Source organism: Vipera ursinii, assembly GCF_947247035.1.
Source record: "Vipera ursinii genome assembly, chromosome: 13".
NCBI lineage: Eukaryota > Metazoa > Chordata > Lepidosauria > Squamata > Viperidae > Vipera > Vipera ursinii.
The window spans coordinates 2,949,965-3,059,121 of NC_139526.1; the positions used below are offsets into that span (position 1 = coordinate 2,949,965).

A 109,157-nucleotide genomic window follows, 5' to 3' on the forward strand; every position below is an offset into this window, starting at 1 on the left:
AGACTATCCATTTTGAAGAAAAGAAACAGAAACAGCATTCACACAGCAAAAACCACAGCTCTAGGAAACCAGATAGGATGTTTCAGACTTAACAGCCATGTTTAAACTGGACTGACCCCCATTTGTACATAAGTGTACAGCTGGGCATATGTTAGTGATTTCCACACGCATGCACTTCAACACGCACTCGCATACATACACAGGCGCATATAAACGTACATCCAACTTAAAAAAGACACAAAAAAATGCACGCTTTTCAGGTAAGATTAAACAAAACTTCTTAAAACAAGGCACATCCTTTGATTTTCAATAAAACTGTAAAAAGAAAATGGCAAAAAAAATCCATATAACATAATGTTTTGCACGCTTTGAAAAAAAGATAAACTACCTTTTTAAACATTGTGCTACTTTTTTAAAATGACCTCACAAGACACACAGCTTATAATAATTCTAATAGTCAAGCTAAACTCCAGTTCTTTCAATCTTATATTTTAAAACTGTTCAATATACAATTGATAATATTTTAAAATCTTTTATATATATATATATTAAACTCCTTTCCTTCTTTTGTTATTTATCTCTGGGGGAAACTCCACTTAAATATTTTTTCCCAATAAATACTTTTTTTATATATAGCTTATTTTCTTTTCATCCCATTCAATCACCTTCCAACGGAAAAGCTGTGTGAGTCTCTGCACACATAAGAATATCCCAAACACGGCTGTCTCAAGAGGAGGAGAGCTCTACCAGTGAAATAATAAAAGAAACAGCACCACAACTCAACACTACTCTTTTAAGGTGAAAAGAGCTCCATGATGTCTCTCAAAAAAGTAGCTCTTCCAGAAGATGACCAAGAGTTCTCCTGAGATCTTACTCCAAGCCCATGGGGATGTATAGCAAGCCGAAGGGAGACTGTCCCATTTTTTAAGCTGCTTTGTTCTGGATTCCTTTACCGGATGGAGAGACAGGAAGAATAGACCAAGAGGAAGGAACCCAACATGTCATGATCACATAAGTGAAGAACGGGTCCCATGTTGGAGGTTGGGCTGCCACTCAAGAAAATGGAACTGATAGTCTAAGAGAAGCTGTGGTAGCCCCACATGTAAGTTTTGTTCCTATCACTGATATTTTTACGCTTGGCTGAAAGCAGCCATAAAACGTGAGGTGTCACCTGCTCAAGAACCCCATCCACGCCATGCTGTCTTGAGAAGAGTCTGCAAGACAAAGGTCCAAGATCTCACTGAAAGTTGGTAGCTCTTGTGTTTGTTTGTTTTTTCCTTTATTGCCAGGTAATTCGGTAAAGCAAAAACCAAAACACGGTGGAATGAAATGTACAGGAAATGGGAGAACCCAGCAGCAAGGGAGACCTGAGAACTACACCAGATAAGAGGAAGGAGAGATGAAAGGCGTGGGCTCCATCCCACGATCAAAACAGATGCCCTACAAATCAGATGGCAGCATGTGGAGAGAGAAGGTTGTGGCACTTTCCCAGCCCTCTTCCCTCTGATCTCCTGAAGAACATCAGTTGATTTCCAGCTGCAAATTGTTGCCCTGTAGTTCTTCATTCCCGGAAGATATAAGTTCAGGGAAAAGAGCCTTAAGCTAGCTAGTACCTCGGTACTTTCATCTGTGGGAAAGAAAGATGGTTCAGGTGATTCTGGTTTCAGGGGCATGACATATGAATTATGGCCACAGTTATTCCAAACACATCATGAGGGAGAGAAATATAACCAGCTGAAAACATTTAAAAGCCAGTTTAGGCTAGAGATTAGGAAACGCATTCTAAGAGTCAAAAGTAAGTAGGCACTGGCAAAATTCCTTCTGAGTACTTAGGGGAATTTCTTTGATGGAGTTTTGTAGGCAAAGGAGTCATTTGGAAATAGCAGTCAAAGGTTTAAGAGTACCTCCCACTGGCCTTGGACAAAGGACAGCATATCTTGGACACTTGCCCCAAAGCCTTAAAAAACAGAATGCTCCCGTGGGCACAAGGTTTAGAGAACCCAGTAAATTATTCAAGTAAAATGATCTACCTTTCCTATAATGCAACAAAAAACTTCATGTCGTTTTATAAATTGCACAAGAAGGAAGACCAAGTGAAGCTGAAGTGGAGCAGCTCACTGAACATGGCCGGAGGGTGATCCAAGTCTTCCCATGCAACTTGAAGAAGCCAGGAGATCCCGAGAAGCTCATCCATCAGAAGTAGGAGCCAGATAAAAGCTGGCCTTCCCTAACTGCAACATTCAAGCATTCCTCTTGCAGCCAAGGGTCTTCCTTATTTCCTATCAAGACCCTTCCAATTTGCAAGTGGAATAAACCAAAGTAAACCTGAGGATAGTAGACAGTTCTGAATTGACGGAACAATTTGTTCCTCCCATCACTATACTATGATTTCCTCATTCTAGGAAGCCTCAAGTTGGTTGATGAAATTAGAAAATGAATTTGCCACAATACCAAGGTGGTGCTTACACTGCCTGGGGAGTAACAAAAACAGCAATTCTGCACTACATACCTGGAAGATGGAGAAGGCTCATAAGAATAAACTTTGGTGTACATTATGTACAGTTGCAGACAAGCAACCCTTGGGTAAGCAAAAATTGTGATCCTCTTGGAAGATGCCCCTTTCTGGAAGAAGAAACAGTGCTGTACTTGGCAGGATTCCTTCTCAAGGAAGCCCTTTCCTAACTGATTGCCAGAAGATCCCTCGCAAGTACCCAGGATCAATCAGGGCAAGATCTGCGTCTCATGAGCCAGGAGCACAAGACATGTTCTAGCTAATGGTTGCAATCCACTCATCTTGGCTGAATCTCTTTTGACTGTCACTTCCGAAACCTAGCATGTAATACCAAGAGAGGACGCCTCCCTTCCATGAAACCTCCACTGAAATACCAAACCACCACTGCCCTTGCCCTCGGTTTCCAGAACATGGATATGATTTATCGTTCCTTGTCTGTCCATTGGCTGGTCAATGATGTCTTCTTCCAATTGCTCCCAACGGTCACGGCAGGTTAAGAAGGCTAAATGGTTCAATCAGTGGCGAACTCTTTGGGACACAAGTGCCTTAGAGCAATAGAAAGTGCAGGGCAAGTCCCTGTGTTCAGAACTGCCTCGAGAGAGGGGTTAAAAAAAAAAGATTTGCCATCCATCTTTGGCAGCTGCAGAAGCCACCAATGGGCTTATGTACAAGGAAATTTTGGCCAGGATGCTTTTGTCCCACCCACCCCACCCCATTTTTTTCTTTTCATATTTCAACACTTTTATCGATCATGCAAACATACCAAAGCTTTTGCACAGCTTTTGCCAGGAATGATGCTTTCCAAGGCAAACCAACAGAAAAAAAAAGCTTGTATCTCAAAGGGGACGTGTTAACAAAACAAAACTTCTTACAGTCACAGCTTCATCATCACCAGGAGAAGACAAACACCTTCAGGACAAAAAAAACAAAGCATGCAGCTTGCTGAAGGTTCCCCCACCCCCCCACCCCGACTCACAGCTTCCCTCAGGCCTTCCATGGCTGCCTCTACCAGCATGTCCAGCGGTGGCAGATGGGCGCATGAGCTGGGCATGGAAGGAAACATGGTGTGCAGTCCAGAAACACCCAACACAGAAGGCAATAGTCATCGCTAAGACGAGATTTCACCCCAAACGGAAAACATGAAGAACCAGAGAAGACTAATACTTATTTGTGCCACGTACTTTGATAGTGTATTGGGACGGTAACAACTCAGGACTGATCTGGAGAGAGGGGAAAGGAAACCTTCATAATTATATGTGAGGGAAAAAGCCACTTGGAGTGGATGGAGTAGCTTCTCCCGGAAAGCTGTGCTGAAGAAAGTGTGAAGCCCACTTTCTCCCATTGCCATGGAAGCTCTGCCCATCCCAGGCCCTGACCTCTGACTCCACTGCAGGAGAACTGCAGTTATGCTGTTATCTCTAAGGTCAATCAGGTATTTGGAAGGGATGGGAGAAGACACCCAAATGTGGTTCCTCCCTTCACTTTGCAAAACAGGTCCCGAGGAAAGCCTTTCTCAAGCATCTCAGTTTGTTTCAACACAATCCTGAGGTAACCTTGTCTTCTTTGTGCAAACCTCAAAAAATGGAGGAGGGAAGATCTTCATGGAGGTGATTGTGCCCTTGTGCCCATGGCAGATCCTGAGGTTGGCCCGGACTGTTCTCCAGCTTTCATTCCAACATGGCATCTAGCTGGTCAGCAAGGTCATCAAACATGCTGCCGATGTCATCCAGGATGCTGACAGTACTCTTGGATTCTGCAGTGGAACTGAAGGCAAGAGATATAAGTGAGGTTAAGCTGATTCCAATTCCTCTACAAAACCCTTGCCTTAATTCAGCTTCCTAATACCTCTATTCTTGGTTAATTAAATCTGAGCACATATAACAGCAGTAATTTCATCCTGCCTTTCTCCTATTCTGTTCTCCTTCACCTTTTTACTAAATATGTCCTTTGTTCCCGAGAATGGACAACCCATAGAAGACAACAGATGGCTGCACCTCCTCATGGTGCAGAACCAACCACCTCCTCATGGCTGTTTCACCCATCCTCTCTGGTCTCCTGGACTTTCTGCAGACCTTCTGGCTCCTCAATCTTTTCTGGCCTTCCCCACCCCTTCACATCCTCAGGAGTGCCTTACTCTGCTGCTTGTCCATCCTCTTGCTTGATCTTCTCCTCCACAGCTTGCAGAGCAGCAGCCAGAGAAGCACTGGTCTCCTCCAGTTTCTGATGCACACTCTCGGTGCTCTCCACTGAAGGCCCAGCCATGGAGGAGCGAGGTGGCTTGACTGGCACGGTCTGAGGAGGTAGCCCTCCGGGAGACAAAGGCTTAGCTGGACTGGAGCAAAGGGAAGGAGGTGTGCTTGAAGGCTTGATGGTGGGGGTGAGCTGCTTGGCCGGTGAAGGTGCTGGTGTGCAGCTGGCACTCACTGACTGGAGGACAGGGTGGACCTTCGGCTTCGGAGCAGTTGGGGGTGGTGCAGGCTTTGGAGATGTGGGTGGTGGGGTCCCATGGACACGTTTCACTTCTGCAAGAGACAAATAGGACACACTATGACCTCTGTTAGAAGAAGTGGTCATAACATGCAGATTCCACTTGGAACTGGATTCAGTGGATATTAAAGATGATAACAAGGATGCCCCCTTCTAATCAGCAACTAGGAAATATTAACACACAAGCTTGCAGTTTCAGGCACATAACTCCACTCCCCAGCCTGATTCCCAGAGTACCCACACACACACACACACACACAATTACCCATGTGCCACCCAACATTTCTTTGTGAGCAGCTTATAGGAGCCTAGATATGTGCATAGATAAAGAAGCCCTGTGGCAGCCTCGGAGCACAGAGGAACAGCTGTGAAGCCCATGGAACTGTAAGCTCAGAAGCTCCCTGCTAAAAACCATGCTCTGTGGCTTCCCTGGGAAGAGGCTTTACCTGGGCTTCCAGGGCCGGGAATCGGAGCCCTTTTGGTGGTGGGTGTCGAAGGCCCTGAGGTTTTGGGTGGCAAGATGGGTTTGGGGGACACAGGAGGCTTGATGGGCTTCTTAGCTTCTCCTTCGCGGGGCATCTGAACCAAAGCCCCTTCCCCTCTCTCTTTCTGCTCTGTGGGAGCCACAGCCTCCAGGCTGCTCATCTCAGAGGTCGGCCGGCGCTTGACTGTGCCCATACCATTGTGGTACACTGAGAGCTGGGCCAGCTCTTGTTCCTTGTCTTTTGACTTTGGCCGCCTTTTCACAGTATCTGATTCCGTCAGGATGAACTTGACATTGTCCTGTTGACACTGCTTTGCCCGGATCCTCCGCTTGAGAGTGGCACTGGCCTCCACTCTGGAAAGGTCACCATGCCGATGGGCCAGGGACAAGCCCTCCCCACCTTCGGCTTTGGCGAGGCTCATCTGCCGGGGACGCTGCTTGATAGTCAGGCTGCCCTCCTCAGCAAAGGGGATATTTTCTCCTGAACTGTTCTGTGGGGAGCTCCTGCTGTGCTCTGCTCGCAGCCGTTCCATGGGTCCGCCATCTTTGGCCAAATCAGACTTGATGCTGTCCGAGCGTTCACGGCGAGCAGCTGCCACAAGCCCAGTCACAGGGCCACTGATGGTGCGTCGGCGGTTCACCACCTCTCCATCTGGTCCGATGGCCTCTTTGTGCTTGACAGTGGCCAGAACAGTTGCAACACGGGCGTGTTCCGGACTGGCTGAGCGCACAACCACAGCAGGCTGCAAGTAGTACCCGTCAGCCCCCTTTTGCAGGGCAAGGGCCCGCCCCCCTCCACCGATAGATGACATTTCTAACATGGCAGCAATACTCTTTACGCTCCCAGCACTGCCCGTGTCCACAGTGCCCCCGTCACTCAGCTGCTTTTGGGCCAGCTCTTCTCCCTCTTCTCCTTCTTTGCTAAAATCGTCCGTCATGTTGCTGCTGGAGATGGCAGAGCTGGAACGTTTGGGCGGTGGAGGTGGAGGGCCCTTCTTCTTGGGTCGCACAGCAAAGGACTGGCTGCGGTTCACATTCTTGTCGGCACCCGACTGCGCCCGGACAGAATGGCTGCGCCCCACCCTCCGCTGCACAGTGGCATAGGGCCCGGCATCTGGCACCAGCAGCTCGTCCCGCTCCTGCTCACTGTCAGACATTGCATAGCGATTCAGACTGTGGGCCCTCTTCTTGGGCCGACCTGCCTCCTCCTCGCTCTCCGCAGCCTGGGGTGGCAGGCACAGCACTGGAATGGAGATGGGCAGGACCGGCACGGCTTGAGCCAAGGGACCTGCGGCCTGAGCCTCTCCCTCCACAGGCTGCGGCATGACATATGCAAAGCCCCGGTGCGTTGGAGACTGAGGCAGTGAGCGAGGGGACATGGGTCGGTCGGTCTGTGGCAGCAACTGTGGTGTGGGTTTTACTTTAGCCGTGGCGTGGGGCACCCCAAAAGCCTGAGGAGAGGATGGGCGGGGCTTGGTGGGAGTTTGCGGAGGGGTGTAGTGGCCTGCAGCTGGAGGGAAGGATTGCCGGGGTTTTCCAGGCACTGGTGGGACGCTTGCCCTCTTGATGCTGTGGCCATGTCGGAGGCTCCGCACCTCCTTGGGCAGGGTGGCCGGAGGCTCCTTCCCTTCTTCTGCTAGGTGCTCCTGGCTTTTGGATGCTGCAGGGCCAGGAGATTTGGGCCCATCTCCCAGCAGCTCCTGGGAGCTACTAATCAGCTTAGCTCTCCCACTCAGGCTGTTCTCATGAACGAGGCGGGAGGGGTGCCGGTAGACAGTTCCATCCCGGAAGTGCGTCACATGGTTGGCCTGTTTCTCGGGCCCCTCTTCACCGGTGCCTGTCATGGCCACCTGCAATTCATTGCTCAGCTCACTGTCCTGGAAAGTGGACATCTTGGGAGACTGGCATTCAGCCGTTTCCTGCGGAGGAGACTCTATGGCCACTGTGTCCTGTGACTGTGGTGCACCCTTTTTCTTCATTGTTCCTGATTCATACTTGATGTATTCAGCTTTCTGGATTTCTGCCAACTTTTTCACAGCTAGCATCAGCTTCTTCTGGTGGCCTAAGCAGATACGAGAGATTGTAACTGGTTAAAATTCTAGCACAATCTTTATAAATAAACCTCCAAACCAGTACAATTGTGTCTCACTAGGCCTACTGAGCGAGATCCAGTTTTATGTAGTGATTAAGGCATGAGTCTAGTCCCGCCTTAGGCATGAAGCCAGCTGGATGACCTTGGGCCAGTCACTTTATCATAGCCCTAGGAAGGAGGCAATGGCAAACTACTGAAAACAAAAGATTGCCAAGAAAAAATGCAGGGACTTGTTGAGGCAGTGTCCAAGAATCAGACAGGATTGAAGAGAAAGGGAAAAGAAGATTTACCACAGATCTTAGTTCAGCCACTTCACCTGCTGGGTGTCCCTTTGCTTCCCCCAAAGTCAACATATATGCTTAGTACAGCAGCCCTGAGCTGGAATTGGCCTACCAGGACATTTATCTTGTCCTGAGAGGGCACCCACTTTTCTAGAACCCCATTTTTTCTGCTCCTTGCTGTTCAATATGGAGCAGATGGGCTGTTTGGTTGGATGGCTATCTGATGCCCAACCTTGCCCAATTTTTGTGTCTATAACCACCCCTCTTCTCTGGCATCTAGATTAGATATGAGGAATGGACCCCTTGCTTCCTTATTTCTTCCTCTTCGCAGCTCAGAATTTGTACCCCTAACAACATTTGGAAGGACCCAAAGGAATTTGTAATTCCTAAAGATCAGTGTTCTACTTTTTAGAATGCAGAAATTTTTATGAGCCTTCCTTCCTCCCTCCCTCCCCCCAAGTTTTCTTTTTAAATAATTCAGTCACTAAAATGGCAGATGCTGTCCTTTGTGGCACTTGAAGGAACCTCAGCAAATGACTTTTTCCCTTGTCTAGTTAGGTCATTGGTGTTCAGCATTTGGAAGAATAGAGAAATAGAATAGAATAGAATGGAATGGAATGGAATGGAATGGAATGGAATGGAATGGAATGGAATGGAATAGAATAGAAAATAGAACAGGGCCAAGCGTTGGAGGTCTTCTAGTCCATCCCCAAGCTCAAGCAGGAGGCCCTAGACCAGGGTAGGCAACCTTGGCTCTTTTATGACTTGTGGACCTCAACTCCCAGAATCCCTGAGTCAACATAGCAGCATTCCTCCTCCTCCTCTTCTTTTGAACCAGTACATTATATCCCTGCTGTCTGGAGAACAGCTTCTTGTCTCTTCCCAGCTGATCTGTTCTTCTCCAAATGCACCTTCTCCCATCAAACACCAGCTCCATTGCCAAGATATTTGAGGCCCAATCACAGTATAGGCTGATCTTCCCCAACCTGGCACCCTCCAGAATAGTGGAAATTGTTAACTTCAAGACATGCCGAAGGCACCAGGTTGGAGAAACTGAGGCAGACTGAACCAGCCTACGCTTCCCTCCACTTTACTCGGAACCCAAAGCAGCCATTCATGCACAGAGGTACCCAAAGACCCTGATTCGGTTTCTAGTTGAGAATGGAGTTGTCTCCACCCTCCCCTCACCCAGTTTGGTGATGCCGATCTCCTGCAGATCCTCCCAAGTGATGTCGGTGATAAAATCGATGTTCTCGTAGCCATTTTCCACCAGGACTTTGTAATACTGTGCCAGACCGATCATGGAAAGCCAAAGTGCCAGGTTTGCCTGGGAAGGACACAGGATATACAATAAGCCAGTGTTTCTCAAACTTGCCGCCTTGAAGAGGTGTGGACTTCAACTCCCAGAATTCCCCTGGGGAATTCTGCCTGGGGAATTCTGGCAGTTGAAGTCCACACCTCTTCAAGGCGCCAAGGTTGAGAAACGCTGTCATAAGCTGTTTCACAGAGCAAAACCCCCCAGTGGGGCCCACTCACCATTCTAGCTCTAAATGGCCCGTTATGGGTACATGAGCCCTCGGTGCCCAATTGGTGCCTACCATGTTTCCGGTGTAGTTCCTCCATATTTTTTCCCCACATTAAACACCTACCATAATTTGAAAAGTCTCAGAGGAATTTCTGACCTCTTCCCCATAATTAAAACAGCCTTGAAATGCTACCCTACCCCCATTGTTGATTAGCAGAGTTGCTCCAAGACTTTTCAGATTAGGTGTGCTTAATTAAAAGCTTCTGCCGGTGGAGGAATCCCCGGCGTTTCCTTCTCTTGCTGCCAAGTTCTGTTCCAGGAAAGGGAGAAGAAACTTTTGGTTTCTCCTTTTACAGGACCACACTTGAGCCCAAAATTTATGTTGCTAAGTGAAAAATTGGTTAAGTGAGGGTTTCCCCCCCCCATTTTATAAACTTTCTTGCCCGGGACGCTGTCGCTGTCATAAATATGAACCAGTTGTCAAGCATCCGAATGTAAACCACATGACCCTGGGGATGCCGCAATGGTCATAAAGCATGAAAAATGGTCATAAGACACTTTTTTCAATGCCGTTGTAACTTCAAACTGTCTCTAAATGAACGATGGTAAATCAAGGTCCACCTGTATTTAGAGGAAGACAATCTTATGCCACTAGAAGAAATGGAAAGCAGGTAGTCCTTGACGTACGACTGAAGTTATGACGCATCTCCCTGGGAGTAGTTATGACCGGATTCCAAAGTTCCAATGGCCCCTCCCCTCCTCCCATGGTCACATGACCTTGTTTTAGGCGCTTGGCAACCAGCCCGCATCTATGGCCATTCACAGCATCCTGTGGTGACCACATTTTACGACGGTTTTGCTGAAAAATGGCATTCCGGTTTGCAGCAAAACTGGCCCGTAGTAAACCATTGATTCACTTAATGGCTGTGACATTCACTTAACGACTGCCAAAAAAAGGTTGCAAAATCAAAGCCAGTCAGTTGGGTGACCCGATTTACCAACCGTCATGACTGCAGTGGGTGGTCTCCATCACGGTTGTAAGTCAAGGTGTACCTGCAGGCAGTTAAAGCTTCTCCCCTATACAGTAGAAGGATTAGGAACTTAAATGAGGGAGGCGGCCGAAGGCCAGCTTGTAACCTGTACAGGTCCTTGACTTACGACCACAATTGAGCCCAAGTTTTCTGTTGCTAAGTGAGACATCTGTTAAGTGAGTTTTGCTCCATTTTACAACCATTCTTGCCACAGTGAATCGCTGCAGTTGTTAAGTGAGTCACAGGGATGTTAAGTGAATCTGGCTTTGCTTGTCAGCAGGGTGCAAAAAGACGTGATCTTGGGACAGGCAACTGTCATAAATATCAGCCGGTTGCCAAACATCCAAATTTTGACCATGCAACCGTGGTACTGCTGCAATGGTCCAAGTCCTTTTTCTCCGTGCCACTGTAACTTTGAACGGTCAGTAAGCGACTACCTGCATTTGTCAGGTTCATTGTTTAATGGAGGTAGCTTCTGCATTATCCTTAGGGAAGAATTCTAGCAATAAAGGAAAGTCTGAATCGTAATGTTGTCGAACCCCAGCCTGAATTCTGCTTTCAGATGCGCTGCAGAAAAGCAAAGTCTCTGGAGTGCTTTAGGGACCCGGCCAGGAGCAGGTGCAAAGTTGTGGAAGTCACCAGCAAACCAACAGCTAAGTCTGCTGCTGACTCACTCTGGGATTCCTGGACATTTTAGGTTAGGGCTTCCCGCCTCAGGGCGATGCACCTGGCCTGCCTGTCCCCAAACCCCAAATGCAGCAGGATGAGGCCGCTCACTGGCTTGTATTCTGGGAGCCACTCAGGAATGTTCAGGTTGTTGATCTCAGAGGCGATCTTCTTTCGGTGTCCTGGCTTGGTGACCCCAATGGCCGTCAGGTCCTAAGCCAAAAAGAATGGCCCCATCATTCGAGTCCCAGTAAACAGCAAAAACACATTTTGAAACCCCAAAGCCATTGGAGCTAGGAATCGATAGAATGTTTGTAGTTCAGGATTGAATTGTGGGTTCCTTGATGCCCTCCGACTGTGGTTGTTTTCTTGCAGACATTTCATGACCTAACTAGGTAACATCATCAGTGTGCAAGACAGAAGGGTTTGCTTCTTTTTTTTATATACTAGTGGCTCGCCCTGTCATTGTTGGTGGGAGTGCCTTGGTGGTTCCTTGATTAGGGTGTTATTTACTGATCGTCTGGTAATTCCTTGATTGGGGTATTGTTTTTTTAATTGTTGGTCTAGTGAAGAGGTAGGCAACTCTGGCTCTTTTATGACTTGTGGACTTCAACTCCCAAAATTCCTGAGCCGGCTCAGGAATTCTGGGAGTTGAAGTCCACGAGTCATAAAAGAGCCAAGGTTGCCTAGCCCTGGTCTAGTGTTAACCTTGGTGTTAATCTCTGCTCATCTGGCTGTTGATTGTTGGCAAGGGGGTGTTTTGGTCTTGCTTTCTTTTTGGCTTCCCAACCTAGCCAACCACTTTCACAGCCCTTCATTAGCCTGGAAAGGCCACATTTCAAATGTCTGGTCTTGGTCACAGAGGAAATGGTCCTTTATCCTTCACACTCTTGTCCCAATTTGTTACTGCCTCCCTACTTAGGATTACCACCCAGTAGCCCTTGCGTCAGGTGGGGAGCATAGAGATACAATAAATGTAATAAATAAATAAAATTCCCATTTATTTTTTCAGTCTTCTGTCCCTCTTTATTCTTGACCAACAAGTGACTGAATACACTAGACCAGGTTTTCCATTTCCCATTTTTGTTTAAAAAGGAACTTTCCCGAGCCTTCCTTGCTTTCAGCTTAACAACATGTCTTATCCACATCTCTCAAAATGTTGGTGCTTCATCTTCATGATTCATGAGTCTGTTATTCTTACAATATATTCACAGTGTTTGCAATAATGGTGAATGTCTGTAGCTCAGGTGTAGGATGAGGGTGAAGGAAACCAAGCTCGGAGAACGAACATTCACAGTGATTTGGCTTCCAGCATGGAACACCATGTGGTCTTCCATCCCAATTCTAAGCCAACCTGATCCTTCTTAGATTCTGACACCAAACAAGCTCAGAGAAGTGTCACTAGTCAGTCTCCTCTCTCACTTCTTTTCAGGGTGTGGGCCACCCACCCACTCTCCCACCCACCCCCGTCCAGGCATATTATCGAGGTCATTTGCAGGAGCACCACTTGAGGAAGAAGAGTTAAATCCAAACGGAGGACAACTGGTCAGTTCTTGAACTGTGGGCTAGGCTGGGAAGCCAAAACATTTCCCCAAAAGTCTTGGCAGAGGGCAAAACACTTCTTGCCAAAAAAAATCTGCTTGGCTGAATTTTGCAAATCACCAGGAACGAAGCTGAACTCAAGGAAGGTGTTTTTTTCCCGCCCAAGAATGACTCATGTTCTATTTCTGTTTCTTTTTAAGTTAAGAAAAAAAGACCTCTTAAGTTCACTTTGGAGAGGAACAGAAGGTGCCTAAGAAAGTAAATGAAGCTTCTTACAATCGTAATAGGTAAACGTTTCCTCTGTCCAATCCTGCCCAAGTCTACACTCATCTCCGTTTCTTAGCCGAGGGAGCCAGCATTGTCCAAAGACAATTTCCGCGGTGATGTGGTCAGCATAATATGCAGCAAAAAACAAAACCTGTTACCAAAGTGGTACCTATTTATCTACTTGTATTTCCAGACTGCTAGGTGGGCAAGAGCTGAGCTGAGGATGGCAGCTCACCCCTTTGCACAGCGCTTGGGTCTCAAACCCTGGCTTGTCAGCTTTCCAGCTGACAAGCTCCGCTTCTTAACCGCTGATCCATTGCGCCCCAACAATCATAATAACACCCACAAACTAAAATGTAGACCTGTCCTCTTTTTTCCTACAGTCCCAGTGACAGGTATCAGGGCTAGGAGCAACAGCTGGGTGTGTCCGGGAACCCAAGATGATGGCATCAAACATTAAAAACAGGCAGTTGTGGATACCTGTGCATTAGGAAGCCACCATCCTTTTCCTGCCAAACAAATGGTTTTAAAGTCTCAGAAGAACTAAGTGTGCCCGAGGATTGTGTTGATCTGCTGCAGTTTCATTCCTTATAACCGTTTGAATGGAGATGCTCCCACTCAGGTAGTAGCTGGCCACAATCAACACATTTGTGTGACTTGCGTTGGCTTTGCTTTTTTAAAAATTCTCACTTCTAATGTTAAAAATAGAGCAGTTCTTTGAAAAATCATCAGGATGCTCCCTCCATTCCACCAGCCCCTTCCTGAGCTGAGCGGCCAATTCCTTAGTCCTCTCCCACACACCCCCACCTCAGTATTTCTCAGTAGGAACCCTCACCTCGGGGGTCATCCTGCTGATCGTGGGAAGGTCATAACCAGCGTTGATGAAGTTGGAGGCATAGAGTTGCAGCTGAAACTTGTAGAGCCACTGGTAGACGGCCTCTGAGCTCTGGGTGGGAAGACGGGCAGAAGTAATTATTTATACATCTCTTTAAAAAAAAAACAGAATCGCCTGCCTGAATGCCTGACAGAGGGAGGTTTTGTCAACAGCAGTTCTTATTTTTTCCTATCCTTAATGAGGTCTGTGGTCTTCCTTCTAGCCTCGTCACTATGATCACCATCACTATTTTGGGATCTCTTCCTACCTGCAAGAAAGCAATCTGTTTCTAACCCTAGCTGCACATTTCCTTCCTTTCCACATTTATCTATTCAGTCTGATGAGGGCTGTAATAAACCTAAAAAGACAACCATTAAAAAAAATGGGTCTCCTAAATGGAATCATATCCTACAGCTCAGGCCTCGTTGCCAGCATCTCGAATGAAGCCGAGAGGACCAAAGCTGCCAAGCCAAGCCAGCAACCTTCCCCAGATTCCCCCCTCCCAGGCAAAGTGGGGGCAGCCTAGTTCCTTTGGGGGGAGGGGAAGATAGAGCTAAAGGAAGAGCTGCCCCCCCACACACCGCCAGCCACAAAGTGGCACAAATTGCTTTTGGGTGCTCATGCAAATTTTTGCAGCCCAGAGAGGGCATCCTTAACTAAGCCCCCCCCCCCGCTCCTTTATAATAGATTGGAAAAGTCAGTTTGTACATAAAAGGGCTGCAAGCTCAATTCCACAATGGAACCCAGGCTTTATCTGAACCACGTCCTGTCCCTGAACTCTACCAGACCACATTTTTGCCAGCTCAGTTCTCCAGTTTTTATTCAGAATTCCAGAATAAAGGAGACTTGAGGTAGGAAATGGTGGTGGAGAGTAAGGGACGAAATGGGTGCAAGCTGTTCGGACCCTCACCTGCCCCTGAAAACACTCCCACCCTCCCCTCTAAGTCCAACCAAAAGGAAAAGATTACAGCTTGGGGAGCCCCCGAAGGAATGCCACGGGCTGCAGGGACTTCAGAAGCTGTTCTGGGGTGCCCAAACTTGCCTTCCCCTCGGACTGCGGCTCCACCTTCTTGACCTGCTGCTCACCGTACGGCTGGCTGGGGTATGGGGTGCTGCCCAATCCTGGGGTCCGGGAAGAACCTGTCACAGAGCAGGCAGGAATTCTCAACACAGCGGAAAATTAGAAGGAGCTTCGGGTGCCAAGAAGGCCCTGGGCACCCCATGGGCACATTCTTTGGCAGGACAAGATGGCCGGCCACAGAACACTGGGAGAAATGGACTAGCATGCAGGTGCTACAGCTTGTCTGAGTGTGGGACACTGCCAGCCTCACATGGAGCACAAGGAGCTGCACAGGTAGGTGCTTTGCTTCCTTTCAAGCCAAAGGGAAAATGGGAGGCCCAGCCTCACTTGGGCAGCAACTTCCTCCCACCAAACAGGTGGTAGAAGATCAAGATGGCAGCCAAGGTGACCTTGATGTCTCCCAGACCTTTTTATGCAAATCCAACCCTCAAGAAGGATTCCAACTCTCTTCCAGTCCAGCTAACACGCAAGGCTTGATCCAAGGGCTACCGAGACCTCCAGCATCAGACTGGCAACCAGCCCTTGAACCTTGGGAGGGAGACCATAAGTGGCCCTGGAGATTTTTAGATTTGTGACTCCAGAACAGGGCAGCTCCAAAAGTAAAAGCTGCTGCAGAGAAGACGCAGACCCCCAGCCGATCCACAACCTGGCAGGATCTCAGGAGAAGAACCCAGAACGGCCCAGATGCCCCTCGTTACACATCGATAAAGCCCCTTCCCCACAGTGAGCATCTTGACACACCATCCAGGATCTCAAAACAGAGCACAATGCAGAAAGCAGCCTTTGCTGAACACCCCCCCCCCCGCCGTCGCCCCCTCCTGCCACTAGGTAGTTCCTGAGATGCTACAACCAGGGCAAGAGCAAGGAGCAGTGATGCCCAGGGGGCGGGGAGAGAGAAAGGCCTCAAACATTCAGGATCCAAATCAACATCACAGGAGGCTGAGACACTCCTAACCGCCATCAAAGGGGACAGCAACACCAAAAGGGCGTGGGGAGACAGACCGTCCCGCGATCCACAGCGCTCTTCGCACAGAAGGCAGCTTGCATGTTCAACAGAGGCAGGAGGGATCCTGTTTTCCCTCGGCCACCGTGCCCTCCCCCCAGCGCTCCCCACTAACCGAAGCAAGCGAAGGGCTGGCAGCAGCAGCAGAGAGACAGGGTCATGTTCTCCGGGAGAAGCCGCTGGTCCTGGGAATAAGAACCGCTCCCACGAGGACAGAAAGACCAGCTGTCCTCCGGAGCATCCACGCACCTGCGGGTGTCTCCACCGCCTTGGCAGGCCCGTCGCTCACAGCAGATTCTTGCACAGACGCCTTCTGGGAAAGGACAGTTGCCAGCAGCTGAGAAATTGGGGGAGGAACAGCAAGAAAGCGTTAATCAGAAAAGAGTGGCAGGCTGGGGGGGGAGGGGAGCAGAGTAGAAAAACAGGGACTCGGAGAAGCCTGGAGCCAGCCGAGGGAGAATCAGGTGCTTTTCTCCCAAAACTGTGACTCAGTTGGCAAAGTGGCAAGCTGCGGCAGGGAGAGCAAACGGGTGGCACAACGGCGCTGCCTGTTTGGCATTCGTGGCTGCAGCCGAGTCAGCTCGAAATGAGGATCCTGGGGCAGGCAGGCAGGCAGGCCGCAAAAGGGTGATTTGGGAGCTAGCTGCCTGCCCCTCCTCCTGGCCCAGTTTCGCCCGGGAAGGAAGGAGCCCCTGGGTCACTGGCCAAGCTCATGGCATGGGAAGGGGCGAGCCATCCAACCTGCAGCCATAAGGGGGCAGTAGAAGACCGAGCAACATCAAGGATGGACAGCTACTTGTTTGTTTTTGTTTCTAAAATGCATTGGCTGCCCGTCTTATAACTCTGGACAGCTTCCAGTCTTAAAAAGATAAAAACTATACAACTAGACCTGGGCCATCGGGTGAGACTTGGGCCAGCTGGTGGGCTGGAGAGCTCCGGATTTAGCTCCGTGGCACATCCAGCCCTCTGGGGAGCAGGGTCTCCGGCTTACCTTCACGCCTTCTGAGCTGGGGTGAAGGGCCACGTGGCTTCCGCTTCCCGTGCTCTGGCCACTGCCGGAGCTCCGTCCACTGGCGATGCTTCCAGTGCTGCCCACGCTGCTGCGGTCGCCTCCTAGCGGGGGGCAGGGAGAGGTTGGCAGGACAAAGCGAGGACGGCTCCGTCCTACCACGGGTGGCTTTGCTCAGGACTGGCACCCCTAAGCAAGGACCAGGTGGGGTCCTGCACGCCTGTGTTCTGGCCACCCCTATCATGCTGCTGAAATTCAGGGCAAACCGCAGATAACAGGGGTGCATGTGAAATTGCTGTCCAACCAAAACAGGCAAATGGATCCAAAAATCTCTGTTCAGAAAACCCCATTAAACCGAACACTCTCCGAGGGTCTTGAAGCCTTAACGATATCAAGGGGGAAATTCCCCCATCAACTGCTAATGCAATCCTATCTTCATTTACTGTAGGATATCTTAAAATGTTCCCTGTTCCATAAAGATGCTTTCTTTAAATAGACATTAAAGGTGGAAAACCGGGTGCATTCTTCTACAGAGCAGAAGATCACGAGGCAGCACTTTATCCAATTCACAAACTTCATTCGGAGGCAAAAGCTTTTCCAAGCTGCAGCTCTTCCTGATTTCTTCTCTGGGGTCCTGACTTGCCATCCTACACTTTGTACAGCTTCAGGTTGGATAGTGGGATGCTAAAACCAGGGGTTGTGCTTGCCCCCTCCCCCAAGAGAGAGGCCAAAGAGAGAAGCAACCTGGAGTTAAGGAGAAACTTCCTGACAGCGAGGACAATTAACCAGTGGAACAAAAGTTGCCTCTAGAAGTTGTGGTTGCTCCATCACTGGGGATTTTTAAGAAGAGACTGGACAGCCACTTGTCTGAGATGGTATAGGTTCTCCTGCTTGAGCAGGGGGCTGGACTAGAAGACCTCCAATGGCCCTTCCAGCTCTATTCTGATTCTGATGCCCCTTGGATCCCTGCCGGTCCCCCCGCCCTCCTTCTCCTCCTACCTGCAAAGGGCTTGCGGAGCACCCAGATTTCTTCTGCTGGGGCCAGCATGGTAGCAGAACTGCCGGGGGACAAGTGGGATGGGCTGGCATCCGACCCCCGGGAACCTTTGAGGTCAAAGACAGCATCACGAGCCAGCAAAGGGAGAGAGAGAAGAAGAGAGAAGAAGAAGTGAGAGAAGGGAGACAATGTCGCCTGAAAAAGAAAGGGTGTTTGTGGAAGCTTCATCAGCATCCTCTGGACGCTGGATACCCCAGACAGTTTCATCAGGAGGGAGTGACTTCCTGGAGAGGATCTTGGCTTTTGCCACTATTTTTGACCTCATGAAGTCCAGGGGAGTCAACAGAAGAGCCATGGTGGCCCAGTGGTGAGAATGCAGCATTGCAGGCAAACTCTGCCCACAGCCTAAAGTTCGATCCTGAGCGGCTCAAGGTTGACTCAGCCTTTCATCCTTTTGAGGTTGGTAAAATGAGGACCCAGATTGTTGGGGGCAGGATGCTGACCTTATAAATCGCTAAGAGAGGGCTGTAAAGCACTGTGAAGCCGTATATAAGTCTTAGGTGCTATTGCTACTTCCAAAGTGTGAAACCCAGCTTGGCTAGTGCTGTTCCACAGGCATCCAGGCTGCCCTGCCATCTTTGTGGCTTTTGGACTAGGACAGTGGTTCTCAACCTTTTCTTCACCACGGACCCCATTTAAATATCTTTTGTGGCACGGACCATGGCCACAGACCTCCAAGATTTAAGATTTAAATTATAACATTCCTTCAAGCCTTCGTGGACATCTTGTGACTTCGTGCCCCCCACCCCCCCAGTTTCCATGGACTACAGTTTGAGAATCATTAGACTAAGGTAGGGGTAGGCAACCGTGGCTCTTTTATGCCTCGTGGACTTCAACTCCCAGAATTCCTGAGCAAGCCGTACTGAGGGGAAAGGGAAAGGTTTCCAAGCTGAGCCAAGCTGGCTCAGGAATTCTGGGAGTTGAAGTCCACGAGTCATAAAAGAGCCATGGTTGCCTACCCCTGGACTAAGAGATCTTGACTGGAGGTGGGGGTGGGGTCTTGACTGGAGGTGGGTCTGCAAAGGCTACAGTCACCTAGTCCAGCTGCTAACCAGGCACACCTTAGATGGCTGGTGCATTCCCTAAGCTTCTCCTTGTGGTTTGCTCTGCATATCTGACGCTCTGCTGTCGAGGCTGACAGCCACTGATTAAAAGGCCACATCACCAATTTCTTCCTTTTTTTAAGCAGGAAAACCAACAAAGTGTGAAAAAGTCCTTTTTTGCCTCCTCTGTAGTCAGCCAAAGGCTCTTGGGGAAGCAAAACCGGTCTCTCGGGCCAATGGTGTTTGTGCAAGCAGAGTGTGGGGGCCACCGATTGTGTTCTTTGTGGCACTGAGCATCCCCGGGGGAGGCTGCACACCCAAGGGAGAAGCCCACACTCCACTCTGGTGCCCAGCAAGGAAATGGGGCTCCCATCAAGTTCCCCCCACTCAAGACCGCCTGTAGCCACGCGACTGTTAGTGCCGTGGCCCAAGTCAGTTTGGGTGGGGAAACCCAGAAGTGAGTGCTCCTGCACCCAAAAGGAGTTCGATTCTCTTCCTCTCGTGCGCCAGCCTGCCTTCCCTAGTATGGCACCATCCAGATGTGCTGGCCTTTTGGGTGTTGCAGTCCCAGTGTAAATGGATGCAGTCAGATCCAGAACATCAAAGGTCCAATCTCGGGACTGGGCTGGCTGGTAAAGGGGAGGGAAAAGGGGTTTTCTGTCCATTCTCATGGAAAGTACATAATGGTACAACTCTGGCGCACCCTGTATTAACTGAAATGGTGTTTCTCAAACTTAGCCCCTTGAAGATGGGTGGACTTCAACTCCCAGAATTCCCCAGCCAGCTGGGAATTCTGGGAGTTGAAGTCCACCCATCTTCAAGGGGCTAAGTTTGAGAAAACAAGACCTAAAATCCTTGAAGAGGCACCTAGGGCCTGAGAGGGTTGGTTCGGGTAGTGGAAGGTCAGGGAAAATGATAAAATGATAAAAGGGTCAAGAAATGATAAAACGATAAAAGGGTCAAGAAAACAAAACAGAAACCAAGGCATACACACTTGCTCTCACACCCCTTCCCTTCTCCTGGGACCTCCGCAGGGCCCGGCCAAGAAGCTCAAGAGAGCCACGACGGCATAAGAAGCTGCCAGAGGTTTGGTTTCCCCTTGGTGGTGCCATCTTGGCGTTTCTGACCATCCTCTGTAGTCTCTGCCTTCTCCCATTTCTCAAACCACACAGTCCGAATTCCTTCCCCAGCCACTTCCTGCAGGTGCCTCTGAGCCCAGCTTTCTCCTGGCACTAATTTCTGAGGTAATTCCTGGCCCTCCAGCCTTCACCCCATCTGCCCCTAACATTCTCAGTGGGGCACTGAGCAAAATGATCTAGAATCCTGGCCATTGATTTAGCCACCCAGTAACTGCTCATACATAATTTAATTTTAGATTATTTTATTGATCACTCATGCGGTGTGTTTTTAAAATAATTCACTGCTCTGTTTTATATTTTGATAAGACATTGTATATGCTATTTTGTGAATTATTTATGTGTTAATGCTATAGTCTGTTATGCCATACAATATATACAATATAAGATAGATAGATAGATAGATAGATAGATAGATAGATAGAGAGAGAGAGAGAGAGAGAGAGAGAGAGAGAGAGAGAGATAGACAGACAGACAGACAGACAGACAGACAGAGAAGACAGAGAGTAGATATAGATAGAGATAGATAGATAGATATAGATATAGATAATGATAGACACAGAAGAGACTAGATAGATATATAGATGATAGAGAGATAGAGCGATAGATAGATGATAGACAGATAGAAGACAGACTAGATAGATATAGTTGATAGAGATACAATAATAATAATAATAATAATAATAATAATAATAATGATATAATAATAATGATAATAATAATAAGTTGGAAGGGACCTTGGAGGTCATCTAGTCCAACCCCCTGCTAAGGCAGGAAACCCTATACCATTTCAGGCAAATGGCTGTCCAGTCTCCTCTTAAAAACTTCCAGTGTTGGAGCATTCACCACTTCTGGAGGCAGGTTGTTCCACTGGTTAGTTGTTCTAACTGTCAGGAAGTTTCTCCTTAGTTCTAGGTTGCTTCTCTCCTTGACTAGTTTCCATCTGTTGCTTCTTGTCCTGCCTTCAGTCGCTTTGGAGAATAGCTTGACTCCCTCTTCTTTGGGGCAGACCCTGAGATACTGGAACACTGCTATCATGTCACCCCTCACCCTTCTCTTCATTAAACTACACATACCCAATTCCAGCAACCGTTCCCTATATGTTTTAGCCTCCAGTCCCCCAATCATCTTTGTTGCTCTTCTCTGTACTCTTTCTAGAGTCTCGACATCTTTTTTACATCGTGGTGACCAAAACTGGATGCAGTATTCCAGGTGTGGCCTTACCAAGGCATTGTAAAGTGGTATTAGTACTTCACGTGATCTTGATTCTATTCCTCTGTTAATGCAGCCTAGCACTGTGTTGGCTTTTTTGGCAGCTGTAGCACACTGCTGGCTCATATTGAAGTGATTGTCCACTAGGACTCCGAGATCCCTCTCACAGTTACTACTATCGAGCAAGGTACCACCTATACTATACCTGTGCATTTGATTTTTCCTGCCTAAATGCAGAAACTTACTTTTTTCACAATTGAATTTCATTTTATTAGATAGTGCCCAGTGTTCGAGTCTGTCCAGATCCTCCTGTATCTTAAGCCTATCTTCTGGAGTATTGGCTATTCCTGCCAGCTTGGTGTCATCTGCAAATTTGATGAGTTCCCCATCTATCCCCTCATCCAAATCGTTGATGAAGATGTTGAAGAGCACTGGGCCCAGAACAGAGCCCTGGGGCACCCCACTACACACTTCCTTCCATGTAGATGCGGTTCCATTGAGGACCACACGCTGAGTACGGCCTGTCAGCCAGCTACGAATCCATCTGGTGGTGATGCTATCTAACCCACATTTTTCTATCTTATCAAGTAGTAGGTTGTGATCAACTTTATCAAATGCCTTACTGAAGTCCAAGTAAATTATATCTACAGCATTCCTCTGGTCCACTAATTTTGTAACTTGGTCAAAGAATGTAATAAGATTTGTCTGGCATGATCTGTTTTTTGACAAACCCATGTTGGCTTTTAGTGATAACTTTGTTCGCATAAAGGTGTTCGCTGATTAGTTGTTTGATTATCTTTTCCTGAATCTTCCCAGGTATTGAGGTCAGGCTGATAGGTCTGTAGTTTCCTGGATCTATTTTTTCCCCTTTTTTGAATATGGAAACTACATCAGCTCTCTTCCAGTCCTCTGGTAGTTCCCCAGAGCTCCAGGATCTTTGAAAAATATAGTTCAGTGGTTCTGAGATCACGTCTGCCAGTTCCTTGAGAACCTTGGGGTGTAATCCATCTGGTCCTGGTGATTTGAACTCGTCTAGGCTGGACAGGTGCTCACTTACCATTTTCTTGCCTATCTTAACTTGCGTTTCTATTCTGTTTTTTATGGCACTGGTTTGGGTAGGTTGGACTGTTTTTTCCCTTTGTGTAAAGACAGATGCAACAAACGAATTAAATAGTTCTGCTTTCTCCCTGTTGCTTGTCACCTTCTTGCCACTTTCCCCCACTAATGGACCAATCATTTCCTTCACTTTTTTCTTGTTTCTTATATGTTGAAAGAAGCTTTTTTTGTTATTTTTGACTTTGGTCGCAAGCCTTAGTTCATTTTGAGCCTTAGCTTCCCTCACTTCATCTTTGCAGGCACGGGCTGTTTGCTGATATTCTGCCTTAGTTATGTGCCCTCTTTCCACTTCTTATACTTGTCCCTTTTGTCTTTCAGTTTATCAGAGTTCTTTATGCAGCCATGCTGGTTTCCTTTGAAAGCTGTTATTTTTCTTCTTTGTTGGTATTGTGCTAGACTGGGCCTTTATTATCTCACTTTTCAAAATTTCCCAACCTTCTTGAGTTGTTTTCCCCTTTAGGATTCTCATCCATGGAATTCTTCCCAAGGTCTCTCTAAGTTTATTGAAATTAGCTCTTTTAAAGTCCAAGACTCTAGTTTGGCTGTATTCTATTGCTTGTGCTTCCATAATGTAGATAGATAGATAGATAGATAGATAGATAGATAGATAGATAGATAGATAGATAGACAGACAGACAGACAGACAGACAGACAGACAGACAATAGATACATGGATAGATAGACAAAAGACACAGAGACTAGATATAGTTGATAGAGATAGATAGATAGATGATAGATAGATAGATAGATAGATAGAGATAGATAGAGATAAATAATGATAGAAGACAGAGACTAGATAGATATAGTTGATAGAGATAGATGATAGATAGATAAATAGATAGATAGAGATAGAGATAAATAATGATAGACAGACAGAAGACAGAGACTAGATAGATATAGTTGATAGAGATAGATGATAGATAGATAGATAGATAGATAGATAGATAGATAGATAGATAGATAGATAGATAGACAATAGATACATGGATAGATAAAGAGAGAGAGATTGTATGGCATAGCAGAATACAGCATTAAAGCATAAACATTCACAACAACACCACATAAAATGTCTAGACAGAAGACACAGAGACTAGATAGATATAGTTGATAGAGATAGATAGATAGATAGATAGATAGATAGATAGATAGATAGATAGATAGATAGATACATGGATAGATAGATAAAGAGAGAGAGAGATTGTATGGCATAGCAGAATACAGCATTAAAGCATAAAAATTCACAACAACAACACATAAAATGTCTATCAAAATATTTATCTATACTGGGCAAAAGGGAATCCCGTGTGGACCTGTATTCCTCTCTCTCCTTTGCTCATTTCCCGTTTCTTCTTCCTCCAGGCCAACATAGGGAAAACTGCTGGCACTGAAGAAGCCGCCAAGCTAAGGCAGGGCAGTCTCTCAGCTCACCCAGGACAGCGGCTGCACCCTGAGGGGGACTCGTCTCCCTCGACATTTCTCTCCTCCACCCCTGGTCTAAAAGGGGACTCCCACACACACACACACAATGCTCTGAGAAATTCCAAGCTGCAAAGCTGTTGCTCTGGTTCCTTTTTCATGCAGTTCGACAAGGAGTTCTCAGTTAACGACACCAGCCGGGACTGGAATTTCTGTCACTGAGCAATGCAGCTGTAAAGCAGGATGTATATGACGCATAGCTTAGTATTGGTCGTTCCAGCACTTCCATGATGGGAGAAAACACCCTGAGTGAGGGGACGCCACACAAAGATCAGAGTGGTGGGCTCATCCCTTGCTGGTCATCAGGCTCTCAGCTCCAACTAAAGTTAATTTTTGAGAAGAGGTGAGACTGGACAGCCTTTTGTCTAAAAGGGGTAGGGTCTCCTGCTTGAGCAGGGGGTTGGAATAGAAGACCCCCAAGGTCCCTTCCAACTCTTATTCTGTTATTTTGTTGTTACTGTTTTTTTTTAAGGAAATGGGCTTGCTACACTGTGTCCCTCAGCCAGGGCAAAGTTCCAGATGTGTGGACCTAACTCCCAGAATCCTCAGCAATAGTCATATAAACTAGGGGGTTTTGGGAGCTGAAATCTATACTTCTGGAAGTTGCCAAAGAAAGAACCACTGTTTAATGAGATTTTTATCCCCAAGGACACATTCCAACCCCATTAAAGATCCCAAGAACATTCTTTGAAAGAAATTCTTGGTGGGTGGTTGACAAAAGCATTTACCTCTCGCTAGACCAGGATTCTCCACACTTGACAACTTTAAGACTTGTTGGCTTCAACTCCCAGAATTCCCCAGCCAGCTATGCTGGGTTGAAGTCCACATTTCTTAAAGTTGCCAAATTTGGAGAACCCTGGTCTAGAAGATCAGCAGAAGGCGATGAGACTTTCTGGGAGAGAAGTGGTGGCAGGTGGTCGGTCTTCTGATCCACAGGTGTTGGAACTGGCCTCACTTCCCATGGCAGCCATTTTGTGAGAGCACCCATGGGATGTCCTCGGTGTCCCCGGTGTCCTCTCACCCCCTACCCTGCCCCAGCTGCTGGATGAACCTGCTCATCATCTTCATCATCCAACCACACACACTGACCCACAAACGCCTGCACATGAGAAGCACCCAAAAGAAACCTGGCAAAATGAAAAGCCGCACAAATATTTATCGGGATCAGTGGAAGGACCACCCAGTATGGCCAAAGCATAACAGAACACAACATAAAACGAACCAAGCAATGGAGGGTCTACCTGGATTGGCGCAAGGCCTTTCCGTGCCGCCATGGGCGAGCCGGCGGTAGCCAAAGGAACTGAAAAGAGGCTGGTGGGGAAGCAGAGGAGTTGGAGGCAGGCAATGGAGCTGATGGAGGGGGGGAGAAGTGGAGGAGGAGGAGGAGGAGGTAGAGGGGGCAGAGAGCCCGTTGGGCAGGGCAGCCCCCCCAGCTGGGAGGGAGATGGCTTGATACTGCCCCGGGGAAGGGTCTGCATCCCACGGACCTGATAACAGAAACACAAGAGGCAACATGAAGTGGGTGTTCCAGGCTGGGAGGGAGAGCCAGGAAGGGGGTTATTGGGGGTCCCGCAAGATGGAAGGAAGGAGCCACACACAGCCAAGTGACCGACACCCCTCCCCCATTGAAATCTCTGGTTTTTGCAACAGCCTCGCTAGCAAACCTCTTTCTCTCTCTCCTTCAATTTCTCCCCTATCGAAAGGGATACTAATGCCGATTGTACTTCTAAGATCTGGCACACAAACCCTTCTGAGCACTCACAAGCCTTCCCCAATTGATTATTGGGTAATTATTATGACAGAAAAGGGATGCCTGCAGCCTGCAGGACATTTCTGCCAGCCAAGGACGTGCTCAAAAGTCATCGTCGTCTCAGTGAAATGCACCTCACGAGGTTGAAGGAAACCCCGGAGTGGCCTTACCTGATTTTAAGGCCTCCGTTCCGCTCTCCCACCTACCCACTCTTGAGGATTTAATCTGCCTTCAAAGGAGATTGGGGCTTACAATATTAATTATACGTGTAACTGGATTCTAACTGAATTTAAACAGGATAATCTACTTCTTTTTTTCCAGCACCAAATCTCCAGTTGCAATAAAGCAAAGTATTACACTGAAAAAAAATAATAATCAGGAGGAGGGGAGAGGTAAAAAATTTAATTGCGAGCCATCCAACCTTGAGAAAGTAGGACAGGAATATCAGCCCCAGTTTAAGGCTGTGGCTACAAGCAGCTGGTTCCTTTTTCCTTCAGCTACACAGAGTAAGATTCTGGTTGAGGCCATAGGCTATAGATTACAGAATAATAAGCATTGGAAGGGACCTTGGAGGCCTTTTATTCCAACCCACTGCTCACACAGGAGACCCCATGCCATTCCAGACAAGTAGCTGTCCATTCTCTCCTTAGAAGCCTTCAGTGATTGAAGCTGAGTTTCCCATTTGCAACTGATCTGGTGCAAAAGAACCACCTGCCCCACCAATCTCTAGCGAGAATCTATGGAGATAGTACCTATCCTTCCATTCCCCCACCCCACCCCCACCCCCATCACAACTGATGATCACAACCGATGAAGCTTCTTGGATGAGAAGTGAAACGTTTTCTTCTTCCTCAAGGGAAAAAACAGTCCGGTTGCTTTTTTGAAAAAGCACCTTTGAGGCTCCAGCGAGGGCTACTACATCTAAGCAGCCAGAAGAGGGTGCCAGAGAGCTTCCAAAACACTAAGCCTTCACTGCCCTCTTATGGACGTTTTGATTTTGATAACTCAGATCTGGTAAATTTAGAGGCAGATTTTTTTTTCAACCTCGGTCACTTGTAGATATGGGGACATCAACTCCCAGAGTCCTCCAGATTGGCTGGGGAATTCTGGGCACTTGAAGTCCATACATCTTCAAATGACCAAGGCAGAAAAATGATGCCTTAGAATATTGTAGCTCTTTCGTCTTTTTGTGAAGTGGAAAGACGTCACAGTCAGGGATACAAGACCAGGTTTCCACATGGAAAATCCTGAATTCAATTCAAAGACCTGATATGTGTAGCTGTTTAGAAGAGATTGGAGACCTCACCCACCTGGTGCTCTTTGCGTATGCTGGAACTATAATTCCGGGTGGAATGAGTTTTACCATCCCTTCCAGATAGTCTCTCTTTTGGGTCTGGGTCTGCATAATGTTGGGGAGGTCCTAAGGGAGAATCCTTCCAACCTAGAACTAAGGAGAACTTTTCTGACAGTGAGAACAATCAATCAGTGGAACGGCTTGCCTCCAGAAGTTGTGGGTTTTCCGTCACTGGAGGTTTTCAAGAAGAGTTTGCCTCAAACGGTATAGGGTCTCCTGTTTGTGCAGGGGGTTGGACTAGAAGACCTCCAAGGTCCCTTCCAACTCTGTTATTCTCTCTGGCCAAGCTGTCTAGGCACATCTCCAATCCATGCTCATTCCAGAAAAGGGCCTTTGCTCCTGAAGCTCTGGAAGCCGCTCCCATCATTCCCGACCGCCTGGGCTGGCTGCCGTCCCCGCGGAAGCCCCATCAGGCCATGGAGCTCTTCAGCACTGAAGAGATGCTCAGTCGTTGCTTGATTGCACTAGCTGGAATTTAATCTCTTTGGATTTCTTTCTTCAACATGTTTTTTACTTTATGCTTTGAGGTTACTTTTAGGGGGAGTAAAATGAAATGCGTGCAGTATGTAAATCTGTTCTTATGCAAGAGCACCCACTGAATGCTTCCAGATGTTAGCCAACCCGAAGTCTGGGGGTGCAGCAATTCTGCTCTCAATCTCTCTCTCTTTTTGTGGCAAAAATCAAAGAGACAGGAAATCAAAGGGGCTCAGGGGTGCAAGGAAAGACCGCCTGCTCCCACCAAGCCTAAACCTCCACGATGTATAAAATCCTTATCTGGAAGCACCCAGTCGAAGCAGAGCAAACCCAGGCAGCCAAAAAGAGAACAATGGGTGAAAAAAGCAGCCCGCATCCCTGCCCCTCCACACCCCAGAAGGCTGGGAGGCCCCCCAGGAGTGATATTTGCCTGTACGTTTACTGATGGCTTCGACCAGGGTGGACGGGAAGTATCCCACACGGTCGTTGCCTGTCCGGTTGTCGTGGATGCAGCCTTTCCACCGGCCGTCGGCATGCTGCTCCAGGACCTGTGGCCAAGGTGGGGGGAGAGGGGAGAAGGGAGAAGGGAGGCAAAGGCTGGTCAGTGGCAAGCATCCGAGCCCACTCGTTTAGGGCCAAGGGAACAAGGAATGGCCGGGACACAGGCCCCTGCAAGGGCGAATCAGAAAATCAAGATGGCGACAGCAAGCTTCCCTCGACAGTTACAGCCACCTTCTTGACTTTTTTCCTCCACAAATGCTGCTGCCAGCAGCCCGTCCAAAGACGTGGCCTCTCGTCTCCTGAACCCAGAGACAGTCCCAGTGGCCATTCTTTACTCCGCATGTGCCCTAAGGCATAAGGTTAATACTTAGTACGGGTGGTCCTCAAGTTATGGCCACAATGGAGCCTGCCCGACACAATTGCAACTCGTCATTGTCAAAAAGTGGGCTGGTCACATGACTTTTCGGCCTTTTTGCGGTGGTTGCTATGTGAATCGTCACAGGTTTTAAGGGAACGTCACAATTTTGCCCAAACTCAAAGCAAAACCATCACAAAAAGCAGTCATGTCACCACAGGGCGTGGCAAAGGGCCGCCAAGGAGGGGAACAGCCCCCTTGGTGCTGGGTAGGGAAAGACCAGATAAGCCGGGCCCCGTTTTGTGGGTTTCCCCCCAGCAGAAGCTTTCAAGTGAGAGCCGAGCAACTGTTGGTGACAAAACTGGACCGTGTCAAAGGCCACCTCTGGCCCAGCACTCAGCACCCACAGGAGGCTCACCGTGATGATGTCCCCGGCTTTGACATTGAGGCTGGTCAGGTCGTAGTTGTTGCAATAATCTTTCATGGCCCTGACCTGCAGGGCAGCCGAAGCGTCTGGGAAGGAAGAGAGGAAGAGACGGTCAGAAAGATGGACGACCTGATGTGCCCTGGGCACCCCTTCCCACTGCTGACCTTGCCCTCTGGGCCCGCTATCATTCATGCCATCTTCACCTAGGCCTGGGAGGAACACCAAAGCAGGTTAACACCCTCCCCTACATGCCAACCGAAGAGGGAAACAGGATGAGCAGGTTGGAAGTTGGCAAAGTGTGGCCTACGCATCCTGGTACTCAACCCTAAACGGAATAATGGACACTTGGAATTGAGCCCAGAAACTCCTGGCCAGCCAAGCAGCAGCTTTACCTGACAGGAGGTGAGCCATCAGGAGCCTAGCTGCCCACTACAGCCTTCAAAGGCAGCCCCTGGCAGAGTGCACTGCAGGAGTCTAGCTGGGTGCCAATCAGGACATGAGTCTTGATCTAAGCAGGATAGTAAGTGACACACCAGTCAAAGCTGGGCAAAGTGGAAATTTTTGCCTTTTTCCTAAGCAAGAGTCCTGCACTCACAGGGACCCTTTAGTCACTAGCCCACTCGTGGGGGGCGGGGCGGGCACCATGTCCACAGTAACTCCTGGGCAGATGTCACAAGGTTGCCCTGATGACCAATAGCTCAATTTCAGCAGGATTCAATCTTTTTTCCAGTCTCAAGAAACCAGATCAGGACTTTGACAGCCTCTGGGCTCAGCTGAGGGTGGCCATATACACGTAGTCCTCGATTTATGTTCACAATTAATCCCAAATTTTTTTTGCTGCTAAGTGAGACAGTTGTTAAATGAGTTTTGTCCCATTTTACGACTTTTCTTGCCACAGTTGTTAAGTGAACCACTGCAGTTAAGTTATGTAACACGGTTGTGAAGTGAATCTGTCTTCCCCCGTTGACTTTGCTCGTCAGAAGGTGGCAAAGGCGGATCACGTGACCCTGGTGGGATGCTGCAACCGTCATAAATACCAGTATTCATAGTTATCACACACCCTGGGGATGCAGCAGTGGTCATAAATATGAAAAACAGTCATAAATTACTATTTCAGTGCTGTTGTAACTTTGGAGGGTCATTAAACGAACTCGCATAAGTCGAGGACTACCTATATAAGTGGTAAACATCAGCATGTTGGTGATGCCTCCTTCCCAAAGAGCATATGAGCTCCCCTGGTTGTTTGATCAGAGGCTAAATGGCAGGGAGGAAAAGAGCAAATCCTGAGCAATCTCATACGGGGAGGGAATTATTTGATCTCCTGCTGATTTTGTACATTTGCCCACTGACAAAGAAATGAGTTGTCTATAATTTTAATGGTAAGTTCATTTTAATAGGGAGAGACAGAATAACAGAAAAATATCCAGAAAAACACATTTCAAAAAAGTTATAAATTGATTTGCATTTTAATGAGCGAAATAAGTATTTGATCCCCTATCAATCAGTAAGATTTCTGGCTCCCAGGTGTCTTTCATACAGGTACTGAGCTGAGATTAGGAGCACTCTCTTAAAGGGAGCGCTCCTAATCTCAGCTCGTTACCTGTACAAAAGACACCTGTCCACAGAAGCAATCAATCAATCAGATTCCAACCCCACCACCGTGGCCAAGATCAGAGGTGTCCAAGGATGTGAGGGACAAGATTGTAGACCTACACAAGGCGGGAATGGGCTACAAGACTATCGCCAAGCAGCTTGGTGAGAAGGTGACAATAGTTGGTGCGATTATTCACAAATAGAAGAGACACAAAAGCTCAGTCTCAATCTCCCTCGGTCTGGGGCTCCATGCAAGATCTCACCTCGTGGAGTTTCAATGATCATGAGAACGGTGAGGAATCAGCCCAGAACTACACGGGAGGATCTTGTCAATTATCTCAAGGCAACTGGGACCATAGTCACCAAGAAAACAATTGGTAACACACTACGCTGTGAAGGACTGAAATCCTGCAGCACCCGCAAGGTCCCCCTGCTCAAGAAAGTACATGTACAGGGCCCTCTGAAGTTTGCCAATGAACATCTGAATGATTCAGAAGACAACTGAGTGAAAATGTGGTCAGATGAGACCAAAATTCAGCTCTTTGGCATCAACTCAACTCGCCATGTTTGGAGGAGGAGGAATGCTGCCTGTGACCCCAAGAACACCATCCCCACCATCAAACATGGACGCTTTGGGGGTGTTTTTCTGCTAGGGGGACAGGACAACTTCACCGCATCAAAGGGACGATGGACGGGGCCATGTACCGTCAAATCTTGGGTGAGAACCTCCTTCCCTCAGCCAGGGCACTGAAAATGGGTCGTGGATGGGTATTCCAGCATGACAATGACCCAAAACCCACGGCCAAGGCAACAAAGGAGTGGCTCAAGAAGAAGCACATTAAAGTCCTGGAGTGGCCCAGCCAGTCTCCAGACCTTAACCCCATAGAAAATCTGTGGAGGGAGCTGAAGATTCGAGCTGCCAAATGTCAGCCTCGAAACCTTAATGACTTGGAGAGGATCTGCAAAGAGGAGTGGGACAAAATCTCTCCTGAGACATGTTCAAACTTGGTGGCCAATTACAAGAAACGTCTGACCTCTGTGATTGCCACCAAGTACTAAGTCATGTTTTACAAAGGGATCAAATACTTATTCCACTCATTAAAATGCAAATCAATTTATAACTTTTTTTGAAATGAGTTTTTCTGATTTTTTTGTTGTTATTCTGTCTCTCACTGTTAAAATAAACCTACCGTTAAAATTATAGATTGGTCATTTCTTTGTCGGTGGGCAAACGTACAAAATCAGCAGGGGATCAAATAATTGTTTTCCTCACTGTATTAGGGTTCTCAAGGATTTAATGATCAACGGTATCAAAGATGGATCCAATAGAGGAGAACTAGGAGTCCAACAAGAGTTCACAAAGGAATTGGCCAGAACAACCACTGCTGCTTCCCTCCCAGGCCTGCGTTCCGACTGAAAAGGATCCAAATAATTGACTTATCCCTGGGTACTAAAACTTCTCAACACGTCCATCAGGAATGGAAGGCTGGACACTAAGCAAACCTAGTGAAGAAAAGCTGGGTCTATGGAGGCTTCTTCAGGAGAAGGTCCCCCATTCTTTCCTTCAAGACCAGCAGGCCTTACGCTCTCCCAGCAAGCTGCTAAGGCTCTCCTAGAGCTGCTCACACTCTGCCTGGCTAGGAGGGGCATGGGTCAACCCTGCAGGTGGGCGAATTTCTGTTCCAGGTTATATATTATATCAAATCAATGTTTTGTATAGTTTTACTGTTTTAACATTGTAAGCTGACCAGAGTTATCTTCAGGTAAGAAGGAAGGAAGGAAGGAAGGAAGGAAGGAAGGAAGGAAGGAAGGAAGGAAGGAAGGAAGGAAGGAAGGAGGAAGGAAGGAAGGAAGGAAGGAAGGAAGGAAGGAAGAAGGAAGGAAGGAAGGAAGGAAGGAAGGAAGGAAGGAAGGAAGGAAGGAAGGAAGGAAGGAAGGAAAGAGAAGGAAGGAAGGAAGGAAGGAAGGAAGGAAGGAAATTCAAAACCCTCCACACACTTCTTCATCATCCACATATTCCAAAAACCCCAGACAGTGGTGACACAAAAACTGAAGGAAGGAAGGAAGTTCAAAGCCCCCCACACACTTCCTCATCATTCCAACCCCCCCAAAAAAACCTGGCTTGGTATCCTAGGGATGAAAGGGACCTTGGAGGTCTTCTAGTCCAACCCCTGCCCAAGGCAGGAGCCTTACATCATCCCAGTCAAACGGTGGTCCAGTCTATTCTTGAAAACCTCCAGTGACGGAGCTCCTACAATCTCAGGGGGCAAGTAGAAACCCGCCTACTCCTCCGGCTGCCCCAAGGGTTTTGTCCTCCTCCTCCTCCTCCTCCTCTGTCCCCGTTGCTCTGCTCGCTCTGACCAAGGCCGCCGGGCAGGAATTGGCATCCTTGGGGCCCTGGGGGTGGGGGCGGCTCAGGCCTGCCACTCTGGCTTTTCCACCAGCACCCTGTCACGCTCGGCGTGTCTTCCCCAACCTGGGCCAGCAGATGGAGGCAGAGCCAAGAGCTTCATCACACCGTTAGAGTCATAGACGGGGAATGGTCAAAATGGCCTCGTTTTCCTGGTGTCGGAGGAGGCGCCACAGTGCACGTCGTGCAGGCGTCCCAGGTAAGCTGCTGGATTGGGACCAGGGAGTCCCAATGGGCTGGCTTTGAAACAGTTCCTTTTTGTCACACAAAAGTCCTTGGGAGGAAAACTGAAGGGGGAGGGGGGGGCAAAGCTTATTGTCATGAGCAGAAGGGCAAGCCAGCAAGAAATAGCAAGAAAAAGAGAGAAAAATCTTGTCAGCTATCTTGCACGGCCCCTCCCAGTTATGAAGGAAAGGGCACCACCAGGTGCAGCTCAGCCTCAACTGAAGAAGGTTTTCTGGCTGCTCTGCCCTTCCAATGAAAACACCCCTGCCCCCACCCCCACCCCCCGTCCCCACAAGGCCCCCATCCTCACCTCGCAGCATCTGCTTGATCTCCTTGCTGGCTTGCGTGGCCGTGAACTGGTGGACAATGTCCAGGGCGGTCTGGCTGTAGGTGTTCCGGATATGGGCATTGATCCCGCTCTGCGAAAGAAAAGGGGGGGGGCTGTTTGAGGAGGCACAGGGGGCTCCAAGTGAAGAGCAGCTGAAGTTGCCCCTGGGTGCCAGTTGCCAGTAGCCACAGTCCCAGGGGGTCGGCAGGCCCTTCGGGAAGATTCTGTGGGACCCTTCCTCCCTGGGCAAAGGTGGGGGGCTTACATCCAGGAGGAGGCGCACCACGTCCGTCTTGCCACACAGGGCTGCTTCGTGCAAGGCGGTTCCTGCCTTCGTCTGACGATTAATGTCTATGCCAGCCTGGAGCAAAAGTCTGCAAGAGAGTAACGGAACAAAAGTTGGAAGGGACCTTGCAGATCTTCTAGTCCAACCTCTTGCTCAAGCAGGAGACCCTCTATCGTTCTGGACAAATGGCTGCCGTTTGTCCAGAACGATATCAACGATATCAATCGTTGTCCAGAACGATATCAACTCTTCTTAAAGCCTTCTTAAAGCCTCCAGTGCAAGAGAGGGAGGGGGTGGAAGGCAGACGTTCAACAGGTGGGGATCCAAGGAGAAGGAGGGGATCTCCTTTCTCCTCAGGAACAAGCTGGTCTGAGAAGGCTTCGCTTTGAGACGTCCCAAGCCCAGGAAAGGCAGGTGAGGCGGGATCCTTCAGGGCCTTCTCGTGGCGGTGTCAGAGAGATCAAGAAGGTGGCCACCATCACGGGATTGACATCCTGCCACTTTTTACAGGATGGGGCTTTGACCCAGCCGTGGCTGCCATCTTGCTTTTTTTTTTTAAACCTCCTCAACAGGTCCCCGTGCAGATGGGCCTCTTTGGACCACCCTCACTGCCTCTGGTTGGGGCAGCCTCTCCATCATTGCCACCTTCACAGGGAAGAAGATTGGCCCGGGTTGCATGTTGTCAGAATGGGCCACCCCTCCTCACCCTCACTTTTGCCCAGCATCTTCAGGCCTGGATTCCCCTCACCTCACCTGATGACATCAATGTGCCCATTCTTGGCGGCCAGGTGCAGTGGGCTGGTCCCGTTTGGGTCAGTGATGTCCCCCGGCTTGGGCTCCAACAGGGCTGCGCACATGTTGCTGTTCAGAAGCAGCTGCACCACCTGGCAGGCCAAGAAACAGAGGTGCTGCCAAAGAATTTCCTCCCACGTGAGGTCTGGGTCTTCTCCCCCAGAGAGCAGCCAAATCCCCCCACTTCCAACACAACACAAGGGACCCTCAGTACACCATTAGTAGCCTCAGGAAAAGCCCAGGTTTTGCCATTCATCCTGTAGAAATCTTTCAGATTTAGACTCACAAAATGGCATACACCCCTTTGCCCCAAAGCCTCGTGGCCAGCAATGCAAAGGTCCACCGGGATGTTAAGCAGGTGGTTCACAGGGGGGCCATCAAAGGGACATTTGACATCTCACCCCCAAATCTCAGAGGAAAGGGCCAAGGGAAGTGGGGGCAGTTCTAGCAAAGAGTGCTGGACTCTCAGGCGAGGGGGAGTGAAGTACTGAAGTCCCCCCCCCAGCTCCCATCTGAGAGCATATTTTGCAGACAAGCCCTTAACTGGTATTGTGGCTGGCTCTCTTTTCCCCCCAAAAAGACCAGACTTACCCCAACGCGGCCAAATTCGCAGGCCAAGTCCAGAGGGGTCTTCCCGCTGTTGTCCAGGATGCAGGGATTGGACTGGTGCTGGAGGAGCATTTCTGACTGGGGGATGGAAAGAGAGAGTGGGGGGAAGCCCAGAGACCCCCTTTGGCACAGACCCAGCCTGCCAAATGCACCCATTAGCTGCACTTGAACACCAGCCCCACCCCAATCGCCTCTTCCTCCTCCAAAGACCACCCCCACCCAGGGGGTGCAACCTGTCAATCACCTCCTTTTAATGTGCATTGCCCGCAGGGCATACAGGCAAAATGGCTGGGGTGCTTTTGGAGCCAATGGCCACTGCTAGAGACACCGCTGCCCACAGCTCACTTGTCTCTGGGAGAGGGAGACTGTAATGGTATGTGGGAATGGCCATTGGAACCTGGGCAAAGAGATGAACAATTAGATAAGAAGAAGGCTGCATAGCCCGCAGCTGCCTAGTGGGCAGAGCAAGAGGCTCAGAAAAGACTTGCTAGTTTCTGGGGCTGTGAAGGCGAGGGGGTGGGCAGAACTGCCAAGGCAGCTTTTCTCAACCGTGGCACCTTGAAGATGTGTGAACCACTATGCCCGGGGCTCCTCCGACGGAGACTGCTTCAAGCCGCCTCTTACCACATCGTAGTGTCCGTGCTGGGCTGCCAAGTGCAAAGGGATCTGCCCCTCGTCCGACGGGATGTTGACCGAGGAGCCGGCCTTCAGCACCAGCTTCATGGGCTCCTTCTTCCCTTGCCAGGCAGCGTAGTGCAAGGGGCGCATGCCTGCCGAAGAGGCAGAGATTCAGGGGGAGAGAGAGAGAGAGAGAGAGCAGGTCCTTTGGCCATCCAAAAGAACGGCTGTTCCACAAAGCCAAGAGGTGAACTCAGATTACGGGTCCATCTGAGAAGGGGCAATTGGCGGTTTTTACGAGGCATTGCCAGTTATGAAATCGGGGGTGTACGTTTGTCCTGCCCGATCATTTCTGTATTTGGTTTTGGCTCCAATGCACAGTGGGACTCCTACCAGTGGAGTTCTTCTAAATGCTCTGGTAGATCTCTCCCCAAAGGAAGAAGATGGCTTTCAACTGGCCCTGTCTGGACGTCCTGGCTGAAGGCCATCTTTCTTTCTGGGAGAGAATTTTCCTCCCCGCACAAACTTGGTTGGTGCTCTGGAGCCAGGATCCAACCTCAGCCTCCTTTCCCACGCCTCGTCCCTACCGGGGCCCTCTCCCCCCCCCGTGGCACCATCACAGCCTTCCCCCCAGCTCCAAGCTTGCCTTTGTTGTCCTTGATGTCCACCGCAGCCTGGGCCTCCAGCAGCAGCAGGATCAGCTCCGTGTTGCCGTTGAGAGCGGCGTGATGCAAGGCAGAGAACCTGTCACGGCAGGAGCAAAGGTCACCCAGACCGCCCTCCATCCCTGCCCCTCCAGCTGAGCTCATCTTAGTAAGGCCACTCCTGAAATAGGGCATACAGTTTGGGTCACCACATTACAAAAAAGATGTTGAGACTTTGGATAAAGAGCAGAGAAGAGCAACTAAGATGATCAAAGGCCTGGAGAATAAAACCTATGAAGAACGGCTGCAGGATTTGGGTATGGCCAGTCTAGAGAAAAGAAGCGCTAGGGGGGACAGGATAGCGGTCTTCCAGTATTTGAGGGGCTGCCACAAAGAAGAGGAGGGGGGGTCAACCTATTCTCCAAAGCCCCTGAAGGCAGGACAAGAAGCAACGGATGGAAACTAATCCAGGAGAGAAGCAACCTGGAATTAAGGAGAAACTTCCTAACAGTGAGGACAATTAGTCAGTGGAACAGCTTGCCACCAGAAGTTGTGGGTGCTTCATCGCTGGAGGTCTTTAAGAAGAGAGTGGACAGCCATTTGTCTGGAATTATATAGGGTGTCCTGCTTGAACAGGGGGTTGGACTAAAAGACCTCTAAGGTCCCTTCCATCTCAATTCTGATTCTGATCCTCTTGAATAACCAAGCTCTGGATTGCAAAGCTGGTCTAGACACCTCTAGGGAGGCCCCTCCATCCTCAGCAAGAGGCTGACCAGAATTTCTGCAGGAAAATCCATTTTGTAAAGCTCTTTCTCATGAGCGCCTCCGGGCCCCATGTATTTCATTCCATCTGCAGACTTTTTTATTTTTATTTTTTATTTTTTGGTAGTACTTTCCTCTATCTGATTAAAACACCTAATAATATCTCTCTCTCTCTCTCTCTCTCTCTCTCTCTCATCTAGCTAGGTTTTTGATTTCTGGAGCTGCTCTTTCCTGTCAGCATTATACTATTGCTTTATTAGTTTTTAATCCTCCGCTGCATAAGGAAGACGGTGAGCACAATAATTCTGCACAATAATTTGCCATGAGGACTTCAGGGCAGCAACCGTGCCGGGAGGAGGATGAATGACCCAGCTCGTCCTTCAAGGACTCCCCAGCCAGACCAGCAATCTATCAAAGGAGAAGGAGAAGCCTCGCTGAAGGTGAGTCAACGTGGCTTCTGCCAAAGGGAGACCTGGTTTGCTGACCTTCAATCTATCAGTCAGAATAGAGCTGGAAGGGACCTCGGAGGTCATCTAGTCCAACCCCCTTGCTCAAGCAGGAGACCCTATCCCATTCCAGACAAGTGGCTGTCCAGTCTGTTTTTAAAAAACCTCCAAGGTTGGAGAACCCACAACTCCTGAAGGCAAGACGTTCCACTGGTTGACTGTTCTTGCTGTTAGAAAGTTTCTCCTTAATTCCAGGTTGTAGACTTTCTAGACTAGAGATCTTTCACGGGAAGTTGGCCAATCCTAATGCTAGGCCTCCCTCTCCCTCAGCAGATGGATTTGAGAGGCTGTGACTTGAAGATGCATAATGAAAATGTGGATCGAAGCCACCGGCAGTAGAGGAATGGGTTGGTGAAGACGACGGTGGAATTTGCAGACAGCTAAATTGGCTTCCTCGATCAGAGAAAAGACATTATACTTGTGCTTGACTGGAAACCCCTTGTAGACTTTTTGCATGAAAGAGGGGGGGAAATGCAGGGATGAATTGTGGTTTTGATGGTTCAAAAAATGGGTAATAGAAAAAAGTGAGCTTTTTTTGTAATCGTAGGGTAAGAGATAATTTTGTAACTGTACTCATATTTGCTGCAAAGGAAATAGGAAGCTTCTTTTTACTCATGCTTTTTGCACTTTTGCCTTCCTTCCTTCCTAACTTCCTTCCTTCCCTCTCTCCTTCATTTACTCCTTATTAGTTCGTTAGCGTTTATGTTCTTCGTAAAACCTTTAATTAAAATTTTATTTAAAAAGAAAGAAAATATAATTCAGCTGCTGCTGGGAACAAGACTGCTTGTATGGCTGAGGTCAATTAGGAGAGGGACAAAAAAGGCGCTCGCCAAGTCTGGCACAGCAAACCAAGAAGCACCAGCGCTGGTTCGGCTCACAGCCTTTGCAGACAGAACAGATACCCCAAATCCAGTCTGCAAATGGCTTCCTGGACTTTGGGGGTTGCCAGGGATGTGGCAGGAAATCAGCCTCCGGATCTCAAAGCAAGGCCAGCAGAAAGGCATGGCCCTCCAAATACGGAAACAAATGCACATGGTTAAGAGTTTGGGGTCACTTGCAACACAGCAGCTCTGGATTGTAAGTGGTTGCATGTGAATGCTGGGAAGGTGCCCAAGTGGTGCCCAGATGGGATAGCCTCCATTTTTAATAGAACAAACACACACTTGGCAGCCCTGTGGCCTCCGCTGCCTTCTTTGTGGTAAGGAAGCGGGGGGGGGGTGTTACAAGATGCTCAACCCAATCCCTCAAAGCTGCTGCAAACGCACAACAGGCTAAGATTAACTTTAACCTTATGCTACACAGACTATTATAGCAGCCGAGTTCAGCCTGCTGTGGGAACCCAGGCGGAGAGCTGCAGAGGGGTGAAGGAGTCAAAGGCACCGGAGCAGCCGGTTCTCTGGGAAAGGCCTCGGCCTTTCCTGGCTTGCTCTTGGAGAAGCCAACACCATTTAATAGCAGGGAAGCAAAAAAACACGCAGCACCCCAACCCACAATCAGCAAGTGGCCCTGACTTCTTGAGGGCGTCAACCTGTTCCCCAAAGCAACTGAGGGCAGGACAAGAAGTTGGAAGATCATTAAGAAGAGATCCAACTTAGAACTAGGGTGAAATTTTCTGACCGTGAGAACAATAAGTGGAATGGCTTGCCTCCAGAAAATTGGAGGGCCTTCAAGAAGAGATTCGTAAGCTTGAGCAAGGGGTTGGACTAGAAGACCTCCAGGGTCCCTTCCAACTCTGTCTGTCTATTATCTGATGGCAAGAAAAGTGGCCCATGAATCCGATTAACAAATTGGCAAAAACCCATCAGGAAGCAAACAGCCAGCCAAAAACGGAAGCAAAAAAAGGAAATTGCAATATAATTATAACCTAGGAGAAAGATCTGTTTGTCCCTGTGCGACAGTCAGATCAAGTTTAGTTTTCTTCTGGTGGATAAAATTCTTGTTTCTATCCTTGTATTATTTATTGTCTCGTTTCAATTGCTTTATCTGGTGTTCGCGGGGGTCCACGGGGGGTGGGGTCCCAGAGGTGAGGAGGGCAGCCACAACACCCCTAACGAAGTCAGCCCCCCGGCTTCTTTTCATGGATCGCCTGTCTGGGAAATGGGCGAGTTGCAAGCCTTTCTGATCCCCTCATGAAATGTCGGGACCCTCCCTGCCCTCTTCGCGCAGGGACCCCTCCTCACCTAGCGAACCAGGGGAGGTGCCAAGGGAGCGCCTGGCAGAGGGGGGTCTTGAGCAACCCCCAGCCACCGACACCCCCTGCTCGTGGGGCAGCCTCGAGCCAGCCAATCAGAAGAGAGTTGCAAGGGACCTTGGAGGTCTTCTGTTCCAACCCCCTGATCGCGCATTTTAGACAAATAGCTGGAAATAATAGAAACATCCTTTTTCTAAAAAGATTCCACAAAAGGGCAAATGCCGCCGAGGCGAAGAAGAGAAAGTCCCCCTCCTCCTTCCCTCCCTCTCCAGCTGTTGCCAGTTTTGAGTTTGCGGCCCTCCTCTTCTGCCTCCCCCCTCCTGTGGGGTTCCCCTTTCCTGCTGCCTCCAGGGGTTCCTTTGCCCCTCCCCCCGCTGCCAGGCTGGCTTCAGCCTGGCTCTCTGGGGGGGGGCTTCTGCCTCCCCCTCGCTCTGAAGCCAGGTAGGGCCCCTGCCAGGAAGCTCTTGGCCACTCGCCTTGAAGGGGGGGGGATTTTTGTCTTAAAGGGGCTCGCTGCCCCTGACTCCAGCCCCCTCTGAGGGACCCTCCACTGGCCGCCCCTTTCCTTGGGGGGAAGCACCGGGAAGAGGGCAGGGGCAGGATCAGACACTGGGTGGCAGGGATGGGCAAAGGCTTCTTGGAGATAGAGGTGATATCAGGTTGCAAAACAAGGGGGGGCAGAGCAATTTCCTCCGAGGAAAGACTCTTTGCACGTCCAACTTATTGCTTTTTGCCTGTCACCCACCTGCAAAAGGGCCAAAGTTGTAGCCTGCCCACCCACTTGCCCCCTCACACCCCCTCGGGAGGCCGTGGAGCTCACCCCAGCCTTGGGGGCAGCAAAGCCTTTGCTCCTTTCAGCAAACATTCACTTGCCCCTCCTTTTAAAAAAGGTTTGTTGGAGTTTCACGGAAGTAAAATATAAACATGAAAAACATATAAAAAGAAAAGTTAGGGAAAGGCTAAATGTGTGGGAGAGAAAGAAAGAAAGAAAGAAAGAAAGAAAGAAAGAAAGAAAGAAAGAAAGAAAGAAAGAAAGAAAGAAAGAAAGAAAGAAAGAAAGAAAGAAAGAGAAAGAAAGAAAGGAAGGAAGGAAGGAAGGAAGGAAGGAAGGAAGGAAGGAAGGAAGGAAGGAAGGAAGGAAGGAAGGAAGGAGGGAGGGAGGGAAGGAGGGGAGAATCTATCCTTACAAGCAATTTATTATTCCTCCTCCCCCCCCTCCATTCGCTCCTCCTCCACCCTCCCTCCTTTCCCACCAGGGCTGAGCGGACACCCCCTGCCCAGGAGAGACCCTTTGAGGGGGCTGCAGAGACACCCAGAGAAGAAGGCCACCGTGCGACTCTTGGTCACTGCAACGGGGCCCACTGGGAAGGAGGGAGGCAGAGAGAGAGGGGGGGAGAGACCCTCGGGGTGTTCTGCTGAATCCCCAACAGCTCCTTGGTGACCTGATTTCTTAGGGCGGAACTGGAGGAAAGAGAATGCAAAGGTTGCATCAGTTGGTGGTTTTCCTGCAGCAAAACCGGCTTCTCTGCACCGCATGCGAGGGGATGTCTGCCATCTCCCTAACTTTGCTGGCCGATGCCTGGCCAGCCCTGCTCTCTTCCCCGCCGGTAGCCAAGGTGAGCGCCTGGTCCCACCTTCCCCTGACCGTGCAGGGCTGTGTGCACAAGGCTGTTGGCTCCCACAGTGGCCGGGCTGATGACGTGAGAAGATGCAGGGTCTGCCCGGCTCCTATTGGCCGTTGCCCTCTAACTGCCTGGGGTGGGCAGATGTGGTGTTGCAGGGCAGGATGAGGCTCTGAAGCTCAGATCTGACCTCTGCCATCGCCTCCCCCCCCCCACAAGCAGACGCCCTGCGTGGTGTCTCAGCAACCAGGCCTGTGGGTCAACCTGGTCTTGGTTCTGGCTGAAACCGGAGGAATCTCCTAAACCAGGGTTTGAAGACCCCCGTCCTAAACCATCCCTGCCGATGGGAGATCTCCCCCACAGCGCAGCTTAGCCTCTGTTCAGCAGGTCTTCTGCTTCTGACAAAGTCAGCCTGGCCCAGTGGCGTAGCGTGGGGGGTGCAGGGGGGGCCGGCCGCACCGGGCGCAACATCTGGGGGGGCGCGCTCGCACTGAGCTGCTCAGGGAGCCCCAAGGGCTGCACAGAGTCGGCTTGGCTCCGCTCTCGAGCTGCTCTTTCTTGCAAAGCGAAACGAGTCTGGCAGGTGAGATGGGCGGCCACATAAACTGAATAAAATAAATAGAAGCGCCCAACTCTCCGCCCAGGCTCAGGCCAACCGCAAGCGCCCCGCAGGTGCCCCGGCAGGCTTGGCCGAGCGAAGACGGACCCGCCGGCCGGCTGGCCTAGCTTCGTGTGCATGCGTGGCTTTATTTAGCGGGGCTCATGTGCGAGCTTGAATGCAGCGGCTCTTGCAGGTCGGAGCCCCGCCCAGCCGCCCTCGAGAGGGACCCAGAAGCATCCCGCATGCGCGCGACTCTTCTTGGAAAGTCTACGCCGCTGCGGGGCGCGTCTTTTCGGCGGTGCCATGACGTCACCGGGTTAGGGGGCGCAAATTGCCCCGGGTGCTGACAACCCACGCTACGCCACTGGCCTGGCCAGTGGATTCTTAGCACCCTGGGGGGGGGTTAGGAGGAAAGAGTGTGAGTTGCGCCCTCCCTTCCCACATCTCCTGTGTGGTCTCTCAACAGGCATGGCGTTTCCTGCTTTACTATGACCTCCTTAGTTCCTGATTGATGCAGGCTGCAGGTTCAGCCCCCACAAGGGATCTTCATAGACAGGGGACACTTTCGCTGCTGAAAGATCATGCCCCACCCCGATCACTGGCAGACAGACACCTGCACACCAATGTGCTTCTCAATTTTGACAGCTTGAAGATTGTGGACCTCAACTCCCAGAATTCCCCAGCCAGCATAACTTCCGTAGGTGTTGAAGTCCACACATCTTCAAGTTGCTGAGGTTAAGAAATGCTGGGTGACAGATGCAGGGTTTAATGCAGATCTGGTAGCAGGTTAGAAATGCACAACTGTCCGGGTGACTTTGAAGTCTCTCTCTTTTTCAGGAGAGGGATGGCCCAATTTATGGATCAAGAAACTCTGAGGGAAGACAATGCCAGCCCAGTTCCTGACTACGTGGGTTCACGTTTTCTGCCCACCCAGCACTAAATCCTACCACAGCCAGACCCACCATGTGCTTCCTCAGTGAAGATGTTTTCTGGGAGGTGTACATGATTCCCCTCTCCCAATCCCTCCTTCTCCTTCTTCCCCCTCCCCCTTTTTCCATGAAGAGGGGTTCGGCCACACCGTTGGCCCTTCCATTGCTTTTCCATGAGCCCCTGGACCCAACTCTTTAGAAACACCAGCGTGGTCAGCAGGTGAAAAGGCAAAGGGAGCCAGGATCCACCAAGAGATGGTAGGAGCCCCCTTAAAGAAAGAGAAAATCCCCACAGGGTGCCTGGGGAGAAAAGGGGACGTTCTGCCGAGTCCTCCGGGGTAAGAGGCCGCCCCACGGATCACGGCGAGAGTCGCGGGCAGCCAGGCTTGGCCAACTCACCCATCTGTATCCTGGAAGTTCACGTTCACCCGTTTGGCCGATCCGAGGAGCTCTGGGGGGGGCAGAGAAGAGAGATGGATTAGAGGAGGGGGAGCCTTTTCTCTGGGAATCTCTCCAGGAAATGCATCGGCTGCCAAAAACACCCACTCTGAGAATAGCCGCTCTGTGTTGCCATCACGGCACCTCCATGATGAAGCAGGGCCCCTTCCGAACTGAAGCCAGCCTCCTTGAGAAGCTTTTAAGCAAGGAGCTTTCTCAGGGGGTCTCTGGAGAATGCCTGCCAAGATGTGACGGTCTATTTTTATTATTCAGTTCTACCGTCGTCGTTATTATGCTTCTGGTTTATTATTCTCTGGATGTTTTTTAGGCTACGCTGTGCATCGCTGCGCATTGTGAGGATTCAGCGACCGACCAATTTGGTAAGTCAACAAACGGATGCATTCTGAGACGAGCTTCGCTAGGCTTTGCCCAGAGGATCCAGCAAAATGGAAGCTTGGATTGGTCTAAAAACTGGCCAATCCGTCGCGTTCCCTGCTGCTCACATGGGTGAGGACGGGGCCTGCACCTCTGGCTCTTTGGCAAAAGCATTGGAAGCAGGCACAAGAGAGAATACGTGCACCCATACACGTGTTACGTATTTGTGGTTTACTTCCACCTCCTCACAACCCATCTGCTGGCTACTAGCGCAACACAAGCCCTTGTTCATCCAGGCAATCTTTTCAAAGAGGTGGGCAGAAGGAAGGCAGTGCTTTAAGAGGCTGGATCCCCGGGAGAGGATGATGGGCTTTGCAAAATTGAGGAACTTTTTGAAGGATCGGAAAGCATGAATTTCTGGCACCCCACTTCTTCATAGGGCGGTGTATCTCAGCCTCAGCAGCTTTCGGAGGTGTGGAGCCCAACTCCCAGAACTCCCCAGCAAGCATGCAGGGGCCACCTTTTGGAAAGTGAGAAGCAACTGAGGAATCTCTGGATCTTTGAGGATCCCACAAATTCACCCTGCAAACGGATTACTTGTGGAAAGGAGGGGTTTCTACGTGCAGGAGAAGCCCTAATTGTCAGTTGCAAGGATTAGAGGCTGCATTATGGCCAATATGGTGCCACGGAAGGCCCCTTGTACCAGTGTTGCCCATTTGTGCCTTTAGATTTTCCCTGGTCTTCCTCCCCTGAGGATTTTGCCTCAGAGAAACATTTCAAGCAGGCCAAAGATTTAGGCTCTTAAGATTTAAATATCCCCCCACCCCAATGAGAAAAGCCACCCTGGACGAGAAAAGCCAGCCTGCCAGTCTCCCCTTTGCCCAGGTCCCCCCGAATCCATTCTTGTCCCGCTTCTACATTAACCTCTACATTTTTAAAGTAAAGGCCACAAAAAGTCGTATCGTGCATACGTGTATCTGTCTTCAAAGTATTTGGTCTCAAAATGTAGGTTCGTGCCCCAAACCTCACGTTCCTGAATGAAATAACAAGCTGATAAATGCCAGCGAGTTTACATAATGTTTGGCAATATAGATTTTACAAGACTGAGCAATTGGGACATGCAGGTGACAGGGAGTATCCAGCTGATGATGGTCTGAGCCTCCCTTCGGGCTCACTGGAACCCTTCTGAAGAATCTCCGTGTTTCCCATGGAAACTTCGGAAGGAGAACAGCCAAGACTTCATGCTGAGCTCCGCTGGCTCTGGGTCCCGGCTACAAGCCCTGGCATGTTCTGGATGCCCGAACAGCAGCTAAGAGAGTCCAGCTCGAAATGGACGTTCCACAGCTACAAGTGGCTAAAGCTCTAACCTCAGTTTGAAGAAAGGTACTCTGCCCAAACCAACCACTTGCAGTTTAACACACACACACACACACACACACACACACACACACACACACACACACCCCTAAGGGCTAAGATGATGCCTGGGTTCCCACAACATGTTGCGCCACAAGTTATCCTTCCTAATTTTAGTCCAGATGAGCAGGTTGTAGGAACCAGCTCATCTGTGGCCAGAGAAAAAGAATGGATTGCAGTTATGGGAGAAAGCCTGGGGAAGGGTCCCAGGGGCACCTGGTGGTCTTTTGACAATGGCCTATCAGCCTCCCTCACCAGGGACTGGCAGCTTTTCTTTTGGCCTTTCCTTTACCAGTGAGGGGTGTGCCACAAAATGTAGCTGTGCCAGTGCCTTGTTTGCTCCAGAGGAGAAGAAGGGTGGGACCTCAGTTGACCCTCCGAAAAAGAAAAAAGCCCTGCCATCCAGCTGGCCAGGGGCAGGAGGTGGCAGCATTGCTCCGACTTCCCGCGCGAACCGAACAATCACAAGCAGTCAGGGATCGCCTCTGCCAGTTAATAAGCTTTAGTAAAAGGCAGAGAGAAGCCTTTACGAACCCACAGTTCTGCCTTCCAATAAAATGTGACGGTTGGAAAAGGTGCCACCAGCCTGATTTTTTTTGCCACCATTGATAAATGCACCCAGCTTGCCTCCTGCTTGCACCCAAAAATGCTACAGAATCTAACCTCTCGCAGCCCCCCTGCCCAGCCCCCCCTGCTCCAATGGGGACTGGCTGACTGAGCTGGCCAGCTGAGTAGGGCTGGGGCTCCTCCATGACTGGCCGCCGCATCTCCCATGCTCCTGCCAAGCTGGCCTGGAACTGGGCCAGGAGAGATGCTGGGCTGTGCAGGAGGCTGACAGCAAGGGAAGGAGTGGGGCCTCAAAGCGCCTGGCCACCCCCAAACTGGCTGGCCACTGCAGGGGCCTTTAATGGTCCTCTTGGTCTTGGAAAGAGCGCACCTAAGCATTCTGCTGAGCCAGGTCAGTCCTCTCCCCATCCCTGCTCCAATGAGGAAAGGGACCCTCCCTTCACAGGACCTTAACTCAAACCTTTCATTTCCTGCTACAGTTTTATTAGCCTCCCCCCTGGGTTGGCTCTCTGCCAAAGAGATGGTAGAGCAGCTGCCAAATTGGCAGGAGCGGAAGAAGCACGTAGCTGTTACCGGGGCTCCCCAACCAGCCCCATCACACCTCGCCCAACCTTAGACAGGGCACAGGCCCACTCGCGAGAAGCGGCAGGGAGGGGTGTAAATGCAGGGGGAGGACCAGCACATCTGGAGGGAAGGTGCTCTGTCCTCCCAGGGGGGAGGGGAGATGAGGGAGACCCAGTGAGCCCATGCAGTCCAGAGTTTAAATCTCTCATGCAGCCCCTCCTGCCTTCACTGTCCGTCCCTCGGTGCCAGGGAAGGAGCAGCAGAGATGCCACCCGAGGCCAGAGGGCACAGCAGAGCCTGGCTGGCAGGGGCACAAGTGGAGACAGAGGAAGAATCTGCAGGCAGATGTGCAGAAGGCAAAGGAGGGGAGGAGGAAGTGCAGAGGAGCCAAGAGGGGAGGGGGAGGGCAGGGCACCAGAAAGATTTTTGCTCGTCATCACATTCTCATTTGCTTTTATTCTTAGCATCCCCACGGCAGAAGAGATACCAGCAGACCACAAGCCGGGTGTTTCTTGAGAGAGAGCGAGATGGAGGCAGCTTCCAGAGAACAGAGGATGCTTTAATATGGACCCACAACACCCATCCTGTGCTCAAAGCCAGGAGCACAGCCGCAGGGCGGTTGCCAGCAGGGACCCCCATGTGGAGGACCCCAGGATGGACCCTTGGGAGCTGTCCTCCTTCTGAGGCTATGGCCTTATCTTGCAGCATCCCAAGTACCAAGTTCCACGCTCTTCTACGGAAGGGCACGTCTCTGGCTCTCGTGGCCAGGAAAAAATGAGGCACTGCCAAGGGAAAATCAGGCAGGGCTGCTACTGAATGAGACGGTCGATGCCTGCAGTGAGAGAGGGTGGCAGGGGCAGAACAGGCCAGGGGGAACCATGGAAAGAAGCGCAGCAATGCGGTGCCGAGGGCAGATTCCAGGGTTGCCTTCTGCAACAAGCAGCACACAGTAACCTTCAACTCCTGGAATTCCCCAGCCAACAGTTACAACAGCCATGAAAGCCAGTTTGGCTGCATCAACAGACAGGTTTGCTAAAACTCAGGTCCTTCTTGGAGGAGAATGAGAGAGAGAAAGAGAGAGAGAGAGGGAGGGAGAATATTTAGGTGTCAACCCCAAGCTGGCTCCTTTTGGGTAATAACAAGCAAGCCCCCCACAGCTGTGCTGACTCAGAGCTCCCAGTTGGTAGCCCCATCCCAAAGAAATGCAGGGCCCCCAACTTCTCTGCCACTCAAACTTCCACCCTTCCTCCAGGCCTGGAAGTTCTCCGCCTCATCACCACAGGCATCCTGTTCTCCAATCTGGGTGCCGGAGACCTAAAATTGAGTGTGTGTGTGTGTGTGTGTCTGTGTGCGCGCACATGTAACCATCAGGGAATGATTCACTGCCAAGGGTGAATTTAGCAAATGGACAGGCGAGCTGTTTCAAAGATGCTTTTTTCTTCAAAAGGCAACTGAACTAGTTTTTCCTTGTGGAATAATGATGATGATGATGATGATGATGATGATGATGATGATGATGGCAATGATGATGATGATGATATTGGAAGGGACCTTGGAGGTCATCTAGTCCAACCCCCTGTTCAGGCAGGAAACCCTATACCATTTCAGGCTGTCCAGTCTCTTCTTAAAAACTTCCAGTGTTGGAGCATTCACCGCTTCTGGAGGAAGAAGAAGACGACATTTTGCTTCTCATCCAAAAAGTTTCATCAGTTGTGATGGCGGGGTGGAGGCAGGAAATAGGTGGATAGGTACTGACAGTTCTGACTGGATGGGGGAGGGATGGAAGGATAGGTTCTGATGGGGGTGGGAGGTGGGAGGAAATGGAAGGATTATATTTCTTCACAAGTCATCCGGTCATTAGCACTCTCTCTGAGAGCTGTTGAGGCCACTTGGGGGTTGATCTGTGTCCTCGGGGTCACCTGGATCAGAGTGCAGACGGGTGTGGGACCTTCTTGGAACTGCTGAAAGGACTGTGATGTAGACAGGAGATAAGTGGTGTCTTATCCCTCCCCCCCCCCCCCCCCCCCCGTTGAGGCAGGGCTGTTCAGTTTTGACCTGGATGGCCTCTTTGGCCCCTCTTTCAAACCAGCGGTCCTCTCTATCCAAAATGGGGACTTTGCTGTCTTCGAAAGCACGGCCTTTCTCTTTCAAATGCAGATGGGCCGCTGAATCTTGCCTTAATGGGTTTGCTCTCCTGCATTGTGCCATGCGCTCGTGAAGTGGTTGTTTTGTTTCCCCAATGTACGCTGTATAATGCACAATGCAGCGACTTGGACGAGAAGCGAAATGTCTTCAAGGAGAAACAAAGAAAGTCCAGTTTCCTTTTGAAGGAAAAAAAGCACCTTCCAGGCAGCTATGACCCGGATGACCGAGAATCTCCACAGATGGACCGGCCAGCTGTTGAACTACAACAGGGGTAGGCAACCTCGGCTCTTTTATGACTCATGGACTTCAACTCCCAGAATTCCTGAGCCAGCTATGCAACTATGACCCGGATGACCGAGAATCTCCACAGATGGATCGGCCAACTGTTGAACTACAACAGGGGTAGGCAACCTCGGCTCTTTTATGACTCATGGACTTCAACTCCCAGAATTCTTGAGCCAGCTATGCAACTATGACCCGGATGACCGAGAATCTCCACAGATGGACCGGCCAGCTGTTGAACTACAACAGGTAGGCAAACTCGGCTCTTTTATGACTCATGGACTTCAACTCCCAGAATTCCTGAGCCAGCTATGCAACTATGACCCGGATGACCGAGAATCTCCACAGATGGACCGGCCAGCTGTTGAACTACAACAGGTAGGCAAACTCGGCTCTTTTATGACTCATGGACTTCAACTCCCAGAATTCCTGAGCCAGCTATGCAACTATGACCCGGATGACCGAGAATCTCCACAGATGGACCGGCCAGCTGTTGAACTACAACAGGTAGGCAACCTCGGCTCTTTTATGACTCATAGACTTCAACTCCCAGAATTCTTGAGCCAGGTATGCAACTATGACCCGGTTGACCGAGAATCTCCACAGATGGACCGGCCAGCTGTTGAACTACAACAGGTAGGCAACCTTGGCTCTTTTATGACTCATGGACTTCAACTCCCAGAATTCCTGAGCCAGCTATGCAACTATGACCCGGATGACCGAGAATCTCCACAGATGGACCGGCCAGCTGTTGAACTACAACAGGTAGGCAACCTCGGCTCTTTTATGACTCATGGACTTCAACTCCCAGAATTCCTGAGCCAGCTATGCAACTATGACCCGGATGACCGAGAATCTCCACAGATGGACCGGCCAGCTGTTGAACTACAGCAGGTAGGCAACCTCGGCTCTTTTATGACTCATGGACTTCAACTCCCAGAATTCCTGAGCCAGCTATGCAACTATGACCCGGATGACCGAGAATCTCCACAGATGGACCGGCCAGCTGTTGAACTACAACAGGTAGGCAACCTCGGCTCTTTTATGACTCATAGACTTCAACTCCCAGAATTCCTGAGCCAGCTATGCAACTATGACCCGGTTGACCGAGAATCTCCACAGATGGACCGGCCAGCTGTTGAACTACAACAGGTAGGCAACCTTGGCTCTTTTATGACTCATGGACTTCAACTCCCAGAATTCCTGAGCCAGCTATGCAACTATGACCCGGATGACCGAGAATCTCCACAGATGGACCGGCCAGCTGTTGAACTACAACAGGGGTAGGCAACCTCGGCTCTTTTATGACTCATGGACTTCAACTCCCAGAATTCCTGAGCCAGGTTGCCTACCCCTGAACTACAACAAGGATTCCCGAAGCCTCCATTCTTGCTGCCGCTTCTCCGCTCGCTTACTCCGAATCCAACCTGGGAATGTCTGATCAACATTCACGTTGGTGAAGGAGAGGCGGGGGCCAGTCACCAGGGCTTTCAGTAAGGAAAGCGCAGCGAAGGAGCACGCAAGTAATAGATTATTATGCAGTAACTTTAATTCCCTAGGAGCAGCTACTAATTATCTGGCATTTACAACTCAAAGAGGCTTTTTAAAAACCCAATCTGGGACGTCAATTCCCTGGTGAGGTGCCCCCTCCCGTCTGCCTTTGTTCCAAGTGGCACTGCCAACTCCACACACGCCACACGGCAGCCACGCAGCCAGACAGGGTGGGCGAGAAGCGTATGATACCGCACACCCAACAGTGGACCTGCACACCGGAAGAGGATTTAATTCTATCTAGAAACACAATCCGAATGCTGGTTTAGTTTCACAACGATCCTGCAAAGTAGGTTCAGCTAAGTGGCATAATACTTCCAGATTGACCCCATCATTAGCTCGGCTGCCAAATGGGCATCTGATAAGCCATGGTTTAGACAAGCCCTTTTTTCTGGTTTAGTCACGCTTTGTCATTGTCTCGAGAATATATTGAGATGGGCGGCTATAGGAATCAAATCAGATCAATAAAAATAAGTGCTGCAGTGATACCTGTTTGTCTAGATAAAGTTGAAACCTCGCATAACAGTTCTTCATTAAAATGTCTCCCAAAGCCAGAACAAGGCAGCAATTTCTTGGCTTAGGAAGTATTTCTCAGCCCCAGCAACTTGAAGATCTGTGGAGTTCAACTCCCAGAATTCCCCAGCCAGCATGGGGAATTCTAGGAGCTGAAGTCCGCACATCTTCAAGTTGCCCAGGTTAAAAATACTGCCTTAGGGTCAAGATCCTCCTGCACCCTCTCAAACCAACAGCCCAAGATTCTCTTGCATCTGATCACCACTGTCCTAGTCAAACAGGGAGTGGCATGGCTAGCTGGGGAATTCTGGGAATTGAAGTCCACACATCTTCAAATTGCCAAGTTTGAGAAGCTTGCTTAGGAAATTCCTTCTTTCAAAAAGAGCAGCCATGCTAGAGGTTTGAGAGGTTGCTCAGATCAAGCACAATCTATTTTTTCATGCTTATCGGTAAGATTAAAAGGATCGGGGGCTTCCAATCTTGAGTCTCGATGAAAGAGAAGACCCCTCCAAGCCATCTTCAGTTGTGTTATGCATTGGGCTTGTGGTGTTACACCATGTGGGTTGCTGGAGAGGCTAACGGCTCTCCAGCAACCCAGACAAGCTGTCTCCGGTCCTGCAATTGGTTAGCCCAGGCGGCAAGAGTTCGTTCAACCCTATTGGCTGCCGCCTAGGGGCTAGTCTATATATTGTAGCTGGTTGCAGCCCAAGCCTTCAGTACAGTTCCAGCAAGAATAAAAGCATGAGTTATTCTGTACTCAGCCTTGTGTCATCGTTCCTGCTCCCAAGAGCTCACGACTTATCAAGTTGGCTGATCCATCAGGCCACCCACCCAAAGCATCAGCGAAAAGAGCAGCCACATCCGGAACCCGCGTCAGTGAGATTCCTCTCCAAGGCACCTTGTCTTCCACCTGCCGGCACCTCAGACAGGTGCAGGGTCTCCTGCCGATTTGTTTCAAACTCTTCAACTGCTCTGAAATTGTCATTCCTCGCGGGTTTTAGTGCAAAATCTCCTGTTATCTCTGTTGCCCTTTTCTGCTTATTTTTTCCTGTCAGAAAGGAAGGCCGTATTTCTAGGAATATTCATTCCATGGTTTTGGGGCTTCTCTTTAGCAGAAAAGTCCTTCTATAATATAGTTGCTGGTTTTTTAAAAAATGCTTGTCCAACATTTATACATAAGAGAACCATTAGGCCGTATCACCCCCTACCTCTGCCTGCCTGTCCCTTGGTCCCAGAAGCATTAGCCTCATCTGAGAAAGGGCAGGCTGGAAGAGTTTGTGCTCAGCCAGATGTGAGTCTCAGTTCCCCAAAGGGCAGAAGGGAAGACCGTGGAAGAGGCTAAAACTATTGTCATTAGGGCTGGTCACACAGTCAGCCAGATGTTTCAACTGGATTTGGCATTTTTGCACACCTACTGACTCCCTCCCAAGGACCTGGGATAGGCAGATGCTGACGGCACTAAAGGTCTCATTGCAGGATATAAGTTTTTTCCAGTAAACTTGCCTTTTATTTATTTTGGTTTAAATATTTCATTTAGGTTTTTTATTGTTTTTATTGTCTTAAAATGTTTTCATTGTTTTATATTTTTCATATAAAACTCATTGACTCATTGATTGAGATGGGCAGCTATAGAAATTGAACAAATTAAAATAATTTTTTTGTAATTGGCTGACAGAGAATTTTTATTATTTTATCACACCTTTTTAAATACCTAGTCACTTGGTACAGAGAACGGCGCCATACAAATTTAATAAACTCCTCCCTCCTCTTTTGTCCTCAACAACAACCCTGTAAGGTAGGTTGGGCTGAGAGAGAGTGGCTAGCCCAAAGTCACCCAGCAGCTTTTATGCCTGGAAACCTGAAGGCTACACCAAACTGGCTCTTAGCTCATAGCTAAGCTTAGTTCAATATGTGCTCGACATATTCACGCCCATCACCTAACTAGGAACATACTAATATTTATTTATGCTGATTATCTCGTGCATCTGTGACGGACTTTAACTTTTGTTTTCCTTTTCAGTCAGTAGGGACAAGTCATGGGAGTTTGTCCATTTTGCTAAACTTTATACGAAGTCTTGCCATTTCTTTTTAACACCTTGCTCGATTCAATGCAACAAATCCAACACAAGACATGATGTATTATTTCTTAGCCATTAACTTTCCAACAACTGTCTCTTTAGTCAGGCTTGTTTTGAAAATCTTAGAAGAGACACAGAACCTGCACGAGGTGCAGAAATTCCTCTCCCGGAAGATCTACTTTCTTTCAAGTTTCCTGAAGAGCCCATTTCTGTCCTGACCCCTGGGCCAGGAAGCTGCCGGAGAGGATCCCCGCTGTTGGCAATGCTGGCTGGGAATTCTGGGATTTCTTATAGGGCTGCAGGCAAAGAAGAAGCTTCTAGACTAGTTTTCTAACCTTGGCATTTTTAAGACGTATGAACTTCAACTCCCAGAATTCCCCAGCCAGCAGAGCTCGTTTGAGATACACTGGTCTAGAAGAAAATGCAAGTCCAGGCACTGGGCTCCAGTTTCCATTCTCACCTGCAGTTTGGGAATCTGCCCTTAATTCTTGCAAGATTAGGGGGCTGCAGGCTAAAACATACAGAGAACGATGGGAGGAATTGGGTATGTCTACTCTAGTGAAAAGAAAGACTAGGGGTGACATGATAGCACTGTTCCAATATTTGAGGGGCTCCTACAAAGACAAAGGGGTCAAACTATTTTCCAAAGCACCAAAAGGCAAGACAAGAAACAGGGAATGGAAACTAACCAAGGAGAGAAGCAACCAAGAACTAAGGAGAAATTTCCTAATGGTGAAAGCAATCAGCCAATGGAACAACTTGCCTTCAGAAATTGTGCATGCTCCATCACTGGAGGCTTTCAAGAAGAGATTCGACCATCACTTATCTGAAATGTATACGGTCTTCTCCTCGAGCAGGGGGTTGGACTAGAAGACCTCCAAGGTCCCTTCCAACTCTATTATTCTATGTTTGTGGTGGAGAGCCTATAGCACACGTGCCACAGGTAGCACGCAGAGCCCTCTCTGTGGGCAAGTGCGCCGTCACCCCAATCCTAGGCCTTCAGCTGGGTTTTATAAAACCTTTTCGCTTTAGGCCTCCGCCGCCATGTGCAAAACGCAAAAAAGGTTCAATCAATCAATTTTAACTTCTAGCGGGGGAAAAAAGATCTCACAAAGTTGGAATTGATTGAACTTTTTAGTCACACCCAGTATGCTGTTACCACCTCAGCCACGCCCACCCAATGGGCCACGCCCACCCGGCACCCGATGATACATAAGTGGGTTTTGGGTTGCAGTTTGGGCGCTTGGTCTCTAAAAGGTTCGCCATCACTGTTCTATGTTGTACACATACAGGGCAATGATAGACAGGGATTGGGGAGTCCCCGGATTGTAAAAAGAAGGGAGGGAGGGAGGGAGGGAGGGAGGGAGGGAGGAAGGAAGGGAGGGAGGGAGGGAGGGAGGGAGGGAGGGAGGGGATTCCCCTGCTCCATCAAGCTGCTGATTTCTGCAAGTTCTTTGCAGAAGTCTCATCACCCTTTGGAGCAATGCACACTCACCAACACACAAACACACAGAGAGAGAGAGAGACACGAAAGTGGAGAGGAAGGCAGCCATCTGCCACCCAGAGAGACAGCAAACAATCTGTCTGCTGTGGGCAAACACTTGCCAGCCTCCAAGCCCCAATAGCTGTCAGAAAGGGCCTTTCTTCTTTCACACCCACAGCGAGTGAGCGAGTGTGCAAGCAGACGGTTTCCTGCCGCTTTGCCCCGCAAGTCACACCGTTCTCCCAAGCACTTGGCGAGAGGTTTTTCCGGGGGGGGGGGGAGGAAAGAAGGTAGGATCCGGTGATCCACTCAGCAGCCTGGCAAGGCCCTCGTGCCACGTGCTTCCCCCAAGTCTGCAACAAGGTGAATTCTCATCCATCAAAGGGCAGCAAAGAACAAGTTACGTTACACACTGTGATGAATATAATGGTGCTTTTAAAGTGCAGCATGCATTTTTTGAAAGAATCTAACGACAAGCGCTGGCTCTTCGGCTTTGAAACGGAGATGAGCACCGGCCTCTAGAGTCGGAAACAACTAGCACGCACGTGCAGGGGAACCTTTACCTTTACTTTAACTTACCTAAGCAAGCACGCCAAGCCTTTCACACTTAAAGGCCTGTCAGCGCCCCCCAAGACCCTCAGGATCCCTCAGTTACAATATGTGCACAATATACTGTTATTTGCACAATTCAGCTCTCTGTGTTCTGCAGACAAATGTTGATCACAGGCTTTATATTGGTTTAGGTAAAAGGATGTTTTGATGAAAGGAATTCAAAGAGGGAGGGAAATTGTGATGGGGCCTCAGATGTGGATGGCATTTTCCCCTTGGACAAGGGCTGGTCCTGGAGACCTTTCCCCAGTTGCCATCACTCCGGATAAAGGCAGGTCAGAAGGCATGAAAGGGGTCCCTGTGCAAAGAATGAAGTCACTGGTGAGCAGCCTCCCCTCTGACTGGCTGCCTTGGGGGGGGGCTTCATTTCCTTCTGGACCCCTCCCCCCAACCCTTCAGTCCATGCACAGAAAGCCCTACAAAGGATTCCAGCATCTTAAGCCAGATGCATGCAACATAAATTCCCTGCTATCACGTTAAACCCTGGATGGAAGCAATGGAGGGGCCGGCCCCTGGGTCTAACAAAAGCTGGGAAGTATGGAAATCGTTGAATAGTCTGTGCATGGATACGACAAGATCCTGAGACACTCTGAACAAACGGGGCTGTCCAGTGGCTTCTCTTCTTTGCAATGGTGGTGACAGGCAGACAACAACACATATGTATACCTGCCCTTTGTGTCCCGATCAGTGTACATTTGAGGACCTCATGGCAGCAATTAATGTTGCTAGTCTCTGGACAAGGTCAGTTTAATCTCTACATGTTTTAATCCTGTATTTTATATTTTAAAATGGATGTCATAGCGTATGCCTTATTTTAATTGTGATGCTTCTGACACGAACAAACAAGCCCCATTAAAAAAAACTAAACAATGATTACTTTCATCTCAAATGGAACTATGACAGCTTAACGTGATGATCTCAGGTGCGCTAACGTAACCGATGAAAAGGGGTTGAATTAGCTGACCTCAAAGATCCCCGTACAATTTTAGGATAATGGCTGGATCCACAGCACGCTGAACTGGAAACTACCCAGTCCCTTTGTAGTCTAGTTAGCATGCTTTGTGGAGCAGTGGGCTAACGCCTCCTTAAGTAACACCAGCTGCCTGCAATTAGTGCAGGTTCGAGTCCCACCAGGCTCAAGGTTGACTCAGCCTTCCATCCTTCCCAGGTAGGTAAAATGAGGACTCAGATTGTTGGGGCAATTAAGCTGACTTTGTAATAATGCTGCTTGGGGTGTGTGTGAAAGCCCTAATAAGCAGGCATATACATAGAATGAAGGCTATTGCTAAGCACGTTGATTTGTGCTTTAAATTGTAAGCCGCCCTGAGTCTTCGGAGAAGGGTGGGATATAAATGGGATTAAAATAAAAAAAAAATAAAAAAAATGCTGTGGGAACTCAGCCGAAGTCGGAAGGCCCCCCTAGTCAGTGGGGAAGCGGTAGTGTGCAGAGGGGGGCCCTCCCCCCTCCCTCCCTCCCTCCCTCTGCTGCCAGCATGCAGAACCTCTTTCCAAGGCCCCATTCAGGAGGATCTGGATCGGTCAGAGAAGTAAATCTTTCACTCAGGAAAAAGAGGACAAGTGGAGAGGAAATAACTGCCTTGCCAAGTAATTGAATCCAGTAAGAAAAGAACCCTGAAATGTATTTATTTATCTTTTGGTTGAATTTACATAGCTGCCCATTGGCCAGGAGATTCTGGCAAGCCTTGAAGATGTCAAATACAAAGGAAACTGGTGGCACAGAGCAAAAAAACCCCCACAAACTACACTGTGTGTGTGTGGGGGGGGAACGTATGACTCATGTAGTTAGGTAGAAATCAGCCAGGCCCGGGCAAAGCTCTCTGGGTCCCGCTTAACAGACAACAGGCAGGGTGGGCCAGGAAGGTTGGCAGATCGGCTGCCTGTGCCAAGGAGCAAAATTTGATCCTTCTCTTGGTTGTCTCGGTTTTACTTTTGCAGGCACAACCCTGCCTTGGCTTTGGGACGCCCCCCACCTCAGTGCTTTCGAGGTCAACGGAGGAGGCACCCAGTTCAGCAGCACCATTTGGATCCCCATCGTCTCACCCCCCCCCTGAAAATGTGTCAGGGCCTTTCCTTCACTGATGAAATGCGACTTATAGACCCCTTATCCTCCGCCATGTTAAGAACTCACCCTAGGGAGACTCCTGAGGACGGACAGGTTGGGCTGGGAAAGAGGGGCAGGTGCCAGAAAGCTCCAAGACTCAGCCTGGGAACCTTGGTTCCCACTTGACATCTCAACCAAAGTCACATCCGTGCTCTGAAAAGGTCCAGGCGGGTGGTGGATTGTGGCAAGATTCCTTGCAGTTCAGGGTACTCTGGAAGTGCCATTTATTGATTGATTTGAAACATTTATGTAGCTTCCCAGTTCTGGGAGAGTCCCAATCAAACATTCAGCTGTGGGGTGATTGATATGCCTCAAGCCACTCTGGCCACAAAAGGGGGCCCCCAGGCCAGTGCCATCCCCAGGGGCTTGGTTCAATCCCATCTACAGGACTGAAAGGAGACAAAGTTGGCAGGACAGGACTCAGGCAGAGCCCTGAAAAGTCAGGCTGGCGAGGCTTCCACTGACCCAGCTGCCATGGCACTCGCCCCCAAACAGCCACAGCAGCTCTTCCCAGGACCTCTGGCACATCCCAGACCCCACAGCTGACAGGCCGGCCACTGGCCTTGGTCCTGAATCCTTCGAGATACTCCAGTCACTCGCCAAGAAAACTACAAGGACATGTGACTCAAAGGCCCATGTATACACACACACACACACCCCTAGCCCTCTGGAGAAGTCCATAATAGTAGAGAAGAAAAGAGAGAAAGGCAGAATAACAGAATAAAGTTGGAAGGGACCTTGGAGGTCTTCTAGTCCAACCCCCTGCTAAAGCAGGAGACCCTATACCAGCGGTCCCCAACAATTCTAGCTTGGCAGCCCAGTCCAGCAGGATGGGGTGTGTGAGTGAGGGGTGCATGCACCCTCACTTGGGCAAAAGGAGCTTTGCACATGAGCAGAGGGTGATTGCGCTCGCGCATGAAAGCAGGCACTTGCACTCACATGTGAAGCTCTGCTCAGGAGAGCTGAGCTTCACACACACACACAAACTCACACACACACACACACATACAACCATCTCTCCTGAGGCCTGGTTTTGAACAGGCTGCAGTCTGGTGGTGGGTCATGGCCCGGGGGTTGGGGACCCCTTCCTTATATCACCTCAAACAAATGGCTGTCCAATCCCTTCCTAAAAGCCTCCACCGCCAACCTCTGAGGCCACCAGCAGCAATAGAATCAATTATCCTGCAATGGGTGGACTTTGACAGACCTGAGGTTACAGGCTGGGCTCAGGTCCTCGTTCAGAAACTCTACCTACGTGGTCACTGATGTGATGGCACACAATGAAATCAGTTCAATCTTTTGTCTCATTACAAATTCCAATTTGGTACCATTATTTGAAGCGCTCCAAGGACTCTGTCTCAACTCTTGGTGACGGCATATAGTTCCTGCAACCTCAGATTAAACAAGCCTGTTTCAAAATGTCCAAATCATGTAAGTATCTGAGCTGCAGTAAGCTTTGGCAGACAAAAAATAGTGAACTAAATCCCAGGAGCACGACCAATAGACTTCTCATTAAATCAGGCAAAAGAATAATCCAGCCTTGTGGAACGCTGTTCTTCAAGCTTCCCGTTTCTTCGTTCGGGCTTGCTGGGCAAATTAAACAGTCTGTCAGAACACTAGAGCTGGCAAGAGGCTGGTTCCCCCTGATTCTTGGAGCAAAATGGAAAAATAACTTGTTTGCAAGACCGCGGCCTTTTTGACAGTAAACGCTCCATATGGCAACCGAGTGCCTCTGCTCTAGGTTCTCACGCATGCCTCTGTCAAAGTTGCTGGGCCTTTGCTACAAATAAGGTACGAAAGTCGCAGCTCTCGGGGTGGGTTTGTTCTGGGCTGGGAGGTTATGAAGGGAGCCAGGGGGGTGGGGGGGGCAGAGGGGTAGGAAGATGCAGCCTTTTAAGAACATCAGTGTGCCCGACTGGATGGGATTCCCATCACATCTGGATCATCAGTCTGTCCTCAGAGCAGCCAACAAACTGCAGAAGGAAGCCCAACCATCTCTCACCTTGGGGCCCTCGGAGGCAGCCCCTCAAGGCTAAGGGATCCCCAGGACTTGCATAAATTGGTCCAATCCTTTTTTTTTATTTAAGTCAGCCAGCAGTACATTTTGTGGTAGCAAATTCCAAAACTGAAATACATGTCATGTAAACAACAACAGAAATAATCTCTTTGTCCCGATTCCTTCAGGATTAAATTTCAATCAGTGACCTCTAATTGTAGCATTTGGGGAAGGGGAAAATAGCCCCCTCACTCTCCCGTCCATGGAAAAAACCTCTCTCCATGGGACCAGTCCTGGTGCCGAAAAGGTTGGGGACCTCTGCTCTAGAGTGCTGGAGAAATATGGACCGGTTTTAAGAAGCTGTGATTTCCACACGCAGGCTTATTAAGATCATAATTTAAAAGGCAGCAATGAAGAACTCATAAATCTACATCCTTCCAGAAAGTGACACCCATCAGCCCTAACCAATCCTGAAGCAGAACCCGAGCAGTCACTACTTCCCGGTCTGGGTCCAAGAGCACCGCTTGAGGCGAGGGGCGGCTGGCGCTCTAAGATGCCACTCGGAGCAGCTGCTCCAGAGCCAAGGCGCACAGTGGCGCTCCTGGCCGCCTCTTCCTTCCCCTCCTTGGCCAGACATCCTGAGCCTTTTGGCACATCCGGGCGACTGGCAGGCTTCCCTCCTAACTGTTCTGGCAGCAGAGAAGGATTGGGGGGTGGGGGTGGGGGGAATAGGAGGCTCCTTGGTCAGCCGAAGGAGGCTGCTCAGTGGCTGACACAGAAGCAGGCCCCTCCCTCCCCAAGCCATGAGCCAGGGTGGGGGGAGGGCAGAGGCAGAGGGGCTCCTTCCAAGGCCAGCTCTCCCCAGTCAAAGGGTTGCGTAACCAGGTCAGAATCTCTCCGCCTCCCACTAACCTCTGCGGATTCCCTCGGACGGATGGAAGAGCAGATAATATGCAGAGGCAAGGAAGCTGGAGCAAGGGCTGGCCAAGGCCACGCCACTCCTGGCGATGACAGACCAACTGCTCCAGAACTCTCCTGTCGGCCACCAAGAACTCCCCGATCTACGATTTACACGCCGGTTCGTAGCCGTTCATCCTCTCTGTTTTGCTTTTCGGGAAATGGATCCTGACAGTCACGTGTGAATTACGAGCCTTATGGTGTTTCCAAAGTTTGTGCCTCTCATTTCCTCTACTATAACACAATGGACTCCAAAATGACTCCTCTGGGAGAAAGCAAACAATGGGAATGTTGGTACTGCTGAAACCCAGTTGGCTGCTGGGGAAAACCTGGGAACTGTATTGGGCTCGGATGCTCCAGTTCCTCAAAACGATGCCTTCCTTCAGCATCTTTTCCATCCTCTCCTCTTTTCTGTTTAACGTCTACATGAGGCATTGCATTGGCTGGGTTACTAAACCATAAACATACAGGTAGTCCTTGACTTATGACCACAATTGAGTTGCTAAGCGGAACATTTGTTAAGTGAATTTTGCCCCATTTTACGAGCTTTTTTGCCACAGTTGTTAAGTAAATCACTGCAGCTGTTTAAGCTAGTAACACGGTTGTTAAGTGAATCTGGCTTCCCCATTGACTTTGCAGGTCAGAAGGTCACAAAAGATGGTATGAGAAGGGAAACAGGAAAATGCTAAGAAGTTTGAATAAGGGAAGCTTTTGGTTACCCAAATATTACTTACTTTGGAATCATAAACAATAGAGACATGTTGAATACTGATGGGAAATTGAAATAAAAAAGCGAAAACAGGATACTGACTGAACACATGGATGTTAAGTGCAAATGCAATTAAGATATATTTTGGCTAGAAAAGATATCTTAAACTGACATTATTGATATTGTTAGAAAAATGTAACAAAGATGTTGATATTATATATTTACTAATAACAATAAGAATTGTATTTGCCTAGTGTGGGGAAACAGTTATTATCAGAAGAAGAGCGCAAACATTCCTGGTGTAATATTGGATCTAGACTGAAGAAGTTAATGTAGACCACTGAATTACTAATGGACCCAGACAACACGTTGTTTATTAAGTATTTGATTGTAAAATTAGAAACTTAATAAAATATTTATATATAAAAAAAGATGGATCATATATCCCCGGGACACTGCAACCATCATAAACACGAACCGTGACTGCAGGGATGCTGCAACAGTTTAAGTATGAAAAACAATCGCAAGTAACTTTTTTCAGCACCGTTGTAACTTTGAACAGTCACTAAATGAACGCGTTGTAAGTCGAGAGCTACCTATACTGATGATCCCCAAGCTGGATGGAGCGAAGTCTGTGGTATCTCAATTCCTGGCTGATATTTGCACCATGATCAGGAGCTGCTGGCACTCAAATGGTGGGAATTAAGGCGAAGCGAGACACCGCAGAATATCCGGAATGGAAATAGTGACTGCATTCAAAATCAGAGACCAAAGTGTTGCCCCTGATCAGCCCCTTATCCTGTCATCAGGTCAGTGCTGAGCTCTGGAACTGCCACTATCAACTGAGCTTTCTTTTCTCTCAGATGACCTCACTATTTCCTACCTGCCTGGAGGTCTCCAGATCAGACTACTGCAATTACCTCAATAAAGGGGCGTCCACCTGCCCTCTATTGCATTGCGGGCTGCGGGAGTGCAGCTGGCCGGTTGGGGCTCCTGCAATTCCTGTTCTATCGCCTTGTTCAAATTCAGCAGATGTTACCCAGATGCTTGGCCCAGCATGGCTCATTGAGAACTTTAGTTGTATCTCAGGAGGTAGCTATTTTAAGCAATTGGTTGTCATCACGAACCAGCCTTCTTACATTTCTTCTTGTGCTTCTGGGAGCTAAGTGACCCTTGGCTGTTGACCTAGCCAATGTTTCTGCTCTGGAGGATGCTGGCTCCAAGGACACTGCACAGCTCAGGCTCCACTGGCTGTTTGTGGATGCAGCCGGGAGGCCCAAGGCTTTACACACGGCATAGGAAGCCTTTTCTGCATCTCTTGCTGACGGTCTTAGGTCCACCCCCTTTGCAGGAGAGGGAAGATGGATGTACCGGACAAGCTCCACCAGCAGCTGGATCTGCAGGAATCAGGGCCAAGCTCCGCACGCTTTCTCTGAGGACACAGCTGTAGCTCTGGCCATGTCAACCACCTCCCTAAAAGGAGACGTTGCGATGCTTATGTGATTAGGTGCTATACAGTATAAACATTTCACTCAGTAAATAAACTGTGGGATGAAATGTACTTGGCAGCATACGCAAGGCCCGGCTGCACAAGTAGCGACACACACTGGTGTGAAGGAAGATTCAAGAGACCCTGGAATAGTCAGCCATTCAGGATACAGCACTCAACTTCACCCTGGGCGTGTCTCGCCCCCTTTCCCAAGTTCTGCAAAAGTTGTATTTTCCTCTGACAAAAGAGCAGCTCTAGGTGAGGATTAGCCGGTGGAAGGACTTGCCTCCAGAAGTTGTGGGTACTCCCTCACGGAAGGTTTTTAAGAAGAGGCTGGACAACTGAGCCCAAAGTTTATGTTGCTAAGTAAGAAATGTGTTAAGTGAGTTTTGCCCCGTTTTATGACTTTTCATGTCACAGTTGTTAAGTGAATCACTGCAGTTAAGTTAGTAACACGGTTGTTAAGTGAATCTGGTTTCCCCTGTTGACTCTGCTTGTCAGAAGGTCGTAAAAGGGGATCACGTGACTCTGGGACGCTGCAACCGTCATAAATGTGAGTCAACTGTCAAGCATATGAACGTAAGGCACAAGACCCCGGGGGATGCTGCAATGGTCATCAGTGTGAAAAATGGTCATAAGTCACTTTTTCAGTGCCGTGCAACTTTGAACGGTCACTAAATGAACTGTTGTAAGTCAAGGACCACCTGAATAGGGTGTCCTGCTTTGAGCAGGAGGTTGGACTAGAAGACCTCCAAGGTCCCTTCCAACTCTGCTGCTCTGTAGGATGCCCCGACCCCTCAGTTGCACAGAAAGCAGGCAGGATGTCGAAGGGAACGCCTCACAAGGACCAGGGTGTTTCATAGCTTTTAAAATCACAATACGAAGAGTTTAAAAGGGGGGGAGGAGGGAGGAGGAAGGGAGGGAGGGAGGAGGAGGAGGGGGGTGGAAGGAAGGAGGAGGAGGAGGAAGAGGAGAGAAGGAAGGAGGATCAGAAGGAGAAGAAGGAGAAGAAAAGGAGAAGAAGGAGAAGGAAGGAAGGAAGAGGGAGGAGGAGGGGGAGGAGGAGAAGGGGAAGAAGAAGAAGAAGGAGAAGGAGAAGGAGAAGGAGAAGAAGAAGAGGAAGAAGAAGAAGAAGAAGAAGAAGAAGAAGAAGAAGAAGAAGAAGAAGAAGAAGAAGAAGAAGAAGAAGAAGAAGAAGAAGAAGAAGAAAAAGAAGAAGAAGAAGAAGAAGAAGAAGAAGAAGAAGAAGAAGAAGAAGAAGAAGAAGAAGAAGAAGAAGAAGAAGAAGAAGAAGAAGAAGAAGAAGAAGAAGATCATCTCCCTGGTGGGTGGGCTTGTACGAAATGACTTTGTCCCTTTTTGTAGGACACATTTAGAGGGCTCAGAACTTGCTCACTCTGGTCAGCTCAGCTGGTCTTCCCTGGCCAGCCCTGTTTCTGGTTGGCAGGATGCCAAGTTATAGACTAGGCCAGAAACCCTCTTTTGGGGGGGAGTCTTCAATCCCCATGCTGGCTGGGAAATTGTGGGAGTTGAAGTCACACGTCTCTGAATTGCCAAGGCTGGCAAACCCTGCCCTAAGGGAACAGCTGATTAAGCCGGCTGTACAGCACTGTGAGAACGTGGCCTCTGTATTCCTCGCCGGCAGGCAGCACCTCCGCTTCTACCTGCCCGACTTCATTGCTTCAAACCCTCCTCAATTTGCCCACCGCTCTGTCCCCGGCAACACTCCTGCAGCAAGAAGCATTTGCCATTGTCTGACACTGTGCCTTGAGGGGGGCTCAAGTCTTGCTGTTGCCGTCACTCATTCCGACATCTCAAGGTGTTTGGCCTCAGCTGGCAGGAGGCGAAAGAAAGAAATGCGGTATAAAGCAAGATGTGGAAGGAGGTGACGCGTTGGTGCCTCCAGGCCACGTTTCTGGAAACAGGCCAGCCTCACAATTGAGGACATGCACTGCTCTATGAAAACCACGTCCCCGTTTGCTCTCTTCAACAGGACTTGTTGAGCATCAAGGCAGTACTTCCTCCAGAGGCCAGGGCGTCAATTCCCAGAATTCTTAGCCAAGCCCCAAGACTGGGAATTATGGGAACTGAAGTTGTAGATTCAGAAGGATGCCCATGTTACATGGACCTTCTTTCAGGGCCTTGAGATGTTCAGGTCTTGGAACCCAAAACTCAAAGATCCAACACAAACTCCAATTGAAGGTGTGCTGGTGGAAGCTCAGTGCCACCTATGTCTTGCCTGGCAGCTGAGAGGCTACAAGAGCAAGAAAAATGCCATCCCGTTTCCTCTCCAAATCCCTGAAAATCTCAGCCTGCCCACAGTGGGACCTGGTCCGACTGACTTCACCAATGTCACCCCTTGCACTCCCCCTCCCATGTTACGCAGCTCCCCTGAATACAGGAAGCTCCAAATTTTTGTTCCTAAGTGAGGTATGTGTTAAGTGAGTTTTGCCCCGTTTTACGACCTTTCTTGCCACAGTTGTTAAGGGAATCACTGCAGGTGATAAGTTAGTAATCTGGTTGTTAAGTGAACCCGGCTTTCCCCATTGGCTTTGCTTGTCGGAAGGTTGCAAAAGGGGATCACGTGACCCTGGCAGGACACTGCGACCGTCATAAATATGAGTCAGTTCCAAAGCGTCTTAGTCTTGATCACATGATTATGTAATCAAGTGTGGAAAACGGTCATAAGTCCCTTTTTTCAATGCTGTCGTAAATTCAAATGGTCACTAAATGAAGACTATCTGTATCCTCACTCAGGCAGTGCAATTCACCTATGGGATACCCCCTGCTGTTCTGGGTACTGTTGCAGTAGAAGAAAGAGATGTGAGGTGCCCCAAAGAGCGGTTAAAGGGGGGGGAGGGCAGAGGCAGGGCTAGAAATGCTCTTTCAAAGATGGCAAGGTTTAAAAAGTAACTTGTAAGAGGGATGGTGCCGATACAGAAATGTTTTTCTCTTTCACAACCTTAGACATCAAGGAGAACATCAACCAGAAGCTACCAGTGAAAAATCTGGAACAAAATTCTCACCACTCAAAGCCAAATTTCTGGATGCCATAAATTAAGCCAGCTCAGATGTCTTTCACAGAGGATGGGCAAGTCTATGGAGAAAGAAGCCACCGACACAGCGGCAGCAGGCCGTCTTCCAGGCAACCAGCACAGAGAACAGGATCTCCATCCGCCTTTGGCCTTTTAGGAAGCAGCTAAGTGACCAAAGCAGAAACCAAAGGCTGGATCAGACTGGCTCAGATGCAGCAGCAGCTCTCCGTTCTAATTGTCCCTGACTGTGTGAAGGGATCTTAAGCTCAGGATCCAAAAAGATCTTTGCAGACTTGAACAAAGGGCCCTGGCCAACAAAATGAAATTTAATATGCAGAAAAGCAAGGTTTTACACCTGGGCAGGAAAAACCAAAGGTACAAATACAAAACAGGCAAAACCTGGCTCTAAAACAGTAACTGTGAGAGAGATCTTGGAGTCCTAGTAGAAGTAGATGATCACTTGACCATGAGGCAGCCGTGCGTGGCAGCAGCCAAAACAGCTAATACAATCCTTGGTTGCATAAACAGAGGCATAGAATCAAAATAACGTGACGTATTAGTACCACTTTATAAAGCCTTAGTAAGGCCACACCTGGAATATGCATCCAGTTTGGGTCACCACATTACAAAAAAGATGTTGAACTTTGGAAAAAACGCAGAGAAGAGCAACTGAGATGATTAAGGGACTGGAGACTAAAACATATGCAGAACAACTGCAGGATTTGGGTATGATTAGTCTAGACTAGAGAAAAGAAGAACTAGGGGGACATGTTAGCAGTCTTCCAATATTTGAGGGGCTGCCACAAAGAGGAAGGGGTCAACCTCTTCTCCAAAGCATCTGAGGGCAGGGCAAGAAACAGTGTTATTTGTTATCTGTTAGTAATATAATTATGACTATGGAGAGTTAAAGTGCGATAGAATTTATTGTCTTATTTTTATTGTTAGCATTTTCTAGCTTATGTTTGTATAACTACCCTGTATTCAGCTCTGGGAAGTTGGGGAGGGGGGACGGGAGGGTTGGGGAGAGGGGAGGGGGAGGAGGGAGTTTTTTTGTATTTAAAAATGTATTGTAAAACTTTTCAATAAAAAAAAGAAACAGTGGATGGAAAGTAATCAAGGAGAGAAGCAACCTGGAATTAAGGAGAAACTTCCTAACAGTAAGAAAATTAATGACTGGAATGTTTTTTCTTCAAAAGAGTTGCAAGGGACCTTGGAGGTCTTCTAGACCAACCCCCTGCTCAAGCAGGAAACCCTGTACCATTCCAGACAAATGGCTGCCTAATCTCTTCTTGAAAACCCCTAGTGATGGAGCATCCACAAATTGTGGAGGGAAGCCACCGATTAATTGTTCTCACTGACAGGAAATTTCTCCTTAGTTCTAGGCTGGATCTCTCCTTGATAAGGAGATAATCTCCTTGACGATATAATAATAATAATAATAATAATAATAATAATAATAATAATAATAATAATAATAATAATAATAACAACAACAACAACAACAACAACAACAATAAAGTTGGAAGGGAACTTGGAGGTCATCTAGTCCAACCCCCTGCTCAGGCAGGAAACCCTATACCATTTCAGACAAATGGCTGGCCAGTCTCTTCTTAAAAACTTCCAGTGTTGGAGCATTCACCGCCTCTGGAGGCAGGTTGTTCCACTGGCTAATTGTCCTCACTGTCAGGAAGTTTCTCCTTAGTTCTAGGTTGCTTCTCTGCTTGATTAGTTTCCATCCGTTGCTTCTTGTCCTCCCTTCAGTCGCTTTGGAGAATAGCTTGACTCCCTCTTCTTTGGGGCAGACCCTGAGATACTGGAACTCTGCTATCATGTCCAAAATCCAAAATTCTCAGATAGTGTTTCTCAACCTTGGTGTCTTCAACTCCCAGAATCCCCCAGGCTGCCTAATCATTGCTGAGAACTCTGGGAATTGAAGTCCAAACATCTGGAGACCATCCAAACTTCTGGAGGTTACCCAGTTGAGAAAGTTGTTATAGTCCAGTTTCAAGATGGTTCTCCAAATGCCTAATTTTCAAGGTGGGTTTCAAGCTCCCTAATAGCCTGCTCAAAGAGTCTCGGTCATCCGGGTTAGGGTTGTCTGAAAGGTGCGTTTTCAAAAGGCAGCTGGACTTTCTTGGACGTTTCATCACAGGAGCTTTTCAAGAAGAGACTGGACGGCCACTTCACTCAAGTTGTAGAGTCTCCAGCTTGAGCAGGGGGCTGGACTAGATGGCCTCTAAGGTCCCTTCCCAGGCTCTATTGTGCTTGGTTGGGTTGAACATGGGCTATATCCCGGTCTTCTGAGCTGATGACCAGATGTAGCTGGAACACCTCAAATTCCGCACTTGGGTGGGCCATGATTTCAGGAGCGGGGCGGGAAAGGGTCTTTCCCCCATGGATTATATGAGCCTGCATACAAGACAGGCCTGCTTCTGCCAAGTGGCACTGGGGGGGAGAGATTGGATCAAAGCAGAGTCACTTCCTGCATTCCACTTTACCAAAAGGCAAGAGAAGGCAGAAGAAAGAAGAGATGGCTGCCTCAGAGAACTTAGTCTGGTTGCAGGCAATACAGGTAGTCCTTGACTTAAAACAGTTCATTTTTTTTTATTAAAGAGTTTTACAAAAACAAAATTTTACAATATATCCCCAAATCCCCCCACCCCAAACCCGCCCACTTCCCCCCCCACTTCCCAGAGCTAAATACAGGATTATAGTTATAATAATCATATTCTAAATAAAAATTGTGCATAATATACAATTAACCAAATTCATAACGTGCTTTAACTCCCCTTTAACATAACTACATACAAAGTACCAATAACAATATCCCTCTAAAATCTACTCATAAGCTAAATGGAACTTTTTAGTCCCATATTTGTTCTGAATATAATCTATCCATCTCCTCCAAACTGAAATATATCTTTCCTGTGAATGATCTTTCAATTAAGCAGAAATCTTAGACATTTCTGCAAGATTCGAAACTTTAAACACCCATTCTTCTATAGTAGGCAAACTATCCTTCTTCCAATATTGTCCCACCAGTAACCGTGCTGCTGTTATCATGTTCAACATCAAGTTAGTTTCTTTAACATCACAATCTACAACAATACCCAATAAAAACAATTGCGGAGAAAACCTTATCTTTCTCTTAAAAATCTTTTGAATGTTCCACCAAATTTTAATCCAAAAAGCTTTTATATTTCTACAAGTCCACCACATATGAAAATAGGTGGCTTCTAAACTACCATATCTCCAACATTTAGACTGTAAATTAGGATAGATGTTAGACAACTTCTTGGGATCCAGATGCCATCTATAAAACATTTTATAAAAATTTTCTCTTAAGTTTTGAGCCTGAGTAAATTTAACATTTCTAACCCAAATTATCTCCCAAGTGTCCAACGAAATTGGTTCCTGAATATTTTGTGCCCACTTTATCATACAATCTTTAACTAATTCCGTTTCCGAATCCAATTCAATATATCCTCTTTATATGTGCACAATTTAAATCTCTAATTTGTTTTACTAAATTTTCATCTGTAATTGTAATGCCAACCTTCTGATCCAGCTTCCACCTAGCTTTCAATTGGGTATATTGGAACCAAGAGTAACTTATGTTTTCTTGTCTTAACTCATCTAATGATTTAAGTTGCCAATCATTCCCTTCCAATCTAAGTAATTCCTTATAGGAAAACATATCCAAACTCACTCCCATAGATACACCTTCTATCACGTGTCCGGGAATTCCCCAAATCGGTATTTTATAATTTAACTTATAATAATACTTTTTCCAGACACGCAACAAGGCACTTCTAAGAATATGAGATTTAAAAGCCCTGTCCACCTTCTTATCGTAGAGCAAGTATGCATGCCATCCATATACCAAATCCCATCCCTCAAGATGAAGTATTCTCTTGTTAGTTAGATTAAGCCAATCGCTAACCCAGGTCAAGGCTTAAAACAGTTCATTTACTGACCGTTCAAAGTTACAATGGCACTGAAAAATAGGACCGTTTTTCACACTTACGACCGTTGCAGCATCTCCCTGGTCACGTGATCAAAATTAATGCTCTTGGCAACTGGCTCATACTTATGACAGTTGCCGTGTCTCAGGGTTACGTGACCCCCTTTTGTGACCTTCTGGCAAGCAAAGCCAATTAGGGGGGAGCCAGATTCACTTAATAACCCTGTCAGTAACTTAACTGCGGTGAATCACTTAACAACAGTGGCAAGAAGGGTGGTGAAATGTCTTGCTTAGCAATGGAAATTTTGGGCTCAGTTGTGGTCGTAAGTTGAGGACTACTTGTAATGGAAAAGGATGTAGAAGTCAAAAGGGATGACTACTGTATAAGAAACAGGCTTGCTCTGCTGGGAGGGAGGGAGGGAGGGAGGAGCACCACCTGGGTGACCAGGGATGTGTTTCATCTCAGCACGAGTGACCTTGGAGACATTTTGCTTTATAGCTGCATCTCTTGGTCCCAATTACCATCATTATTTGACGACTATTGGTACTACTGCAGTAAATATTTCTTTAGAGTTACTTGACATATTTATATTTTAAGATTTTCAAATGTTCTGACATTATAAAGAATTTTCCATGTGAAATACTGATGAAGTTAGTAATAACAACAGTCCAGTGTTATTTGTTTTGTCTTTTGATTTCTACTACGGAGACGGTATTGGTTGCGCTGGTGGATGATCTCTGGCAGGCCCAAGACAGGGGTTATTCCTCTGTCCTGGTCCTATTAGACCTCTCAGCGGCTTTTGATACCATCGACCATGGTATCTTGCTGCGACGTCTTGAGGGGTTGGGAGTGGGAGGCACTGTTTTTCAGTGGTTCTCCTCCTACCTTCTGGAACGTTCACAGTCGGTGTTGGCGGGTGGGCAGAGATCGACCCCGAGACCTCTCGTTTATGGAGTTCCTCAGGGGTCGGTCCTCTCACCTCTACTGTTTAACATCTATATGAAGCCGCTAGGTGAGATCATCTGTGGTTTCGGGGTGAGGTATCATCAGTATGCTGATGATACCCAGCTTTTCATCTCCACCCCGAACCAACCCAGTGATGCCCTCGACGTGATGTCCCGTTGCCTGGAAGCGGTACGGATTTGGATGGGGAAGAACAGGCTCCAGCTCAAGCCGGCCAAGACTGAGTGGCTCTACGTACTGGCATCTCGACTTGTCCAAGAGGTTCCATCTTTGGTTATGGGAGGAGAGGTGTTACCTCCCGTTGATAGGGCGCACAATTTAGGCGTCCTCCTGGACTCACAACTCAGTTTTGAAGATCATATTGGAGTCGTGGCCAGGGGGGCATTTGCCCAGGTTCTCCTGGTGCGCCAGTTGCACCCCTATCTGGACCGAGATGCCCTACGTACGGTCACTCACACACTCGTTACCTCCCGGATAGATTACTGCAATGCTCTCTACATGGGGCTGCCCTTGAAGACCACCCAGAGGCTCCAGCTGGTGCAGAATGCGGCCGCGCGGGTAGTGATGGGAGCATCCCGATACTCCCATATTACACCCCTCCTGCGCAAGCTGCATTGGTTACCGGTTGTCTTCCGGGTGAGATTTAAGGTGCTGGTACTTACCTTTAAAGCCCTACATGGCCTAGGCCCGGGATACCTGTAGGACCATCTGCTGCCTGGAGCGACTTCCCATCGCCCGGTGCGCTCACACAGAGAAGGCCTCCTCAGGGTACCGTCGGCTAGACAATGTCGGCTGGCGACCCCCAGGGGGAGGGCCTTCTCTGTGGGAGCGCCAGCCCTGTGGAACCAACTTACCCTTGAGCTCCGGATGGCCCGGATCTCTTAAAACTTTCCTTTTTCATCAGGCTGACTTGGACTGACAGGGTTTTTTTTAAATGTTTTTTAATTTTTAATTGTTTAGTTTAATTTATTTATTGGGGCTGTTTATTTAATTTTTTTTAACTTTTGTATTGTTGTTTTTATTGTTGTTAGCCGCCCTGAGTCCTTCAGGAGATAGGGCAGCATATAAGTCCCAAAAATAAAATAAATAAATAAATTTGGGAGAAGAAATGGTCAAAGAGGTCCAAGCAGGGATGGAGGAGAGAAGGAATTATATGTGAAAAGGTGTGTATTATGAAAGAGATTCAATTTTTTTGTATTATGTTTCTCGTGGGCATTTTCAAACCCCCCGAAGTCTGCAGCACAGAACAAACCGATGATTGACAAAATGAGCAGCTCAGAAGCTGAAATGGGAAATGTCAATTATTCATTAGCCAGAGTTCAAATTCACTCCTCTATCAGATGTTCCAGAAAGAATCTGTATTTCATCCTCCATTTCCCAGGAACAAAAATGACCCTCACTGGAGTCTTCCGAGAGTGAATATAATACGGATTACAGAGCATTCTGCTAACTAAAGGCGCTAGATAAATGAATTATTTGATGACGATCATCGGAAACAGGCAAATGGTGGCTCCACTGTGCAAGATATCATTGGAGGGATATTGTTTCCCAACCATTCCAGGCAATTGTGTTTCCAAAAAGGCCGTTATTAAAAAGTGCCCATTTATGCTATGTTCAGCTCCACTTTGCATCGGGCCTAGTCGAGCCCTTAAACAGGAGCTGAAAAATGGGGACCATGGCTTGTCAAAGCGGTCAGTGATGGAGACGGCGATTGTGGCAATGTGTGGATCGATTTGTAGTGAACAATCCTTGATTCTGGTTCAGTCTACTACCCAGTATATGTAGTCCTCAACGTATGGCCACAATTGAGCCTAACATTGAAAGATAAAGAGGACAAGTATAAAAAGTGGAAAGAGGGGCACATAACTAAGGCAGAATATCAGTAAATAGCCCGTGCCTGCAAAGATGAAGTGAGGAAAGCTAAGGCTCAAAATGAACTAGGGCTTGCGACCAAAGTCAAAAATAACAAAAAAATAATAATTTTAAATTTTAATTTTTAATGTTATCTTAATTGTGGGCTTGTATTAATTTAATTTAATTTTATTTTATCTTTTGTATTGTCTTTAACTTGCCCTGTGAACCGCCCTGAGTCCTTCGGGAATAGGGCGGTATATAAATTAAACTAATAAATAAATAAATAAATAAACATGTAAAAAACAAGAAAAAAGTTAAGGAAATGATTGGTCCATTAGTGGAGAAAAGTAGCAAGAAGGTGACAAGCAACAGGAAGAAAGCAGAACTATTTAGCTCGTTTTTTGCATCTGTCTTTACACAAAGGGAAAAAACAGTCCAACCTACCAAAAACAGTGCAATAAAAAACAGAATAGAAACACAAGTTAAGATAGGCAAGAAAATGGTAAGCGAGCACCTGTCCAGCCTAAAGGTAAAGGTAAAGGTTCCCCCGCACATGCGTGCTAGTCGTTTCCGACTCTAGGGGCCGGTGCTCATCTCCGTTTCAAAGCCGAAGAGCCAGCGCTTGTCCGAATAGAAACGCAAGTTAAAATAGGCACGAAAATGGTAAGTGAGCACCTGTCCAGCCTAGACGAGTTCAAATCACCAGGACCAGATGGATTACACCCCAAGTTTCTCAAGGAACTGGCAGACGTGATCTCAGAACCACTGAACTATATTTTTCAAAGATCCTGGAGCACTGGGGAATTACCAGAGGACTGGAAGAGAGCTGATGTAGTTCCCATCTTCAAAAAAGAGAAGAAAATAGATCCAGGAAACTACAGACCTATCAGCCTGACCTCAATACCTGGGAAGATTCTGGAAAAGATAATCAAACAACGAATCAGCGAACACCTAGAGGCAAACAAAGTCATTACTAAAAGCCAACATGGGTTTGTCAAAAACAGATCATGGCAGACAAACCTTACTGCATTCTTTGACCAAGTGACAAAATTAGTGGACCAGAGGAATGCTGTGGATATAATTTGCTTGGACTTCAGTAAGGCATTTGATAAAGTAGATCACAACCTACTACTTGAACACTGGGCGCTATCTAACAAAATGAAATTCAGTGGTGAAAAAAGTAAGGTTCTACATTTAGGCAAGAAAAACCAAATGTACAGATATAGTATAGGGCAGGGGTCAGCAACCTGAAACAGTGAAAGAGCCACTCGGAACCGGTTCCCTCACAAAAGGAAAAACTGGGAGCCACAAAAAATGTGTGCGCATGCGCGTACATGCGCGCATGCGCAGAACAGGGTTTGACTGAAGAGTGGAGCCAAGGCGAGATATGCACCTACCCTGCATATTTGAATTGATTGGTTGAACTTTTTTAGTCCCACTTCTTTTTTTTTTTTTTGGACTTCACATGGCAGAGGACTGGGAGCCGCAGGAGACGGCTGAAAGAGCCGCATGCGGCTCCGGAGCCGCGGGTTGCAGACCTCTGGTATAGGTGGTACCTTGCTCAATAGGAGTAACTGTGAGAGGGATCCCAAGTCCTAGTGGACAATCACTTCAATATGAGCCAGCAGTGTGCTGCAGCTGCCAAAAAAGCCAACACAGTGCTAGGCTCCATTAACAGAGGGATAGAATCAAGATCACGTGAAGAACTAATACCACTTTACAATGCCTTGGTAAGGCCACACTTGGAATACTGCATCCAGTTTTGGTCACCACAACGTAAATAAGATGTTGAGACTCTGGAAAGAGTACAGAGAAGAGCAACAAAGATGATTAGGAGACTAGAGGCTAAAACATATAAGGAACGGCTGCTGGAATTGGGTATGTCTAGTTTAATGAAGAGAAGGACTAGGGGTGACATGATAGCAGTGTCCCAATATCTCAGGGGCTGCCCCAAAGAAGAGGGAGTCAAGCTATTTTCTAAAGCACCCAAAGGCAGGACAAGAAGCAACGGATGGAAACTAATCAAGGAGAGAAGCAACCTAGAACTAAGGAGAAACTTCCTGACAGTTAGAACCATTAACCAGTGGAACTCCTTGCCTCCAGAAGCGGTGAATGTCCAACACTGGAGGTTTTTAAGAAGAGACTGGACAGCCATTTGTCTGAAATGGTATAGGGTTTCCTGCCTGAGCAGGGGGTTGGACTAGATGACCTCCAAGGTCCCTTCCAACTTTATTATTATTATTATTATTATTATTATTATTATTATTATTATTATTATTATTATTATTATTTATTATATAAAACTTTTATTCAGAAAACATGAAATTCAGTCAACTGAACACTCAAATTGACTGGCATTAATGGTTGACACGGGTTGCTGCCAGCATCCTAGATATCAACCAGGTATTATTGTTGTTGCTGTTGTTGCTGCTGCTGCTGCTGCTAAGTTATACCGTTGTTAAGTGAATTTTGCCCCATTTTGCCACCTTTCTTTCCATGGTTGTTAAACTAGTAAAACGGTTGTGAAGTAAACCTGGCTTCCCCACTGACTTTGCTTGTCAAAAGGTCACAAAAGGGGATCCCATATGACCCCGGCCACTGCAACTCTCATGAATACTGGTAATCCTTTACTTACAACCATTCACTGAAAAATGTGATTCATGACCGTTTTTTACAGTTGCAACCTTTGCGGCATCCCCAGGGTCACATGATCAAAATTCAGACGCTTGGCCACTGACTCGTATTTATGACATTTGCCATCTCCCAAGATCAGGGGATCCCCTTTTGTGACCTTTTGATAAGCAAAGTCCACGGGGGAAGTCAGATTCACTTAACAACTGGGTTACTAACTTAGCAACTGTAGTGACTCACTTAACAACTGTGGGAAGAAATGTCATAGAATGCGGCAAAACTCACTTAACAAGTACCTCACTTAACCACAGAAATTTTGGGCTCCATTGTGGTCATAAGTCGAGGATTATTTTTATGAAATGGTTACCAAGCATCTGAATTTTGATCATGTGACCACAGGGCTGATGCTGCAATGGTCATAAGTGTGAAAAACGGTCATAAGCCTCTTTTTTCTGTGATGTTGTAACTTTGAATGGTCACTAAACGAACTGTTGTAAGTTGCAGACTACTTGCATTAAAATTTCAGATCCATGGAGAATTTTGCAGCCATCCCACCCTACATTACATGGAAAATAGTGAAACATCTTAAAAAGACTCTCTTTTGCCGACAAGCTGGACCATCCAGCCAAACAATGTAGAAAAGACCCCTTAAAATCCCCCCCCCGCCCCGGGCCAAAGGAGGCTGGCCAGAAAAGCTGAAATTTGCAACACGCAGCAGTTTATGCAAATCCCTAGATCTCTGCATCATTTTGCATCACTTATTCTCTTTCCACAAGGCAGCAGAAGGAAAGCCAGGCCTTAGCCGCAAATTATTCTTAAACCAACCAAGATGAATGGCTCAATTTTCTCCAGTCCACAGCAGGAGGTCTAGGACTACAGGAGAAGCTAAATGCTTTTTTGTTCTTTGAAAGATGCTGAGATCTTTCTAGAGGCTGATGTTTGTGACTGAAAATCTATTTTCCTCTCCGTGGCTTTCAACCTGAGTCTCCGTTGGAGCTGACAGCAGAAATAAGCCGACAGGAGCCACTACAGCCTCGGTTAGGCAGCAACATGGATCAAGCTTCTGTACAAATCCAGTTTTGAGACTAGCTCCTGCCCAATTCAGAGGAACCCTCAGCTGTTTGTAAGGTGCCATGGGCCCACCGTCCTTGCCCCAAATTCAAAAGGCACCCGCTGCCAGTCCGATGACGGCCTTAGAACTAGATGGTTGGGCGGGCAGTCAGGCTATCCGTGAAGGAGGAAATGCTAGAGAAGTGCCCAGAAGGTGGTTCTTCGCCGTGGCAGAATCAGAAGGCAGGCAAAGGACCAGTCGTGTCTTAGCATCAAAAACAGGAGTTTCCCTGGATAGGAGCCCTCGCTGACTGCAAAGCAGGCCCCATCTGGAGAACACATCTGTCTGAAAGCTTTTCCGTGGCTTGCAGATGCTCGTAAAATGCACCTTGCAGAATGCCTGGCTCAGTGGGGAGATGATCAACAGCCACTGCATTCACGGTCTAGACAGGGAAGCTAGGAAACGCAAAAGCAGTGGTTTGTCTTTTGTGTGTGTGTGCATGCATGCGTGCGTGCGTGATTGATGCTTGAAGTCATGGTAAAAATGGCTTAGGCCCCAAAATCCATGCCTCACATCTGCACCATCAAACCACAGAATGGTTCATGCACTAAAATAAGCTGTGATTAAGTTAACCACAGGTTGTTGAATAAGTCACTGCCGGTTAAGTTCAGACCTAGCACTAAGAAGTAAGCCAAGGTGTGCAAACAGAATGCCTGGGCTAAGCTTAACCCAAAGAAACCATATTGTGGCTTAGCTTAGTTTGCGGATTCCATCAATGAATGAGTCGGGTGACATTGGGCAGATCCTGGCTGCAAGCTTTCACAGGAAGCTTAGCTGCCAGTCAAAAGCCGAACAAAAATGTTGGGTCATGGTTCGTCCCTTCGTAGGAGAAGCCGCTGTACAGAGAAGAAGCCGGTGTGAAGATTTGTAAACGAAAGAAGACGTCCATGGAAAGCAGGTCACGAAGAGAGTCTGGACAGGTAGCCCAGAACCACTGAGGCAGTGCCAGGAAAAAGTGAAGGAAAAAGGATGGGCTTCTTTCAATATGACAAGAGAAAGGATTCGGCACAATGCACAGAAAAGATGGCGAACTGGAAACCAAGAGATGGCAGAATTATTCCATTTCTACTTCATCTCAGTCTTCTCCAGCAAGAAGGTTTGTCTCCCACCAGGTAGCTGGGAAGGCCAAGACTGACAGAAACACAGACTGAGAATATCCGTTTACACCGAATGAGTCTAAATTTCCAGACTCAGATTAATTACATCCTAGATACTAAAGGAGTTAGTTTTGAGAAACCCTGGCGATGAGTAAAGTCCCACACAACCAAAGACTCTGTCCCTATCTTCGAAAGGGAAGGGATGGTCAGGGACTGCAGATTAATTAGAGTAACATCGATTTCTAGAAGATTCTAGAACAAACACAAAGAGGTTGGCTTTAAAATTCCTTTAAAAGTAATCACCAGATTTATCAAAACAGATCTTGCCACTTAATCATTATCTTGGCTCATTCCTCAAATCAAAAAACTATCCCAGCAGAAAGCAAATCACCTCCATACTGAATTATAGAATCATAGATCTGGAAGGAGCCATGGAGGTCTTCTAGTCGAACCCCCTCGCTCAAGCAGGATAACCCTCACCTACTGTATACCATTCTGGACAAAGGGCTGTGCAATTGGACAACCATTTGTCTGAAATGATATAGGTCTATAGGACTTCCTGCCTCAGCACCGGGTTGGACTAGAAGACCTCCAAAGTCCCTTCTAACTCTATTGTTCTATTATATAACAAAGTTCCAATTATATGATTATGGCCCCCATCTTGATTTTCTAGACCACACCTTGTAGACACTCCTGATCACTATATTCATTCAAGTTTTTACTATGTGTTCAAGAAATGGGCAGATTCTTCAAATGGAAAGGATAACGCCTCAAGCAATTGATCTAAATATTTTTCAGTTATTCTGATTACAGTTCCCTGTATTTTTTCCTTCTTTTTCATAGTGAAGTAATTTACATACACTTCAAAGTCACATAGATTTATTGTTGCATGTGCTAAGATTCTAGAACAGGAGTAGGTGCCTCTTGACACTTGGAATTATAATTCCCATAGTCCCTGACCATGTCTGTTTGAGGTAATAATAATAATAATAATAATAATAATAATAATAATAATAATAATAATAATAATAATAATAATAATAATAAGAAGAAGAAGAAGAAGAAGAAGAAGAAGAAGAAGAAGAAGAAGAAGAAGAAGAAGTTGGAAGGGACCTTGGAGGTCATCTAGTCCAACCCCCTGCTCAGGCAGGAAACCCTATACCATTTCAGGCAAATGGCTGTCCAGTCTCTTCTTAAAAACCTCCAGTGTTGGAGCATTCACCACCTCTGGAGGCAGGTTGTTCCACTGGTTAATTGTTCTAACTGTCAGGAAGTTTCTCCTTAGTTCTAGGTTGCTTCTCTCCTTGACTAGTTTCCATCCATTGCTTCTTGTCCTGCTTTCAGGTGCTTTGGAGAATAGCTTGACTCCCTCTTCTTTGTGGCAGCCCCTGAGATACTGGAACACTGCTATCATGTCACCACTGCTATCATGTAATGATGGGAGTTGAAGTCCAAAATGCTGGAGAGACCCCAAATGTCTTCAAGACCTCGCTCAACGTTTCTCAACCTTGGCAACTTTAAGATGCGTGGACCCATGTTAAAGTTGCCAAGGTGGAAAAATTCTGAGCTGCTCTAACCCACTCGGCTGCTTTTTTAAATGATTTCCTTTCAACGCATCTTACCATTTTTAAAATCTTGGACAACCTATAAAACTGCAAGCTAAAATGCACAAACACCTCCAAAAATAATATACGTATATAGCAGCAGAAAAACCTGTCAGCAGGGTAAAATAATATTTTACATGAACCTTTAATGCAGCAATTAAATCTGTGTTGCTGTGTTTGCACAATTAACCATTGCATGCTCACTGCCTAGGAAAAGAGGTTTTGGCTGCAGCAAAACTATTATTTACTTATTTATTAAACAAATTTATATTGCCCTCCAATGCACACACAGTTGACTCTGGGCAGGCTTACAACATTTAAAAATCTACCACATTAAAAAAATATTAAAAAGCCCTCCCCTGCCCCCCTCCCCCCCAGATGCAGTAAGGAGAATTTGTCCCCAATAAAAATTGTATGAACATTTCTGGCTGGGCTGGCATTCCTCAAAATACAGCACACCCACCTCCACCCTGCCACCCCACTGAGCTGAGTCTTTCTCCAACCTGCTTTTCCACGCAGGTGCCCTGCCACACAAATGTGACCTACATTCTGGGTCCTTCCAGAAACAAGATTCAGGCAAAGATGATTCCATAAAACAGCATGCAGGTAGTCCTCAACCTACGACCACAGCTGAGCCATAAATTTTCTGTTGCTAAGCGAGACAATTAAGTGAATGTTGCCCCATTTCACGACCTTTCTTGCCACAGTGAAGTGGATCACTGCTTGTTATTAAGCTAGCCCCACAATTGTGAAGTGGATCTGGCTTCCCCATTGACTTTGCTTGTCAGACGGTCACAAAAGGGGATGACATGTCCCCGGGATGCTGCAACTGTCATAAATAGGAACCAGCATTTGAATTTTGATCACGGGACTATGGGGATGCTGCAACAGTCATAAGTGTGAGAAAAATGGCCCTAAGTCACTTTTTTCAGTGACTTCAAACAGTCACTAAGTGAATTGCTGTAAGTTGAGGACTACCTGTATCCCCCCATGCTGGCGGGCAGAAAATGGGAAAGGTGGAGGAGGAATCCTGCAACGTTCTTAAGGCTGGATGTTGATTTTTCTGCCTAGCAGACCACTAACAGGGCGTGTGTTTCTCATACTAACTTCGGTCACCAGCATCTCTCAAAAAGAGCGGTAACCACTCCTTTTCTCATTTGAGAGTGCTTCTCTTGGCACACTTGCTAAATTATTGCAAGAAGGGGCTGTCCCTCTTACAAAACTGCTGCAGGGGGAACAGAACTAATTAGAAAGTAATTATTAACCAGCAAGTTATCTGCTTCCCCACCACTCTCCCCTCCCCTGAATACTGAGGTCCCCCTAATACAGGGGTCCTCAACCTTGGCAACTTTAAGACTTGTGGACTTCAAAGCTGGCCGAGGAATTCTGGAAGTTGAAGTCCACAAATCTCAAAGTTGCCAAGGTTGAGGACCCCTGCCCTAATAGAATTGGCTTGTTAATCTTGGGGTCTTCCACAACTTTCAGTAATGGCCAGGAGTGTCTTTGACATCATTTTCAACCATTTCTGGATCAGGAGGCTTTATTCATTAGTTACTCCTAAACTCTTGGCTGGATTACTGCAAAGTGTTCTGCATGGGGCTGCCCTTGAAGACTATCCAGAAGTTACAACTGGTCTACAACACAATGGTTTGAATCATTATGGATGCATCCTGATTCATCAAAGTGACCCTTCTACTTGATAGCTGCATGACTCACCAGGTGTGTTCCCAACGCAATACCAATAGCACGTAGACTTATATACTGCTTAACAGTACTTTACAGCCCTCTCTAAGCAGTTTACAAAGGCAGCCTAATGTCCCCAACAATCTGGACCCTCATTTTATCCAACTTTCAAGGGTGGAAGGCTGAGTTCAAGGTACTGGTTGTCAGTCAAGATACCGTCTATTCCAGGGGTCTTCAAACTTGGCCCTTTTATGACTTGTGGACTTCAACTCCCAGAATTCCTCAGCTAGGCACACTGGCTAAGGAATTTGGGGAGTTGAAGTCCACAAGTCATAAAAGGGCCAAGTTTGAAGACTCCTGGTCTATTCCAGCAGTCTGTACTGCTGATCAGTAACTTTGCCCCTCTTTTGAAGCCAATTTCAAAAGCTCCTTCATCAAACTGATTCCAAAAAATACCTTCCAGCAACCCTCACCCAAATTTCTTCTATCAGCCTGAGAATATTTGCAGATGCAAAGGGAGGGGGGGGTCTTAGAACGTCCCCAGTCCCCAAATCATAGAACATAGAATAACAGGGTTGGAAGGGACTTTGGAGGTCTTCTAGCCAACTTTCTGCTCAAGCAGGAGACCTTATGCCATCCCAGTCAAACAGCTGCCAGGCTGTTCAGATCATTTCAGATCTTCAGAATTGGGATGCCAAGAAGACAATGGGGGAGTAGAGGCAGGGAGCCATCAGCCAAGCAGAGTCTGGATCGCTACCTTACCTGTTGACTTTGCTTTAAAGAGCCTGCACTGAGTAGGTGGTTAGACTAGACAAGGGGTCCCCAAGCCCCCGCTGCGGCCCACTACTGGGCCATGAACTATTCAGAACCGGGCCATGGAAGCAGTGGACCAGCACATGAGCGCTTATCCTCACTTGCCCAAGTGCTGTAGCGGAACCAGCCCTTCCCCCCCCCTTCTTTGCAGGCCCACAAACCTGGAAAGGTTGGGAAACTCTGGACTAGATGACTTCTGAGAATATGAAGTTAGACCCATCAATCTACCTGCAACGTCAGATCCTTCAAGTTGGCTTTGAACGCTTCCAGACCCAGACGATCTCCCTGGGCCCAAGGCAGCTTTATTCCTGCTCTGGCACTAACTGCACTGGTGGCAACCTGTTCACACAACCGCCCCGGAGTCTCCTTAGTAACCCAGCCGAGAGGCCTCTTCTGTCTACTGAGTGGGACGAAGTTGGCGGCATCTTTTCGAAAACCATCTGCAGGGAGGGGCACAGAAGTGTTGCATACCTCAAGACAATGTCAGAAAACTGAGTCAGAGAGAAAGTCAGACCGGCAAACTTCAGTGGAAACAAGCTGCCCACCTCATGCTGCTTTGTAATGAAACACAACTTGAAAGGCTCCTTTGAACCATCACAACTCAAAGCCTTCCTTAGCAACTTCCTGGCTTCACTTGAAGTCATTCCTGTTGATCAGCTTCCTCCACATGCACAGAAACCTTCTCAGCCTCAATTGATCGCTGCCGATGAAGAATCTCTTGACTTTTCTAAAACACTCAGAAACCACGAAGACAATCCATTACAAATCACTCTTTTTTAGCAAACCATTTATTGATTCTATTTTTGGAGTCTGACTCAGAACCCGGAGCTGGTAGGGCTACCCAAAGAGGGCGGTGATTCAGAGCCCACCGGGGCAGAACTCCACCTCCACATAGCCCCCTCTCACTTGAACAGACCCCAAAGAGGGCAGTTGCGTAGAGGAGCAGAAGGACGCACAGGATGCTCTGAAGCCTGGGATTCACACGTACACCCCATCCCATCAGTCTCCTGGGGATCAGTAGAGAGCTGATTCTCTTCGAGTCAGACCCCTGGGACCGTGAGTGTTAATGGCCTTAAGCCCAGCTTAAACCTAGCTTGCCCGTCCCAGCGATGCCCAGCTTCTCTCCGGAGACATCCAGTGAAGGGGACGTCTCCCTAAAGAGCTGGTTCTGCAACTGAACTGCTCTTGCTGTAACAAAGCTTTTTCACAACAAGATGATTTTATGACCTCTTTGCCACCATTATCAAGCACATCACTGCAGTTGTTAAGTGAATCACATGGTTGTTAAGTGAATCCAGCTTCCTCCATTGACTTTGCTTGTCGGGAGCTGGCTGGGAAGGTTGCAAATGGTGATCACGTGACCGTTGCCAAGCACCTGAATTTTGAACACATGGCCATGGGGATGCTGTGATGCTGGTAAATGTGAGGACCAGTCACAAGTCACCTTTTTATGCCATTATAACTTTGAACAGTCATTTTAAGCGGAGGACTAGCTGTACAGAAAATATTTTAAAAATCAAAATAAAAAATAAAATAAATACATTAAAGTTAAATGAGTAAATGGAAATAAATCACATCACAGAAAACTCCCACTTTGCCTCCACATTTCGGAGGGATGATTCTGGCAGTGACCCGGGACGTCTCAAAACACTGTAGGGAGCCCAGGAGAGCTTCACCCCTTCCATCCAGGTGACAAAAAACATCTGGCAGGCTGATCATGGGGTGGGATCGGGCTGGCACCTAGTGGCTAGCACAGCCACAGCCTGCCCTCCATTCCTTGGGCACTGCCACCCACAGCCATCCTGATTTGGCAACGGGCAGCTCAGCTTCTGCCTGCCCAACCTCTAACCTGTTCCTGGCTGGACCAGCCGAGCAGCAGGACGGTCAGTTCACCCGGTGAGCCAGCTCTGCTGCTGCTGCTTCGCAGGGTGACTCTCTGGCACCTCTCAGCCCTGTGGCTGCTGCTCCGGAACTTGCAATCCTTGGGTCACGTGGGCACAAACCACTTGCACACCACCAAAGTAAGCTTTGGTGGAAGGCTAAATCTACTTGCCTGGCCCTCAGTCCACAGTTGCCTCTTCCAGGGCCCCAGATTCACCCCCACTAAGGAGAGCAAGCAACAGAAGTTTTCCTGCCGGTGGGATCAGAGAAGAAGAAATCGAGAGTGGGGGCTCCCCCAATCTGCCAATCATTGCCTTGTTGACAGTAAATAAGGACAACCCTTGAATTAGCATCAAGCTTCATTTAACAGGAGGGAATCACCAGTGGGAGCAGTCAGTGTTACCCCAGCTCACTTTTGGCCAGCTCAGGGACTGGGCTTTGCACCTTAACGTGACCACGAGAATTGCTCACAAAGATTTGGGGTAGGATGTCTATTCTATCTACCTCTCCGCTCTCTGTCTATTCTTATCTTTATCTATTCTTATCTTTAAACAAATTAAAATGTCAGCTTGACAAAATCTGCAAGATCGCTAGGCAAATTTAAATACACGCTCTATATTTCCATGAATTGCAAGCACAGCATAAACTCACAGTCCAGTGTGAGTCAGATAATGACAACAAACAAAAGGATAATGACAATAATCTGTGCCTTTCGAATCGCAAGGCACAGCACTGAATGTGCACAGCACACGACTCCTGATGCTTAACATAAAATCTGACATCTCCCAGAGTGTAGAAAACTAGCAATTCAAGGAGCAAAGTTCATTCTGATATTTCCTCTGAAGGGCAGAGAAATGAACTCAAAACAACAACTCTCTCAGTGCCTTCCTGGAGGTGCACATGGTCTCCGTGGTGCCGTGGCCTAGATGTTTCTGTCTGGCCACAGCAAGATGTTCCTGGCTCCCAGAGAAGGAAGGGAACAAACACACAATGCCTACCCTGTTTCCAAGGCTGACTAATCGCACCTCCCGGCCAGTGTGGAACTTGGAGCGTGGCAAGGAATTCGAGGCCCTCCAGCTTGGAAAGAGACACGCCAAGCAGGCGCAATCCCTGAGGAATGTCTCGGAGGAGAGGACAGCCCTGAAGACAGAAAGACCCCCTCTCCACCAGGGCGCCAGGCTTGGTGAGGAGATCTCAAGGGAATTGGGACCCAGCTCCAAATTGTTTCCATTCACTTTTCAAAACAGACGCAACACAGTTCAACAATCATTTCAGAAAGCCAACCTGATTCCAACGCAGGCCTCCAAATCCAATCACATCAGTCTGAACTCTTTTTGAAAAGCCCGGCGCTCTCCGTTCAGAAATGTCCCAACTTACCCAGAGGCATTCAGTTCAATTTGATGGATTGGTCTGCCTTTAGGGTCTACTCTAGGGTCTTAGGGTCTCCTGCTTGAGCAGGGAGTTGGACTAGAAGACCTCCAAGGTCCCTTCAAACTCTGTTCTGCTCTATTCTGTTCTGTTCTGTTCTGTTCTGTTCTGTTCTGTTCCGTTCCGTTCCATTCCAATGATTTGGTTTGGAAAGTTGATTTGATTTGATTCGGAGATCACCTGAACTGCTGTTGAGTCTCTAACGCGAAGCTTGGGCAGCTTCACGTTGACGCTGCTGTGTTTCCACGCTTATCTGCATCTGACCAAAGGAAGGAGGCAGGACCGCAATCGGCCTGAAGCAACATTCTCCATCTTGCAATCTGCACCTCTAACCCGTGCAGTTACTCAGCAGTGAAGAGGCAGTCCACATTATTATGCAGTCAGAAACACTCTCTTCCTCTCTCCAGGCGAGCCTTTTTTCACCGTTGAGCAGGGCAGCTACAAATTCCTGGGTGGTATCCCAGAGCAAGGCCAGATAGCCCTGGGCCTCTCTCGCCCCTCCCTCCACAGTGGCCACTCCCCCACCCCCAGGCCTCCAAGAACAGCTGGAAAAGGCACAAGGACCTGGAGGTGGGGGGACACCTGAGTGCGGCTTTTAGGCTAAAGCAAAGGCAGGTAAGGGGAGTCATGGCAGGGGTGTATAAAATCCTGCAAGGTGTGATGATAACCATCATTATCCACCCCCACCCCCCAAGCATAGCTACCCAGACAAAATTACATCACGGTTCAGGAGTATAATAAAGCTTGGGAACGTGATAAAATAGAAACTAAATCTGTGACAGAGAGAACATTTGCTTCTTCGCTCCCAAAGTTAGAACTTTATATCAACACAAACTTTAGGTGAGGAATTTCAGTGAGAATTCAGTTGCAAGGACCGAAACCAGCGGTTCCCAACCTTTTCTATATCCTGCACCCCTAGAAGGCTTCTGATATATTCTCGCACCCCTTACAAAAGTTCAAACTAACTGCAACGAATTATGCATATACACTGTAATTTTGAAAAGCTAAGTTTTCACACCCCCTGGAATATCATCTCGCACCCCTGGTTGGGAACCCCTGACCTAGAGGAAGAAGAGTATCTGCTCTCTTTGGGTCTGTTTTCAGGCGATGACTGCTCTAGTTTAGCGCTTTTCAACCTCAGCAATTTTAAGATATCTGAGTGGAGAAAGAAACTCGCTGGGGGATTCTGGCAGTTAAGTCTACACATCTTAAAGTTGCCAAGTTTGGAAAATAATAATAATAATAGTAGTAATAGTAGTAGTAGTAGTAGTAGTAGTAGTAGTAGTAGTAGTACCACCTGGTTGATACCTAGGAAGCTGGCAGCAATCCGTGTCAACCATTAGTGCCAGTCAATTTGAGTGTTCAGTTGACTGAGTTTCATGTTTTATGAATAAAAGTTTTATATAATAATAACAGTAGTAATAGTAGCAATAGCAATAGCAATAATAATGTTGGAAGGGACCTTAGAGGTCATCTAGTCCAACCCCCTGCTCAGGCAGGAAACCCTATACCAGTGGTGGCGAACCTATAGCACGCATGCCACAGGTGGCATGCAGAGCCCTCTTTAGGCCTATACCAGGGGTCAGCAACCTGAAACAGTGAAAGAGCCACTCGGAACCGGTTCCCTCACAAAAGGAAAAACTGGGAGCCACAAAAAACTGTGTGCGCATGCGTGTACATGTGTGCATGTGCACAACAGGGTTTGACTGAAGAGTGGAGCCAAAGCGAGATATGCACCTACCCTGCATATTTGAATTGATTGGTTGAACTTTTTTAGTCCCACTTTTTTTTGGGGACTGCACATGGCAGAGGACTGGGAGCCGCAGGGGACAGCTGAAAGAGCCGCATGTGGCTCCGGAGCCGCGGGTTGCAGACCTGTGGCCTAGGCCTTCAGCTGGGTTTTATTAAACCTTTTCACTTTAGGCCTCCGCCGCCGTGTGCAAAAACCAAAAAAGGTTCAATTGATCAATCAATTTCAACTTCTTGTGGGGAAAAAAAGTCTCGCAAAGTTGGAATTGATTTAACTTTTTAGTCACACCCAGTATGCCGTTACCACCACAGCCACGCCCACCCAATGGGCCACACCCACCCAATGGGCCACGCCCACCCAGCACCCAATGTTACATAAGTGGGTTTTGGGTTGCAGTTTGGGCACTCGGTCTCTAAAAGGTTCGCCATCACTGACCTATACAATTTCAGACAAGTGGCTGTCCAGTCTCTTCTTAAAACCCTCCAGTGTTGGAGCACTCACCACCTCTGGAGGCATGTTGTTTCACTGATTAATTGTTCTAACTGTCAGAAAATTTCTCCTTAGTTGCTCCAGTTGATTCCTTTTGTTGGGTTGTCCTGACTTCTTCTGATCCTCCCAGTGGTCTTTGGTCTAATGAAGTGAAGGACCAGGGGTGACATGATAACATCTTCCAATGTTTGAGTGGCTACCCCAAAGAAGAGGGGGTCAACGTATTGTCCAAAGCACCTGAAGGCAGGACAAGAAGTAATGGTTGGAACCTTATCAAAGTTAGGTTCAACCTAGAACTAAGGAGAAATTTCCTGACAATGAGGACAATCAACCAGAAGTTGTGGGTGCTCCATCACTGGAGGCTTTTAAGAAGAGACTGGACAGCTATTTATCTGAAATGGTATAAGGTCTCCTGCTTGAGCAGGGGGTTGGACTAGAAGACCTCCAAGGTCCCTTCCAACTCTTATTTGGTACTATTGGAGATGGTATATGGCAGGATGTCGTGGAGAATTAGAGGCTGCAGACCCTCTGCTCCAGTGGTTCCCCAGCGGGGTTCCAGTCAGAGGAGGAGGCAGGGCCAGTCTGGGGGCTCTTCCTGGGCGAGGAGTCCAAGGGGCTGGGAGGGATGAGCTGGAGGTTCAGGTGAGGGATCTGGGGTGGTCCAATCTCAATCCTGGAGGCTTCAGAGTCTAGTTGGGAACAGCCAGGCTAAAACTTAACCACCCCGGCAAGCTGTTCTTTGCCCATCATCTCTGCTGGCCTCTTCTGATGTGGAGGGTTGGTTGAGGGGAGCAGGTCCATGGCCTGGGACTTCCTGGGCTCACCGATGCTGCTTGTCTATCCTGGACATAAAACTGGTTCTATCCTGGCCAACCAGCTAGGCCAGGGGTAGGCAACCTCGGCTCTTTTATGACTCATGGACTTCAACTCGTCAGGAATTCTGGGAGTTGAAGTCCATGAGTCATAAAAGAGCCGAGGTTGCCTACCCCTGGGCTAGGCTGATGGCAAGGAGGCCACCGAGACATCCTCCCTGGCTTCCACTCCAGACCTCTCCTCCCTGTGAAGCCCACCGTGGCTTTCCCATCCCTCCTGCTCTGCCTAACTGCATCCCACTGGTGATCCTTTCTGTCCGAAGCAGAGAAGGAAGAGAAACCAGGTTGCTTAGCAACACAGGCTCCATGACGCTCAACCCTGGCTCCGGGGATGGGGTGGCCACCCGTCCAGGCAGAGCAGGGGGGAGACGGGCGTGGGGTCAGCCTCTACCTGGGCTCCAGCACTCCTGCGGGGTTGCCTTGATTCCAATTAGGGCCAGGCAATAGCCCACCATCCAAGCAGCTCCGTCTACAGCAGCTGCTCCAGGGCAGGGGCCTGAAATACAAGATGGCCTCTGCCCCCCATTTTCAGGTGGGCAGAGTTTTGACCGTGCAGTTGTGGGTGCGATCTTGGCCACCTTAATCCCAGCCTACCTTGTTCCCCGCTTTCCATCCTGCAAACCAGCCAAATTGCAAATGTAGGAAATACACCCAGGCTCTCCAGATTCACACACGGCATGAAGCCATCATTTATTTAGCCATGGTTTACTGAAGAAGCCCCTGAAAACCCCAGCCCACCAATCCTGCAGGGCTCCCTCCCCCAAGAGGATCCAGCCCACCCCTGGGCCTTTTGAGCCCCATTTCGCTTGATTTTCCTGGGCCTGAGTAAATACAGACAACGGTTTTAATCTGCTCCTGATCCCGCTGCTGTTTTATTTTTATACTTGTTCCTGATTGGCAAACTCTTTTACTGTGTAATTTTTTTTTTTTAGTGAGCTGTAATGCCGCCTGGAGCGTATTTACATCAAAGATGCTCAGAATACAAGGAGCAAAGTAAGGTATGTTTGTGCGCTCTCTGCAGAACCTTTACAAATGTTCACGCTTAACCAGATGTGGTGCTGAAAATAGCTCACAGCTAAACTGCACGTTACACTTCTTGCAAAGCGTGTAAATGCAGCTCCCTCTCTTCCTCGACTCACTCACGGTCCAGGGAGACTTTACTACGGAAGAGGAAGCATCTGTCCCTCTTTCTCTCTCCAAAGCCCCCCTTCTCCTCCAGCCAGCCATGGGCTGCAGGGGCCAGCAACCCCTTTAGCCACCTCCGGATCTCAGCCACGCTGAGGTTAGGTGATTAGGATGGAAGGAAGAGAGCAGCTTCTCTCTGCTCCCCCCACCCCACCCCCAGATCCCCTCCCAGCTGATTGTTTTAGGAAAGAGGAGGCTTAATCCTCACAGGCAGTTGGGTCCTTTAAATGTTTAAAAAAGAAACACACAGATTTCCATGGAGTCCAATTCCAAACCACATTGTGTTCACAAGAGCACCGTGTTCCGAGGCACTCTATCTTAGTCTTAAATCCTGGCCATCAGAATCTGCCTGGGAGACAGGGCTGGCTGGTTTTTTTCATCTCCCCCTACCCTCCAGGACACAGCCCCCTTCCCCACAAGAGAGATCCCTAACTGCCAGGGGTGGGGTGGGGTAATCGGAAAATAGGGCAAGCTGTTTCCAAGCAACTACCTAATTCAGAGAAGAGGCAAGGCCAAAACTGGCTTGTAGTTTTCATATGAAAATCGCACCAGATGTAATTTTGGGTGCCCTCCAATAGGACTGACTGCAGTGCCCATCATTCACAGCCAAATGTGGCCCCCAGCCATGGCCGTAAATGATGGGAGCTGTCCACCAAGCTGGCGAGTCTAGCTAAGGCTAACAACGTTTTATATATATATGAAGTGTTAGGTTTGATTATATTACAGTTTGTGGGATTCAAGTGTCTTTCACCATCCCCTTCTCCTGCCTGCACCCTGGCCTTGGAAAGAGAGCCAACCATGTTTGCTCCCTCACGTCTTTTCCTGGGGTCCCCCTCTGTGATGGGACCCTTCCTTTGCTGGACAAACTGCAGTCTGGGTTTTATGAAATGCAGCTGCCAGCAGAGGAAGCCATTAAAGTGATCAGTTGGAATCAGGGAAGCTGGAATTAATTGAAGAGCAACTAAGATGATTAAAGGCCTGGAGACTAAAACGTATGAAGAACGGTTGCAGGATTTGCCAGTCTAGAGAAAAGGAGGACGGGGGGCGGGACATAATAGCAGTGTTCCAGTATTTGAGGGGCTGCCACAAGGAGGAGGGGGGGCAATTTATTCTCCAAAGCACCAGAAGGCAGGAAAAAGAAACAATGGTTGGAAACTGACCAAGGAGAGAAGCAACCTGGATTTAAGGAGAAACTTCCTAACAGTGGGGACAATTAACCAGTGGAACAGAAGTTGTCTCCAGAAATCGTGGGCGCTCCATCACTGGAGCTTTTTAAGAAGAGACTGGACAGTCACTTGTTTGAAATGGTCTAGGGCAGGGGTAGGCAACCTTGGCTCTTTTATGACTCGTGGACTTCAACTCCCAGAATTCCTGAGCCAACCATGCTGAGGGGAAAGGGAGAGGTTTCCAAGCTGAGCCATGCTGGCTCAGGAATTCTGGGACTTGAAGTCCACGAGTCATAAAAGAGCCAAGGTTGCCTACCCCTGGTCTAGGGTCTCCTTCTTGAGCAGAGGGCTGGACTAGAAGACCTCCAAGGTTCCTTCCAGCTCTATTCTGATTCTGATTCTGACCACGGTTAATCTGAGGGGAGACTTCTGCCAGCAGGACAGGTCTGGAAACCGAGGCGGGGTCTGAGGGAAGTGAAGGGTGCATGGAAGCTGCTGAGAAAAAATGGACCAGGCACAGCAGCCTCCCAGATGCCAACCCACTCAGATCCCGAGGCTACGTCCAGTGATGGGCACCCTGAAGGACAGCCGCCATGTACTGAGCCTCTTTCTGTGCTCTGCCTGAAGATGCCACAAGCTGAACTGGAAACTCTCTGCTCTCAGCTACCAAGGACAGCTGTCTTCCCCCACCCAGGCTGCCCTTGCACGTCCGGATTTCAATTCCCAGTATGCTCAGCGGTAGCCATGTTGCCTGGGAACTCTGGGAACTGAAGTCCACTCAGCCCTAGAGATAGGCAGAAATGCCAGAAGAAGCTGTGATGTTGTAGTGCCCCCCCCCCTGCTTGCTCTATACTGCCCTTATTTACAGTAATGCTGTGGTGTTTCTAAACCTTAATCACTGAAAGATGAGTGGACTGCAACTCCCAGAATTCCCCAGCCAGCATGGCAAGCCTAGAGAATTCTGGGAGTTGAAGTCCACACATCTTTCAGTGATTGAGGTCCCATTTTGGAGATTAGCAGAAGATCCCACCTCCAGCCAATTTACACGCTGGTTCTTTTTATCTGTATTGTTAATTTTAAAACATAATTTTATGCTTTAAATGCCCAAAGTTTTAATGTTTTTAACCTTTTAATTGTTTTATACCATTACTTATGCCATTGTGACATGGGCGGCATATAAATTTAATAAACAAATGAATAAGATTCCCCATATGAAAGAAGTCTGAAAAGGGCAGGTCCAACCATTGAGCCCACAGGGCAGCTATGTACACTAATGAAAGCATCAGTTGCACATATCTACCTGCTTGTAGACAACTATCAAAAGAGAATCTCCACCTCTCTGGGTTACCATCTCCCTGAACACAGTGCTTTATATCTCCTCCTTCGATGTTATTTATTTTATTTATTAATCAAATTGATATAAGCTGCCTATCTCACGAGGACTCTGGCCAGCATACAATGATCGATTTTAAAAAACACAGCATGTATATTTATTTATTTATTTATTTAATTAAATTTTTATACCGCCCTTCTCCCGAAGGACTCAGGGCGGTGAACAGGGCATATCTTAAAACTACAAAAATACAAAAGTTAAAAAAGAATTAAATTATTGCCCACAATAAAAACAATAAAAAATATATATAAGTATTAAAACCCTAAGTAATTCCCCATCAGGCCAGGCCAGCTTGTTCAAATAAATGGGTCTTTAACCCGTGCCGGAAGGAGCGGAGATCCGGTGCCATCCACAAAGCCGGAACGCCCACAGAGAAGGCCCTCCCCCTGGGGGCCACCAGCCGACATTCTCTGACTGGAGGCACCCTGAGGAGGCCCTGTCTGTGGGAACGCACGGGGCGGAGGGGAGTCGACGCCGGCAGCAGGTGGTCCCCGAGGTATTCCGGACCCATGCCATGTAAGGACTTAAAAACCATCACTAAGACCTTGAACCTCACCCGGAAGACAACTGGTAACCAATGCAGCTTGCGGAGCAAAGGTGTAACATGGGAGTACCGGGAAACTCCCAAGACAACTCTCGCGGCCGCATTCTGTACCAGTTGGAGCCTCCGAGTGGTCTTCAAGGGAAGCCCCATGTAGAGAGCATTACAGTAGTCAAGGCAAGAGGTCACGAGCGCATGAGTGACCGTACACAGGGCATCCCGGTCCAGATAGGGCCGCAACTGGCGCACCAGGCGAACCTGGGCGAAAGCCCCCCTAGTCACGGCCACTATATGATCTTCCAGGGTAAGCCGTGAATCTAGGAGGACTCCCAAGTTGCGAGCCCTATCCACGGGGGGTAAGAGCTCACCCCCCATAGAAAGAGATGGAACATTTTGAATGTCCCGGGATGCCGGGATGCACAGCCACTCAGTCTTGTCAGGGTTGAGTTGAAGTCTGTTCCTCCCCATCCAGACCCGAACCGCCTCCAGGCAACGGGACATCACAGCGAGGGCATCACTGGGGTGGTTTGGGGTCAAAATGAAAAGTTGGGTATCATCAGCATATTGATGATACCCAACTCCAAAACCACGAATGATCTCACCCAGCGGTTTCATGTAGATGTTGAACAAGAGAGGCGAGAGAACCGACCCCTGAGGAACTCCACAAACGAGAGACCTAGGGGCCGATCTCTGCCCCCCTGCCAACACCGACTGCGAACGTCCCAGGAGATAGGAGGAGAACCACCGAAGAACTGTGCCTCCCACTCCCAATCCCCTGAGACGCCGCAGCAGGATACCATGGTCGATGGTATCGAAAGCCGCCGAGAGGTCTAATAGGACTAGGACAGAGGAATATCCCCTATATAAAACCCAGGCATTTAAAAATATAAAAAAACAACATTAAAAGTAGAGATAATTAAAACTAACAATATATACCACCACCACCCCAGCAGAGAGAATGAGAACATCCCCCTTGACAGTGGAGCCATCTGAACAAGTCTCTGCTTTTCTGTGACATCCAGCCTGGGGACCTGACCGAGTGTTGAGGGACTTCCAGAACCTCAGAAGGGATGGATCTGACCTAATGTTGGGAGGAGGGGAGGAAGAATGCTCCATAGGGCTGGGGCCACGGCAGGGAAGGCCCTCTACCAAACATGGGTCCCTGGCAGATGGTATTCGCAGGATACAGATCTAATGGGGTGGGCTGGTGCAACAGGGGCAGGACGGTCCCTCAAATAATCTGGTTCCATGCCACGAAGGGCTTTAAAGGTTAAAATCAGCACCTGGAAGCCAAACTGGCAGCCATTGCAGCTCACAGAACAGAGGCATAAAATGGCTGTCCTAGGAGCACACACAACTGCCCCCTCCCACTGGTGGCTGAAGCTGCCAAATAATCTTCAAGGGCAGCTCCAGCCAGAGCATAACAGGAAAGCCTGGGCAAAGACAGCCACAGGGCCCCAAATCACTCAGAGGCTGGGGTCACCCACAGGCTTGCATTTGCAGGTAGTCCTTGACTTACGACCACAACTGAGCCCAAAATTTCTGTTGCTAAATGAAATATTGGTTAAGTGAATTTTGCCTCATCTTACAACCTTTCTTGACACAATCGTTAAGTGAATCACTGAAATTTTTAAGTTAGTAACACATTTCTGAAGTGAGTCTGGCTTACGCAGCCAATTTTGGTCACCACATCACAAAAAGGATTTTGAGACCTTGGAAAAAGTTCAGAGAAGAGCAACTAAGATGATCCAAGGCCTGGAGACTAAAACATATGAAAAACGGCTGCGGGATTTGGATTTGGCTAGTCTAAAGAAAAGAAGAAACAGGGCAGACATGATAGCAGAGTTCCAGTATTTGAGGGGCTGCCAGAAAGAAGAGGAGGGGGCCAATTTATTTTCCAAAGCACCAAAACGCAAGACAAGAAACAATGGCTGGAAACTGACCAAAGAGAGAAGCAAACTGGAATTAAACTTCCTAACAGTGAGGACAATTAACCAGTGGAACAGCTGGCCTTCAAAAATTGTGGTTGCTCCATCACTGGGGATTTTAAAGAAGAGGCTGGACATTCACTTGTCTGAGATGATATAGGTTCTTCTGCTTGAGCAGGGGGCTGGACTAGAAGACCTCCAAGGTCCCTTCCAGCTCTATTCTATTCTATTCTATTCTATTCTATTCTATTCTATTCTATTCTATTCTATTCTATTCTATTCTATTCTATTCTATTCTATTCTATTCTATTCTATTCTATTCTATTCTATTCTAATCAACCAACATATCAACCAGTTCTTTTCTTGAGCTGATGACCTGTGTTTTGCACACCCAGTTTCTTTGGCTGACTGTGAAGTTCCCTTTGGATTTCCCAGCTCGTTTTCCCCCCCCCCACACCCCCAGCTCCTCATGACAGCAGCCAACCTCCATCCTACCAGCAACGTCCCAATCTGGCACCCCCCAGACTTGCTAGAGTGCAGCTCCCCAAATTCTCAGCCAACGTGCTACCCATCTGGAGCACCCAGCCAGGAGAGCTGGCCCACGCTGACTCTCAGACAGATGGAGATTCTGCCCAGAATATCAACCCGCCGATCCAGCAGAAACCAGGGGTGTTTCCTCCGCCTTGCCAGGCTGCAACTCCCTGAGGTCTCCTGCTACCACAGCAGAAACGAGCCTGAAGTCATGGCAACAACAATTACCTGCTATTTCTCCCAGTGTGTATTTCCTGCCTTGCAATTGCAACTGGGTTCCCTTCATACATGCACTTATGTAATCTTGTTTTTTATGGGCTTAATGACCTGGTGTGCTGAACGTGCCAATCAATTGTATCTGAGGAGGTAGGAAATGAGGCTTGGCTGAGGGTGAGGAAGAAACTTTTTCCGCTTGTATTTAATGCAATCAGTGCCACACTTTCAAGTCAAAATATGAAAGGAAACACAACTAGATTCTAACCTCTCCTCTGAATTGTTCATGTAGACCACTAAGGCAAAAATATGTCTGCAACAGAGCATGCAGAGCACACATGCAAACATGTTCTTAAGACTTCTCCAATAGATGCAAAAATCAGATGACTGCAGCTTTCTGGGGGGGGACCCAGAAATTTTACTGAATGAAAATGACAGATATATCCTTCAATGGGCGTGTTCATCTCTGTTCACTTTGCCATTTTGTACCCCAAATCCAGAGAAAACTCCAGAGAAAAATTGCCTCCAAAATCATACAAAAACCTTTGCACCTTCAGAGCTGTCCAATATGCAATTTTTATTTTGTTTAAAAAAACAGATTGCACGTGCACTCTACACAGACAATCCAACCTTAGTAGGAATCAAATTCTGAAAACTACATTTTCCTCTCCATCATAATGTGCCCCTGAACAGAACAGAACGGAACGGAACAGAACAGAACAGAATAGAATAGGAAACTTTATTGACACTTTTGTTGTTGTTATTTGCAAAGTCATGTCCGACCCATCACGACCCCGTGGACAACGTTCCTCCAGGCCTTCCTGTCCTCTACCATCTTCTGGAGTCCATTTAAGCTCAGGCCTACTGCTTCAGTGACTCCATCCAGCCACCTCATTCTCTGTCGTCCCCTTCTTCTCTTGCCCTCAATCTTTCCCAGCATGAGGCTCTTCTCCAGTGAGTCCTTCCTTCTCATTAGGTGGCCAAAGTATTTGAGTTTTAGCTTCAGGATCTGGCCTTCTAAAGAGCAGTCAGGGTTGATCTCCTCTAGGACTGACCGGTTTGATCGCCTTGCAGTCCAAGGGACTCGCAGGAGTCTTCTCCAGCACCACAGTTCAAAGGCCTCAATTCTTTGGCACTCAGCCTTTTTTATGGTCCAACTTTCACTGCCATACATTGCAACTGGGAAGACCATAGCCTTGACTATACGCACTTTTGTTGACAGGGTGATGTCTCTGCTTTTTAGTGTGCTGTCTAGATTTGCCATGGCTTTCTTCCCCAGGAGCAAGCATCTTTTAATTTCTTGGCTGCAGTTCCCATATGCGGTGATCTTGGAGCCCAGGAAAATAAAATCTGTCACTACCTCCATTTCTTCCCCATCTATTTGCCAGGAATTGAGAGGGCCGGATGCCATGATCTTGGATTTCTTAATGTTGAGTTTGAAGCCAACTTTTGTACTCTCCTTCTTCACCTGCATCAAGAGGCTCTTTAAATGTACACCAATCAGCATACACTAAAAGGAAATTTCGTTGCACTCAGCTTTCAAAAAAATACCATTATGCATATACCCACATACACACACATATAGGACACAGAGAAACATCACGATCTAGATTCAAATATCAGAATAACAGTATAACTGAGTTGGAAGGGACCTTGGAGGTCTTCTAGTCCAACCCCCTGCACAAGCAGGAGACCTTATATCATTCTGGACAAATGGATGTCTAATCTCTTCTTAAAACTTCCACTGGTGGAGCACCTACAACTTCTGGAGGCAATCCGTTCCACTGACATTCCATACTGGGAATGTTTAGTTATGGAGGGTGTAATTACCACAATCTTCCTAAATGTGTTCGAAGTTGGTGGATGGATCGACCCCAGAAATTCAGTTCCTTCCTTTGCATTTATAAAGCATTTTGCTGGATTTTCTCAGCCGCAAGATCTTCTGTGATCTTGTATTCTGGAGGTTGGTCTCCCTCTCGGAAGCAAGCTCTAGAACAGAGGTCCCCAATCTTTTGGGCACCAGGGACCGGTTCCGTGGAGAGAGGTTTTTCTGTGGACTGGAGAGAGCGTGGTTTCGTGTGCTGCCTGCATCTCGCGGATGGGGCTTTGCTTGTTTGTGCGGACCGGTTGCTGGCATGCCACGGCCGGCTAGAATGAGGCAGAACTGGAAAGAAAGAGAGAGGCTATTTTCCAAACTTTGGAAATTTCACTCCACCACTCAACAATTTGGGTCATTGCCCAGCTAGCCCAGACAATGGTGGGGCAGATGGGAATTGCAGTCCAAAACACCTGGGAACCTTGAAGCAAAAGTTCTTAACTGGATGAGCTCAGAAGCAGGCAGCCCCCAAGATGGGTGTCTGTAAGTATGCAATGGGTGCAAGCAGGTCTTTGGAATGTGTGATCCTCATCATACAAAAACAGCTACACTTTGCTCGGCTCTTTGCAGAGGCCAAGACTTTGACTTTGCACATTCTTGCCAACCTGGCACTGCCAAGATGTATTAGGACTGTAGCTCCCAGAATTCCCAAGAAGCAATCACCTGGTTGCTTCACCAAGAAGACAGCTATTAGGAGCAATGTTTCTTAACATTAAGATGAATGGACTTCAACTCCCAGAATTCTCCCACCTAGCAAGGTTAAGAAACACTGCTCTAGAGCAGGGCTCCCCAAACTTGGCAAGTTTAAGACTTATGGACTTCAACTCCCAGAACTTCTCAGCCAGCCATGTCCACAAGTCTTAAAAGTTGCCAAATTTGGACACCCCTGCTCTAGAGGTAGATTCCTGCAGGACTTAAGGATGGAATGATCTCAAAGAAATATTTCTATCTTCACCATCTATGATTCCCCAGAGACCTGCTAGATGCTTCTGGATAGTCCACAGACAGAATGGTGACTCCTTCCTCTCTAGCCTTCAGCAGCTGGAATGGAGGTCACCTTCTCTGACAGCCCAGGGAACACCGGCCAGTCCTCTCCTCTTTCTCCTCCTCTAAAAGCCATCCCTGAGAGCAGCATCTTCTTGTCCCTGGATGCCTCTTCTCACACTGTGCTTTCAAGATTGCAAGCACAACATCAAAAGCAGTTACTCTGGATGTAATTACTGAGAACGCAAGGGTACAGTTTTGTGCACTAACACTGAGCTGGGTGGTATTAAACTATTAAATCCTGGGCTAGAGTATTCAACAACAGCCTTGAGCTTGGGAAGTGATCAAACCACTCAGCTTGGCATCAAGGCACCCACATCATCCCCCCCCCAATATTTCCAACATGGAACATCCCTTGATCACCGCAGCTGCATCCCGAGTGCACTTTTGACTGAACTTGCTCTCCTGATCCCATTCTCTCAACAGGCTCTGATTGCACCAGCACAGCCAGGAGGCTCAATTTGTACCAGTTAAAAAACTTTTGACATCAGATGACACTTTGGAGAGTCTCCTTCTCCTAAGCCTTCTGGGTGGACTCTGCTATTCCCCCAGGAGCATTCCTTTCTCAACAGGGTGGTGGGACCAGAAGGGGAAAGAAGGCCACCCGACTGGTCCATCCCACCAGTCCATCAGAGGCATCCACCAAGGGAGGAAAATATCTCCATGTTCTCAGTAGGAAGCACTGGTGGTGCTTGCAAAGTTCTGGACTCCTGTAACTCGTTTGTACTATATGAGATTGCTCTTTCCCATCTAGTCTAAAGAAAAGAAGAAATAGGGGTGACATGATGGCAGTGTTCCAGTACCAGAGGGGCTGCCACAAAGAAGAGGGCATAAAATTATTCTCCAAAGCACCAGAAGGCAAGAGAAGAAACAATGGCTGGAAACTAACCAAGGAGAGAAGCAACCTGGAATTAAGGAGAAACTTCCTAACAGTGAGGACAATTAACCAGTGGGACAGCTTGCCACCAGAAATCGTGGGCGCTCCATCACTGGAGGTTTTTAAGAAGAGACTAGACAGTCACCTGTCTGATATGGTATAGGTTCTCCTGCTTGAGCAGGGAGCTGGACTAGATGACCTCCAAGGTCCCTTCCAGCTCTATTCTATTCTGTTCTGTTCTGTTCTGTTCTGTTCTGTTCTCTCTTGCTTTGGATCTGGGACACTCAACGATGAAAACAGAAAGGTCCCACGGTCATCCAATGAACGGTTCTTGCCTGCTGGGAGGGAGTCCTTGGGTTGGAGCAGCAGCTGTCCATCTCCAGGCCAAAGGTCAGCCTAGCAGACATCATACTGCAGCTCTGGGCTTTAGGCAGATCTTCCACTGAAGCAAGAGCTTTGTCGTTTCTGGCTCAAGTCAAAATATTAAATATTTATCTGGCTCTTCTTTAAGACAGCTCAGGAGGAGAGGCCTGGGTCTGAAGAGGAAAAAAAGGCCAAGCTGCAGTTTCTCTGGAAAGTAATTGTAGCCAGGAGAGGCTCCCCTGGGGGGGTCCTGCTATCCCCTCCTCTCCTGGGGAAGGGCAGCCCGGCAGATGGGCAGAGCGAGATCTGCACTGCCTTGACAAACAGCCAGGCTCTCGACAGCCCAGGAACCGCCAGTGTGCAGAATGAGAAGCCTGCATCATTCAGCTTAGCTGACCAAGCACACTTGAGGGGAGAGAATGCACAGCCGGTCCCCACTTGCCAAGAAACGTCTCCCTACAAACGCCGCCCGTAGTTGTGTCGTTGCATCTCCATCCCCCCTGGGGCTACACGCATCCCCTCAGCTGGAAAAATGCACGTAAAACAAGACATCAAGAGATTATTATGCAAGCAGCGGAGTTGTCAGCCTGACAACGCAGGTGTCCGGAACAGCTGGTCAATGCCTGAAATGCAGAACTTCGAAACCCATGATGCAGCAAACGAACCCTCATTAAAATGCAGATGCAAAAGGGGGAGACGATTTCAAAACGCATCGCGCCTGGTTAGTTCCCAATCGGAGTCGTTTCAAATGTATCATATCTAATCAGCCGCTGCGCAAGACTTGTAAACCATGTTGCCCATCATGACTTGAGTGTCTCGGATCTGATGTCCATTTTGTCCCCTGCCCTTCAGAAGCAACGTCACCCAAGACAATGAGGAGGAAAGCAGTTGCCCATTGGCGATGGGCAGTGTAGTCCAGCATATCGAGGTCCAAAACACCAAGGGGCCACCTCCTCACCCGTGACCCTGAACAAGGGCGCCTCATGCAGCTTTTCAAAACTCACGTTTGGCCCAGCTATTCCTGTTCAGTCAGCAAAGTCCACAAAATTTGCAGAATATGCAAAATACTTCCAGCAAAACACAGAAAGAGCGGCATTTGCTTAACTGCCCAAGATTGCCTCTGAACATGTACCGATTTTACTCTTTGCTACTGGACTTGGAGACTACATCTGCACAAAGTGAAAGATGAAGCTGGCTCAGGGGCCAAGGGAAGACGTTCCCATTTGACCTCACTCTCGTTCTCACCCCGCCCAGTCGGGCTTCTTCTGTCCTTGGAAAGCCATTGGTCCCAGAGGGGTTAGCAAAGGCAGGCCGGGCTCTTGCTGGGGTTCAGGGAGGGGTGGAAGCAGCGGGAGGGAGGCAGGGGGGCTGGGGGCCTGGGGCAAGCAGGTGTCTCTTTCTCACCCTTCTCCTCTGCTTAGACACGGCCAGGTACAAGCCCTTCTCTTCAGGTCTTCCTTGAGCTGCCTTGAAGAACATTTTCAAGGGAGCTTCACTTTCCGGCGAAGGGAAACCCACCGACTGAGGGCAGCTCCGACAGCAGTTCTCGCAGCTAAGCTGCTTTAGAAAGCTTTAAGCAGATTGTGGGCAGCTTTACAATAATTAAGGAGGAAGAATCAAGGAGCAAGTGGATGAGCAGGTGAGAGGTCCTCCAACTTCCCCATGGAGCTGCTGCTGGCAGTGCTAAGACCCCCAGCCCTCCCCCCCACATGCCCTGGCAGGAAGCTCTGCCAAAGGGGAGGGCAGGGAGAAACCCACCCAGGCCGGGTTGCAGCTCCAGCAGAGGAACCAGACTTCCCTCTGGGACCTCAGCCAAAGCTTTGCATCTGGACTGGGCGACCAGCAGCACCCGGGACCCTGTCTGGGAGCCTCCAACTCTAGAGATTGATGATGGACAAGCTGTTGCCTGCCCTTCTGAGCTGGGAAGCAGAGTAAGTTGCACCGAAGCAAGGCTAAAAAAGATAGCTCACTCTTACAGGACCAGGATCTCTCTGAAAACAGCCCCAGCCACGTTGCAGACTTCAGTTCCTCCCCCACCCCTGTGTCCGCCCAAAATGTTGCCCCAAGTCTTCTGACTGGAGGCTGTGATCAGCTTATGGAAGCTGAATCCTAAACTGAGGCTCTGCTCCGGCCAGGACCTCCAGCAAAGAGTGCAGAGAAGAGCAACAAAGATGATCAGGGGACCAGAGGCTAAAACATATAAGGAACGGTTGCTGGAATTGGGTATGTCTAGTTTAATGAAAAGAAGGACGAGGGGAGATATGATAGCAGTCTTCCAATACCTCAGGGGCTGCCCCAAAGAAGAGGGAGTCAAGCTAGTCTCCAAAGCACCCAAAGGCAGGACAAGAAGCAACGGATGGAAACTAACCAAGGAGAGAAGCAACCTGGAACTAAGGAGAAATTTCTTGTCATTGTGAACAAATAACCAGTGGAACAAATTGCCACCAGAGGTTGTGGGTGCTTCATCATTGGAAGTTTTTAAGAAGAGATTGGATGACCATTTGTCCAGAACAGTATAGGTTCTCCTGCTCAAGCAGGGGGTTGGGCTAGAAGACCTCCAAGGTCCCTTCCAACTCTGTTATTCTGTTAAATGGGGAAAGTGCATCCATTCACTTGCGCTGTAACATCTTGCAGGTCACCCCACCTGTGATATCAAGTGCAGATGTGAATGATGGCACCACTGACCAGTACAGTAAGTGGAGGTTTCACTCTGGCCAAGGCAAAGTCAAACCAAGTGAATTCCTTCCGGCAGAGACACGGACGCATTCTAGCATGAATCGCGCAAAACAGCCAAGATCAAGCGCTATCTGCACATGCAGATGCGAAAAGATGTGGCGTTGCAAAAAAGCCTGAGGTTGCTTAGGGATAAATGTAGTGGGGAAAAATACAGGCGACCCATTTGGTGAGCCTGGTGGATTTCTGGCAGACGTTTCATTACCCAACTAGGTAATGTCATCAGTGCTAGCAAGAAATGTCTGCCAGAAGATCACCCCCTTTTTACACACTTGGCATTCTTTTAAACACGCCCCACAGACACCCCTAACAGGCTTCAAAGGCCTCCCTGGGGCTCCTGAGTCACCCCTCCTACAGCTTCTGGAGTGGGGAGACCCACTCTGGGAATAACAAAATGAGCAAGAAGTACGTAATGCGTGGAAGCTTGTTAAAGAGAGACCAACCTAGAAGACATTTCCTGACAGTGAGAACAGTTAATCAGAGGAATGGCTTGCTTCACAGAGTTGTGGGTGCTCCATCCCTGGAGGTTTTCAAGAAGAGACTGGCAGCCATTTGACTGAGAGGGTTTGGGCAGGGGTAGGCAACCTCGGCTCTTTTATGACTTGTGGACTTCAACTCCCAGAATTCCTCAGCCAGCATGGCTCAGCTTAGAAACCTCTCCCTTTCCCCTCAGCATGGCTGGCTGAGGAATTCTGGGAGTTGAAGTCCACGAGTCATAAAAGAGCCGAGGTTGCCTATCCCTGGTATAGGGCGGCTTCCTGTCTTGAACAGACGGTTGGACTAGAAGACCTCCAAGGTCCCTCCAAGCCCTAGGAGTCTGTGAAACATGAGAATTGTTGCTGCCTTTGGGGTCTTTTAGGGGACAAAATGGATGGCATTGCTTGCAGGTCCTCCATAGGAGAGTGAGAGGCACCTTTTTAGACTCAAATTTGATCAAAACATGTTTTATTAAAGCTCAGGAAAGCTTATGCTTCTGAGTTTGTGCTTGCCAATTCCTCCTTATTTAGGGCCACCATTGATTGGCACAGTTGCCTAAAGCCCCAGATAATCCCTTAAAATGCCCAAGGCCTCCTCCCCAAGCACGGCCTGACCCCAACCCTTTTTTTAGAGGTGGTCCCAAACATGCCTGGAGTGGGTCTCCGGTTGGCACACCTCTGTCTTGGCTAACCCACCTGACAGGACCCTTGTGGGGCTGGGATGTGGGACCCCTCATGTGTGGCTTGGGGGGCGGACAGGCCAACGACCAGAGGCTTGTCAGTGGCTGGGTAGTCAACACAAATCAAAAGTCTAGTGAAGATTCTGTAGGTAACTGACCTACGTGGCATTCTTTTCAACGGTTATTTATTTCTTTATTGCAGTTTTTCCGTTGCACAATAGCAGACACTCTCTTAGCGGTCCACAACATAAAGTTTAAAACCCTTGAATGCATAAACACAATTAAGCAATTTAAAATCAGAAAGAAATTAAAGCAACCCCGGTGGGGAAAGAATAATCAGCAACATAGCATGGCAAACAACGAAAAGCTCTAAAAATTGCAAACACATTTTAAAGTTTTCCGCATTTAGCGGAGAATCACCAAGAGCCGCATAATCAACTAAGCAGCCAGCGATGGGCCTTCAAGGATGCAACCACTGTGGATATGCAAGTTCCAGCAGGCCTTGAGCAGCATCTCAGACATATATTATTCTTGGGGGTTATATCTCATTTTTCTGCCTGAGTTTTACAGCTGTTTCAAGCACTTAACAAAAAATAAATAAATTCTTCCTGGAGTCAGACTTGTAGAGAAGCTGCGTTAGCATCTTGGCCACAGCATGGCTGCTAGGCCCTTCTTCCTCAGAATCCGTTTTTTACTTCTCAGTCCTAGTGAGAGGTAGGCCCTGGGATCTCCTGGTGGTCCCCTATCCAAATACTACAAAGTCCCACCTAGCTTAGTTTTCTTCAGGTCAGCGAAGGGTGGCTGTGTGCTGCCACCTAGCTGGGCAGTTAGAAATAGCCGCAGGCTAGTAAACCACATGGAAGGAAGTAGCAGCAGGATGATCCCTACCACGAAGGAGGAGGAGATTGCACAAGGTGGCCTTGGCACTGGAGGACCCACAGCCAGGAAGGAGCAGTCGCAAAGGCTGGGAGGGGTGGGCAAGCCTTTACGTGGGGGCACAGCTAAGAAGGTCTTGTTCCTGCAACAGCTGTCACGTCGCAGAAAGGGCTGGTTCTGAGCAAAGTGACTCTGGACAGTGAGAGCGCTCAATCGGTGGCACAGCTACCCCCCTAGAGTTGGATATTCCATTGCTGGAGGGCAGCCATTTGTCTGGAATGAAATAAGGATTTCTTCCTTGGGCAGGGGTTGGACTAGAAGACCTCCAAGGTCCCTTCCAGCCCTAGGATTCTGTGATTCTGAAGACCTCAGAAGAAGTTCTGCTCCTTGTTTATCACCTCTGCAGTATATCCTGGGAAAGCAGCATATAGAATCCTTGTTCTGAGAAACACATCTGGGGATTTCTCCTTAGGCTACCCAACAACAACAGCCCTGTAAGGTAGGCCAGGTTGTGAAAGAGAGCAACTGCCTCGAACTGTCAGTGAGCCCCCTAACTGAGTGGAGAGCTCAAGGTAGATCTCTCCCAGGTCAGAAAGCCAAAGTGCCTCCTTCTAACCTTCGTTGATCTTTTGAAACCTGAGGATGCCCAGAACCCCTGACCTCCATGAGGTCTTCCCACCACCTCCCTCCTCTCCTCTTCCTGGCTAGAAGTGCCTGCATCCCCCTCAATGAACCCCCCGGGACAGGAGGAGACCCCCGGGACAGGGACGGAGAAGGCTGCTTGGGAACACTGGGACCCCAGAAGCTCTTCCTGGCTGACTTCTCAAGCACACTTTGGAAATGCTGCTTTACAGCACCGGACAGGCCACAAATCCTGAAATGCCTAATTCTGTTGGGACGTCAAGGGCAGGATTCGCACCCTTCACATCCACACTTTTTTTTTTGCCCTGAATGTAGTTTTTAATCAAGACTTTGGCTGTTCACACTGTGACATGCAAATGGGTAATTCTTTGCCAGAATGACCATCAGGCTGCCAAACTACCTGGGTTGCATCGCCAGCAAATAAACCGATTAGCAAAACCTTCAAGAAGATCGAAAGGAGCACAATTTGTTTTTAACAAAATGCGTCTCCAAAGACGATCCAAATTTTCAAAGCTTTTCTTAGTCTATCCTCTGCAAGCTATCTATCTGCCAGTCAAACGTCCCCGGGGTTTTAATTTTCAAATCGGGGTGAAGTGGGGAGAGGCAAGCGACGACTCCGGGAACTGTGGTTGAGCCTCCAGAGGGATCAACTTCTCAGGAAGTGGCTGGTGGGCACAGACCCGAGTTTGCCAGGCTCTCCTCTCCAGCATCAGGTCCCTGCAAAGACACCCTGTTCCCCCCCCCCCCAGCCTGGGACATCCGGCTTGGCTCCAGCCCGCCCCGCCCCCCGTCTGCTCAGAGTCTCCCCTGGGAGACTCAACTAATGGTGGAGAAGGCAGTCTCCCAGCTGTCACCTTGGGCTACAAATTCCATCATGCCCGGCTGGGAAGTTGGGGAGTTGTCGGGAGTTGTCCTCTTACAGATGCAGAAGGTATTGGGCTGGGAAAGGGGTCACAAAGTGTCTTTCTTCATCCACACCTGTTGACCTGGGGGAAATCCCAGCGGTCGGTTCCTCTTCGCACCATAATTTTAGAAAAATCTCTGTGGGCAGACCATCTAGCAAAAAGCAGCCCGCCTCCTTTTCAGCCCAACACAGCATGAATCCTCTTCTGTGGATGGCAGGGGACACCACCTGTCTGCCAAGGCCTTCCACTGGGCCTCAGAGGCCGAGCATGTTGAGGAATTCTGGGAGTTGAGCTCTTCTCTCCGGCCCTGAACTCCGAAGCACCCTTCGCTCTCCTTGCTCAGTCCACCTTCCTGCTGGGCGATGTGTTCAGAGTCTGGGGCTGTGAGGGGCTGTCCTACCTGCAAAGTCCCAAAGGCAAGGATGCTCCAAAGTCAAGTGCTACCTTGACCCCTCGGTCGACACTCCTACGATCTGCCTCTTCAAATTCTTTCCAGTCTAGCCCTGGGACTCCCTGAAGTCTCCCATCCAGACAGGAAGCAGGCTTGATCCTGCTTGGGGGCCCTGAGGGTGCAGCCGTGGGGCTGTTCACTGCTCACCTCTCCACAAGCAAGAAGTGGGTTTCTTCCCTTCCCAGCTCTGGCCCCAGCGTGGCTCTATCTAGCAGCCTCTGCGTGCATGAAACAGGTGTGCCTACATCTACCCTTAAGCTTGTGCTCAATGGGACCACCATCAGATCCGAAGTATCTCAGGATCAGAATAGAGCTGGAAGGGACCTTGGAGGTCTTCTAGTCCAGCCCCTTCTCAAGCAGGACAACCTATACCATCTCAGACAAACAACTGTCCAGTCTCTTCTTAAAAACCTCCAGTGATGGAGCACCCACGATTTCTGGTGGCAAGCTGTTCCACTGGTTAATTGTTCTCACTGTTAGGAAGTTTCCCCTTAACTCCAGGTTGCTTTTCTCTTTGGTCAGGTTCCATCCATTGTTTCTTGTCTTGCCCTCTGGTGCTTTGGAAAATAAGTTGACCCCCTCCTCTTTGGGGCAGCCCCTCAAATACTGGGAATCTCATGGGAATGTGGGCTGAATTCACAAGTTCTGTGTTTGAATGAAACACCTCATATCCAATGCCCTCCATCGAGGACATGCCCAGTCTTCTCATAACACCTTCTGGGTTTCTTTCTGAGGAGGCTCCTGAACCCTCCACAGATCAGCATTCAAAGGCAACAGATGCTGTTCTGGGGGGGGTTCAAGGTTAGCACTGCTTGACTTACAGTCCCACAGGTCTCAGATGCTCACAAAGATGCAGCAGCTCAAGCATCAACTCTGAAAACAGTTGGCTGCTGGCCCAGAGCTTCTGCTTCTTCCCATCTCCCCCTCCCGCCAATACAGAACTACATGCTCATCCCAAAGCCAGTGTGCCACTGAGGCACGAAGGACTTATAGGAAAAGAGTAGGAGAAAAACAGGAGTGAGCATTGCAAGAAAGAAAATGAGGCACCCAGACAGCGACCCACAAGTCCCATCCACCAAAGAGTCACTCAGAGGCAATCATTGGCTTCAGTCTGGAAAAGCTTGGCAACTTTAAGATGAGTGGACTTCAACTCCCAGAATTTCCCAGCAAGCAAAGTTGGCTGGGGAATTCTGGGAGTTGAAGTCCACACATCTTAAAGCTGCCAAGCTTGAGGAACACTGATCTAGGAGGTCCTCTCCTCCGCTGGGTGAAGAAGCCCCATTTCCTGGCATCTAGGGCACCTGGCCACCCCACCAGGGACTAGTAGCTCAGAGCTTCACCATCCAGCCTGTCTCTCAGTTTAGCTCCCAGGATGTCCAACCAGCTGGCAGAAATGTCCCCAGTGGACACTGCATTTTGAACTGGCCAGAGAGCCCTCTCTTCTTCTCAGGACACGCCTGATGTTTGAAACTAGGAAACTGACAACCTTCTGATGGAGGCTGAGCCCCAATTCTTGTCTCAAGCAAGGCAGGGAAGTTCAGAACCAAGGTTAAATCCCAGGCGCCCAAATTCTCTTCCCCCACTCCCCATATCCGAAAGACAGCCAAACGGTCTGCATCGTTCACCACCAGGGATTGGAAACGCAGGCTCTCCAAAGGCTCTGCAGCCAACTTGGCACCGATGTTCAAATAGGGCAGTGCCAGCAGCAGCCTCCAGGTACGCTGGCTGGGTTCCCATCATCCCCAGCCAGCAGCCTTCTCCCCAGAATTCCCTAGCCATCAAGGCTGCCACTGGGAATTCTAGGTCTTGAAGCTCACACACCTGGAGGGAGGCTGGAGAAGGCAGGTCTCCAAGTGGGACCTGCAGTACTCCGGCTTGCCTGGAGGAGGGCTGGAAGGGCAGCGGCAAACAGGCAGGGTCCCCTCTTCCATATTGGGGGGGGGGAGAGAGCAAGGAGAGAGGCCTGGCCGGAGCACTGGCAGAGTGGAAGGCTGGAGAGGCAGCCAGATCAGAGAGGCCATCCTGGGAGGGATGCCTGCACCCTGTGCCAAGGTTTGCTTTGGCGGCCAAGTGGTCTCACACTTGCAGAGTGCAGAAGGGAGAGCAGAGCAGCGAGCTGGCCCTCTCCCAGATGCAGGCAGAGGTGGAGCCAGGCTGGGTGCTCCTCCGGGCGGCATCCAGCCTTGGCACCCAGCCTCGATGCCCCTGCTGCCGCTCTGCCACCCCAGGCCTCTCCAGCCTCCAGCCGGCCTCCCGCCTTAGTGACAGCCAGCTGCACGGATTGTGCCGCTCCTGGGGTTACTCTCTCTCTTCCTCCCGCTCCCGTATTGAACGGACGGGCATCCACCTGTTTCAAGGGGGCCTTTCCACTTCCAGCCCCGATGCCAGCCTGCCGCCCGGAGGGGGTGGAGCAGCAGCGGGAGCAGCGCGCAAGGCGGCATCTCATCTCCCTCCGCGCCCGCAGCCGCTGCCCGGGCCTGCCGCGCCAGCACCGGGCACGTTCCCGGCAGAGCCCGCAGAGCCCCAGCCCAGGGGGCGGCAGGAGGGCAGCGGCCAAGGGCGGCGGAGGCTCGCCGGGCAGGGGCTCCGGACGTCCTGCCGGCTCCGGCCAAGGGGCTGGAGGCGCGGGACTCCCCCGGCCGGACCTCCCTCCGCGGCTCGCGAGCAGGACGAGGCGGAGCCGCCCTCCCTCCCGGGGCGAGAAGCTCCCGTTCCAGCCCCCCCCCCGGTCCCCGCGCGGGGCCGCCGGAGCCCGGCCTGGCATCCTCCGCCGCCGCCCGAAATGCCCCCGCCGCCCTCCCGCCGCCGCCGCCGCCGCGCACTCACTGGCTTTGCCCGGCTTGGGCCTCTGCAGCAGCTTCTGCACCGCGCCGACGTCCTCCGCCTTCACCGCCTGCATCAGCTCCTGGTCCTTGCCCATGGCGAGCGGCGGCGGCGGCGGCGGCGGGGCTGGGCTGGGCTGCGGGGCTGGCCCGGGCGGGGTCCTCAGGGGCGGCTCATGCCCGGCCGCGCCCCAGCCGGCGGGATCGGGGCGGCGGAGCTGCGGGAGCTGCGGGCTCGGGGCGGGACGGGGCGGCGGCGGCTCCTTTGCTGCAGCGGCTACCGCGGTGGCGACGCGCAATGGAGACGCGCGGCCGGGGCGCAGCGCCTCGCCGGCGGGCGGGGACAACTCGGCTGCCGGGCTCCGGCGGGGGCTCGCTCAGCACAGCCACCGCCGCCTCCTCCTCTGCGGCGGCGGCGAAGGCGGCGGCGGCGGCGTCCTCACTCCTGCCGGCTCGGGCCGGACCGGCTCCCCGCCGCTGCCGCCGGAGCCGGCGACGAGCCCTCCATGGCCGGGCGCGCCGGAGCTGCGCCTGGCTCGCCTCTCCTGCGCCGCCGCCGCCGCCGCCGCCGCGGTCCTGCCGGGGCGTCGCTGGCGAAGGAGGCGGCTCCCGCTTCGCGCGGCTCGGGCGGGGGGCGCGGCGGAGCCCCCTCCCCGGAAGGCCCGCGCCCGCTCATCGGGGAGCCGCGCGGAGCCGGGCGAGGGAGCCTCTACGGACGTGCAGAGCGCTCGGCGGGCGGGCGCGCTCCGTGCCGGCGGCGGAGCCGCGGGGCGTTGAACGGCGCCCGAGTCCTCGTGGAGTCGGCGTCTCTGCTGCGAAGGGAGGCCGCCGAACATGTGCAGAGGGCCTGGCCGGAGCTCCTGCCGCCGGATCCCAACCGGGGGACGGAGCGGGACTCCGAGCGCGCGGGAGGAAGGGGGAGCCGAGCGGGGACGCCGCCCGCGGCCGCCAGACTCCTTGGATGGGAGCGAAGGGCTCCGAAGGGCGGGCGGGAGCTGCGGGACCTCGGGCAGCTGCGGGGTGGATCGCACGGGAGGCGATTCCTGCAACCAGGACGGGTCTGAAGCGGGAGGGGATGATGGAGGGCAAGGGACCAGCGGGGCCCCCTCGGCTG

At 48.9% G+C, this 109,157-nt stretch overlaps 1 protein-coding gene and 1 long non-coding RNA gene across 2 annotated transcripts; one reads left to right on the plus strand and one right to left on the minus strand.

Annotated features, from left to right (window-relative positions):
• Window positions 1-3,233: 3,233 nt before the first annotated feature.
• Window positions 3,234-108,141, minus strand: CASKIN1 (CASK interacting protein 1; the record flags this gene model as incomplete). Its single annotated transcript, XM_083372632.1, has 21 exons — window positions 3,234-4,276; window positions 4,647-5,034; window positions 5,446-7,545; window positions 9,045-9,183; window positions 11,190-11,291; window positions 13,723-13,833; window positions 14,804-14,901; window positions 16,095-16,182; window positions 16,837-16,958; window positions 17,854-17,958; window positions 25,136-25,381; window positions 27,903-28,020; window positions 28,747-28,841; window positions 33,294-33,402; window positions 33,577-33,685; window positions 34,351-34,481; window positions 34,981-35,076; window positions 35,623-35,768; window positions 36,263-36,360; window positions 43,271-43,322; window positions 108,048-108,141. The coding sequence occupies 21 exons, from the start codon at window positions 108,139-108,141 to the stop codon at window positions 4,180-4,182; spliced, it is 4,644 nt and encodes a 1,547-aa protein (XP_083228758.1). The 3' UTR covers window positions 3,234-4,179.
• On the plus strand, window positions 12,700-27,303 carry LOC310646301. The gene is made up of 3 exons (XR_014493665.1): window positions 12,700-13,509; window positions 23,778-24,237; window positions 27,286-27,303. It is a non-coding gene; the product is annotated as an uncharacterized lncRNA (long non-coding RNA).
• Window positions 108,142-109,157: the final 1,016 nt, after the last annotated feature.